General features: G+C 46.1%; 4 protein-coding genes across 10 annotated transcripts; 2 read left to right on the top strand and 2 right to left on the bottom strand.

Moving 5' to 3' along the window:
* Nucleotides 1–5,619: 5,619 nt before the first annotated feature.
* Nucleotides 5,620–117,964, bottom strand: LOC119180428 (uncharacterized). 6 transcript variants are annotated; one of them, XM_075869777.1, is made up of 5 exons: nt 117,618–117,964; nt 117,209–117,347; nt 114,813–114,882; nt 113,963–114,064; nt 5,620–23,016 (listed from the first exon to the last, which is right to left on the bottom strand). In XM_075869777.1, the coding sequence occupies exons 2-5, from the start codon at nt 117,262–117,264 to the stop codon at nt 22,699–22,701; spliced, it is 546 nt and encodes a 181-aa protein (XP_075725892.1). In that variant the 5' UTR covers nt 117,265–117,347; nt 117,618–117,964; the 3' UTR covers nt 5,620–22,698. The 6 variants fall into 6 exon arrangements, with proteins under 6 accessions (XP_075725892.1, XP_075725895.1, XP_075725897.1 ...); XM_075869780.1 differs by having other exon boundaries at nt 5,620–48,644; XM_075869782.1 differs by having other exon boundaries at nt 5,620–6,514; nt 117,618–117,959.
* On the top strand, nt 58,737–60,963 carry LOC119174403 (uncharacterized). The gene is made up of 4 exons (XM_037425289.2): nt 58,737–59,102; nt 59,517–59,579; nt 59,753–59,815; nt 60,283–60,963. Exons 1-4 carry the CDS (start codon nt 59,021–59,023, stop codon nt 60,948–60,950), a joined length of 876 nt encoding a protein of 291 aa, XP_037281186.2. The 5' UTR covers nt 58,737–59,020; the 3' UTR covers nt 60,951–60,963.
* On the bottom strand, nt 60,948–67,072 carry LOC119182228 (putative nuclease HARBI1). 2 transcript variants are annotated; one of them, XM_075869776.1, is made up of 4 exons: nt 66,623–67,071; nt 66,408–66,547; nt 65,787–65,955; nt 60,948–63,323 (listed from the first exon to the last, which is right to left on the bottom strand). In XM_075869776.1, exons 1-4 carry the CDS (start codon nt 66,830–66,832, stop codon nt 62,646–62,648), a joined length of 1,197 nt encoding a protein of 398 aa, XP_075725891.1. In that variant the 5' UTR covers nt 66,833–67,071; the 3' UTR covers nt 60,948–62,645. The 2 variants fall into 2 exon arrangements, with proteins under 2 accessions (XP_075725891.1, XP_075725890.1); XM_075869775.1 differs by having other exon boundaries at nt 66,408–67,072.
* On the top strand, nt 99,052–101,214 carry LOC142767644 (uncharacterized). Its single transcript, XM_075869774.1, has one exon. It carries the CDS (start codon nt 99,384–99,386, stop codon nt 101,097–101,099), a length of 1,716 nt encoding a protein of 571 aa, XP_075725889.1. The 5' UTR covers nt 99,052–99,383; the 3' UTR covers nt 101,100–101,214.
* Nucleotides 117,965–128,471: the final 10,507 nt, after the last annotated feature.

Raw genomic sequence — 128,471 nt, forward strand, 5'->3', positions numbered from 1 at the left:
TACATTAAACATATTATTTACATGCAGCGGTGACTGCATTTTCATCCTTTGTGTTTTTGTTTATTGTTTTCCCTAATTGTTATCTACGAACTTTGAAGATAAGGTCTTAATTGTCAGGAGTGTTAATAAGATATTGGCGAAGTTGAGAAAGGGTGATATCCGCTATGTTAACACCTGATGAATATAACCTGTTTAATTGTAACGGTAGCTGATAAGTAATTTTTTGTTGTCCATAGTTAGTTCTTATACGAGGAAGCATCCAAGGTGGTTGATGACGGTGAGGGTACTTTGATTGATAACGTATCATGGAAGCGATATCTGTAATAGTAAATGAACGTTTTTTTTGTTCGATCTTATAGCGGCGTAAAAGCCTGTAAATGTATAGGTGGTAAACATTGATGATTTCATGTTCACTAAACAAGTGATCTGTTGTATGTCTGTGAGGAAGGTTGTAAATTAGACGGAGGATTTTATTATGGAGTGATGAAATTTTTCTTAAATTAGTTTTAGTCGTTGTCGCCCACACTAACGTGCAGTAGTTCAAGTGTGAAAGGAATAAAGCGTGGTATATAGCAAGCTTTGCCTTTAAAGGTAAAACAGATTTATGTCGCCAAAGTATACCAACCGCTCTCGATGCTTTTAATAAAATGTTGTGGACATGATCATTCCATTGCAAATGTAGTGTGAAATAAACTCCTAGTGATTTTATTGACCTGACAATTTCAACTGGCTGGGATTTATACAGCAAATGTACTAAAGTATCAGATTTTTTATTAATAGAATTAAAAATTATAGCTTTAGTTTTATTTACATTAACTGACAGTGCATTTTCCTTTGTCCAAACTTCTAGCTTACCTAATACATTGTTACCACGGGAAGATAGCTCATTGTGTGTATCAGCTGACAAAAGGATTGTAGTGTCATCCGCATAAATAATAAACCTGGATTGATCATCAATGTTCGCAATATCATTAATATAAATGTTAAAGAGAAGAGGCCCAAGTATACTGCCCTGTGGCACACCGGCTGTAATATCACGCGTTTTGGACTGAAAATTGCTGATTTGAACGTACTGCTTCCGATGAGATAAATAAGATTTTATTAAATCTAAAGCGTGCCCTCTAATACCATATAAATCCAATTTTCTAAATAAGATACTGTGTACTATGCAGTCAAATGCTTTGGTAAAATCTACAAAAATGCCTAACACGAACTTATTTTTTTCTAATTTATCAAGAATATATTCTTTTTGATGAATCAAAGCAATTTCCGTAGAACGGTTTTTTCTAAATCCATACTGAGAATCATTGATAATATTGTTAGATTGTAAAAACTTGTCCATGCGTTTCAGTATGATTTTTTCCAGACATTTAGAAAAAACAGGAAGGATACTACATGATTGGCAACAAAGAAGTGGGCGGGTGTCTCACGCAAAGGCAGTGATGGAAGTGCTGCGCCAATTGCGCCAAGACAGAAATGCTGCTACATGCTGCGCCAAATGGCTGTTTTTCGTGTATATTGCGCCATGCCTGCGCCGAGGCCAACGTTTTGTGACGCTCGCCTCCACGGCCAATGGTTCCGAAACCGAAACAGTGCCGAAAAAGCAGCCAAGCCAAGCCTATCTTCAGCCACTGCTAGCCGTGTGCGAAGCGTTGGTATAGTGCCTAGAATATACTAGTATATTTCTAGACACTGTGGCGTTGGCTAGTGGCCAGAGAACGTCGCACCAGTCACACGTGCTGGGCGCATTGGCCGTTCCGGCAGGCAACGAAATGGCTTTTACGAGGAAAGGTAAGCCTGTGACATGTGTCGTTGACGCCTGTTTTCTGTTGGCTGATGTGGATATAATGCTTAAAAAGTTAAAGTTGAAGTGTTCGAGCTTCCGATTGTTTTTCTTTGTAAAACCCTTGATGTTATTGTGCTCTTAAACCTACTGTTTATTGTCGCGTTTTTGACGCACATTTCGTGCTGTTTTTGGGCGCATTTGCTTTGGATGTCCCCTGCTGTGACACCAGTAGCCCCTAAAAGTACCGCAATTATCGAGGGGCTCGTCTTTTCTTTGTTCGACATAAGTCCTATTTTTATATCGCACATTATTAGCTCTGAACTGACGTGTACAAAAATATAAAAGGCACGAGTGCCAATGGGTGCATTTATTAGCAAGTTATTCGTGGAGACTTGTATTGCGGGATCACAGCTCATTATTTTACATTGTTTGTTTGCGATTTGTAACTGTCTCCACGCAGCACGGTTCAGCGCAGTAGCGGCAGTAGTTCGTACGAAGTGACCGTGCGGCATCAGCAGCCACGTGTTATGTATTGATGTGCGCATGAAGTTAATATCGTGTAACGTTGATTTGGGCCATATCGCACTTATCTGTACTGACTGAACTCATAATATATCGAATTTTGGATTTTTTAAAATTGGTCGGTAGCATATGAAACGTGGTTGTGAAAATTAACAGCGCGCCTGTCGCCGTGGATTTTTATATAATCATAGCATTGTTTAATGATATTACCGCGTCTTGCGATACCTATTTCAATTATTCTTTGTGCTATAGTGTGGCAGCGCATCACCAAGCAGGGAACACCAGAGCTTGAATTCAGTCGAATATCCAAGTGGGCAATTGACCTTTAAAGTACATCGGTTGCGGCGGAGCCGTGTGCACGGAGAAGCCAAACGAGAACGCAGTGGGGTTTGATGTCGGTCGGAATTGCGCCTCCTAATATGTAAGCAATTGCGCGCATTTGTACCAGGCAGGACTGAGCGCGAGCGTCTGAGGGTAGTGGGACGTAATCAGGCGCAACATGCCTGACTTTCCGTTCGCGGAGAGGCGCCTTTGACGCGGCGATTTTGTCGTTGTTTGGAGTCCGTTTTAATTCTGTAGAACGGCATCGCGAAGGCGATTCTTACAATGCTGGTAATAGTTTTGCCTCGAAATTTCAGACACTATTTTCTCTTGCTCAATTTACCGCGCATTTGCGAAAAAATAGATATCCAAATTTGTGTTTAAGTTGTATTATCAGAAGTTTGTGTGATCAGGACAACATTTTCTTTCAGGTCGTCAAAGCAAGCTAATAACCAAGTGCTCAATGACATTGATTCCAACGATGACATCATCTCTGTTTGGTGCAGACAAGAGATAAAACAAGAGGAAGCGTTTTGCACCATCTGCAACACTATCATAAACTGTGCGCAGCATGGTGTAGCGGCTGTTAAGCGTCATGCTGCCAATAAGAGTCACGTTGAGTTGTGCACTCAACATAGAGATGCTTCTGGTGTTCTAAATAAGCCTGCTACTAAGCAAGTTCAGCTGGAATCATGCTTTGCAACTGGGCCAGGACTTTCGGAGGCAGACCGTGCTGCTCGAGCAGATACTTATTTTGCACTTGGAGTGGCGCTGTCTGGGATCCCTTATATATATGGTGATGCAGCAACGAAGATGATGCCGTTGATGTTTCCAGACTCTAAAATAGCCAAGGAGTTCCAGTGTGGTAGGAAGATGAACTGAACAGGCCACACACATATTACACAATTCAGATCGACGAAACACCGCTCCCAGAGCAACGCTGCCAACAGCCGGACGTGATGGCCAGATATTTTTCTGATACACAGAAGCGTGTTGTTGAGCATTTGCGCTCTTATCACTTGGGCTCTGCAACAACAAAAATCTTGCTGGCACATGTCAAAGAAGCCCTGCAAGATTTGCCTGCAAGGAACATGCTCTGCTTTTACAGTGACGGGCCCAACGTCATGCGAAGTTTGAAAAAAACGTTTGAAAGAAGATGTGAATCCAGCTTTGCTGGACATTGGTGAATATAGTTTGCACAAGGTGCATAATGTATTTGCAAAAGGTCTCGAAGCATTAGGTGATACTGTAGAAACAACAGTGCTTGACATATATCACTTTTTCAAAAATTCAGCCGTACAAAGTGCTACGCTGAAGGAAACACAGAGATTCCTAGGCTTGCCTGAAAATGTCCTTCTGCAGCACGTGAGCTCGCGATGGCTGACGCTGAGTTCAGCTTTGGATCGATTTATCCAGCAACATGAAGCTGTCAAGGAAACAGTTCTGGGTGCCCAACAAAAAAGTCGAGCGGGTGGCAATATTTATAGGCGTCTGAAGGAAAATATAATGAAAAAGGATCTACTTCCCAAAACACTCTTTCTTCGAAATGTCGCAGATGTGTTTGTTGAGTTCTTGACGTTATTTCAACGACGGGAGCCACTCCTCCATATATTGTATGAAGAAATGGTGAAGCTTGTGAAAAGAATTCCGGGACGTTTCCTACTGATCGGTGCATACAGGGACTTCACAGGAGTGGAACTTCAATCCCTTAATGTAGAGTGCTCTGCGAATTGAAAACAGGTAGTTGAAATTGGTGGAGACACTGAAAATTCCATTAATTCTTTCACGCCTGAAGAGAAGAAGATGTTTAGAATAGGTGCACGTAGCTTTTACATTCATGTTGCGAAGTATCTGCTTTCAAGGCTGCCCTTTGGAAATCAGGTGCTTAAATATCTCAAGAGCATTCATCCAAGTGCTGTCAAGAGGAGAGCGCCATTGTGGCACTCAGGAATTTGGCACAACAAGTGCCAGAAGTGGTACCACCGCAGGAAGTGTCTGCTCTGATGGACGAACTAACGCTCCTCTCCACAGAAGAGTTTTCCTCTAATCCACACGAGCGTCTCAACGATGCGTGGGAACACATATTCAGCCTCTTGTCAAAAGACGGTGGTCCCAAGTACCCCTGAACAGTGAAATTTGTTAAAGCTATGCTGTCGCTTGCGCATGGCAATGCTGACGTTGAAAGGGGATTTAGTGAAAATCGCCGTCTTCTCCATGAGCGAAGTAACCTTTCAACTGCAAGTGTAAATGGATTGCGTGCTACTAAATCATTTTGTAGCCGGTATGGCCAAGATGCCTCAGCCGTTCCTCTAAAGCCTGATATGATCAAAGCGGTAAAGGGCTCATTTAACAAGTACCAGGAACGTGTGTCTGCAGAATGTGAACCCTCAGCCAAGAAAGCCAAGCTTCACCAAGACTCCGTAGGAAGCAAAGTGGATGAGCAGCGAAGTATACAGATGGATATCGATTCTGCTAAGAAGATGCTAGCCAATGCAGAACTGCTTATTGCAAAAGGGATGAAGGCTAAGAAGTTTGATGATATTGAAAGTGGACAAGCATTGCTCAAGGAGGGTCAGGCAAAACTTGCTAGCAGTCTTAGCAAGCTTGAAGATTTAAAGAAAAAGAAAAGCTGTGCACGCCTATAGGACTAGTCTCAGTTATGAGGTTTGCATGTGAATGTCACTGTGATGTTTACTTCTTTTTTAGAGCTGAAGTACTCTGTTTAAAGACTTATGTGAGAGCTTTTCTGTGATAGTATTGCATTGTAATAACTGTAAAATGATACCTGATAGTGCAAAAATGGCAGGCATTCTGCAAATGTTGTGTGTTCAGTAAATGTGTTCATATTTTAGTTGGAAAATTTGTTAAGTGCAATATATGATCAAGAATAAATGCAGTTATTTTTAAAATAAAATTTATTTGTCATGTTCCATGCACATATCCGTACCTACCTGCTGCGGTGAGACTGCTCTAAACAGTAGTTAGCTTGCTACAAACAGGACATTTTTGTGCTCCAAGCGCACTAATTCTTGCTCTAAACTTCCATTTTTCCTGCTCCCAAAGCTGCCCCGAAATGCCAAAAGCCACTTCCACCACTGCAAAGGCCTATGTAAAGAAGTGACACTATTCGCACTATTTTGCTAAACTTGCCATCGTATCTTACCAAAACAGCAGTGAAAGAAAGGCCACCTCGAAAGAGGAAGTCTGAACGTGATGCTTTGCCAGTGCAGCGCCAGCTGTGCACAAGTGCTAACTCGACGGTATTGCACACAAATACCGTAAATACTCCGGATCCAGACGTTGCAGCATCAAGGCCAGAAGACAAACAGCTCCCCATCGAGGTAGAAGTTTCTTCTTCAGAAAATCTGCAAGAAGACCACAGGTCTATGTCTTTATTTTGCTGTCTTGAGATACCATCACCGCACTGCACTAAGCACAGCTTTCCAGATCACAAAGACATTGTGTACTACACGTTCGTTTTGACACCAAAGAATGAAGTACGATTGTAAAAAGTGGCCGTTTTCTTTTTTTGAGTCACGCATTGCAAGCTACTACAAAGCGTTTGTCAGAGGTACCCTGTTGGAAGAAGGTACCCTGTTGAAAGAAGGCAACAAAGAGCTAATCTAGACCACATTATGACCATATTATGCAAGGGTGTACTGGGAACCGACCACCTAACCCTCCACACATTATTAAGGCTCCCATGTACAGCTGGGTGCCCAATGTCGAGGACCAGGTCCTGGATCGGGCAAAGAAGGCAGTCGAGACCTGTGCTGGGTAGGCTCCTTTGCGGCAGGCTCCTCTGCACCTTTCCCTGTTAGGATAAATAAACTTTTTCTCCTCCTCCTCTCGACTTCTTGTCACAATAATGGCTGGTCAGGATATCTGGAAATCAACAAAACCAAAGAGAGGCTTTTACTGGAGTATTACTGGCCAGGATATTTTAAAAATGTGGAAAATTGTCTAGGGTCTGGTGACGTTTGTCAGCGAGTCGGAAAACGGAGAGATGGGCACAAGGCACCTTTAAGGTTGGTTCCATTATTCACGAAGCCATTCCGTTGACGATGCAGGTACCTTTTGACTACGCTCTGCCCTTCGACAAGGTTTTCGGAAGGCATTCGGTTGAAGGAACTTACAGTTCCGCCAAGATAGTCAATGCCCTGTTGTCAACATTTGCACGTGCCTGTTTTGCTGCAGATATTCAGGCAGACCAGGTACGGGTGCCAGAGAGCAAGAGGATTTACTCGCTCCAAGCTGGTGTATGGAATGTTACGAGAAAATGTGGGAAGAAACAGGTGAAAGCCCCATACTAGTGAATTACACCTTATAATTGCTTGATTATTTGAGGGCCCGGCAAAAACTGGTAGAAAACATCCTAAAAGAGGACCAAAACAATGCAAAGGCTTGCTATAACAGGAATGCTAATAAATGAACATTTATACCTGGTCATATTCTCATGGCCGTCATAAAAAAACAAAGTCGAAGTACAGAGGGACGAACTCGTTAAAGTTACCGAAAAGATTTCGGAGACTAAGCACAGTTTGAAATTTTTAGGAGAAAAGAACAAAGGGATAATTTAATACTCCAATCTAATGTAAACTTGTATTGGATGTGAAGAGTTATATTGGCTTTGAAGAGGTTGTCAACATGATAGCCAATGCATCAGAAGAAGTAATGGCAGAACTTCTACTTTTCGAACTAAAAGCTCACGAATCGCTCAGTAGAAGATGTCTTCAATATGTCAACCCATACAAATTAAAATCTCGATGCTCTCGATGCTAATTCGGTCAATGATCTTTTCTTTGAAGAATTTCACCAATGCTTCAGCAACCCATCAAGGAGAAGAATGTCTATTACTCAAGACGTTGAGACGACATCAGACAATCCTGTCCTAATCAAATTGTACCGTATCCCACCTCGCCATTGAGAAATAATTGAGGTAGAGGTAAAACCAATGATCAAGCTGGGAATCAATAAGCCAGCAGACAGTGATTACACTGTACTTCTTCAGTGATACTTGTAGAAGCGAATGGGAAGGAGTGTTCTTGTGTGGACTCTTGGAAGTTAAATGCGATCACAAGGGTCCAGTTCTAACCTAGACCCATCATAGAAGAACGAATGGAATGGGTGAGTGAATGGGTGAGCTGTATTTTTCCCTCCCCACCATGTACCATGTGTTATTCAATGTAATCCACTCCCCTCTGTAATGCCATTTGGCCCTGAGGGTATTATATATAAATAAATAAAAATAAAAAATAATTAACATATGTCAACACTCGACTTGCAGCTTTGGACATGGGAACCTTCCAGTAACCGGCAAGGCGCTACGCAGTTATCAACTCTTCGCTTGACACGTTTCTGTTGTCTTGCAACCCCTGCTGTGATAAAAGCGCGTTGGGGCATTTATGTTTGCTTCACATGACGCTACGTGTATCATCATTTCTTAGCCTACCTAGCGTGGCATACATAGGTCCCGTGACCCATGCTGGTCAATCACCCTCGTTCCATCTCCTTTTAAACAGCCTGAAAAACTGCGAGGAGCAGTCTCCTGTCAGCTTCGCCACAGCTTGGTCCAGTTTTGTCGCTTGGATTTCCGGTTTTGTCGGGCTTCGCATGCTCCAGCCCGACAAAACACATGGCAACGAGGTACCGAACGTGGTTTTACAGGCAACGCCAAGAAGAGCACGACGTGAGTGACAAATTACGCTACGAGTCGCACTTTTTGCTACACAATCGCTGACTTTCCTGCACACTACAATGGCCTGACCTTTCATTCTGATACGGCTCCCTGCAACGTAATCTACAGCTTAAGCCTACTGCCTGTTTCCTGAGCACATGGCAGCTCTCTTTATAAATCTGTCTTGATTCCTTGACGAGCACAGCATGCCTTCCATTTCTTGGCATATATGAAAAAGAATATTCAATGTACAACTGAAATGGGCCGGCAGAAGCGGCTGGGAAGACAAATGAAGGCCATCAGTGCTTTTCTGTGAAGTCGACGAGATACTTCGCAGTAAAGCAACTCCAAGCGCAAGGTAGCCAGAATGCTACGCACACTGAAAGTATATCGGCACAGGCACGGTTTTGAAGATTAAAACAGCGGCAATGACGAAATACGACACGTTGCTAAAATTTATGGGCAGGCTCTTCGTCAAGTGGCAGGCCAGCCCTTCTTTTCTAGCCAAAAACACCTGGCCGGCAAAACGTTTTTCCAGTTTATCACCGCACTCAAGAAAAAAATCCTGTTATGCAAGTTGGGCACCCTTTACGACCACAGAATACGTGACCAGATTATTCTCGGAGCCGCAAACGCACATGTCCGGGCCAAACTACTGTACTATAGAAAAGGCCTAATCCCAGTGCTGCTGCACAGAGCCAGCAACTTTAGTCTATTGAGTCATGTCAGACTCGTCTTGACAGGCCAAGAGAAATCCTCTCGCTAGGCCTACCCAGCGTATTAAATGATGGCACCCTGAAAGTCTCTTCAGCAACTTTGAAAAAATTTTTCAGGAGCAAGTCAAGCTTGGCCTCAGGCTCGCTGGGCCCGGGCTAATGACACTAACTTTGTGTATGTTTCACCTATACGCTGCTGCCGTCAACGAGGAATGCCGGTTCTAAGAAATGCGGAGCGTAAAGATCTGCAGACACTCATCCCAACAGATCAACTACCATCTCTTCAAGGTACCCACTTCAAGTCATTTTCGCGAATCAAGATCTTCTTCAGCAAAACGAAAACGATCAAGCCGGAACAACATCCTTGGCTGCTGCAAAACAAATACAGCCCGATTGAAGTGCGCCTTGAATTTTGTCAGCTGACGAATACATGTCGTGAAGTCTCTTCTCAAACTTTCCCAAAGCTCTGTGAACTTGAGCTGAACGAAGTGAAATAAACTAACGGAAGTATTCCCCGAACGCCTGTGACCATTTGTGCAAACACTGTTGTTCTTTGATTACTTCCTTAGAATTGTATCATGACCAAATTGTTAAAGTACTCTTCCCCCCCCTCCCCCCATCTTACAACCAAAAACATTTTGTAAAAAACACTTTACAACCCTATTTTCTGTTATTGTTATGAATTCTGCTCACCCTTCTTGGACTTTTTGTCTGCAGTATTTTATAAATGAATAAATAAATAAATATCAGGCATGGGACTTAGATTGCTTATGGTAGTTCCACGCCTGACCTAAAGATCCTCGGGTGAATAACGCATCGGTAGGCTGTTCCATCCTCTATGATACTGATTGTTGTTTTGACTTGAGAGAGAACTTCCTTCGATATTGAAAATAATGATGATATGTTGTTTTCATTGGCACGAGGGCTATACTTGCCAAAGAGCACCCGGAAAATTTACATTAAAATAGCAATGATCCCTGGTTGATGGTCGCATATGCAGGATGTAAACCATGGTGCTGCTACGTGGCTGTATTCAGTCAAATTACGAAATTTTGTAGCGTCAGACTACTACAATGCCAGGTGAAAGGCGCGACTTATGTCCGACTTCCTACACAAGTGGTACCCTTAGGGGCAGCATGGGCTCGTTTCAGCTATTTTTTCTAATAATTCACTTTACCTACAGGTATTCAGCCATGGAATGGCTACTGCCATCTGAATATACAAAAAAGCTGGTGCTGTAGGGCTGAGGGGCTCTGAGGCGACCAAAGTTTTCACCATACTCCTCAATGATCTGTTCAAAACTTTAAACTTTACCCAAAAGACGAACAATGCACCTCTGAAAGGAAATACAGGCAAGTCCTAGTTACTCTTCATACGTGCTGATGCTCATAGTCCACGAATATTTTACAAAGTTCACCCTGGTCATTAAAGACTTCATGTTAATACGATAGACTCCCTTAAACAAATCTCATTTAAACAAAGAAATTGCATGAACAGAACTATGTAGGCACTTTTGGTTGGTCTCCTACAGAATGAACAATAAAAAATTTTCGTGCAATCGGAAGATTCTTTTTGCCTACATCGGTTAAACAAAACTGAAACAAGTGAAATCCAAGAATGTCCGAAATGCCCACGATAGTTGGCGAACTATGTAATAAATACCGAAGCTACTATAGCCTCGCCGAGCCAATCAAGCGATCGCAAGTATTCCTGCGTGCCACACAACGATCAACGTCTAGTTGTAAACTTCTGTAAGATCGAAACAAATAAAAACAGCAGCAGAATGCACTTTCGCTTGCAAGGAAAGTAAGGATCATCCAAGAAGTTCACCGCAATAACCTATCGAAGACAGAAATCACGAAGAAGCTCGATTTTTGTCTGTTCATGTTGACGTTGTCAAAGATACTCACGAACACAGGAAATATTGAAGGAACTTTCAAGCTTCAGAACTTCACCACGGACAATATGTAGATGAGAACAATGGCCTACAAATAACTTGAAGATGTGCTTCCCCTCTCGTCCAAGCATGCGCACAGTGCGAACATCCTGATCAGTGGCCTAATTTTGGAATAAAAGGTGAAATAGATAGCTTCCTAGATGGGAATCGATGACTTCTGGGTGAGCGATGGCTGGCTGGGTTTTTTTAAAAAGTGGCATGGTCTAGTCTTCAAGACAGTTTCTGGACAAAATGTGAATGTAAATAGAGATGTCTGTGGCCACTCAAAACAGGAGAGATTGAAACAAATTTCGGAAACCAACAAACAAAATTGTAACGTTGAAAAGATAGGGTTGTTTAGCAAAGCACTTTTCACTTTTCGAAAGGAGTCATCAGGCAGCCCGTCAGCAGCCCGAGGACTCTATTCGGACAGGATACATCACCCCTGGGTCACCATGACGAGCGGAAATATTCTCAGGCAAATGTCAAGCAATTGTCGGGCAGCTTGAGGATGCCTCCTCAGCAGCATCATCGTCATGCTAGTGCAGCCGTGTTTACTACGTCGTCTGTAAGTGCAGCCGTGTTTTCTGCGTCATCTGTAAGTCCAGCCATGTCTACATCATCGGCCTGTAAACACGGAAGCTTTGGCAGATGAGACCATTGCGATGCTGCATGCTTATGACGCGATTCAAGAGGATAGTGGGGAGCATCACACCATCACCAGGGTAATAAAGTACGAACGGCACTGCGTTCTGTTATACGTCGAGCAGGTTGTGCCAGCGTATGTAGACCTGTACTTCATAAAAATGTTTCGACTGTCCAAAAGCACATCTGTGGATCTTGCAGAAGAAATTGAGAGGTATGCCTTTCGTCCGAAATGCTTGCATTGGACGAATGAAAGTGTCAGCTGAGAAGGTCGTGCCAAACGAACTGAGCTATCTTGCCACTCAAACTACAATGCATGGAATGGGCCTTTTTCACGTAGCACGAGCGCCACCAGCCACCCTAGCGGCGAGAGGCGAAAGCTCAACTGGTGGCTTCGGGCAGCAGGTTTCCTCTCACTCTCTCGTGAACAGCGCGGCGGCGGCTTGTATTGCCTTCGCTTTGCTCACTGTGCCTCACGTGTCTGTCTTTCGGAATATTTTTGCCACCATATGATAGGGCTTCTTGACTTTCGTGAACATTCAACAAGCTCCCGCACATGGTTCGAATCATGTTTACAACGGCACACATGAAGAAGCTCCGCCACTCCGCTGGTCAGTGGAGCAGCGATTTCTCGTCCGTGCCGCAAGTGACAAGTGACGTGATAGACAATCCTTTTGGTGAGTCGCATCGCCAGCTACTAAAGGGCTGGATGTTCAAAGAAGAACGGTATGTCCGCCGCATCGAGTGTACGACACAGTGCCAACCTACCGGCCTCAGCCTCGTCGTACTGCGTAGCACATGTTTATGCTCTATGAAAGCGGGGCACTACAAACAAGTTGCAGTGTTCATCACGATGGCATCACATCTGTGCTGCAGGCACATTGCGACTGCGTTGCTGGGTGTATTTGCCTTTAATGATCTATTACGCTTATTTATTGCACTTTCCTTAGCACACATACAATGGCGATGGCGACGCTATGAACGATCTCGCTTAGACATGTTGCTGTTAAATGACCCTTTTGAGCTGAGCTTCAGGGTGCAATCTACTTGTTACGGTCGCTATCGAGATATGATTTGTGCGTGATCACAAGAGGGAGAAACGACCGAAAGTGCCAGTGAGCCGCGGATGTAAAAGATTCGTGCGATTTAACAGCATAAAGTGCGTGAAAGACTTTAGTGCTGCAGAATATTTTGGTTAAAGAAATAGGTTGCAGTCATGGACAAGTCGTGTAATGTAACGAACGGATAATGCTGGTTTTGCACGTTGACTGAGTATAATCTGTATCAAACTTATCGGTGATGAACGGCTCGTTTACACTAAGTAACGATGGGTAGGGGGTCGTGCCACAATGGTACAAGACTATTTACCGTGTAAAAAGCGCTTCTAGTTACATCAAATATTAAACCATTCACTGAGATGAAGCTGCTGCTTTAGACAACTTGAAGTTGTGAATGGTCTGATCTGTGAATAAAAAATTCAGATAGGTTTCCCCAAGCACCATTGTTTTGTTTGTTCTTTGCATATCCTGTAGCCTGAGCCAGAAATGCCAGCACATTGCTGCTCAACTGTTTGCTTTTCGTGGCATCCAGACACCGTCCTGCACAAGCACTCCATGTAAATGTATGGCACCAACACAAGGTGAGCCTATGACTTTATTTACAACTCAGTACAGCTTTGTTTATGAAGTAGGCCACAAAACACTACAAATGCTGTGGGTAAATGTGATGAATGAACAAAGATTAAACATTACTGTGCCATCTGCAATTGTTTTAAAGCTCTGCTCAACCGCTTGTGAACTTAAGTAAACTGCTTTTTAATGAAGTTAGCTTGTATTAGTGTGGCACATATAAAAAGCAAAAAAAAAAGATGAGAGAGTCGTCTTTCCCCCTTTTTATTTCATAGGTACTGCACTAATACAAGCTAACTCCATGGATAACCAATGACACAGACGTCTTTCCCCCCTTTTTATTCAATATGTACCGCACTAATACAAGCTAACTTCATGGATAACCAGCTGGCCTGAGCCTCAAGATGCTTTTTAATGTGTATTTTTCATGTAAAAACATAATAATACAGCAATGTGTCAGAGCCGCTAAAAACCATGCAATATGAGCAGTTGTGAAGCTTCTTACAAGTACAGCAACTTATTTATTTTCAGGTCAGGTTCAGCAGATTCCTAACCCACTGGCAGAGATAACCTTCAAGAAGCACGTTATTAACAAAACTGTGCACGAGAAACCAAAACACAAACTTCAACCAAACGACACGAGGATTGAGCCCCAGTGTTTCAATAGATTTCAAAAACAGATGGCTGCACACACACCTGAGGTCATCTGGAATCGTTACATGACTAAAAAACCAGCACCACTGAGAAACACGAGCCCCATAAGCGACACAGAAGGCCTGCACTCGCTGAAATCCCTCCAGTTTATCGACGAGTATTTCGGGAAGCTGGTGCCCCTAACAGCCGCTGAGAGGGAGGAAGTGCACCTGAAGACACTGGGACAAAGCCAGAATCCCACATGGCGAGCTGAAAGAACAGGCAGGCTGACTGCACTAAACTTTCGTCGAGCTCTTCACTGCCGGAAGCCTCAAGGGCTGGTGAAAGAGATTCTGTATCCCCTGTTGTATGGGTACAGAACGAGGCGAAGGCAGTAGATGCTTACGTGCATTTGATGAAGCTGTATGAAAAAGAAATTCAAGTTGTTGAGACATGTGTCCATGTGCACAAACAGCATTGCTTCGTAGCGGCATCATCTGACCTTCTGGTTATAAGGAAGTGAGACTGGACTACCCGAAGTTAAATGGCCTGCTTTGAAAGCCAGTGTGAGAATCATCGATGCTTGTAATGACAAGGCATTCTGCAGTGAAATAATAGACGGTGAAGTGACCTTGAAACGTGATCATGCCTACTACTACCAGATCCAGGGACAACTAGGCGTGACGCCAACACCCTGGTGTGACTTTGTCATTTGGACTAATCATTCTGAGCACGAGCACAGCAAATCAGTTGAGCGCCTATGCTTCGATCTCGCAGTGTGGGAAGACATTATCAAAAGACTGCTTTATGTGTACAAGGCAGCAGTAATTCCAGAGCTGCTATCACGGCGTATTAGATGCCTTGGATTTTTGTATACGACAGGCACAGGGTATGTGTCATACCGCAAGCACGCCCAAGGCTTTTACGTTATTGATAACTTTGACGAGAATAAGCTTAAGTTGAAAATATGAAAGCTATAAATGCATGCATGTCCGAATAAAAGGCACTTTGAGCGAATTTATACATCTTCATCATAAGCAAAGTGCAGCATGCACAAGAATTACTAACAAAAGAGAAGAAAACCCCACACTATCACTGTTTTGCACTAGTGTTATTTGCCACAACGAAAAAAAAAAACAATTTGCTCTTTAAAGTAACTTTAACAGTCTGTAGCAACTGCCAAGATTCCTTTTCAGTGCATTGAATAAATGTACTGTCCACTTTCTCATTCTCTTACGTGGTGTCTGCCATTATTTAGTAGCGGTAAAGTTTGAAAGATAAGTGCATGTAGTGAAATTGCATTTGCGATATCTAGCATGTTTACAGGTATGGGTGTGTCCAATATATGAAACTCCTTTATCCTTCTTATGACCCTTTCGATGTGAACTCATGAACTTGCAACATGTTTTCTTACTTCAACATCTTTAGCACTCATCTGTGCTTCCCCAGGAATGCGAAGCGGAGGCATATGAAGGGAGACACAGGGTGGCAGAAGGTCGTTTATTATGAACCCCTTGTCAACCATTATGCCATGTCCAGATTTAAACTAGTCCAGCACTGCAGACTGTTGGACAATAGCTCTGTCACTTGTTCCTCCCCCGTATAATGGTGACACAAAGCTTACATAACAGTCCGGTGTAGCGCCCACAAGACATTTCATTGTATTTGCAAACTTGTAATGAGAAAAAATTCTTGGGAAGTTAAGCTTGATAGCTTTTGTATGCGGATTTTTGTCGTTTCAAGTATTATGCGTGTGTTCGGGTACCGTGTAAAATGAGGTGGCATTTCCTGTTGCACTTCAGCAAGTGTAGGGAAGCTAGTTAATTTAGTCAGCACCTTTTGCAATTTCAGTACCCCTTTTGAAAATATAAGACTGACTGATGCCATTGAAATGGAAAAGCTACGAGCAACCTCTCGCGTTGCCATATCTGTTGTGAAGTGCACCAGTACGGCAAACATCTGCTCGGAAGCACTGATTGTCCTACTGTTTACGTCTTCTGCGAACTGAGGGTCGCTTTCCATAACTATATTAGGTATGGAATTAAACACTTTTACAAAAGGCAGTCCTGTGAAGTATAACATGTCCTCGGTACCTTTCATGTTATTGAGGCACAGTGTTGTAGCCTTCAATTTGTAGTAATGTGCCTACAACTGATTTTTTTTATCCTGAGTAGCTTTTAGCTGCCCTTCCTACTTTTGCACTTTTTTTTCTCTGCATTTAACTGTCTGTCAAGCAGCATGATGCGCTCTAAAGAGTAATCATCTGTCTGGCAGCTCTTGTCATGGTCACTTGGCATGCTAAATGCTGTTTTGGTGTCCTTGCAGATCATAGAACCAGACTGCATGAGTTATCTGCACCACGCGATGGTGGTCCTTGAGCCGCAGGTGGTGTAGATGGCCTAACAAGTGGTTCGCAATCTTGTATATCACTTTGGCTTTCCCCTCTGTTTTGCAGTGTCCACTGACCAACAGGCTGTCCAGATATGCCCTGTCCATATTGGTGTTGTGGGGTTGTTGCACTCGAACTTGCTGCTATGCTGTGCAACAGCTGATGTAGCTTGGCTGCTTGCACCGTTCTGGCTTGAGGCTGATAAATGAAATTTAGATCTACATTACTTCATTCAGTATTACAGTTTTCTAATGAAAATATAATTGAGTTTAACTTACAATATGGAAAGACTTTCTACTTTTAACACATATGTGCGCAGTGTCCTAAATGTAGGACGCTTTTTTAATGTGCGCTAACATCTCTACTTTTTTAAATGAACAGTAGCGCCACCCTACAATGCTTGAAACAAGCATCCGCCTTGATGTGTGCAAGTCTGCACTGTGCTTGTCCTTCGTTTTGCCGCGTGGTGGACTCCACTCTGCGTCCGAGCACACACGCTGTACGGAAGACGCCATGAAGCCGAGGAAAAAGAAGTACTGACAATTTATTCACTGTCGAAAAACTTCAATAATGTGTCGACCGCCTCATAAGAGTATGTATATTAACTAGGCTCAGTAGTGTTGTTCAATATGCAGGAAGTGATAAGTTACAATGCGCTAAACATAGCCGTCCTATATTTAGGACACTGGGCAAATTAGGCGTCATGGGGCGGTGTAGGTGCCCAGAAGCAACCGCTACGTAGTTTCACGATGTGGGTAAGCACAATAGTGACGATAGTGCTTCTTTCATGCAAGGCTTGTGGACATGTTATGCCATCTGGTGTATTATGGACGAATTGTTGTTCTCGGCGGGTATTTTGAAAATAATGTGATAATATCCTTGTGTTCGCGGTTTTTTTTTCGCCACACTGTATGGATCCTACCTCTTTCTCTACAAAAATACAAAAAATGCACTGGCTAACATTTACGCTGAGTAGATAATATGAATTCGACCTGATCACGTTTTATGATTTTTTTCAGGGAGGCAATACCGTGTCCGGTGTTTTATGGAGAAACAGCGCCACCAAGAATTCTGAACGATGTGTTAGACCTTGTTGATGCTGGTGGCAGCGGGCCATCCACACTGGCAATATTACCGCCGGACAATTTCGCAACCACAGTGACTGACGAAGAAAGCGGGGATGAAAATGACACTGACATGGCTCGCTTGCCTGGAAGCGTCCTTCGAGCGGAAAATGTTGGCCTGGACAATGCATCAAGTGACGACGACGAGGGTGAGCCAGCCAAAAAGGTCGCAAAATCCAGCGCAAACTGGGACAAGAGAGACTTGAAGACAAAGCTACCTCGAAGTGAGTGGTTGGCAGAAGAACAGGATGGAAGTTTCCTCACTCCCGCAGATGCATTTGAGAAATTCTTTGATGACGACGTCATCGTGCTTCTCGTGAAGGAAACTAACCGATATGTTGACCAAAAAAATCGGAGCCTAGGAGTGACAGAAGAAGAAATGAAGTGTGTCATAGGCGTGCTTCTTCTTAGCGGGTACGTGCCTGTACCTCGCCGAAGAATGTTGTGGGAAATTTCTGAAGACTACCACAACGAACTTGTTGCGAACTCCATGAGGCGTAACCGTTCCGAAGCAATATTTTCGAATCTGCATGTTTCTGACAACAACAACCTGCCTCAGGATGACAGATTTGCCAAGATGCGGCCATTATTCAAGCTTCTGAATCAGAAGTTTCTTTGTACGCATCACTTTCAGAATGCTACAGCATCGACGAAAGCATGGAGAATATTTCGGAAAGCACGGGTGTAAACAGTTCTTGAAAGGAAAATCGATCCGATTTGGATACAAGCTGTGGTGCCTGTACACACCTCTCGGCTACTTGTTGTCAACTGAGCCCTACCAAGGAAAATATGGCGTGGCCCCTGAAAGCAAAAACGACCTTGGTCTCAGAGGTTCTGTTGTGGTGGACATGGTTGGCAAGCTCAAGCCTAAAAATGACCTTTGTTTTCACGTGTTTTTTGACAGTTTTTTTCATGAGCTTGAAGCTTGTTCGAAAACTCACCACTTTGGGCGTGAAGTGTACTGGAACTGTATGTGAAAACAGGATTGAAAAATGTCCACTTCCAGCAGAAAAGAGTATGAAAGGTAAAGAACAAGGCACATTCGATTACAGAGTGGACAGTGAGAGTGAAGTAATTTTGTGCCGTTGGGTGGACAATAGTGTTGTTACTGTTGTTTCAAATGCACATGGAGCAGAGCCAACGCAGCAGGTGAAACGATATTCTAGAGAAAAAAAGGCAAAAGTTGCGGTAAACCAGCCGTTATTGATTGCTAAATACAATGCCAACATGGGAGGTGTAGACAGAATGGACCAAAACATCTCCAAATACCGGACAGCCATCAGAGGAAAAAAGTGGTACTCATCTCTGTTTACCTACTTTCTCGATGCATCCGTGAACAATGCTTTGCAGCTGTATAAGCTGAAAAATGGGAACATCGAGCATCTTTGTTTTCGGAGGTGTATTGCTATGGCCTACCTGAAGAAATATGGATGCAAGCCCTCCCGTGGAAAAGCCCGCCAGTCCGCCATTCAAACAGTCAGTCGTTTTGACTGCACTGACCATATTGTTATTCCTCAAGCCAAGCAGACAAGGTGCGCTCATTGCTACGAGAAGACAAAAACTCGTTGCGAAAAGTGCGACGTGGGTGTGCACGTGAAGTGCTTCAAGGTCTACCACACCCGCACATAGCACCCGTAAAGCCCAGTGTCCTACATGTAGGACGGCTTTGAAAATAGTGTTGCCTTGAAGTGAGTGTACATAAAATAACCTGTACCTTTTGCTAAGAGTGCCAGTGTCTTCTTTGTAACAAAAATATTTGTTTTTTCATGTTTTCTTAGTTTGGGCATATATGGGTTAATAAACAAATGATCTACGGAGGCAGCAAAATGATGTAGGTTACAGTGCTGCTTAATCGTTTTATTTGAAATTGTTGGAAGTATCAACAATCGTTAGAGGTATAAAACTACGTTAGAGGTATAAAACTTCGGCACTGCAAACGCAAGCCTGTGGCTGTTTGCAGTGCCGAACATCAAAAGAGCTTCACGAACAGAATATACACTTCGCCGTCGCATCAATCTCTCAAAGCGAGCGGTGGATCTCGCCGTGCCAGTGGATCCCGTGCTCTACCTCGCTACCATGTGCTTGAAAATTGACAGTACGTAATCCGGATGCGTGATGGTACTCCTGTGAAAAAATGTGATGTTGAAACAGTTCTGTTAGTGTCACGGTTCGGTGACATAAAGTGATCCAAGACTGCGCGTAAACAAATGCAAGATCGCCGCTCTGTTGTTGCACTGTTCGGAAATACGTGAATTTATCATTTAAAATTAAACATTCTGCTCATCTAGAAATAAAGAACATGAAATCACCTCTGCTTTAGCCGATACGAAGTGATTGCTGCAGACGCGAGAGTTATCTGTCGGTTCCCTAGGTGATCCGTCGGCGTTGACACGGCGGATTGCTTGCAACCATTTCTTACATCTCGCCGCCTGACGCGTCGCGGCAGAAAATCTGAAAAAACGCACGTTTGCAAGCTTTCCGCTTCGATTGCTGCAACCTATGGCAGCACATCGCTGCAGCATCGCGAAAAAAAGAAAACAAAACAAACGCACTTTACACGAACAGCAACTGATAACGTGGAGAGCCTGCACGTACGACGCACTTGCCCACACGTCCGTTCTCGATGGCCAAGTCACCAAAAGTATTTCGAGCGCTATCCGCTAGTAGCACAGTCGTTGCACTTCCGGCGCGCGTGCGCAGAAGGCTTCCGTGAAAAAGGTACATAATTGAATTGTGGACAAATTCGACATGAGTGGAGCCGAGTGTGCATGTTGCAATGCGTCCTGCTCTTGGCTATCAGTGAAAGAGAGATCAAGAGGCTAGACAGCTACAATATCGCACAAAACAAGCGTGCATTTCCTGCGCTGTATCGATGCCATGGGGTGGAACCTGGCACTCCAGACATCAGGGAGGTTGAAGGCCATCACAATTACATACACGCACTATCCGATTTGGAATAGAGCTACAACAAGGGCAAGCTTCATTGCAGCAAGAGGGTGAAGAATTAAACGTAGACCATACAAAAATTACTCGCACGACAGTAAAGAGTCTAACCTTTGTTCAAATGGGGCTTGTTACGACTGGCCCCTGCGTTGGGATTCTCCGAAGGTTTGCGAACCTCTCTGGGAGATCGTCGACGCATTCCCGGGATAGCCTGCACCTGAGACGGCCTTGCAGCCAAGCAAAAACAAAGGTCAACGCACTGGTTTTGCGCAAGGGAACCAAGCAAGAGGAGTTGCGGGGAGAACCGGTTCTTGACCGACTGTGTCGTCGACCCACACCTCCCCATTCAGGCTCCTCCCTCTCGCCGGGAGAATTCCGGAATCTGCTTTGCGTTCCTGACCATGTTTGGGCATTTTTTAGGGTGCCGTGACCATATTTGGGCATCGTGTTAGGTTGTGCCTCTCCATGTGTTGTGAGGTGTGTTTCCCCCTCCCTCGTGGCCGAGGTGCCGGGGCCACCGTATTGGCTGACGATGCGGACAATGCGCCCAGTGTCGACAACGCGGCGCAATAAAGTGCCGAAGACGTTTTGTATCTCTCTCTCTTCTCTCTTTGGATCAGTTGATCACTTCTCAACATGTAAATAAATCTCTGTCGTTCGTTCGGGCGCTTCTTCTCACTGAATTGTCAGACGATGGATCCTGCTACGGGGCCAGCTACCGAAAACGAGACCGGCAGGACCCGGAGTCACAACAGGCTACTATTGGATGGCACAAAGCATCCTTTCTTACAGACAGGGCAAACTTCGATCTGCATCTCATTGAAAAAATATTTTGCGACGTTAAGAGACACCATCCAAACATGGTAAGGCTACAACTGAAATACATCTAACAAATGTGAAAGCAGTGAATGAAAAAAGGTCGTCAAACCATGCGCCGAACTTCTGTTCTCCAAAGAGGCAACATTCACAAGCAGACGACACGAAAAAAAAAACACACACACAAAAGCGCGTTGTCAGCTCACTGCCCACATGCTGCCAGCGGAAAATTGCTCCGGCACGAGAGCGAGTCCGTGGACAGCCCAAGAGGGAATAAGGAATGCATATGTGACAGCGTCCGGCAGGTGAGCGGAGTTTCAGGGCTGCTCAAGACCTGCCTGAGAAAAACAAACGCCTTGAGCTGTTCGCTGGCTGCCATCTGGCAGCCCCAGCAAATAATAAAAGAGGCTCCCTGACTCTCGCTCACAAGGGGAGGACCTGTGCAGGAAGAAAGCGGAGCAAAGATTATATTATGTTGATAGTAGTGACGGTGGTGATTATACTACGGTGGAAAAATAAAAGCACTCTCGCAGATTCAAATGCGTGCGTATGCTGCATGAAAGTGCCACGCGAACAGGAACGTTGAGGACCTTTGAAATAAAGTCATGCTTCACTACTTTTGTGGGCTTTGCTGAAATAGAACTTTTCATAAATGGAACAAATTTTCTTGTCTCTTCGTGTTCCCCTTTGTAGGTTCACCTATATTTTTGACAAGATGATATAAAAATTGGCTGTGGTATAGCCATATATACAACAAAAATATACTTTGAAACAAACTTTATCAAAATCAAGCCAATAGAGTGAAAAAGCTCTTGAGAGTGTTCTCAAAAAGTGCGAAAACACTGTCCCACTCTCTCATGAAAGCACCATCTCATGATTCCATCAATGGTTATTCGGTATGAAAGGGCCTAAGCAAGTAGCGCATGGTATCACTTGTCAATTAAGTCGTGAAGACAAAAGCATTGCAGACTTCATTTAAACAGGGGAAATACTTCTTGTACCTCTTGCAAGCCTTTGTAGCACTATGGCCCATTACTGAAAGGTTACTTCACGGCATGTACAAATCATTTCCATGTTTTTTTTTTCATTTGGCTGTCCTAGCTTTTGCTGTCAAAATTATCGGCCAAAGCTGCTGTCCTTGAATATGTGGAAAATTTTCCAATAGGTGTACAATATCAAAAAAATTATTTCAATACACCAATATTTAAATTGCGCTGAAGGATGAGCGGGGCGGGTTCGCAGACCATTACAATTTATTCATCCGTTGAGTTCTCGTACAAACTTATAAAACACATGAAGACTGGAAGCTAAAGTACCTCTCTGAAGAACAATAAAAAGAGAAAATTATCCAGCATTTTGATTCGTAAGCTATATCAATCTGTAGAAGTGAAAAATTCAGAAGCTAAAATAAAAAAAAATGACCAAAATTCGACGCCACTGTAGCACTAGAACCACTTTTTGAAAGAATGATAAGCGAATTTCCTTTGTGATTATGTATAATGAAGTAAGATATGTGAAACGGGGTGTTGAACCAGCAGGAGTTGACTCGGCGAACGAAAGCTTTATTGAGCGCAAGGGCTAACTGAACGCAAGCCTGCGATCACAGCAAGGCTTCTTCCTTTTCTATATTCAAGCTCCATGCCCATTGCCCTCGTTACAATCACCCCTGGGCGATGAGGGAGCCATCCTGGCGACCTAAGGACAGGTGAACACAGAAGGGTCATGGTATGGCTTGAGCCGAGAGATGTGTACGATTTCTTGTCCCTGACAGCGCTTGTCCGGAGATGCATACAGCGGCTCGACCAGGTAGTTGACAGGGGATGTTTGGCGTACAACTCGATAAGGGCCATGGTACCTGGACGAAAGCTTGTGGGAGAGCCCTGGAGGAGTAGAAGGAATCCATAACCACACCAGTGAGTTCGGAGCAAAGCTCATAGGCGTGGTTGACGCGTCGTGGCGATGTTTTCGGCACGTCTGGTCATGTGACGTGAACGCACGAGCAAGCTACCGACATTCTTCAGCGTGTGCTGCTGCTCGAGAAACGGTACACTGCAAATCATTTCACACCCTTAAGGGTGGATGTTTCAATAAATCACCCATCTTACACCTATTATTTCTGCCAAACTTATCCGCGCGGGTGTAAGTTCTGCAATTCAACCTTTTGTACCCCCATTTGTCATTCTTAGGTGTACTATAGCTATATGTTAGCAAATTGCACCCAAGGGTGTTTCCTTGAACGTTACACATATCATATATGCATATAGTTTAGAGCATCAATACATATCACATCTCAACGGATCCAATCAAACCGCATGCCGAAAGTCTGGTAAAAAGATCGATGTTGCGGCATTCGTTTTCATTTCCCATAATTCATTCGCCAAAATATATCATGCTATGTATTATATTTATTAAACCACCCCCTATTTACTATATTCAGAAGATTCCTCACATGTTCAATGACTTAATTCATGGGCTAACCTTTTGGGATTCCTACTAAAAATATTTTGCTGCCGCTTATGTCCAATCTTCCCTAATCCTCACAGAGACATCAGTAAAAGAGATTATGTTGCACTTAAACATAACATGAAACGATTAAACACGGTTTTCGACAGGCTATCGTGCGCGCTTTCTCATTTGAAATCACACTAAGTTTTTTGTCCCAGAGGTCCTGATTTATTAAAGACAGTGATGTGATAGCTGCGCCAATTGCGCCGAACTGCGCCGAAAGGCGAATCCTGCGCCAGCCTGCGTCATTCTGGTCAAATATGAGCAATCTGCGCAGAGTCTGCGCCAGAAGTTGCCATTTGCACTGCCAGTTCTGAAACCGAAACTGGAGCCATTCGTGAACTGCCATGGTTGCTGGCAGGCTCGCCGCGAGAGCAGCCTTGCTCGCTAGGAGGCGCTTGTGATGGTAGTGAGTCACTACTAGTGACGCAGAGACGCTCAACCGCTGAAGCCTCCATGGCCGCATGGCCGCATGCAACATCGGAAATGGCGGGTTGCCGTTCGAAAGCTTCGAAAGGTAAGCAAAGCGACTTGCGTTGTCCTATTTGTTTGTGAAGTTTCGGCTGGTGCCTCGCAGCAGTCTTGAACCCCCCCTTCCGAGACTCAGTTTATTCCGTGCAGTGCGCCTCGCAGCGTTAGCAACCGTCCGTCTCGCGGCCCGAAGAGACGGGCATCGTGATGCATGTACTGCTCGTGAAGCACGTCAACGAAATTAGGCGGCGTAAATTCATGGCTGTTAAACTGAAATTTCTAAAATAGCGCATGCGCAGCAAGGTTCTGCGAAGCCCCCGCAACAGCTTATCGCTATCAACTTTGCCTGCGTCGAAAGCGCGCGCAAATATCAGTGCCCGGCTGCGACTGCGATTTTGCCCCGCAGAGATAGTGCTTGCGGCCGTACTGAATTGTGGGCTCATAATACAGTACCATCTTGCGATAACGCTACCCTCATGCTAGTAATGTACCTTGTTTATCATGCAGGTCGCAACACCAAAATCAACAAGGATATCCTTGAGGCCACAGATTTAAATGGCGACGTCATCTCTGTTTGGTGTCGTCAGATGTCCGAAGACAGTGGCTTTTGCACAATGTGTAACCAAACTATCGCGTGCAAACAGCATGGGGTGTCGGCCATTATGAAACATGCAACCAACAAGAGGCACATTGAAGCTACTAGACAACATCGTGATGCTTCTGGCCTACTAAAAAGACAGTCAACCATCTAGTCGTGCTTGGACCTCAGACCAAAAATGGTGATCTCGCCATCGGACCTAGTAACACAAGCAGAGACCATTTTTGTTGTCGGAATGACACTCAAAAGGGCGCCATACTCATGGGCGGACACTGCCACAATGCTCTACCCTAAAATGTTTCCAGACTCGGAGGTTGCTAAAAAGTTCTCATGTAAAAGAAGTAAGGCTTCCTACATTGTGTCGGATGGCCTTGGCCCTCACTTTAAACAACTTGTAGTTGACGAGTTAAACAGACCAGATACTTTCTACAGCATCGCCATAGATGAGACGCCAATCCCGGAGCAGCGATGCCAACAGATGGATGTTGTAGTGCGGTACTACTCATCAGTTGCAAAAGGAGTTCTTGTAGTACATCTGGACTCGTGTCGACTGGGTTCATGCACTGCGGACATTCTTTTAGGGGAAGTTAAAAGGGCAATCCAGGACCTGCCACAAAATAATCTTATTTGTGTGTTTAGTGACGGACCCAACGTCATAAAGAGTTTTAAGGCAAAGATGAAGGAAGTGAACCCGCACATTTTGGATGTGGGTGACTGCTGCCTTCATAAGGTTCATAACTCCTTTGGGCGAGGCCTGGATGCCTTCGGATCAGATGTGGAAGCAGCCGTCGTCGACGCATACTACTTCCTGAAATCATCTGCGGTTCGCAGTTCTTCCCTGAAGGCAGATCAAGAAGCTCTGGGGTTACCAGAGAATGTTTTCCTTCGGCATTTGAATTCGAGGTGGCTCACTCTTGGTCCAGCTGTGGGCCATTTCATTGAGCAGTTTGACGCCATCAAAAACGTTGTGCTGTCTAGTTCATCATGCCGCTCAGGTGGAATAATGCGTGCACGTTTGGCTGAAGCCTTTTCCGACAAGGCATTTTATGCTAAACTCTTGTATGTAAATAATGCTTTTGACCCTTTTTAAGGATTTTTCGACGTTGTTTCAAGGTACAGAGACGTTAGTGCATTGTCTTTTTGGCGAAATGGTGGCGCTTGTCCACAAACTTTGTGGCCGTTTCATGAAAGTGGAATCGTACAACCCGAAAACTGGGAAGGATTTGCTACTCCTGCAGCCTAGTTCATACGTGAACTGGAAGTCAAAGGTGGAAGTAGGAGAAGACACTGAAGCTGCCATGGCCAGCTGGGATGCAGCCGAAAAAAGGGCATTTAGGTTGGGTGCGAGGAGTTTTTACATTAAATGCACCGAGTATCTGCTGTCAGGGCTGCCACTAGACAACACTAATCTGGAAAGCCTTCGTTGCCTTCATCCCGACGCTCAAGGCAGAGACACTTCCGCCTGTGATTTGAGGTTGCTCGCTGCTAGACTCCCACAAGTAATCGAGGCTAGCAAAATTTCAGCCCTCATGGACGAGTTTACCCTTTTTCAGCTCGAGCCAATAGAAACCTTTTCCCTGAGTGTGGATCAACACTGGCAGAAAGTTTTTGAGCTGAAAAAAGCTGACGGATCAGCAAAATACCCTCTGCTATGCAAGGTAATCAAGACATTGCTGTGTATTCCGCATGGTAATGCAGACCTGGAACGGGGCTTCAGTGAGAATCGCCGCATGCTCCTCGAAAGGGCCCGCTTGACGATTCATAATGTTAAAGGCATTCGGCAGATTCTTTCACATGCAAAACGGTTTGGTGGAGACCCAAGCAAGTTTGTGGTCACTCCTACTATTATCAAGGCTGTCCAGGGGTCTTCCAAAAGGTACAGAGAGTGAATTGCTGCAGAAGAGTCGGTAGCTAAGCGAAGGAGTACTGACTCAAGTAAATCACCTGAAAAGGATGATGCTGAACAGGCTGTACAAGCTGAAGTGGAAACAGCAAAAAAAAATGATCTGCAATGCTGAGCTTCTGATTGGGCGGGGCGTGAAGTCCAAGGACTTTGGTGACATTGAAAGTGGGCATTCACTTCTAGCAGAAGGCAAAAGCAGGCTTGCATCAGCATTGGCAAAACTCACCTGTGCCAAGAAAAGGTCTGCAACTTAGTTACCTGAGGCAGCAAATTTTGTTTTGTAGGTGACTTTGCAGCATTTCTCTCGGGGATTTCTAAACTGGTGTTTAAGCTTCTCAAATGAGAGGGCGTGTGTAGGTTTTTCTTGGAATTTTTTATTGCCATGCATAATTTGTAGTTTGTGCTTCATATCTTTGTCATTTGTCCAGTGTGCTGTGGTTTGCGTATGCATAATTTGTAGTTTGGGCTTCATATCTTTGTCATTTGTCCAATGTGCTCTGGTTTGCGTATGTAACATTGAATCAAGGTTTTATTCTTTGTGCAAATGGTCATCACTTGCCGTCACACTATGCGATACCGTACGCGTACGCCTGCTCCAAAACCATGCTGACCTGCTCCAAAACATGATTTTAGCTGCTCCAGAAGCTGCTCCAAAGTGGCTTGGGCCAATCACATCACTGTAAAGACGATAATCTTTTTTGGGGACCTTCAAAGCAAAAATTTTGGTCTGCCTGCCTGCCTGCCTGCCTGTCTTGTCTGTCTGTACTTTTGTCTGTTTGTCCACTCTATACGGCATCTGGTACTTGAAATGGCCGACCTCATCCGCAGCGCCCACCAGTGTTGCTCAAGATTGAGCATTCATGCTTGTGCAATCGTAAATTAAAAAGCCATCATTGTGCATGCCTGTGGCACCATAACAACACGTATATATTCTGCATGTACGTCTTTTACTAGAAAAAGCATACTATAGTAATATTAGGGGCCGTAGCGCTTATCACGCTGCGCTGACCGTGCAATGCTTGCACGGAACAGGGAGTGTTTCCAACGCTTTGCTAAGGTGGTGGAATCTACCCGTCGCCTTGCGTTCTACACCTTATCACCTCTGAGATGGGCGCGCACACCCCTCTCAAAGCCACACGCTTTGTTTTGTAGGAAGACTGCCAGATGGCGCTGATGTGTCACGTGCGACATGTTTTGATGTTCCTTTTCGCCTTCGCTGTACGCTCGAGGCACTCAAACGCAGTGCCTACAGAATACCACTCACTGACTTTCTTGCGCAGAACACCAAATAAATGTCCTGTTCACTCTCTCTCCACACGCAAGACTATCGTCTTTTGACGACATTTGCAGAAACATGAAGATACGGGGCCAATTTTTTACAATGGGGTCCATATATTTCCTCACACTGAAGTATTTCGCATCAATACACAGGTCCCTGATTTATTCAGTGAGTTATATTTAGATCTATGAACATGGACCAGTTCAAATTGAATATTTGTAGCATTCGCATTGCCACGGAACTAGGCATGTTTACAATTAACAGGCTAAGCTTACTCTGATGCAGCTGCTGTGCACGCATGCTACGCCGCAGGACAAGCTTGGCGCACATACGCTAAGCAAGGGTGAACTCTTCCAATGGGTCGCACCACTCTGTAGGCACTTAGTGCTCTTTTTATATTTACTTGATATGCACGCATGCGCGTCATATAATATACACGTGAACGATCGTAGACAACACTAGCGCAATGTACCCATGCCACAAAGATGGAGAGTAGTTAACTAACTACAGCATTGTAATTGACAGTTGTTACTGTCGCGTTACAATGCACTGATAATCGCACATTGGTATGCTCACACAAAATTTAAGACTTGAAATAAAAGCAAGCGTCCTTCATACTTTGTCGGTAAAGAAAGCATAGCCCCCGGTTTTTGCTGAGTGGCAGAGTGTTATTCAAAAGAAGCTAATAGCACAGCAGGGGTGTTGCTAGGATTCATGCGTGCAAGGGAACAGAAAGAGCAAAAAAGGGGGCCTGACGCAATTTGTATGTACATTTTTGCCTGTAGTTGCATACGTGCAGATCCGAATCGCAAGCTTTCTTTTTTTTTTGCGAAATGGGCCAAATCCTGACCCGAAAGTAGCTCAAATGACACTCAATTGGCTCATACATACGTTCACGTTTCCTCTAAAGGAGTAATATTAAAACATTATTAATAAATATTACTGTTCTAGAAGAACGTTGATAGTAGGTATATGTCAAGGCAGCGTTAGTTGAGCTTGTTTTGGTTCTAGATTTGCCCCATTTTGAATTTAAAAAATCTCCTCAAATGAACATAAAAGGGGTGGGAGATGTGTCAAAGATGGAACAACCTCCTTGCCACCCTTCCCTAACTATTTATTTATATCTATGTTCCGCAAGTAACAAATTTTGACTCCGAAATGTCGAAACAACGCCGCAATAATGCCTCATCCGGGAAAAAAAAATGTACATTACGAAGGCTACGCATTTGCCGCCTGCACATGTCAGTGGCAAAAAAAAAAAGACTTTGAAGCTCTGCTAGCAAATAAATATGTTGTCAAGCATGAAATATTACACTATATCCTGGAGGCTCGACATAGCTTGGAAATTATATCATAAAACGTTACTGCTATGTGTTTCGGTTTCGGTTTTGAGGTCTCGGGGCAATTGCGCATCGCCATCGTCAACAGGCAGACTTTGAATTGGGTGGCAACATGTCGTGTGCGTGTTTGCTGCAGGCTGACGATGGTTTATTATTTTACTATTCACTTGCTTTGTCAGGGACGCGTACTTATACGGCTTGCACAGTTTAACTTGCGCTTACAGTAGATACAGTACGTGTCACTGCAATCTGTGGCGTGTCGGCAAGTACAGAACAACTTCGGTGCAGCAAAGTGTGTGTCCTCTGTCAACGGCTTTTGTTGAAGCTTGTGCACGCCGCAAGCAGAGTGTTTCCGATCAAGCAATCAACAGACTGTACGCTGGGAGATACATGGAGAACGCTTTTGGATTTCGTGCTATTGCTGAAAAGGTAAGCTTTCGTGCATGCGAACGACGAAGTGCAGAAGTGCGTGCCCGCCTGCCGACTCCCGATTCGCCCGCGATACTCGTAATTGCAGGAAGCGACCGTCTCTTGGCGCCGGTAGCTTCGTGACCTCCGCTTGCTGTGTGCTTATAAGCTGCGATGTCTCAACAGTCGCAGTGTTCGTGAACCTCGCTTTGGGGCATGGTTAAAGAAAACGGGGGGATGTGCCCCGCGCAGATAAACCTGATGACATTCGGCAGCGGGTAAGAAAACAAAGGGGGGGGGGGGGGGCTGAGCGAGCGGAGGTGGGCGAAAGAAATGGCATAATAATAATAATAATAATAAAAACGAAGCAAATCAACGGTAAACAAGGCGCCAGTTGTCAGTTAGCAGGACTGCAGTGGACAAATGGGGCGCGTTTATTACGTGGGAGAAAAAAAAATCCAGATTTCAATGACTGAAGATAGGGGTGCGTTTTTAATGCGAATATATACGCTATTTAAAGCAACAATTGAAAAATACTTAAACTTTGTATCAGTACCCCTTTGATGCCTGCGCTTTGCAGCGGCGTGACGTGTTTTATTAAAAATCGTGCAGCTAACCAAAGAATTTATATGTACCTTGTTTAATCAGTGATTCGCGCTTTCGGTTTGTTTATATTTATACTAGTATATCGTAAATAATCAGGATATAGAAATATTGATCTGCTTTAATAAGGGATTGAACAGCCACACTCAAATGCACACATCTTTTTGCATTTTTGCACCATTGTACTGCAGCACATAGAATATTGTAGAATAGAATATTTCTGTATATTTTGGTGGAGGGTTTTGCGCTGTGGTTACATATGAAAGCTTAGCCAAAGTGTACCAACAAACACGCACACAAAACTTTCAGTTAGACTGATACAGCACAGATGATAATAGTGTAGGCATAGTTAGCCACTAAAGAACACGCTCGCGAAAAACAAAATGAGGATGGCGATACAGGTGGCTGTAAATGAAAGTAGGCAGACCTAACAGCTCTTGTCTGTTTCATGCATTTTGTCTGTGCAGGTTTCATCTTTACGAATGTAAACACACTCAACCAACTAATAAGCCCTCCATGAATATATTCCTGTTAGCTACTTCTCCAATGTGTCATGCATTTTTTAAATTACACATATTTATGGTGCAACAGTTCAGAGCCTATTGAGCATATATTTAACTTACTTGTGATACATTATCTGTTGCATGGCTGTTTTTATGAATTAAAAAAATTCAACTGCGAATGAGCTGCTTATGCATGCACTCGAAGAATAGGATTAGCACGTCTTATTTATCTCTGAGAGTAGTCAGTTTTACTCGTCGTCTAAAGTAATCATTTTGTTGACCAATAAGCAACCTGTGAAAGACATAAAATTATCGAGTACATCAAATTTATGTAACTGGAGAAGAAATTTAGAGGTGAGCTTCTACAAATACACAGTGCTGTGTTTCCAGCAGCAGTTGTCATATTGTAAGTGCTGTTGATCCTTCCATATTGGGGCTTGCTCGATGTTTTACACTATTTTCACACAATAGATTGTACATCTGTGATGTGTACATGTCTACACAACGATCCTTCAAAGTAAATGATAATTATTGCTACTTTTCTGTCTGAATGGGTTTATATAATTTTTTGTATCACCCATTGTAGTGGCCTATTGGTTAGGGTATTCTAGCTTAGCAAAAAAACTTGGTATATATGCTGAAATTTGAGCTTCCCAGTATATTTGAAGCTTCTTGATAGGTGCATGATTCAAGAGAGAAGCAATTTTTCACCACCACCATGGTCTATACTCAAACATGGCACTTGCATTCGTACACTGATATGCACAGATGCTTGTAAACGTAAAAGTAAATAGTGGTAAAGCTGAAAGTGGGGAAGCTGAAGCTTTTTATTATATGACACATCATAATGAGGTTCTCATTGTTCCCAGTATTTTTTAAATGCTTAGTTGAATGTTGTGGATCCCTTACATGCAGAATAGTGAAAGGAAAGTACACTACGTCTTCTACGATGGACTGGGTGCTGACAATGCAGTGCACTCTTCATCACAACCTGAAAGCAGCTGTTCCGGGCTCACGACCTCACTCAAAGAGTCGCAGCAGAATTAGACGCTACTCATAGGGTGCACCAAATATCTTGTACATTTTAGGAACATTCCTCTGATGGGAAAGGCTTCATCTCAAGCTATGTGTCCTATATACCTATTTATATTTTCAATATAAGTATCAGTTTGCCATCAGATCAACAGCAGTGCATGAATTTGCTCGAGGCGGCTGAGGTGGGTCACAAAGTCGCTTGAAAATACCACAATGTCGTCCAAATAACAGAGGCACGTTTTTCATTTCAGACCTCACAAGACGGTATCCATCATCCTTTCGAAAGTGGCAGGCGCATTGCAGAGGCCAAAGGGCATAACGGTGAATTCATATAGTTCATTAGGTGTTACAAAGGCTGTCTTCGGGCGGCCACCCTCTGCCATGGGCACCTGCCAGTAGCCGGAGCGCAAATCTAACGAAGAGAAGAACTCTGCACCTTGTAGGTAGTCGAGAGCATCATCGATGCGCGGCAGAGGGTATACGTTTTTGTGCGTTATCTTGTTGAGTCGGCGGTAGTCAACGCAGAACCGGATGGATCCGTCTTTTTTCTTGACGAGAACAACTGGTGAAGCCCAGGGACTGCTAGAGGGCTCGATGATGCCACGTTTCAACATGTCGTCCACTTGTTCGTTGATGACACGGCGTTCAGCAGATGACACACGGTACGGACGCTGTCTTAGCGGGGCCTGTTGACTGGTGTCAATACGGTGAACGACCACAGAGGTTCGGCCTAAGCCTGACTGGTCCCGATCGAATGAAGAGCGAAGGCGGAGTAGAAGATTTTTAATCTCTTCGCACTGAGTTGGTGCGAGCTCAGAGTCGATGGCTTCCGAGAATACGTCGAGAACATCATTAGGCGTGTTGGTAGGAGTGACAGCACAAATTGGGAGCGAAACCGTAGAATCGGGTATAGTAGCCAAAAGAATGCACTCGTATAGTTCATAGCTTCCCAGGCATTCTCCATGTGGTAGGGATGACGGGCTGTCCGAGGGATTGCACACATAAATGGCAACGTGACCGTTGCGAAAAACGACGACGGCAAATGGAAGCATGATATTTCAACGGCACGCAGATAGGACCGATGGCATAAACAACACAGGCAATTTCGGGGAGGAGGCACCCGACACTGAGACAACAACAGCTGAGAAAGGCGCAATGTCAATGTCAGAAGCAGCAAACACTCTACACGAAGCGCCATCGTCGGGGTCATAGCACGGCACAGATAATGCGAGTTCGGAATGAGCACAGTCGACCAAAGCAGAATTTGACGAAAGAAAGTCCCATCCAAGGATAACGTCATGCGAAGAACGGAATAAAACTACAAATGAGACGACGTACATCGCACCTTGAATGACGACTCGTGCAGCTCACAATGCTGAAGGCTGAATATGATGGAACGTAGCTGTCTGCAAAGATAGGTCGGTAAGTTGCGTGGTCACTTTCTCGCTAATTACAGATACGGCAGCTCCAGTGTCAACAAGTCCGTGCACCTTAATGCCATCAATATAGAGTTCGATTTCGTTCGGGGGACAGCAGTTAGGTCTTGAAATTTTCGCTGCCAACGCAGTTCTTGCCTCCGAAACTGCACCCGTCAGTTTTCCCCTCACGGTGTGCTGTTGCGACGTAACATTGGAGAAATAGATCTGCGACGAGAAGAAGGCGAACGGCTTGAGCTGGATGGGCGGCGACCGGCACGTACGTCTAGAGGTGGATCGGCCGAAACGGGATATCGCGGCTGAGTGGGCATGTAGTGCGAGGCCCCTGCAATGTCGTGAGAAGGGAAACTGCGACGGCGGCAGTGACGAGCTATGTGGCCTGGGATGCCACATGAAAAACATATTGGCCGAATATTTGGAGTGCGCCATTGGCTGACGGTAGGGGCACTTGTCACTGAATAAGGTGCCGGAAACGGTCGTGCAGGCGGCGGCTTCATATAAACATTCCGAGTTGTTTCGTATACAGCCGGAGACGGGAAAGTCAACGGGCGGGCAGGTGGCATTGACGAATAAACGTGGCAAATTGCTTCGTAGATAGCCGGAGACGATGGAGCACGTGGCCGAGCAACAGTGGCTGCATATGTTAGTGGTGCGGTAACAGATGGTGGAGCCTGAGCTGGCGGCAATGCTTCGGCAACTTGCGATTCAATGACCTGGCGAAGCGAAGGCGATAAGGGTGCCATCGGCTCGGTAGTTCTGGTGATTATAGATCGCTGCCGTGCGACCTCCTCACGTATGAATTGCTTTATGAGTGGCATTAAAGCAGAGTGGTCGGCAGTGTCATGGCGATAGTCGAGGGATGAGAGGTCCGCGTTGTCTTGAGCAGCGCAACATGTTGAAGCACGTTGCCTACGCAGCTCATCATAACTTTGGCAGAGCTGAATCACCTCCGCGACCATCTGGGGACACTTCGCAGCAAGCATGTGAAATGCACTGTCGTCGATTCCTTTCATTATGTTTTTTATCTTGCCTGCCTCATCCAGAGTCGGGTTGACGAGCTGGCAGAGGAAGAGCACATCTTCTATGTAGCTCGTGAAAGTCTCATCTGTTCTCTGTACTCTGCCACGCAAGTGCTGTTTAGCACAAAGGCGGCGGACAGCAGGACGTCCAAAGACTTCCGAGAGGGTTTTTGCCAATTTCGACCAGGTACTGAAATCACTTTGATGATTCCTGTACCATAGTTTCGCCACGTCGGTCAGGTAAAAATTCACATTTGTGAGCCTATCTGCTGCGTTCCACTTATTGTACGCACTCACCAGTTCATACTCGGCAATCGAGTTGTCCACATCTTGGTCCTCTGTGCCACCAAATATGGGGGGGTCGCACTGCCGGAGAGCGCCAGCGCAGAAGACAGGTATGGGTGCGAGACCTGGAGTGGCAGCCTGAGACGGTCCCGGATCAGTCATCGCAGAACGTGGTTGGAGTGTGCGGCTATGAAGTTCCAGGGTGAGAACCAAATGTACCCAGCACCTTCCACCACTTGAAACGGGGTGTTGAGCAGCAGGATTTGACTCGGCGAACGAAAGCTTTATGGTCTTCTTCCTTTTCTATATTCGAGCTCCTTGCCCACTGCCCTCGTTACATATGAATGAGAGCGTTAAAGCAATTGTAACAATTCATGACTGAGAAAATTCTTTTTGGAGATGGACAAGTGGGACGAATGTGTATCGCTGTCGCATGAAGGGTCAGGAGGAGTCCACATTATCGAATTCTACAGAAATTAACTCCATGGAACAAGGTCACAAGCTCTTTGCATCGCAGCTTACGAGTGAATCTCTGTGCGTTACCTTGATGCAGAACTTGGAGGTGAGCATGTTATTTCTGCTACTACGAGTGTTCAGCTACGAGTTATGAAGATGGTTGTAGCCTAATAAACTTCTTTCACAGTGCCACTTGAGGCTTGTTTAGACAACCAGAGGGGAGAACTCTCGCTACACGGTGGTCAACTTTACTCAGATCTTTCGCCTTCTCAGTCTGTACACACCTCTAAAGACTACATTGCATGATAGTGTGCAGGGTGTCACCAGTGAATGTGCTTGCCAACGTACAGGACACACTGCAGACGACAAGAGAAGTTCAGCGCACCAAACAGGCTTCCTTGAATGAACTCGTAAAAAAAAGGCTGCTAGGGATTGCATGTGAAACATCCAGAGAGCCTGGACAGCAGGACGATTATCACTCTTACTTCAGGAGAGAAGAGGAAGACGCTATTGTGTGCTACTCGAGTGGATATGTAAAGTAACACCTTATTATTTTTAACTTGCATACCTCGAAAAATCGGCTAAATTGAAATTCTTCGCTGCACTGAGCTTTCTCCTATACATCTTAAGTAGTTGTTGCACTTTATCTCGAACCATTTTCGGGTTGGATTTTTAATGTCTAGAAATATTAACTGGGAGTGCAATGCAATTTCACAAGATACATGCAATGCTGTCGCGTCTGAAGTACGCAATTTTTTTTGTTTAGCTGCACTTGCCATTATGTTGACGCTGTGCTCCAACGTGATGTTAGAACTTAGCAACTTGGTCAAGCAACTGTGTAACCCGTCATGTGGTATTGAACATCGTCAGCTGCAGCACATGTGCAAAGTAGACCCTCTGCCCATGCTTGGCGCAGTTTGTTTTGTTTGCTTTGAGCAGTGCTCGTGATTTTTCGCTCAGACATGTGATTTCCATTGATTCTGTGCTATGCACACAGTACGGATTCCTCGCCGACAGTGGGGGGCAGCAACTTGGCATGAGTGTGGCAAGCATGACATCACTAAAGGACGGCAAGTCCCTAACTCTTTACTCGGAAACAACTTTTTTTGGCACCACTGTGGAAGCTACAGAGGCGAAGCGGCGGCACACTGTATCGCCAAGAAAAATCGCCTATTTTATTTACCGATTCCAAAATTTACCTGGCCAGTATATATAAGGGTTTCTTCATTATAAAAATAAAACAAGTACTGCAAGCCGTTTGTAAGAGAAAAGATGGTGTATGCTTCATATATTTTTCCTTTTTTTTATTTGATGGGCAGATCCACTTCTTTTTCACGCCTGCTCTCTCAGTAAACATGGCATCCGCTATGCCGCCAGAACCGTGTTGGCAACAACCTTGCCATTTCATACTCCGAAGATGCTGAACTATAAATGTGCCAGAAAGTGGCTATCAAAACAGACCGAGCAAGTTATCTGCAATGCATACGCTGGAGTCAGGCGTCGTCAGCCTGACTTGTCTACAAATGCAATGTGCCAGACAGTAGCCGAGCTCACCGGGTAAGCGAGCGAGCAGTTAAGCGAATCAGGACTGAAGCTGTGCACACCCCACTTACCTCCCAAAAGAGAAAAAAAAATGAATTTTTTTAGATAGGTGCATAACTAAATATTATCCTCCCTATGTGACTATGATTTAGGCAGACGCCAGTTCTTTCAAACTAGGAGCTGTCTTACTGTCGTAATGCTGTTTAACTAGGCTGTCTTAAGGGGGGACGCGGCACTTCGGGACCGAAAATCAGCCAAAAAATCGAGTTTTCACGGACCTTCTTTTCGCGTTCCCGACATCATTGCGCACCTATTTACAAAATTTCATAGCCGAATACCATCAACTTTTATCGTTATTCAACTTTAAAAAACCGAAAACGGGCGCCCTGCCCTTTAAATTGAGGGCGAATAGCGAAGGTTTCGGCTCTACGATACACGGGAACTACGCGCTCGATCGGCGCCATTTTGGTCTTGTTTGAAAGAACGCGTTTTCAGCTGTTTTTTTTTATTCAGTAAGCAACATTGAGCGTTTCCCCGGCTTGAAAAACGGGGCCTCAAAGACGAAGAGCCGCGCTCACTGCCATTGGCTAAACGGCGCACGTGACTGAAATGGCGCTTTCCGGTTGGCTGGAAGCTCGCGGCTTGCGCCTGCATACGCGACCCGACGCCATTTTGAAAGGGTTACCGCTGTGACGCCTCGAAATCGGCAGAGCACTCTGAAGCTTCTGATCGTATCGCCATGCCTGGAAACGCAAAAAAGTATCGGACCGTGCACGCATTTGGTCGCAGGAAACGCAAAGGTCGTGGGAGAAAGTCTACGAAGTCATCAGAGCCCTTGGTTGACTCCGACGAACGATGTGTCGATGCTCCGCGGCCGTTCAGCGATGGTGCGACCGAGCGCGTTGCCTCCGACGACGATGACGGTGAAGCGAACTCCGGACGACTACGAATCGACGCCAAGGTGGTGACAAACGCCGAAGTTGAAGAAAATCATGCCCGGGAGAAAGCGACGCTCGACCGGCTTTCATCGGCGCCAGCAACTGCACGGAAAATTGACTTTTTCACCGCGAGTTGTAGCGAGGCAACCGCACAGGACTCGGACCACGCTGCTCCTTATCTGCTTATGCATCTAGATATCCTAAACGCGATAATGGGTGCTTTGTGTTGCAAAGCCTGCCACAGACCGGCTACGATTGTCAGAGGGGATCGGGACTACGGACTTGCCGTGAAAGTGCTAGTGCAGTGTGAAAGGTGCGGCGAGATCGCGAATGAATGGACTTCGCCCCGCGCGAACGGCACGAAAACGTGCAATCCGTTTGAAGCAAATCTTCTCGCTTCGAGGGCGATAGTGGCTACCGGCAACGGCCAAACGAAAATGAACGATATTTTCACAACAATGGGCATCTCACACCGCGGTATGCACCACAAGACGTTTCAGCGGCATTTGAAGAACACGCTGGCACCCGCTGCAACGCGAGCGGCTGAGTTCGCTATGAGCGAATGTGCGGAAAAGGTTAGAACAATTTATGATGACTTGCGCTTCGGCCACCGGGGCAATATTGCCGTTAGCTACGACGGCACGTGGAAGACGCGAGGCCATTCTTCCCACATCGGCGTGGGCACAGTTATCGAATTATTTAGTGGCTACGTGTTGGACTACGTCGTTCTTTCCAACTTTTGCCTAGGCTGCGAGGTGGGCCCAAAGCCTAGTAGTGAGGGCTATTAAGAATGGAAGGCTAACCACAAATGCCAAAAAAATACGAACAGCAAAGCGGGGCAAATGGAAGTGGAGGAGGCTCTAATTATATTTCAGAGGTCGCTTGAACGCCATGGCCTGCGCTACACAACTATACTGTCTGATGGAGACTCTAGGACATTTTGCGCCATACAAGACGCCAAGGTGTATGGTTACATTGACGTGCAGAAGGCAGACTGTATTAATCATGTACAGAAACGGATGGGCACCGCATTGAGAAACCTGGTGCAGAAACAAAAGTGCGATGAGAAAAGAGGCCTTGGTGGGAAAGGCAGGCTCACAGGTGAGCTGATCACCCGGCTGAGCACATATCATGGCCGGGCTCTGAAATCGCATGAAGGTGACGTGGGCGATATGCAAAAGGCTGTGATGGCCACATACCGCCACGTCACCTCCACTGATGAATGCTCGGACCACAGTCTGTGCCCAGCTGGTGAAACTTCATGGTGTCGGCACAATACCACAAAAGCAAAGGGTGAGCCCGACCCCAGGCATGCCTACAATCTACCGAAAGACGTGGCAGAGGCATTACTACCGGTTTATACCCGGCTTTCGGAAAGAGCCCTGCTTCAGAGGTGTGAACGCGGCAAAACGCAGAACTCCAACGAGAGCCTACATTCGGTAATCTGGAGCTTGGCCCCCAAGGAGCACCATGCGTCCCTGTTCGCTGTTGCAGAAGCAGTGCTGCGCTTCAACACGGGCAATTTGAACTCTGCAACGGCAATCTTAGGTGAAATGGACATGAATGCGACAAGTACTGGTGCCAGGAGAGCGAGAGAAAAAGACCACCGTCGCAGCATTGTCTCCAACAAGAAAAGAACAGTCTCATTGGAACTCCGGAAGCTAGTGAAGAGGAGGCATGAGCACAGAATGCATTCAGACTATGCTTCTGGTGCGTTTCGAGGTTGTCTTGTTGCATCTTCTGCAATAAAAATGTGTGCCCATGTTTTTTCTCGATTTCTCAAAACGACAATTTTCATGTGCTTCCCATTATGCCGGAGCAATATCTATTGTTCTATCTGGGTTATCATTACGATTTCTTTTTTGTTTCGAAGATAAATGCAGGGGATGTGTCGTAAAGTAAGTTTCATTGTAATAATTTTTGGAGAAAATTCTCTAAATGGATCTTTTGTTTCAAGTGTAGATGGGGAAATTTTTCATGTCATATTCAACATCCCACAACTTTGCTTCGAAATAGCCCAGAACAATGATTTATACTTTATTGCACACTGTGAACATACCGAATTGGTTCTATAGGTTGCACATCAATATCCAAGTTACAGTTAATTAGCTAATTAGGCCTTAATTGAAAAAGTCGCAGTTCATTATATCTTTAAAACTAATTGTCACAGCAAAAAAAGAATTAGATTTTTGAAATCAGCAGTAAAATCTACATAGGCTCTCCAAATTTGACTGAGGTACTCGCAAAAATAAAAGAGTTTTTGGAAGGTGTAGCATCCCCCCTTAATGCAGCCGTCCAGATAACATCGACCAGTGGCATTTGCTTCTCGCTTCATGACAACCACAAAACAGACGTACGATAAGACAGCAAAAAAAGCTCAGGCCGCTACATGGGCGATGCGTAGTTTTAATGTGTTCGTACGTGGCATGCATTTTACTGTGAAAACTGGTCGTCGACAACTAGTCACTCTGTTCAGCAAAATGAAACTGGACGTGCTCCCTCCTCCTGTCCATAGAGCTGATGCACTACGAGTTTACCATGCAGTACGTCTCGGAAATCTACCAGCAACAGCCAATGCTCTCTCAAGACCAGCAAAGGTTTCTTCTCCCAACGAAACGGTGGAATTGTTTACAACACAAGCTGTTAACAAGGCAATCTCAACTTTGCTATTGAATCCGGATGACATCAAGAGAACGCAAAGCATGGAATGGTGAGTGCACATCTCTTATCGATCTAGCCCGAGATTGGCCTCACAAGAAGCTGCCCTAATATTTGATGAAGTATACTGCAGTAGTGAATCAGATCAGTCTGTGACGGTTTACTGCTTAAATCCCTGCATCATGGTTCCTACTTCCTTGAGACCAGCAGTCCTGAACCTGTTGCACGGTGGTCATCAAGGTGTAAAGAAGTACAAAGCAAAATACCGAAATTCGGTTTGATGGCCAAGGATTGCAGAAGACACCGAGTCCATGGTAGCCCGATGCAAGCAGTGCAAGCACTCATGAATCCAGCAGAGTTGCTCATTCCCACACCATTGTTGAGTCACCGATGGGATGTTCTGGGTATGAATCGCTTCCACAGCAAAAAACAAATGCTCGTCGTGGATTATTACTCCCACTTCCCTTAGGTTATTACCCTTCCACCATCTAGAATTTTTGCTGTCGTAGAGATGCTCAAGAGCATATTTGTTCGTAATGGTATCCCAGAAGTTGTGAGATCTGATAAGCCACTGTTTTCCTCCCAAGATCTCCTGAGGTTTTTCAACTTCTGTGGTTTCACCCTAGAGACCAGCAGCCCACATTTTCTTCAATCCAACGGAGAGGTTGAATGAATGGTCCGCACAGCGAAGGAACCTCTTGGTAAATAGAACAACCCACATAGAGCCTTACTCAGTTACAGGAATACCACCGGCGTGCATGGTTCAGCCAAGCTCAGCTCCTAATGCAACTCAAGACTTGCTTACCAAACACGAAACAATTGCTGCAACAGTCTTGGCCTGCTAGAGACACAGTGGCCGCTAGTGATCCGTCTTATCGCAACTTCAATCATCATCATCTGACAAGGCCACTGCCTCTACTGGAGAAGGGAGAACGAGTTTGGGTACAACCTGAAGGAATACCAGCTACAGTATTAAGTGAGGGCTTATGCCTTCGCTGTCATGTTGTAGAGACTGACCAAGGCGCAGTCCTACAGAAAAACCCCCGTCAGGGTTATCACAGCTGAAACAAGCGGATTCTGAAACTCCTACAGGCACAACGCAAGAGGCTTTTTCTGCGAATTCGACGGCGGACATACCGGACACATCAGCGTACTCAGTACGCGATGCCGAAAGTGATTCTCGAGACAATGGTCTTGTGAAAATGTGTAGTGGGCGCCGTTTAATTCCCCTAGCCTGTCTCATGAGGAAAACAGGTGCGGTGTGACCTGCATTCAGTCAGATGTTTAGTGGTGCCGCCCGCATCGGGAACTGGGGTGGGTCTGTCTAAACAAAACACTCATGTCTGACGCTCACGAGTGTGGACTTGTTTCCTGCTCCAACAAGTTTAGCAGCTGCTCGGCTGGTTCCCGTGGCTGGGGGCGCTATAGTATTTCACTTTTTTTTCCTTCCCCTTTCCTCTCCCCTTTTATTCCTTTATTCTCCAAACCAACCTTTAGGAGCAAGCCCTATTCATTTTATTTTAATTAAATTAGGCCTGTTATACTTCTTTGCTGCAGGCTGAGACATTTTTTTTGTTTTATTTGAGGCCTCAACATAATTTCTGTCCCTTTGATATTATATGCATAGAGGCAGTTGATTGATTGATTGATATGTGGGGTCTAACGTCCCAAAACCACCATATGATTATGAGAGATGCCGTAGTGGAGGGCTCCGAAAATTTTGACCACCTGGGGTCTCAACGTGCGCCCAAATCTAAGCACACGGGCCTACATTTCTGCCTCCATCGGAAATGCAGCCACCGCAGCCGGGATTTGATCCCGCGACTTGCGGGTCAGCAGCCGAGTACCTTAGCCACTAGACCACCGCGGCGGGGCGCATAAAGGCAGTCAGTCCGCTTTGAAGGGCTTCTGTCCGTTCTTAAGTGCTTCTTATGTGACAGTAGCGTTCGGACAAAGTTATTTTACTAAACCACAGTGCAATATCACTGGCCCAATGGATTTTCGAGCTGTTAATTCCAAAATAAAGCACCGCAGAGCCGCACCCACGTACTCTGAGAGTGGCCGGTCGTGTGGGCGCGAGCAGCTGAGTTGTGTCGCGACTCTCTGCCCGGTGCTTTTTTTTCGGCATGCCACCTACTCAGCGCCGTTCGCCCATAGAAAAGCATTCTGCAGAAACCACCCACCAAGGTTCCTACCCCAATCCAAACTTCTCAAGAAAAGCTCAAGAAAAGATAGTTAAATTAAAGGTGTGGGAAAGACGTGTTCTTGCAAAAGCATAGCAGGTTTAAAGCCATTAAAATAATTGAAAAGGGGCTTTCAATTATTACCCAACAGCAAAATTTTTTTAGAAAAAGCCGATTGGTAAAAAAAAAATTGTGGCCGGACGGCAACGCATTTTGTGTCCCGAGGGCTCGTCGAGCAGAAAAAATCGCGATTTCTTTAATGCGATAATAATGGGCCAGAGACATTCGGGCTGTGCCCAGGAATAAAAAGAAAGAGAAAATAAGAATGAAATAAAAAAGGAATAGTTAAAAGGAAAATTGCAAGATGAAAACAAAAAAATTAAAAAACATAAAAAATTATAAAAGTAAAAATAAAGTTAAAATGATCTAATATAAACAATATATTATTATTAATAAAAAATAGTAACATTACAAAACAAAAAAGAAAAAAATGAAAGAAAAAAGAAAAGACAAGCGAAAGAAAGAAGAAAACGGAAGAAAAAAAGGAAAAGACTTGTGTACAAAATTCGCAGTCTACAATGTCCGTATCTTCCCTCCGGGAAGTAGTGGTCAGCCAGACCACACGTGGTTGTTCACAACAGGGTAGACCTTTCGCGACTTTGTCGAGCTTTCTTCGATCTTTTCTCCGGTTGACCCCTTCGTTTCGTCCTTGTGCACTTCGTTTCGAGGAGGCATCACCGTCTTGTTGTATGTTTGTTGTCCTGGTGTATCAAGCGCGCGCCGGCATGGATACAGCGCCCACGCCCCCGAGGTTCGAGACCTCTCCCGTATTGGGTCGACAGGGGGGACGCGGCTTGTGCATCCCGCGGTGCGCGCCACCTAACCTTTGTTCTTATGTATTAGCCTGTGTGTGTATGTAATGTAGCACAGTTTTCAGTGTCCACTGAAACAAGACCAGAGCCCCGATCGATCGTCACCGCGACAGTTTGGGGATGTTTTCGCTTATTTGTCTTACTAAGCGTATTAACAGCGCTCGATTGCGTGCCTGTCCAAGAATGCGTGGTAGATTCGAGTCGTCCGCCATCACTTGAGGACTCAGTTGTGTAGCAATGTGGCTTGCTTCCGGGCATTCTGTCAAGTAGTGCTTGATGTTCTCACAAAACCTTTCACAAAAACACCTGGGTTCTCTTATCAGGTTAAATCTGTGAAAGTTCGGGTGAAAACCGCCCGTGGCCTGTAAGCAGTGTTACGAGTGCTTTGTTGGGGGTAAAAACGACGGTAGTTGCCGCAGGTTCGGCACCCACTTGTGTAGTTCTGTATCACTGTTCTCAAGACACCACTGAAGGGCCCAGCGTTTGTTCATCTCCGCCCAGAACATTGATCGCACGTTACGCCACGACCACTTGTTTGTCCTTGATAGACCGCGCCGTGCTGCGCGAGAGGTAATAAAATCGGCTACCTCGTTACCGAACACCCCACGGTGTCCCAGAACGTGATAAAGATGGACGTTTGCCTTCAATGCGATGTTTACAATAGTGTGCTGCATTTTCAGTATACGGGGATCGGTCCGTGTACACGAAGACATTCTGGGACGAGGGGTGGGCTTTCAGCCATGTCAGGGCATCTGCCAGAGCCACGGCCTCTGCACAAAATGCGCTCGGGGCTCTTGATACTGAAAACCTTCGCACGGCCTCCACACAATTTGCCCGGCCAAAAACGACGTATGCCGCCCCCGCCAGTCACTCTGCGTAACAATCGTCTGTGTACACATGTAGCCCTGGACGCCCCGCAATCCAAGTGGCCTCTCGAGCCGTTATTCAATGATGAGAAAACGAGGCCAGCTCGGCTGGATGTATTGCGAGTCGATCTACCGAATACGTTATCTCATCCGGGCGTACTATCAGGTACCCGCATCGTGTCATTTTTCGGAGGGCGAACAGCCAGAACACAGCATTCAACCGCTCCAGTTCCAGCACGATGGGCGGGGCGTGCATGATTACCTGTAGCGCAGCCGTCCTCATTGTGTGGAAAGCCTCAGACACGTGAAGCAATACTGATCTTTGAATTGAGACGATTCGTGACTTTAGCCTGCAATCTAGGTACGATTCGTCCCACCATATTGGTGACTCGTATGCTATGGCCGGGAGTATGGCATTTCTATATAGCGTGGTCTTTTGGTCCCGGCGCAGGCGACCGCCCTGTAAACGAGCAACGTTGTTTACACGCGTCAGTAGTGTCTCCACCCTTGCCTTGAGGGCATCGGCGTGGAGGAAGAATAAAAAACTCCTGTCGAAAGCGACGTCCAGGATTTGCACTGAATCCTTGAAAGCGATGGCTTTATCTGTTCTTTCAGCCCTAACTGTTAGGCAACTCTTCATGCCTAGACCGCCTTGCCTGTGCCCAAAGAGTTCACAGAATGTTTCCTTTTGAATAGCTTGGGCTTTGGCGACCCGCGCCCACTCCAGTACTCTCCTGAGTACTTCGAATCCAAGCTCTTCGAGCCTTTTCTTTGAGTCGTTGGGAATGATTATTGACGTGTCGTACACGTCCACTTGTGTGGCGACGCCTGTCAGTATCTGCAAGCAAAGTAATTCGTGAACCATCATATTCCACAGAAGCGGTGACAATGGCGATCCCTGTGGACTTCCCATTGTGGGCCGCGCTTCCACCTCCCCAGCCTGCACTCGGAACGAAATGAATCTATCAGTAAGGAAAGTTCTTAATAAGTGATAGAGATAGGATGGAACCCTCTGTTCACTGAGGAGGTGTAGGAACTGCGGGTGCCAGATGCTGTCAAAAGCTCTTTCGAAGTCTAGGCACATGAGTGTGGTGGGGGTCTTCGATGGCCGCAGCTGCAAGAATCTGGTTTTAAGATTGTGTAGGGTCAATATCGCACTTCTTGCGTGCGTGAACCCATACTGGTGGGTATGTATGTGACCGTTCCGCCATAGTAAGCTGAAGAGACTGCCATTTACCAATCGTTCTAGGACCTTTCCGAAGACAAAGATCGTCTGTGTTCGGAAAGACAGAGACACTGATCGGTCTGTACGAGGTCGTATTGCGGAGGTATATTTGTTTTTTGAACGAACACAACTCGACCGCGTCTCCAGCACCTGGGAAAATGGCCGAGTCTTAGCGCTGTGTTCAGAATGAACATTACGAAGTCCGGCCGAACGGCAAAGAGGGCTTTTATTAAGGCGGGCATAATGCCGTCTAGCCTACACCTGCTGAAGTGAGCTGAAGGCTCGATGACTGCGACACACCTATAGTCCACGGCCCTTCAACCCGAAACGCAGATCACAGTAGACGACCAGTGCACTGACTTGCCCAAGCACGCCGAGGCCAGACAAGTGGCCGCAAGGCCATACAGTTTTGCCGACGTGGGTATACAATTTATCGAGGAGGAGGTACACGAGGTCATTGGGGCGATGCCGCCGCGTTCCTCGCCGGCGCCGGACGCAATCATGCCGCTCCTCGTGAAGGGCCTGTTTAAAACACGCGAGATTCATGATGTTTGTATTCAACGCGGTGCTCGCGCTCGGATGTTTCCCTCGTTATTGGTGCCGCGGCAAGATAATCTTCATCCCAAAACCCGGCCGGCCCCCCCCAGCTCATGTCATACAGGCCCACATATGTGAATTCGGTTCTTGGCAAGACCCTGGAATGACTCTGGAACGGCTGCCTCTACTACTTCGTATGAGAGCACGGGCATGTTCACGACTGTCAGTTTGGATTCACGCACGGTAGAAGTGTGGTGATGGCCTTGGTCCATCTAAAAGAGACCCTCTTGCAGCTGAGAGTTTCGAAGACGTCCACTGTTTTGATGTGATTACACTTTTAGGGCACTTTTGAATGTGTATGACAACCTTGAGTGTTCTGGTTTTTCCGGGAGCGCTGCGTGCCGGCTAATCTCTACCACCTGCTTAGAACGTTCCTACAGCAGCGATCGGTGGTTTTTTGATCAAACGCCGCCAAGCTGGTGGCATATTGCAGGGGTCCCCAATATCACCCATGCTATGAAACGTTGTGATCCACGATCTCTTATGCCTCCCATTTCCTATGGGCGTCACAATACAAGCAAACGCCGACGACACCATCATTGTCATCACGGCAGGATCATGAGAGCGCTTGGGAGAGGTTGGGTCCGCAGTGTTGAAGAACATAGTGAGATGAACCATTGGGGCAAGGGTCACATCTCGCATAGATAAAACACATATGGAAACGTACGGAAAAGTGGCGCCCGTCCATATGTTTGAACCCAGAAGAAAACAACCTCACGTACAAAGACTTTTCGTGGATACTGGGAGTCCTCTGACACTCTCCTCTCCTTCTTTAAGCACGCTGAATTCCTCAAAAAAAAAAGAGAAGAAAACAACCTCACGTACAAAGACTTTTCGTGGATACTGGGAGTCGTCTGACACTCTCCTCTCCTTCTTTAAGCATGCTGAATTCCTCAAAAAAAAAAAAAAAGACTGAACAGTTGGTGGCAAAGATCGGGATGCTTGCTCGAATGCAGGGTGGACTCATGCGCCCCGAACAGAAGGTGACGTATTGAAATGTCAGCATGCCCGCCATCACGTACAATTCGCCAGTTTGGTGGTAAGCGATATACCTCTAGTACCATCTCAAATCCCGCCTTGTCTCCTTGCAGCGCGCGGTTGTGCATTTGTTGGGGGCGTTCAAGACGACGCGGAAGACGGCACTTTAAGTGCTCATGATAGCACCGCCGACCACTCTCGAACTGGAAAGGGCCAACGCGAAATACGAGTTACTAATCACACGCAAGCCGATTCGTTACGAACAACAGTCCATGCGTGCAGATCGCGTCCTGACCAGGCTAGACGTTTGGCAGGAACACACCGCAGCCCTATGCGGCTTCCACTTTCTCAGACTCACGCGGGACGAGGCACGACGAATGGTCCACTTGCCGGGAATACACGTTTACACGAATGGTTCTTATACAGATTGCTTGGCAGGAGCGGCACTTTTTGTATTAGAACCGCGAGAACGCATTGGAGCAGTAGGCTGATATTAGCGAGCTTTGGCTTGCATGTATACTTCTTTATCTTTGCGAGTCTTTAAGGAACGTGAGCCTTTACTCGCTGATGCCGAAGCAGAAGCGCTAACAACGAACACATTGTTTGACTAGGTATTCGCTCTGTCATCAACGGCATCGATGTCAGGGCGCAAGCGATTTAGGCTCAGCGATGACATCGCTCTCGTAAAAGAGTTCTTATATGTGAATCCTTTCCTTGACCCTGCGAGGTGGCTGAAGATAGCCGATCGGCTCTCCGAGCTGCTCGGCATGTGCTTTAGCATTCGCAGTGTTAGCAAAAGGCTTAACTTAATCCTCCTGCATTTTTCGCGGGATCAGAAGAAGAAAATTAAGAGGCAAGTGCGTCTCGTTTTGGACTTTGTAACGTACTCCTCTTCCCATTCACAAAAATTGCGAATACTGGCTCCGCAATAGTTCAGCTCCGACTGCACCTGTTCTGTACCGAGAGGACCTCCTGCATTAAGCGGGTGACTTAGCACGCGAACGCGGCTACACTCCACCGCCGTCAACCGAATGACTGCTCGCTGCGTATGACTGCTCGCTCAACACGATGGCATAAGACCCACACGAACTTGGTCGCCCGCCCACCAGCGAAACGTCGCATAGATAATAGGGAAGAAGCAGCCCTGGCAGCCTACGTGGAGTTCACAGCGGGGACGGTGTTGAGCCTGGAAAGAAATGTGCTTATTTTGCAATTCTTGCTCGTTCTTAACTGATAGTGAGCCATACGCTTGGCCTGCGTTACACTTATAGGTGGTGTCATTTGACCAATTGCATGACACCACAGTGCTTCACCGGTTGAATAAGTTAAGAAGAGAGTATGACAAATTGGACAAATATTTGTAAACGTTTGCTTTTTGCACAACCCCAGCAGGCGCGACCTCTGAAAGTTTTCTGTGTGAAATCTGAAGGCAGCAGCCACGTTTAGCACCACCCTTTGCGGCCTGTTGTTCGATTTAATTAGGTGCTACATGTGCGTCACTGAGGTATATTTAATAGATAGGTGGAGACAGAGATATAGCGATGTATAATAAAATTCCCGAATATGTTTGCTTGGTTGCCTAGCTTGCTACTTCATGTGTAAGGTGATTACTGTGATGTATAAAATGATCACATGTACAAAAAGATATGTCTACTCACAAACAGACACATTCTTAGAAAAGAGTCAGTCACACAGAGAACATTGAACATGAGTTATATCAAGTGACAAAGTTGATATTGCTGCAGCGATGACGTGCAGTCAGCTTGCCGGAATAGGCAAATTGGAATATCTTCCTGCAAGCCTTCATCCTGTAGTAGACAAGAAATTCTTATGAATATGCAATTGTTTTCAGTGTTACATAATCAGTTCAGCAGTTACATAACATTTTACTATGCCAGAGTTTGAACTATTCGGCCAAAGGTTGAGGAATAGCTGTCTTACCAAAGAAGGCTCTGATATGAGATTCAGTGTCCAGCAAAGATTAGAACTTCACTCTTCTAAACCAAATGGCGGCAATCAATGTCAGACAGATTGTCGAGCTTAGGTGCTGGCTGGATTTAATGATCAGGCAAAAGAACATGTATAAACTTGATAAAGCTTTTTTTTTTTCAAGAGATTAGGTGACACTTTTACCTTCAACAGCTTTGCACAAGGCTGAAATAGATTATTTATAACTATACCTGAAAATATTGTCTAGCTCGAGTTTCTAGATTTTTTTTTTCAACACGTGGTTCACCATTTCTTATATAATTTTTGTTATTCATGTGTAACCTACTAATTATATGTAAGTACTTATATTCACTCTCTTTTGTTTCTTGTTCGTTGGTTTGGAGCCATCATGTTATAACAAATCAAACTTCTTCTGGCTATATTAAATAGAGTTCAATAAAAAATGTTTTCTTTCTGACCAGCTGATGGTGCTAGCAGGTCACAGGCTCAAACACTGCTTAACTCTAAGTATGAGCTGGACAACCTATAGTTTTAAATGGATCTGCCTGACTATGGTGAGTGAAAATACAGCGAGAAACTGAAAAGTTTTCATTACACATGTGCTGAATACACTGTTGCATAAACTAGTGAATGATGTAGCACGCGTAGTTGGGCTAGATGGTATTAAATCCTTTTAAGACTGGAAAATGCACATACACAAACACGAACACAAGGAAAAAATGGTAACCCCATGGGCTTCGTAAAATAGTCAGTGAACTCCTGTAAAGACGAACTCGTTTAAGACGACTTCTTGCTTATGCCGAACAACGTGAGAACTTTTGTTTGGTTTTTCATAGACCCAATGCAAAAAAAATCCGCTTAAGACGAACAGCCTTGCACCTGCTCTTCTGTTAAGACGAACACTTTCACGGAGAAGGGGAGACCGAGGCGATTCTACAGAGGAATTATGGCAATCTTGAAGGGGCGTTCCCGCGGCCGGAGAGAAAGAAAATACAAAAGCAGCAACGGTGCGAAGCGAATTCACGCCACGGCGGAGGGAGGGAGGCAGCGACAAAAGAATGGCCCGCAGCATTACCCGCAATTGAACCCGCAGAGCGAGCGGCAAAGCAAAGAAAAAGAAAATGAGAGAGCGAGAGAGTTTTGAGATCCGCTATCGGCCGCGAAGAAGCAAGCAAGGGAAAAGGTAAAAAAACAAAATGACGACCGAGACTTCCTATTTGCGAAGAGAGCAGCTCTCAGGACCAATGCCATTTCTCAGCGGGAACATGTGAGCTCGCGTCGTACAGCCACAGCTCTCTCCACATGGATGTTCTCTCTCTCCAACCTCGCCGTCGCTGTCGCCGCCATCGCCGAGGAAACGAGTTCTTTCTCTGCGCCGAGCCTGCGCTCGCACGTTTTCTATTCCATGCGCTTTGTTTGTTTCGCTTGTCTCGTTGAAAATGGCCAGCAAGCCAACTGTACGACGAGAGGCAATCGTTTTGTCCAAAGTGAGAGCTGGCAAAAATTTTGTCCGAAGTGAGAGCTGGCAAGCTCACGAAGACCGAGATTACACGCAAGTTCGGGATTGCCAAGAGCATGCTAACGGGCATCGTGAAAAATAGTGCGCGGGTAACCGTTGCATTGAGCGATGGAGACTTCGCGCCGAAGCGAAAGAAGATGCGCACGGCTGCGCACAAGGGCTTGGAGGATGTTCTGCTCGCATGGATCCAACGTGCTCGTAGCGTGAATCTGCCAGTGAACGGCGTAGTTCTGAAGGCAAAAGCGGAGGAAATTGCCCTACGAATGAACATTGAGTTTGCCTACAGCGACGGATGGCTCGATCACTTCAGAAAAAGACACGGATTTGTGTTCCGATCTATTGCCGGTGAGGCCGCCGCCATTGATAAAGTGACCTGCAACGATTGGAGGCTCACCAACCTGAAGGAGATTCTTCAGGATTATGACCCCGGCGACGTCTACAACGTCGACGAGACAGCCCTCTGTTACCAGCTGCTTCCACAGAAGACGCTCGCTTTCACTGGCGACGAATGCACAGGGGGAAAGCACAGCAAGGTGAGGGTTACCGTACTCGTTGGCGCAAACATGTCAGGAAGCGACAAGCTGAAACTGTCGGTCATCAGCAAATCAAGATCGCCGCGCTGCTCCAAGCACGCCAAAACGCTGCCGGTGACCTACACGGCCAACTCAAACTCCTGGATGACTCAGTAGATTTTCAAGGAGTGGCTGCGAGACATGGATCGCCGTTTCCAGAAAGAAAAGAGATGCGTCATAATCCTGTTGGACAACTGCCCTGGGCACGGGCACGTCGCCGACCTTCAGGCCATTCGCTTGGAGTTCTTGCCCGCAAACATTGGAGTTTTTGCCCGCGAACACCACAGCCAAGCTCCAGCCAATGAACCAGGGGGTGATCACCAGCCTGAAAAGGCACTATCGCCAATCTCTTCTGCAGAGAATGTTACTGTGAATGGAGAGCGACAAACAGTACACAGTGGACTTGCTTACAGCACTTCACCTCCTCACAAATGCCTGGAGCCAGGTGACTGACATGACTATAATAAATTCATTCCGTCATGCTGGTTTTGTGGTGCCCGAGTGCTCGGCCCAGGACAGTTGCGAAGACGACGAGGAAGAGGTGAGCCTCGTTGCCTCGCTAAGCAATAAAGGACTCGTCGTGGACATAGGCAGTTATGTCACTGTCGATGAAGATGTGCCAACCTGCAGGGAGGACACAATGGACACATTGATTGATGAGGTTCTAGAGGTTCCTTCTGAGGTGACGTCGGAGGATGACGGAGATGCTAGCATGGGGCCTGCGCCCGTGGCAAATGATGCTGCAGATCTCTACACCAGTTCGTTAAGGAACTATTTTGAGCAGCATGAAGGAACTGAAGTGTTTTTGAGATCGCTAGGACATATGGCGTCATTTGTGGCTGCTCGCCGATTTGCACAACAGCGACAGACGTCCATTATGGACTGGATCAAGCCGAGAAAGAGCACTTGAACGCAGTTGCCTATCAAATTACTCCCTCAAATAAATTATTTTTGTGGCTTTTTCCATCACTGTAAGTGTACTTGATACTTTGTTTTGAACTAAGATATTTGCATGCACCTAGGTATGTAGTCAATTCTTTTTTCGCGGGTGCTTCTGATAAGACGAACAATTCTTCATGGTCCCTTCGAGTTCGTCTTAAAGGGAGTTTACTCATTTCCAGTAAGCTGGGCCTTTCAGCATGAACTCAAATTACTTTCCATTATTTTTCTCTTTTCTCCTACCTGTTATTTTTAGCCTTGCAGTGGGTTCTTGAAGCTACTAAGGCTGCAATAGGGGCTAGTTGATAGTTTGTGCACCACCCTATGTTGTTCGTAATTTTTTTTTGGTCCATATTATACCAGGGAGATCATCAAAAATAAGGTTTTTAATGTAATTGCACCGCTAGGACATATGGCACTATTCAGCCCTAGCCTCCAGCATGTAACTAAGACACCGGAAAGAGCCTGTATTCCTCATCAAAAGAGCTGCTGTTTGAAAACAGTTATTGCTGATGTGCATTGGAAAGAAAAGCTAGGTCCAAGCTCAAAGCACACAGCACAGCTCTTATGTTGGTTCACTTGTGATGTAAAGAACTTGAAGACAACCCGACGGCCTCATGCCCTCCACCTGACCTCATTGCAACTGCTGCACCAAGCCGTGCTCAAACCCCAACATCAAGCCATTCAAAAGTTGCGGCAGCAGGTTTGTAATACCTAGTTTCGTTGCTGCGTGCCTACAGATTCAAATTATTATCGTCATCAGTGCTTTCAACATCGACAAAAGTGGCTTCAGGCGTAGCTATCGAGTGTAGGAAATCTTTCAAGATGGCCTGAAAAATTCCATTTTGTACCATGAAAGAAATACAGGGTCAGATTTTAACTGGTGCTAACATTTAGTTAGCAAATGAGGACTTGCTAACATTTAGTTAGCAAGTCCTCATTTAAAATAATATGAGCTCAGCAAAGAACATTTTGTTTTTCAGTACAATATTTTGGTCCTATGCAATAATAAATTGATAAGACAATAAGTACCTAATAAGTGTAAGTAGTTTCAGTATACAGTATAACCTCGTTACAACGGACTCGGGTACAACGGGCATTCGGATACTACGTACCAATTCGCGGCGTTATGCTGATCTCCCTATCTTTTCCATTGATTGAGCTTCGTTTACAACGGACTCGGGTACAATGGACATTCGGATATAATAGGCTAAATTGTGACGGCAGCAAGGTGGTCAGGCCTCTTTTACAGCGGACTTTTCTATCACGGACATCCGAGATTCAATTGTTTCCGATTTCAGGCATCGCTAGGCATAGATGCGGCACGGGAAAAGCACGCCGGCGGTGTCAACACAAGCGGCGGCCATTTCAGGGAGGCCGCACTTGGCTTGGATTGATCTGGCTGCCGGGGCTGACTTCGACTTCTGTTACATTTAGCGAGCCATAATTTGCAATGATTGCAATGTTGTCAAAATACCATAACGATAAAAGGTAAAAAAATCTTAGACTCGTAACGGACAATAGTGACCACTTGCATAAAACTGTGGTCAAAGTGAAAAATAAATAGAAAGCATGCGCTTGGCAGCGGACCTTCTTGGAATAAAAGGTTTAGTGGCGCTTATGCTCGGCCCGGCGCAGGCGCTGCTGGCGCCCTGGCGCCGTGTACTTCGCCTTGTTCAATTGGGGCAGTTGGGGCTGTTTGGCCTCATGGTTTGTCATTGTGTATCCTGTTGGCCTCTGTGCATTGCGGACGTGATCGTGGTGTGATGGAACCGATAGAGCCGAACGCATTAGCACTATCATCAACGCCAAAGAGGCAGTCTTGGCGAAGGTATTGACCAAGATATTGTGCACTCAGTGAAGTCACGGTACCGCTCACGCCTTGCTGAGCGTTTGCTTTTTGACATGCAGCAGAAGCGGGACTCGGTGATCGACCTGAAATTTGCCGTGCAGGTGCTGTCAACTGTATGGGCGCAGATTCAGCCAGGAATTGTAAAGAATTGCTTTAGGAAAGCAGGTTTCTGAGTTGACAGCGACTGCACAGGCTGCTTGCCACAGGAAGACCAACCAGATCCTGGTGTGTGGTCAGCTGTGGAGGAGGCCTTTGGGAGCCAGCAGTTTTCGGAATACGTCACTGCAGATGATGACCTGGTCAGCTTAGAGCACCTGACAGATGAAGAGATTGTAGCCCAAATTCGCCAAGTGCCTAATGCTGAGCAAGAAGAAGAACAAAATGAAGAACGCAACTCAGGGATTGTCACAAAGGAGGTCACAACTTCTCAGGCGTTGGACTACATTCAAGGGCTCAAAAACTATTATGAACAGGCCACGACTTCAGATGAAATGAACACACTTGTCATGATGGACACACGTATAGTGTCTAAAGCTGTCCGCCACACAGTACAGGCAAAGCTGACTAGCTTCTTTCAAAACATTTAATAAATCTGTTATTTGACTATGTTTGTGACTTTCAATTCTCTCCTGTTATAACAGACTCATTACGTGTTTACGTAAATGTCTGCTGTAACAGTACATGGATTGTACAGACTCCTTTTACAACAGACCAAATCCTCTTCACTGTGAAGGTCTGTTGTAACGAGGTTATAATGTATTCAAAAACTAGTTGTATAGCTTCATCATGGATTCACTTTTTTTAGTTGCCCTTGCTGCCTTTCTTCCTTTTCTTTGTCTCCCTGAAAATAAGTCTGCTTTATATGCATTAGGACTCAAGTAGCAGCCTCCTTCTGAACTTGTTCACTTGTGATCTCTTGGACCACCAGGAAATGCAACTGTGCGTGGAAGCCCCCCTGATGCCCACACTGGTGGGACCAGACGGGTGGCCAACACTCGTGTGCCTCTGCAAGGTCTATATCAAAAAAAAAGGAAAGCTTGGTCATATCAGTCCATCTTGTATTTTGCCTAGTAGAAAACAAGAGTACCATTCAAAATGCAGCAACACGATTGCAAACAAAGGTGCTTGCTATTGAAGGCAAGAGTAAAAAACACTTTAATTGTTTAGTAAATCTTTCTTTGACAGAGCTTATTTCTCTGTACCCCAAAATCTCTAAATATATGACTTTATCGCATCTTTAGTCTCGGCCAGGAAAGGAGACATAGGCAAACTGGTGTCTCGTGTGTCCTTCTACGTTAGGCAAATTGATGACATGGCATGTGCTTAGTTGTGACATCGTCTGGGTGCGGTTGTGGCCTTCAATAGAGACCGGTTTTGGGAGCCGTTGCGAGCGGACGCGCTGCACATGCGCTCCTGCCTCAACTTTCACCAGAGCCCTATATTTCGACTGGATCCTCTCGATTTCCCCCGCTTTGCATTCGGGATGGTCAGCCGCCCACTTTGATCTCACCTGACTGTCGCTAGCCCGCCGGGATCGGTACCACGATCCGTGCTGTTTTCTTGTGTGCCTGTCGGAGCTAGGCCTATGCCAGGCCTCGCCTCCGTGTGGTCACCGCTCGCCTAGCCATGGAATACCGTGTAGATGGCACTGATATCGACGCAACCGAACTCGGAAATGGGGAATGGGAGACCGTCCTACGTCTCCGAAACAAATACCGCCCTGCGACGGCTGACAACTGTCTCCAACGCCCAGCAAGCTTGATCGGCCAATTGGAAATCAGTGGCAGCGACGGCCGCCGAACCGTTGGAGAATCGCAAGATGGGACGCCGACGCCTTCAAGGCCGTCTCCTCCACCAGCTCCTCCTCGCCATTTACGACGCGCGCCTCTCCCGCAACTCCCGAGGGGAGACTTCAAAGTCGTTGTCCGACCCCGCGGCGGTTTGGACGTAACCAAGCAGACCCCTCGCACGCTTCTAACAGCGATCTCCTCTACGACAGCAGTTTCCCTGCAGGAAGCCCTCGCCCAAGACCAGTTGCGGCTACATCCGACCAACAATACTTTCACACTCAGCACCCCTGTGGAGGCTCGGGCGCGGGCTTATGCCGAGCTCACTTCCATCTCTCTCGGCGCTAGCCGCACAGATGTCACCGCCTACCTCGCTCCTCCCGACGATGCCGTGCGGTGCATTATTCACATGGCCTACAATGATGAGCCACACAGAGAAATTTTGGAGGGACTTGTCCCCTACAACCCGGACCTCCCAATAATTGATGCTCGACCATTTGGGAAAAAGCGATCCCTCCTCATCACCCTGGCCACCGGCCCTCTGCCCAAAGCTATCCGCTTTTGGGCGGGCATCCACACATGTTTCCCCCATCGACCGAAAGTGGAAGCGTGCTACAACTGCCGCCGCATCGGGCACCGCCAAGACGTTTGTCCGGCCCCAGCAAGCCGAAGATGTCATAATTGCGGCGATCAGCATGTTCCAACAGAGCCTCCAACCTGCCCACCGAAATGCATCGTCTGCGGGTACGGGCACCACACCGGGAACGTTGAATGCAAGTACCGCTACGCCCGCCGGCCGCCACACACGACCCAACTAGCGGCCGGACACCAGTCCAGATCCCAGGAGAAGAAACAACCAGCCCCTCAGAAGCCATCGCGCAATGCATCGCGCTCCGCCTCCCGTGACCGGAGCCTCAAACCCAAGCAGGACCTCACCTGGGCCGATCGAGCACAAAAATCGCCGCCAGCCCCCGTCCAGCAGACTCCGAACTACAACAACGATGCTGAGCTCCGGGCCCTGCGGGAGGAGCTAAGCCGCCTTAAAGCTATAACACAGCGCTCACTAACCCCTCCCACCCCTTCTCTCATACCTTCACCACCCACTACTCAAACGCATGCTAACATCTCTCCCCATCCTCCACCCTCCAAAAAACAACGCACTGATCCCCCAACCCCCACCTCCGGATCGATCGATATCAACGCGAAGCTGAAAAATCTGTCCGACCAATTCGACATGAAGCTCCAGGAACTTGAAAGTCGCATCGAAAGTAAATTCAACGCCCTTATCAGTGACATAACTACAAAACTAGAGGCACGGATAGAACAATGCATGGAAACTATTCTCCAGAGGATGGTTTGCCTTCTAGAGACACGCCTCACACAGCTCCCTCCGCTTGCCACCCCCTTTCCCCTCACAGAACAACGTGCCGCCACGGATCCCCACACCTCTATTAACGAGAGTCTAACACCGCTCATACATCCCCCTACGCTCCATTATGGCAGTGCGGGCCAATAATAATTCCATTCATATCATAACATGGAACTGCCGTGGCTTTCGGGGCAAGCGTGCGCCCCTGCAGCTTCTACTTCCTACTCTCTCCCCAACGCCCCAAGTCCTTCTTCTCCAAGATACTGCCACACAGGCCACACTTCCTAGTTACAGCTCCACACACTCTCACACCACAAACGCACCCAGAGCGTCTACCCTTGTGCACCGCACTCTCACATACAAGACACATTACATCACATCAGACACACCCTGTGTAATAACAGAAATTATCCACCACACACATACCATCCCCTCCATATTTATTGCCAACATTTACCACCCCCCATCCCAACCGATGGCCTCGCTGGATTCCCTCTTCCGGGAGCTGCATCGACTGGCGGGGAAACATTCCTTGCTAATCGGCGGCGATCTCAACAGTCAACATACTGACTGGGGATACAAAACAACTACACATAGAGGTCGCAGGCTTTGGCTGCTCATGCAGAACCTCCAACTCTCCGTCCACAACAACTTTCAGACACCTACACGCATAGGCAACAGTGTCAGTATGGGCACTAGTCCGGATCTAGTGCTTAGTCGCTCCCTCCGTACTGTCACATGGACGAGAACACAGCACACACTGGGCAGTGATCACTACATTATACAAGTCACTGTCCCGTTCAAACCACCCCGGCACACATACATGACACACAAACTCATTAAGTGGGACGCTCTTCGTGCTGCGCGTACCACCCGCGCAGATAATCCCATAACCGACATCAACGACTGGGTGGAATCTCTTCAGACTGACATTCAACATCACACGCAACTAATTGAAACCACCACAGACACTCCGACACTAGACAACCGACTCGCTCACCTATGGGATGCCTACCACAGCCTTCTAGAGCGGTGGAAACGGGGTAAACATAACAGGACGCTAAAGAAACGCTTAGGCACTCTACAATCCCAAATCCAAATACATTCGGAGGAGCTGTGCCGCTCCAATTGGGGGCAGGTATGCGACGACATTGCTGGCAGACGGACCACCAAAAGGGCGTGGCATCTCCTCCGACACCTCCTCGACCCATCGCACACGAAAACCACTACCCAGCACCACGTCACCCGGCTTATACACGCACACATGGACAGCCCCAATGATCTTTTGGATACACTCCGCGACACCTACACATCGCCCGGCATACTAACTTCTCTTCCCTCATACACAGGACAACCGAATGCCGAACTCGACACAGATATAACCGAGGCGGAGGTCAGAGCCGCGCTGTTGACTCTCCGCACTAAATCCGCACCCGGAGCCGACTTGATTACCAACACAACACTCCGCAACCTGGATGACAAATCGATCACTCGCATCACGGAGTACTTCAACCAGTGTTGGAAGGAAGGAACGCTTCCCCAGTCCTGGCGTCACGCGAAAGTAATGTTCATACCGAAGCCCAACAAACCACTTACACTCCAAAACCTTCGCCCAATCTCATTAACTTCGTGTTTGGGCAAGCTTTTCGAACATGTTGTACTGGCGAGGCTTTCACAGCATATGACAGACCGTGACTTATACCCTCACAGCATGGTTGGCTTTCGCCCCCATTTGTCCACTCAAGATGCCATGCTACAAATCACTCACGACATCTTCGACCCGCTCATTCCGGGCCACACGAAGGCAGTGCTGGCTCTGGACTTATCCAAAGCATTTGATCGCGTTGAGCATCATGCGATCCTGACAGCACTTTCTCCACTGAACGTGGGTACACGTACGTACACTTATGGTGTTTTTCACTGGGAGATTCAGAGCGACCGCCGAAATCCCGGAGCGAGCACTCGGATCGCACGAAGCCACCTCTGCCAGTGAAACACGAGAATGCTCCGTGAGAGGTGCCCCGGAAGTTGATTATGCATACGTCACGCAAACCGGTTCCGGAAACAGTTTATTTTTCCGCTCTCTTCGTTTCCTTGGCAACTTTGGCCGCCACTGCAGGGCGCGCATTTCGACCACGCAGTTAAAGCTTTGTAGAACACTTTAACGCAGTCGCGAACAGCAGTTGTGTAGCAAGTATGGACGAGCACGCGGAATTGACACCGGCTGTGCGTCGGCTGTTGCTGGGCGTTTTCAGAAACAGCGGCAACGATCTGAACGGTAAGTGCGACGTACTTGACGCTGATAATAAACTCTGCACGGAATGCTAACTTTGATAGCTCCGCATGAAGACTGGTCAGATAATTGTAAAGCATGCGGGTACACGTGGTAACGGCCGCAATCGGCGCTCGCAAAAATACGGCATGTTGTGAGCAGGCTTTTTTTTTTAATCAGAGCAGTTGCTTACCCAACACCTTACAGTCCTACTATTTAGAATATCACAAGCGCCGGAATTTTCGCAGCGCTCACCAAGCTGCTGTATTACCTTTAATAAAAATGCATGGCGATCTCTGTATTCGCGCATGAATACATGCATGAAAAATTTACTAGAGAAGTAACGTTTTCTTGGTGATTCTTGACCTCTACTCTTTTGGTGTTAACCCGCAAATGTCTTTTCTTTTTCTCTATTTGAAGGTGCTACACAGTGTGACGCCACCGACGCTTTGTCACATACACAGGGCGCATTTTTAGGAAATGGTAAATTGGTCTACATGTGTCTCTGTAGAACTAGTTTTGTATACAGTCGTCTATATATGTAGAGGACAATGCCTTGACGAGCAACGTGTAAGGACTACTTGAAGAAAATTGTGTACCTGCTTAAAATTAACACATATTAACATACTACAATGCTTTTCAATTATCAAACACAGATTCTGCAGCGTCTACTGGTGCGTCACCAAGTCGGGCTTGTCAGCCAGGGACTCCTGCACGTGGTAAGCATGCATACACAAACATGCTAGTGGCATTAGGATGAAGATAGGTCCAGCAGATTGCAAACCCTCTCAAAAAAACCACGAATTACGCAAAACCATTTAATGGCTTCTTGCTCACGCTTCTCAATATTGGGTGCTTAAATAATAAAATTGAATTCAACGAATAGTCAGCTGCACGAAGAGGCCCCATATTTATTATGCAGTGTTTTCAAATTTACTCTCTAAGAAAATTATGCTGTGAATAAGTTATGTATAGTAATATTATGAATTTGCATGATTGTCTGTTCTGATATGCAAAGCGATCCCCACAGCACCCAATATTTGCTGTGCCAAAACAGTGTGACAGTACTAATGCTTTACAGTAAGTGTTCTATGGCTCAGAGAGCATATAGCTTCGTGCCCTGTATCAAAAAAGTCTATTAATGCCAGTTTATATGTATTTTATGTGTGTATAATGCATATTTCAGCTGCAGGGTGTGAGTGGACGAGTGGCGAGACGAAGCTGCTGCTGGACCTCTACGCCTCATATTTCCCTCAAGTTGGCCCTCTGAAAAAATTTCGCAACAAAAAGGCCATGTTTGAAAAAATTGCAACAGACATTAATAATAAACTGGGTGTAATGAGAACTGGTGAGCAGTGCTGCTCTCGGTACAAAACCGTACTGAAAAGAAAAAATGTGGCAGCTGGGAAAAATAATACGTCTGGCTGTTCCCCACAAGAAGTCCCCTACGAGGCCGAGCTTGAAAAAATCAAGTGGCTGGACGACAGCTTGGAACCAGAAGTGGTACGCGACGCAAGTGGAGTGGTATCAAAAAAGACATGTCCACAGTCATCCACCGAGTCTGTTCCACTTGCTGGTTCAAGCTCGTCAACGTCACACTCTCCATCCAGCTCCGTTGGGCAGGACGACACTCCTGATTCAAAAAGAAAACGCCCGAATTCAGCACGCGAGCTCCACCTGCAAACCTTCTTTGAAAAAATGAAGGAGTTAGATGAACGGCGAGCAGAGCCAAAGGCTGAAAGAGACAGCAAGAGGGAAGAGCGACGACTTGCTAAAACACAGCGACGAGAAGAAATGCACAAAGAAAAGATGAATCTTCTCCGTGAAATTTTCAACTTGAAGAAAAATGAATAAAATGTGAAAAGCATGTTTATTGTAAGCATTGTACACATGTGCACGTTGGCAGGCGCATTGATAACAGATTGACAATGTTTGTTGTTGAGGTGAAATAAGGGTTCCAGGGCCCTTTTACAAGACAAAGTTGCAATGATCATTATAATTTCACGCCGTTTTGATGGTAAGAAAAGCTGAACAAAGACTAAGAAATGCAGAACGTTTGTCCATGCAAATTTTCATCAGGCAAATGAAATGTTAATGCACAAGCAATAACCAAATTGCATGACAAAGAAGCCATTTCTCACAGCAGCAGTCACCATGCCTAAAGGACCCCTGACAAATTTTTGTTTTGACTTGAATGCTTTAATTAAGAGCATTGTGTCCGGTAGTCCCCAAACTTTGATCATAAATATTGCAATGTACTGTGTAATTAATGCAAGAATGGCTCCTTGTGACTAATTTTGGCATCACTGTAAAACTACTACTGGAATCACAAAAAATTACACAGCGAACAATCTCAGGAGTCATAAGACTATGTAGACTCGGGCTTTTGTGACGTTCAGAGCGCACTTTTTGAATTTGGGCACCATGCGTGGGAAACAATGAGTCGGGATGGGTGTTCATTACGAATATTCCTCGAAGCGACAGGTTTAACTGACAAGCATAGTGCCCCAACTGCAAGACAAACAACACAAACATTTCAAGCTCGTAATTTTGGTGACATTGTTCCATTAACACAAATGCTCCTCAGTGTAGCCTGCACTAGCTTGGACTTATGCCAATGTCACTACATGTTTCTCAGAATGTTTGTGGTGGCTGACGAGAGCTGGAGCCCAGCTATGTTTGGCCGGTTGACTTTGTCACTTTCTCGTGTCTCACCAGAACGAAGAGTGCAGTTACTATCAATATCACCAGCTATCTTCAGCTGCAGTAGCCATACCGACCAACACGCTGCGGCGTTAGCACTAGTCAGCAATAAGCATGCTGATGGCTTCGCATAGGAAACAATTACACTGATCCAGTCAGATTCCTGCAAACATCTTGGGTTGACTCACGCTATGTGGAAGCTGCTACGTGTCACAAAGCTAAGAAACAAAAAAATCAGGCTGCGCCCTAGCAAGATGAGTCACTACAACACAGTGCGGCATGCATTTTAGCTGGTTAGTACAGTGTTTCCTGTAGAAAACAGTGCTAAAGGATGGGACAAAGCAGGGACACAACCATGGCAGAGACACAACCATGGCACTGACTAACAGCCAAATGTGTCTTATTCTTCCAGTCTAGGTATATACACTCCACCACTAATCTGAAGGGTGAGAAAAAGCAAAAAAAAGACACACACAAATGTTGGCTGACTCAGGAGGAAAGAAATGCTCAATAAGACAGGAGAGGTAACTCCTTCAGAGAGAGGGAAATATAAGGGAAACTGATGCATGTTTCGCCGCCGTTGTAAATGATACGCTTCAGAAATGAGGGGCATGCATTTATCATGATTCTATTTTTTTTTGTTTCCTTGAGATTGTGGTAAAGTATATATACGCGGATTAGAAGAATAAAACGAATTTGCTTGTTAGTCAGCGCCGTAGTTTGTGTCCTTGCTTCGTCCCGTCTTTTAGTGTTATTTTCTGCTAGAAATCTCTACAACACGAAACAAAATTTACAACACCTTAACGTTTCTTGTTTTGTGTACACGTAGGCAGTCCTAACTTTAAATCAAATGCGCATCGCTTGCATTAAGCGCTCACGCTTCTCCTCGCCTTGGCGACGCAGTGCATCTTCAGTTGATGCAAGCGGGCCATTGTTGGGGGGAACATCATCCGGTTGTGCCTCCCATTCCCACGGTGCATGTTCATCATCGATGTACGGCGGCACATCCACATCACCACAATTAATGCACATATTGTGCAAAACACAACAAGCTATAATGAACTTGTTCATTTTGTCTACAAACAGAAAGTCCAGGTGCAGCAGCTGGCGGAACCTGGCCTTGAGGTCTCCAAAGGCATTCTCAATCTTCACTCTCGTTGCCGAAAAGTGATAATTGAAGGCGCGCTGCCTCGCGTCAAGGTGACCATAATTCCTGAATGGGGTTATGAGGTAATCTCGAAGCGGGTAGGCAGCGTCCCCGAGAACGTGGTACTTCCCGGAACAGCACACATGCGGCAACTTTGAAGAAAGCCTCGATGTCCTGAAGATTCTCGAATCGTGAATCTTGCTGGGGTGTCCAGTAGTCACATCGAGAAACTTCTTTTTGTGATCACACAGAGCTTGCAGTGTCAGTGACGGATAACTGTGCCTGTTCACATAGGTTGAACGCACTTTTTTTGCAGGGCAGCGGATGCTTATGTAGGATCCGTCAATGCAACCGATCGTGTTGGGCACTCCTGACACCTGTGACAGTGAGAGAAAAAGAACACACCTGTAGTGAACTTCTTGAAGTAAATAATCTTAACACTTGATGCAGTAGTTTTGTTGGTCTTAGCGGAGTTAACTTTAGGTGACACAAGTCTTTTACATGCCAGAACTATGGAATCATTGTACGGAACACCACAGCAAAAGGCATTAGAAATTTTAAGTGCCAGGGGTCCCTTTCAGGGTGTCTACCAATTTCATATTTCTAAATTCCTTGAATTTCCCAGGTTTTCCATCATGATTCAAAGCAAATTCCATGACTGCCACGTTTGCATGGAAAACACTGTACACTGCAAACAAACCCGAGTAGAAAAAAAAAAACCGGGCGCTCTATAAAGGTAAACATAATTACCAGACGCACTCAAAATGTTCTCAGGGCATGCGACAATTGTGAAAAAACATGTAAATCTGGCCAAAATAAAACCCCTGAGCTAGGCAGTGAGCAAGTCAGCTGTTTGATGTTCCGAAGAACCAGGAAGAAAACACACAAGTTAAGAGTAACCGCAGATGAAGTTTGAAGGTGTCTGCGATCGTTTGACATCGCAGTCAAAGCTGCTGAGAAACTTAGAAGTGGTGCCATTTGGTGGCATTCGTGTAAAATGAAAACACAGGAGCCTGGCCGGTTCTGCCACTGGAGTAAAATCTATTTTACTATAATGGCTGTAGCCCACGCCGGTTAGGATGTGGATTGGATTTAATTAGATCGACCTGAACTACTGTATTTACTGACTCACCTATTTATATGTAGATTAGATTAGAACTGATTCGACCTAGATTGATGTATTTACTATTGATTTGCGCCGCCGCCTAATTTGCACACCTCTAAAGTATACTTTTCAACAAAAAAAGTAAATAACTACTACTCGCATATTCTATGTATCTTGCCTTGACAACGAGTAACGACAACGTTGCAAGAACATAGCCATACTGCAAAATGTTTTTTTTTTTTACGACAAGCACATGCATTTATCTGGGCTGTCATACTTGAAGTGAAATGAAAGCTGGGGTCAACGTTTAAAGTGCTGACATTTGAATATGTGGTGGTGAGAATGAATTTGTCAAGGTGGAACAGTTTCCTTGATTCTATAGATGAATCATGAATGTCCGCATGTTACCTTGATTTACGTACTCTGCTGTAGACGTGACACTGAAAAATAATTGCAGATTTATTTACACAATCTCACAAAACTGAAATGAAAAATTTAGCTGAAGTTACCCAAGTTCTACCCTTGAAACACGAGCTACCAGCATAAGTGTGTAGCTGAAGACGTTTGGTGTTGCACCACCAATAATAATAATAATAATAATAATAATAATAATAATAATAATAATAATAATAATAATAATATTATTATTATTATTATTATTATTATTATTATTATTATTAAAAGACATGAGTAGCCCAGCAAGCTTCAGCTGATAGCAGTTCTAGCCTAGAAAAACCAGACGGCCTTCAAGCCGGGCCGAAATCGTGGCATAGACAAAACATGCATAAATCTACAGACGTGAGTCAGATATGCCGTGTGATATGTAGAAGCAACAGGCACCAAAAGAGTGGATATACCAACATGGATGTTAAAGAATGCTTTAGCCAATGTGAAGGACAAGTTGCCGAGCAGAAATTTCCTTAGTCTAGTTTATGCCATAGGCTGACATAATTGTGACCAGTACATCGGTGAAACTGGTAAAAGTTAAACAACACAAATATGATACCACAAAACGAGGCGTGGCCTCGACTGCCCTCCCTGAACACACGGAATCACAGACCACCAAATAGACTTGTAAAACTCTCGAATCCAGATACAGACAACTGTACATACGCTGCACAGGAGTGATGGGAGGCTTCTGACAATGTACTCTCTCTGCTTACGTCACGTATTTAGGCGTACTGAAGTACACTGTGCCTTTTTCATGACTTTTAAACAAGGCTCTCTCCCATATGAGGTACTGAAATGTCAGTAAACTTTGTGTTCTATGGGTCCCTTTCGCGTTTACACTCAGAAGCAAGAGTTATGCACTGTCCTTTTTTTTTTTTCACACACCTTCCAGCAGCCCACTGTAGTTGCAGCTGAGAGACTTTTTAAGCTTTGATGAATGGCGATGCTTATTTTTGTGACGGTCCCACAGAACTGCTGTCAGTTTTCATGACCTGGCCTGGTTTTTTTGAAATTCCCTGACTTTTCCACGTTGGCAGACACCCTGCTTTTATGTGCACTGTAAATGAACAATACATGTTTCACTAGCATTTCTCATTTGATAGTGAGACTGCTTGACAATAACCCCATCTTTCAAGCGCAACTTAGTACCACATCCCCTGTGCCCCAACGGCAGCTTAACCTGCTACAATCAATGTATTATGTGACTATTCTCTAAAGTAAGCTTCAATTAGACAACTCATTTGTTGTGTTTGCCATGGAACAGTGAAATACCTAAAATTCTTACTTGTTCGAAGTCCGCTGACAGCTGATCAAGATCTCCTGGAAATGATATTACCTCTTCGGCTATATCAAGGAAATATTCGAGCGTGCGCTCCACGACTCTAAATGCTGTCGCAGTTGCCATGCCAAAGCGTCCAGCAACGTCCCTCAGGCACGCCTTGTTTGCAGCAAACCTGACACAGCAAACACACATTATGGAAGAAAGTGATCAAGTAAAGCCTGCTTTGTGAAATAAAGGCATGAAATATTTGCATCAAAATTAGCAGCCGTAAGAAAAGTAGAAGCTCTTAACACTGTTCTCTCTGGCTGTGCAGTTGCAAGCGGTCATATTTCATTGGTTTCCATTGCATCACACTTAGCAACTTTCAAGGACAAAAAGCACAAGCGGCGTAGCCACGGGAAGGCTACTAGGGAGATTTAACGCCGCCGAAATTGTTAAATTTCACATGTGTATATTCTCTACACACGCGCACATAAACACACGAACAAAAATTTATAATGGTTGGACTCCCCGTCAAAATTCTGCGCACGCAACGAAAAAACGTACTTCTACGCCGAAGCACTTGAAAGCATTAAGATTATACACACTGGTAGGCATGACTTTTAAAACAGCGTGCAGACTTACCACAGAAAGACCAGAATGTGCTCTTCCGCGGTTTTCGAGGGGGACCCACCACGATCACTGCATGGGTAGTGACGCGAGCCTTCAAAACCACGGATCAACGTTTCCGCGACACGCCTCGACACCCTGAAGTCTTGACGGAACTGCAGAGAAGGAAATGATAAAAAGATGAAATTAGGTTCATGTAGTATTATGAAAAGAGGGAGCTCCGCGCTTACCTGCTCGTCTGTGTACAGCCGCGCAACGTTCTCGATGAACCCCAAAATTTTGGGACGTTCGCGGTGGGACTCCGAAAAAGTTTCCCGAAAGAAGGCTTCGCATAGCGCTTGTCTTTCCTCGAAGTCTTCGTCGTCTGAGCTGGACGAGCTGCTGCTTGAAGTGCTTTCGTCGCTAGACAGAAGTTCCGCCAAGGCAGCGAACGCAGCCATTTTGCAAAACTCAGCAACGTACAACGACGGAAGTGACGTATGCTGCTCGTCGTGTTTCCGCCCGAATCTGCGACTTGTCGGCGGAGCAGTGCGAGCAATCCGCCTCGGAGCGAGCTGCTCTGAAACTACCAGTGAAAAGCGCGGATCCACTCTGAATCTACCAGTGAAATGCGGTTTCGTCGCCACGGAGCAAAAAAACCTGCTCCGAATCTACCAGTGAAAAACAGCATTACATTCAGGCCTTTCTCACAGCACGCACGGCCGAACTTCAGTTCGGCCCGCTCACCCACCCAACATACACACTAAAGAGTGTCGGCACCTGTCACAGAACGAGCGCTAAACAAGAGCGCGCCGCCAAATCCTTGCGACAACGGGCGGCAGAAACGCCGCGAGGTAAAAAGAAAAAAAAAGAAAGCAAACATCCAGGGCTCCCGGGCGCGCGCTCTCCCCGCAGAAGCACGGCTTCGCAGACGATCCTCCTCACCCCACATCGGCGGCCCAGCAAGACCGCGATTTTTCTAGAACGAAGGAGGCGGGGTCAGACCGAGTGAATCATCCTCGGGAGAGGGCAGTCGAACCGTCTCGTGCCTCTCCCCAGCCTTCGCTGCGTATCGCGCCGACGAAATGACGAGAAACATCTGGAAAGTCGCGCGCAAGGTATTTAACCGAGCAGCCGAGACGAGAAATCAGGAGGAGACGGAAGTGAGCGCCAGAGTGCGTAGAGAGTCCGCCGTGTAGTCGGCGAAGTTTGTGGTCCGTAGGGACGGCTCGAGCTACAGGCAAGAGTGTGTGTGTTTACCGCTATCGAGCGAAGACCCGTGGCAACCGCTGCGAGTGTGAAGCCGACGTGTTCCGGCGAAGAAGTTGAAGCTTGAAGAGTGGCCAATTGAAGACGGGAGGTTTCCTGGAAGAGAACTTCGAGAGCTGCGGAACGACAACAACGCTGGTCTTTGAGTGAGTGATTCTCGGAAGAGTATCATTCAGACTTTTGTTCCAAGGACTTTGGACTGAATAGGTTTTATATCTCTTTAATCTTTAAGTGTCTTGGTTGTTCAGTGCATGCGACTGCATTGTAGTGCGTATTGTTGTCTGTGTCCGTTGTTTCAAGTGTGGTTGATTGTACTGTGTAGTACATTGTCTGTTTGGTGACGTATTGTATGTAACTATTGTGGAGTGTGCATACGTGTGTATTGTTTTTGATCTGCCGTTAATGAGAATATAATTTTGTTTGTTTATCAACTCTCGGCTCTGTCTTGTTCTTTGGACCACAGCCGGCGTCCGCTGGCGCACCAATAAGGACCACTTCTAAATTGTCCACGCTTTCGTGGTGCGGTTCGGGGGGCCGATACTTCGGCTCTTGGAATTAGCCCGGCGATCGCCTCCCTAATAAACGGGACAGGTGTGACAATTAATCTGGCGTCCGCGACATAGAACCTTTTGGTGCACAGTGTGTCCAAAGTAGTGAGAAAGAGCCTCGAGTGTTGATAGTGCTATCGGAACGATTCTGTGTGTTGTTCAGTGTTCTCGTTGACGAGTGCAGTGGAGTGTTCCGATAGACTGAGTGAGGCAGACACTTTTTGCACGCGGCAAGGTTTTATTTGCGAGACACGATGGATCTCGAAAAGTTAGTTGCTCTTGGTGAGAAGATGGGTCTTTCTGGGGCCGAACTACGGAAGTGGGTAAGCCAGAAGGAGAAAGAGGCAGCGGAAAGGGCCAGGGAAGAAAAAGCAGCTGAGTTGGAACGAGAGAGGTTGGCGGCTGAGAGGGCCAAGGAAGAAAAAGCAGCTGAGTTGGAGAGAGAGAAGCTGGCAGCCGAAAGGGCGAGAGAAGAAAGAGAAGCGAGGGAGCGCCAGCTGAAAGAAGAAAGAGAAGCGGAGATGGCTGAAAGGGAACGGCAGCGGCAGCACGAAATTGAACTCGAGCGGCTCCGTTTGCAACAGCGAAACGAAACTCCCGTCCAAGCTAGAGTTGAAAGCAGCGAACGGGAAGATCATGGCTTCCGCTTGAACCCAAGCAAGCTGCTCGTGGCGTTTGATGAAAGGAAGGACGACCTTGACGCGTACCTTCACCGATTTGAGACGATTGCGAAGAGCCAGAATTGGCCGGAACATCAATGGGCAACTGCTCTGAGTACTTGCTTGAGTGGTGAAGCGCTCAGTGTGTACGGTAGGCTGACGCCGACCGATGCAGCCAACTATGCAAAGGTGAAAGCTGCTTTGTTGAAGCGATTTAGATTCACCGTGGAAGGATTCCGGGACAGATTTAGGACAGGAAAGCCAGCTGATGGGGAGACGGCTACACAGTATGCCGCCCGACTTTGTCATTATTTCGACAGATGGATTGAACTTTCAGGGACAGCGCAGGAGTACAATGAACTTAGAGAGCTCCTAATTAGAGAACAATTTCTTACTAGTTGCCACCCAAGCCTGTCGCTGTACTTGAAAGAGAGGAAGGCTGAATCACTCGAAGGAATGCTTGAATTGGCTGATCAATTCTTGGAAGCGCAAGGTGGAACTAATTTGGCCAAGGTCAAGAAGGAGTGTCCCGATGATTCGAAGAAATTGGCTCCCGAAGAAAAGAAGCGTGCACCAGAGAGCATTCAGCGATGTTTTCTGTGTAACCGAGTGGGTCATCGCGCGAAAAACTGTCGAACGATCTTTACGAGCCCTACGGTAGTAAAATGTTTTAAGTGTGGTCAGACTGGGCACAAAGCTGACGCTTGTCGGAACGGAGTGAGTCAAACTCACCAGGTATCCTGTGTGCAAGCGGCACCGAAATCTGATAATAATGCCGTCACCGATGGATTCGTAGAATTGAAAAATGGGGAGAAAATTCTTATTGTGGGTGCTGTAATGTCAAAACAGCCATCCGGTGTTACGACAGGAATGCCAGCGCTGCCTGGAAAAGTTGCGGACAAAAAGATTACGGTGTTAAGAGATACCGGCAGTTCCACTGTTATCGTGCGGAGAAATTTGGTACGGGAAAGTGAGTTGACAGGCAGAACGAAACCGGTTTGCCTAATTGACCGTACAGTTCGGCTGCTTCCCGAAGCAGAAATTGAGGTTGAAACCCCGTACTTCAGCGGGAAGGTTACTGCTTTATGCATGACGACCCCCCTGTATGACCTTGTCATCGGAAACATCGACGGGGCGCGAGGGCCAAGTGATCCAGAATGTTTGGGAGAAGACCCGAAGATAGAGCCCTCGCCAACACTGCGGCCGCGAGATACAGTGGAGAAACATCCCGTGACGGATCTCACTAGAGCCCAAGGTGAAGCTGCGGCGCAAGAGACAGCGAAGGAGAAGACGATCGTGTCGAATCAGTTCACGGGCCGAGCAATCGGACTTACGTCGGCACAACCTCAACAGACCGACAGTGTAAAGGAGACGGAGTTGGCCAGCCGGGAAAAATGTAGAGGCATGATCAAGCGGGTAAATAAACAGACAAGACCCGTCGAATGTAATGACGCGTTAACGGTGTCGGAAGTGACAACGATGGCTGAGACGCCGCCTCCGATACCGTTGTTGGAAAGGGCTCGCCGAAAAAGAACGTGGAAACACAAGAAGAGATCGAGCGAGCACCGCAAAAAGGGGCGCAAGCGCTGTTCGAAGTACTAAAGATATGTGCTGAGGTGGAATCAGAATGTGTTTGGCAGGGCTGAGTGACATATGTTGTGTTAATGTTCTTGTTATCCTGTGTCACAAGTGTCGAAGTGTTGTGCTGTGATGTGATGTATAGTGTTGTATAATTGTTGTATAGACAGAACCTTGTACGTTTGTATTGTTTGGAATGTGTGATGAAGTGTTGTAATCATGTGCCTGTGTTTATATTTCATGTGCTGTGGAATTGAACTACAATGTAAGATTGTATTGAGTGATATATTGTGAATGTGAAGTGTCATGAGCGACGGATTGTGTTACAGTCTGTGAGAATGTGTGGTGACTGTTCGCGCTCGTTTGTGTGGTTTTGAATATTATGAGATAATATTCTTAAAGTGGGGGGCAGTGTCACAGAACGAGCGCTAAACAAGAGCGCGCCGCCAAATCCTTGCGACAACGGGCGGCAGAAACGCCGCGAGCTAAAAAGAAAAAAAAAAGAAGCAAACATCCAGGGCTCCCGGGCGCGCGCTCTCCCCGCAGAAGCACGGCTTCGCAGACGATCCTCCTCACCCCACATCGGCGGCCCAGCAAGACCGCGATTTTTCTAGAACAAAGGAGGCGGGGTCAGACCGAGTGAATCATCCTCGGGAGAGGGCAGTCGAACCGTCTCGTGCCTCTCCCCAGCCTTCGCTGCGTATCGCGCCGACGAAATGACGAGAAACATCTGGAAAGTCGCGCGCAAGGTATTTAACCGAGCAGCCGAGACGAGAAATCAGGAGGAGACGGAAGTGAGCGCCAGAGTGCGTAGAGAGTCCGCCGTGTAGTCGGCGAAGTTTGTGGTCCGTAGGGACGGCTCGAGCTACAGGCAAGAGTGTGTGTGTTTACCGCTATCGAGCGAAGACCCGTGGCAACCGCTGCGAGTGTGAAGCCGACGTGTTCCGGCGAAGAAGTTGAAGTTTGAAGAGTGGCCAATTGAAGACGGGAGGTTTCCTGGAAGAGAACTTCGAGAGCTGCGGAACGACAACAACGCTGGTCTTTGAGTGAGTGATTCTCGGAAGAGTATCATTCAGACTTTTGTTCCAAGGACTTTGGACTGAATAGGTTTTATATCTCTTTAGTCTTTAAGTGTCTTGGTTGTTCAGTGCATGCGACTGCATTGTAGTGCGTATTGTTGTCTGTGTCAGTTGTTTCAAGTGTGGTTGATTGTACTGTGTCGTACATTGTCTGTTTGGTGACGTATTGTATGTAACTATTGTGGAGTGTGCATACGTGTGTATTGTTTTTGATCTGCCGTTTTTGATTTGCTTGACAACTATATGTTACCTAAAAATCGTTGGATGATGTGTTGATGTTTTGCTTTCCTTTTGTCATGCCAATGTTGATTTTTTTTGTTATTGTTGACAGTTAACATTACTTGAGTGTTTTTATATACCAATTATTACTTTTATGTACTCCCTCCCTGTAATGACCCACAAATGTGGGCTAACAGTATGCTCAAATAAATAAATAAATAAACTCGAGGCGTACCTGGAGAATATAAGGAAGGCGTCTTTGAAACCGCAGCAACGCCTAGTTGTCCTCCGCTTTTACCTCCTCCTGTGATTATATCATCGTCTCATTCTGGGACGGGTGTCGCGCCAACACCTGATGAGGTTGGACAAGACGATCTGGACGTCGATCAGGAATTGGTTAAAGCTTCCGCATGACATTCCTCTTGGAGCTTTTCATGCGAGGGTTTCACATGGCAGACCGGGTATTCCATGTTTACGGACTGTCATTTCATACCAACGCTTACGCTGACTAAATGCCCTAGCAGTTTCTGAGTATAGAGCTTGCAAAAAGGCCCACAAGATGACCTATGTCCAAGATCTTGTGCGGCAGTCAGAGGCCTTGCAGCAATACAAAGGGAGTGTAATAGATTTCAAGAAAGCCAATAAAAAATTTTGGACTACATACTTCCTTAGCAGCACAGATGGCGCAGGTCTAAAAGAAGTGGCGAATGCTCCTGGGACATCGGCGTGAGTGGCTGAAGAAACTTGGTTCCATTCTGGTAGGGAATTTATTAATGCAGTTAGAGTCCACTTCAACACCATGCCTACTTTGATGAGGCTTAAGTGAGGCCAGGGCGTAACAAAGTTATGCAGAGCAGAATGTGCCCAAGAAGAGACTCTTGGGCACATATTGTAGAAATGCCAACGCATGCATCATATGAGAATCCAATGTCATGACGCGCTGGTTAAGTACGTTGCCAAACGATGCAGAGAATCGGGTTTTTCTGTCTTAGAGGAACCCCACTACAAGACGGGCTCGGGGGTGTTGTGCCTCGCCCAAGTTCCACGTGGTCTTCGCGGCCTGCTGGCACCTGGCAGCTGTTGATGAGTCAACCCTGCACCGGGACGGCGACGGACGCGGACAATCTGGAAAAACCACGTCGCCGGCTCCTCTTGACACAAAAGTCGTTGGCCAAGCTTTTGTCAGCCGCCGAGAGCAACACTCCGAAGCAGCGTCGACCCAGCAGCTGTACGGGGTATTCTGCCTTGCTTGAGTCAACCTGGCTGCATCAGGGAGCGACTTTGCGCATGGGATTCCACGTCATCTCACTGTGGTGCCACGCTGGCGCGTGGGGTCTCCCTCACCAAACAGCGAACTGGGCATGTCTTGCCCCTTTCCTAGGTTCAGAGGGAGGCGGTGTTTGGCTTTCCCTCTTCGGGGACGGAGAGGAAGACGACGATCTCATTGGAGTATCCTGCGCATAAATTTTCTTTGCAAGGGATCTTGGGAAGGCGGACGATGTATAAAAACGCTAGCGCAGAGGCGCTCGTGTGTGATTCTCTTTTCATGTTGTACCACGCTACCATGTAAATACTGTATATAAACATTTTTTTCTCCTTCTCCGGCTTCTCTACTCGTCCTCTCCGGGGACTCGGATGGCCCGAGTCCGCACCACGCTACCCAAAGGCGCAACAGTGGCTGGCAGCTTATGGGATTCGCCTGCGTCGGCTGCATCGAAGTGGTGAGTGCCGCGTGTTTGCTCTTCTTTTCGCCAGACTCGTTAGCGCAGATGGTCGGTAACGTGGTAGGGTGATTTTGGTAAATTTTGATTCGCAGACCAAGAATTGGGTGGCTCGTGGGCAAAATTACCTTAGAAGAGAAACGGTGTGCATATCTAAGATGGAGAAGTTTAAGGTCCAAGAACTCCTCGAAATTTGTCAGGAGCTGAATATTTCGGTCGGCTCGGTTAAAAGAAAACAACAAATTTTGGAGCACTTGGGAAAAGAGGAAGTGAGTTTAGAAGAGGCCATTGAGGCCAGAGAAACCATTTTGGCAAAGAAAGAGGAGCGTGAGCGCTTAGCCCGTGAACAAAGAGAGGAGGAAATAAGGAGGGATCGCGAGGATAAAGAACATGAAATCCGTCTGAAAGAACTGGAGCTTCGTATGTCCGTGGGAAAACAAAATTCAGGGGGTGGAGAATCAAAGATAAAGGATCTAATCCACACCTTCAAGGCGGGTGACGACATTGCATTATACCTCGTGCATTTTGAGCGAGCATGCGAAAATGCAGGGTTTAGTAGGGAGACTTGGCCACAAAAACTGATATGCGTACTACCAGGCGAAGTGTCCGATGTTATCGCAAGAATGAATAAAGAGGACTCCGAGGTGTATGACAGGGTAAAGGCTGCATTGCTACGAAAATGTCGCCTATCGACAGAGGCTTTCCGCCTGCGGTTCAGGCACTCTAAGAGGGGCAACGAATCTCATTCAGACTATGCCTACCAAATTAGAGCCAACTTTGAAGAGTGGCTCAAAAGCGCGCAAGTCTATGGCAACCATGACAAGGTCATTGAGTTGATGGTACTTGAGCAGTTTTACCGGGGAATTCCCGAGGAGGTAAGGCTTTGGGTGCAGGATAGGATGAAAGACGTAGACATGAACAGGGCAGCAGAACTCGCCGAAGATTACTGCTCACGCCGTAGTCTCCGCAATACACCACGAACTTCGGAAAAAAATGAAAAGGTAGAAAGCTGGTCGGGAAACCAGGGACGCAAGAGGTTTGCAAGAAATAACTGGAAACCCGAAAATTCCAAGTTATTAGACAATCAGCAGGGAAAGGACAGTGAGGGGACTAAGGCGGCACCTTCATCAGGTTCAAAGGCGCCTGGTGACATAGCGCATGCGTTAGAAGCGCGGAAGCCAGTTGTTTGCTACAGCTGCGGAGAAAAGGGCCACATGGCCAGGAGCTGTAAGAGGCACATGGCATTTGCCACAATTCAGGAGTCAGAGGATAGCTTAAAGCTGTTGAAGCCTTACATGAGGACACTCTCAGTGAACGGCCGAATGTGTAGGGTATTGAGGGACTCGGCGGCCACAATGGATGTAGCGCATCCAAGTTGCGTATCTTCCGAAGACTATATAGGAGAGTGTGCCTGGATTCGGCAAGTGGCAGAAAAGCAAAGCGTCTGCCTACCGATAGCGAGGGTTGTAATCGAGGGCCCTTTCGGCCAATTGTGTACGGAAGCAGCAATTTCAGCCAACCTTCCGGAGCACTTCCCTTACCTATTTTCAAATAAGTCTGAGGAAATGTTAAAAACACGTGGAGAATCATTTGCCACCGAAATAGCTTGCATGGCCCTTACCCGTTCGAAGGCGCGCGAGCTGACGCAACAGCTGAGCAGCTCACCCTCTGGGGAACAGACGTCCGAGGGCAGTGTAGGAAAACCTGAGGTAGTTGCGACGGAAAATGAGTCTGCCATGCGAGTTGTCGAGACGGAAACTGGGGCTATGGTCGACAACAGCGAGGAAATATCTCTAACGCCCGAAAACGAGGACTTGGTGACAGGCTCGGTGTTAACACCCGCGTCCACCAGTTGGTGTCAGCTAGCCAGAACCGACCGTGCAACGCTAGTGGTCGATCAAAAGGCGGATCTCGCACTCTCTATGCTGCTAGATGCCATACATAAGGAAGGTAACTCTAGGAAGAACGTTTCGTTCTACACCCAAAACGAGGTGTTGCATCGCAGGTATGAGAACGCTAAAGGGCGGGTCTACAACCAAGTGGTAGTTCCACTAAAATACCGGCGGAACATTCTCGACCTGGCCCACAGCAACGCCTGGGCGGGCCACTTAGGTATAAAGAAAACGAAAGCTAAGCTGGCTCAGGAGTTCTACTGGCCCGGGTGCTGGAAGGATGTAGAGATGTTTGTCCGTGGATGCGACACTTGTCAGCGGATAGGAAAATCAACAGACAAATGGAAGGCACCAATGAAACTAGTGCCAATAGTCACAGAACCCTTCCGTCGGCTCGTGATTGACATCGTGGGGCCTCTGCCTCCATCTAAATCAGGATATCGGTACGTCCTGACCGCGCTGTGCGTTGCCACCAAGTTCCCGGAGGCAATCGCACTGAAAGAGTTGAGTTCAGTATGCGTGGTGGACGCATTGTTGTCTATTTTTTCTCGGGTGGGTTTTCCCTCGGAGATACAGTGTGACAACGGAAGTGTGTTCACAAGCTGCCTTACGACTACATTCCTAGAACGCTGCGGGATAAAAATCGCGCATAGCTCTATTCACCATCCACAGTCGAACCCTGTGGAACGCATGCACTCGGTCATGAAACGCGTTTTGCGAGCTTTGTGCTTTGAGCATAAAAGTGACTGGGAGGGGTGTATACCAGCTGCGATGTTTTCTCTGAGGTCGGCCCCACACGAGAGTACGGGTTTTAGTCCGGCTGAACTTGTCTACGGCAGGAACTTGAGAGGTCCGCTGCACTTAATACGAGAGTCATGGACTGGATATGGGGAGGACCCTAATGTAGTTTCCTATGTACTGGATTTATTGGGGCGACTGGGGACTACACGCGAAGTGGTGGAGAGCAACATGCGCGCAGCACAGGCGCTTTCCAAGGCCCGTTACAATAAGTCAGCTCGAAAGCGAGTCTTTAGAGTGGGCGATGAGGTGATGCTGTTGTGCCCTTCAAGAAAAAACAAGCTGGACGTACAATGGGAGGGACCAGCGACAGTGTTGTCAGTGCTTTCAGACACCAACTACGAGGTAAAGTGGGGCCGGAAATGCCCCAAAGTGTATCACAGTAACCTAATGAAACCCTACATGCGACGAAAAGCAGTAGTAAACCTTGCACTCAATGTTCCTGAGGATGAGGGCGCGGAAATCCTTTGTCTTTCCGATGGCACGGTCAGCAGCACATTGTCCGATAGGGTAGACACAGGGAACACCCTAAGTAAGGCTCAAGAGGAAGATTTAGAGCTTTTAGTACAGGAATTCGCTACCGTTTTCTCCGAGAAGCCAGGCAAAACGGATGTGATTAAGCACGACATTGAGCTGACGGTTAACAAGCCGATCAGCTGTAAGCCGTATCGGGTGTCACCTAGACAGAGAGAGATACTAGAGGCCGAAATTCGCCGCATGATCGACCTAGGTGTTATCATCGAAGCAGACAGTGATTTCACCTCGCCTTTGATTTTGGTTGAGATTCCGGGCCGTGATCCAAGGCCATGCGTGGACTATCGCCGCCTGAACTCTGTAACAGTCGACCAGACTTACCCTATTCCTAACATTGAAGAGAGGGTAGAGACAGTGTCTAAGGCGAAATACATTTCTACGTTAGACCTTGTTAGGGGGTATTGGCAGGTCCCTTTGACAGAGCGCGCGAGTCGATACGCTGCTTTTATCTCACCCCTGGGCACTTTTCGTCCTTTGATGATGAGCTTTGGGCTCAAGAACGCGCCGTATTGTTTCAGCCGCCTGATGGATAAGGTTCTCCACGGGCTCGAGAAATTTGCGCTGCCTTACCTAGACGATGTGGCGATATTTTCGGACAAATGGGAAGACCATGTTGAACACCTTCGGATGGTTTTGGAACGGGTCAAAAATGCAGGTCTTACGGTAAAGAGAGAGAAATGTCATTTGGGCTGTGCTGAAGTAAGCTATTTAGGGCACATTGTAGGAAATGGGCGTCGTCGACCGTCCGAACTCAAGGTAGCCGCGGTGGTCGGTTATCGTCGTCCCAGCACTAAGACCGAGATGAGAGCATTCCTCGGCCTCACAGGTTACTATCAGCATTACGTCCCGAATTACTCCGAGATTGCCAGCCCTTTGACAGATAGTTTACGCAAGACCGAACCTGTGAACATTCAATGGGACTCTAAAAAGGAAGACGCTTTTCAGAAGCTGAAGCACGCATTGAGTGAGAAACCCGTCTTGAGGGCACCGGATTTTGCAAAACCTTTCACTATTCAGTGTGATGCAAGCGAACGCGGTTTAGGAGCAGTGCTATGTCAGACGGACCAGAGTGGAGAGGAGCGGCCGGTTTTGTATTTGAGTCGCAAATTGAGCAGCAGGGAAGAGGCTTATAGCACTTCGGAAAAAGAATGTGCTTGCATTGTTTGGGCCGTACGAAAACTAGGCTGCTATGTTGCTGGCTCTAAGTTTATTATAGAAACTGATCACTCTCCACTAACCTGGTTACACCAAATGTCACCTAAGAATGGTCGTTTGCTCAGATGGAGCATAGCACTGCAGCAGCACAATTTCGAGGTGCGCTACAAGAGAGGTGGCCTTCATACAAATGCAGACGCCCTAAGTCGAGCGTTTTGACTCGTCAAAAGACGCGGAAGGTTTGTTTGATTTTTTTGTTTACCTTTACCTAGTTTATGTGTACTTTTTTTTCAATGTGTTACAGTGAGGGCGTAGAGAAATTTTTCACTGACTCCCTCGTTGTCCCGAGCTCTACAGTTTGCTTGTTTAGCTTGATTATAATGTTATCTCGATTCCAAATGGAGTTACGTATGAAAAAGTTACTGGACACTTGTCCCGATTGGTATGCACATTGTTTCCTTGAGCTTAAGTTATTAAGATAAGATGTTTGCTTTGTAAAATCGGAGGCCTGGCGATGAGAGTGGCGTGCACGCGGTGCTTGTCGCATTGTGTGTGGCTGACAAAGGTCGTTTCTTGGAGCTTGTCACCCACTTTTCACCGAAGCGGGGCGCAGAGGCCAGCTCTTGGAGCATTCCAGTTTGACCAGGCCCTTCGAGAAAGCAAGAGCCTTGCCGGAACGTCGCCGACATCGATCCGGCCGAGCTGCATGGAACAACTCGACCTCCCGATGTATCATCTGGCGGCGGGGGTGCTGTTGTGCCTCGCCCAAGTTCCACGTGGTCTTCGCGGCCTGCTGGCACCTGGCAGCTGTTGATGAGTCAACCCTGCACCGGGACGGCGACGGACGCGGACAATCTGGAAAAACCACGTCGCCGGCTCCTCTTGACACAAAAGTCGTTGGCCAAGCTTTTGTCAGCCGCCGAGAGCAACACTCCGAAGCAGCGTCGACCCAGCAGCTGTACGGGGTATTCTGCCTTGCTTGAGTCAACCTGGCTGCATCAGGGAGCGACTTTGCGCATGGGATTCCACGTCATCTCACTGTGGTGCCACGCTGGCGCGTGGGGTCTCCCTCACCAAACAGCGAACTGGGCATGTCTTGCCCCTTTCCTAGGTTCAGAGGGAGGCGGTGTTTGGCTTTCCCTCTTCGGGGACGGAGAGGAAGACGACGATCTCATTGGAGTATCCTGCGCATAAATTTTCTTTGCAAGGGATCTTGGGAAGGCGGACGATGTATAAAAACGCTAGCGCAGAGGCGCTCGTGTGTGATTCTCTTTTCATGTTGTACCACGCTACCATGTAAATACTGTATATAAACATTTTTTTCTCCTTCTCCGGCTTCTCTACTCGTCCTCTCCGGGGACTCGGATGGCCCGAGTCCGCACCACGCTACCCAAAGGCGCAACAGGGGTTAAAATCCCCGACTTCGTGTTGAAGAGAGATTTCAAGCCCTTGTCTTGGACGCTCAGGTAGTTAAAGTAAGGGTTAAGCTGTCAGATGCCCATGCCGTCAAAACAAGCAAGTACATGCACCACGAGTTGTGTGCTCTCGTATCAAGGGATGTACCTCCAATCGTTTCAACGATAACATTATCGTATAGGGGGGTTTGGGCCAAGGAGAGTGTTAACACTCTAAGAGATCTTGGCTTTTCAGCCGACGATTTTAAACTACTAACAATACGTTGGCTCCAGGGAGGCTGGCGTTGCTTCGCCGTACACCAGCGTATGACCACTGCTTTAAGCGGGTGAAGAAGGGGGAGGGAGCACCAACACACCACACAGGCGACTAACATGGTCCTACTGCCATCTCAGTGGTAAGCTCTCGGCATGGGGGCTCTTTTCTCGCTCCAGAGTGGAGGACGCTTCCGAATACGAAGCATGCCCTTGTACGCACTGCGGCTAAAGAACCCCTGTTGCCGAGGTAAAAAAAAAAAGCCAAACCGATAGCCTCGTTTATGTTCTGCGTAAGGAATTACTGTGTACTGTATACTTTTTAACGGCTTGATGGCTCATGTGAGAGTCATCACGAGTGGCGTAGCCAGAAAGGCAGGAGGAGCCGCTTAATTTTCTTCTCCCCCTTCCTTCCCCCCAGCACACTCCATGTGTTTTTTGTCTTAAAGCCATGGGTGTGTCCTTCCACTGTGACCGGTTCGTGACCACCTAGTTAATGGACGACTTTGCAGAAGGCACTAGTGTGAGTGACAGACAGACGAATTTACGGTTCACCGATAAACCCTCTGAAGCTTCGCTCTACGCATCATCATTCACTTCGTGGGTATGCTGCGATTTTCTTAGTTTTGCATATGCATACCTACGTGCACACATACAAACAACCACGAATGAACATAAAGTATGACCGAAGTTGCCTTCCCCTCACACACCACCCCCACACGAGAAATATATATTTATATATATATATATTTTGTTTTGCTACACTACTGGTCTCCACACTCTGGCCACATTCATTGTAGCGCACCTCTGCTGGCAATCGAATGCTGATGATAGCCTCATTCCAATTGCAAGTGCTCTGCATCAAGCTTGCTGTCTGTACCGCAGGTCTGTGGAATTCTGCTGAAAATTTCCCTTGCGAGTGCTTCATGCCGCTTGAGTGAATTAGGCATAAAGCTGGTGGAGATATGCAATTTAAGTAAAATAGTTCTCAAAGTAAAAAAATAATACTGTTTAGTAACTTCACCTATATTTAGCTAGCACACAGAGCTTTAAAATGAAATGTTGTGCATACTTTATGTCCGACTACCAAGGCAAGCTTTTTGATGCTGAATACAGAGCTTTTCTCAAAAAAAGTGAAATTCAAAATTTTTGCAGACTATCTGCTAGCCTTCAGTGCATAAATTTTTTTAATTTGTAGCACCTCAAACTGGTCACCAGTACATATTTATTTGTGTCCTTGGAATTTGCCATGTTCCCAGAAAGAAATCCCAAACTTTGCAACATTATTCAATATTGCTTTTAGAAAAAGCTTTCGAAGAATTTATATGCATAAATCATTATCTTTAGTTAGATCACTTCATTACCTTGCCAGAAATGCAATTTCTTGAGTGCATTCCCAAAAGACTTTTGAAGAAGTTGTTGTTTGACGACTTTTACCTCACTCGGTGCCTTCCTACAGACTCTTATAAATAGGGAGGACAATTTTTGGCAATGGATTTAAATGACCAGGAGGAGTTTTGCACTTCGAGAAACATGTGAAATCTTTTTCCGCTATATTCGAGATGGTTGAAAGAATACTGGGTGATTTGGCATGGCATCACCCTAATCGGTGTGTTGTGTAATACGTTGAATTACTCCTTTGCTTTTTTTGCCTCTACTAATACTGGGAGCAAACATTTTGGTGTGTTTATGAAGCTGTGTGTGCTTTCAGCCCTTTCATTCTGTATGATATGTATTATTATTTATTATGTGCAATCATTTATTTTTGTGCTGCAACCCAGTGCCTCTAACAAGGCTTATTAGGAGTCTTAAAATAAATAAATTATTTAATAGTGCTCGCACTGTTTTTTGCTCTCAGATAGTCACCGGTCAGGGTAGTGCTTACAAAATGTTTTTCCTCTTTTTCAGAAAAGAAGTCTGCACAATAATGTTACAATAGGAGAACAACACAGGTGGTTTGGGTATCTGGAAGTTATGATATTTCTTATTTTAAATACCAGATACAAAGCCGCCAAAATAAAATAAATTTTTTGAAAATTTTTGTTTACACAATTTGTAGAACGTCTGTGCTGTATTTTGTTTTATGATGATAGGAAAACAAAATTCTATTTTAGTGAAGAGAAAACTTGTCCTTGTTGGTTTTTAAACATTTAAATTCGCTCCATAAATTCTTTAGCATGTGTAGTCAAAAGTTCCCAGGTCACGCTGCCACAGGATTAGTTGGAATAGTGCAATGGGAAATTTTCAATGACCTTGTACTTGCAGAAGATAAATCTACGTATTACATAAGCCTCACGTTGAATCTAACGCAAACACATTTGTTATTTACGGACATGTAGCATTAGTATTATGAATAATGTGTGAGAAATAGCCCTGCTATGCAGCTATCGTTTTGTAGAGCTAGGGTTAGCCCTTGGGTTCAGTCAGCACGATTTGGCATATCTAAGTGCATCTGTCTTAAGTGGGAGTTTAATTTGTCTCAATGGGTTTCATAACCGAGTAGAAGCCTTGAGCTCATTTTAGTTTCCTTTTCTTTTCATGTTCCATTATGATGTTCTTGCGACGATTGTTGAGTTCAATAATAAAACTTTTTTCCTAATTGTGTTTTTTTGTTAGTTTCTCGTGTCCCTCGTGTAGTTCTATTTTTTTTCCAGTGGACAACATGGCAATAAAGACAGGTATTTCAATACAATTACACAATAGCTTCTATAGCTCATTTACACTTCGTCCTTGGGAAGGCCAGTGGGGACCCCAAGGGCTAACGTTAGCTGAGAGTAATCCCATTCCCTTTTGGTCCTTGCTAAACGTCCTCACACTAAGTCTTGCCGTGGCCACCTCATACCACACAAGGTTGTGGAAATGTACACTTTTAGCCGAAGAAATAAGGACGAAAAAAATGTAAACAGGACTGTACCCAGAGTACTTTGGTTAGACTGTCATTGAATAGACAGCCTCACTATAAACCCGACGTTCTTTCCGGTTCGAAAGCATTTCGAAAAGAAGAATATCTGGGAAGACCAGACGGATATGAATCTCCTCTCTTGGAGAGAAAAAGGAGTCTAAATGCCAACTCCCGTTTCTTGGAAATCCTCGAACAGATACAGATACACAAGAGACGGTTACCAATGGCTCTCCCGTTTGAAAACACGTAGCATCACGTGTGTTTCTCTGCGACAAATTCGGTTTCAGACCTATACATCTCTCCCGGGACACAGAACCTCATAACCTCCAATAGATTTGTTGGTCTTCGGTGATCACTTGGAGAAAACGAAAAATGGTAGAAATAGAAATACTCATTTAAATACAAAAACACAATTGAATTGATATGCTCAAATTTATTCAATGGCCTGAGTGCTACAAAGCTTTGGTCAGAGTGTCCCAAAATTTTTAAAAGGATGACAAAAAAAGCAAGAAAAAGGAGGAAAAAGGGAAGTTAGGAAGAAAAAAAACGACTGCCGTTGAAACTGCAGTAGAAAGTAAAAGTGAAAATATAAAGAAAAATTGACTGCAGCTAACAGCAAAATTGCAAATATCCTCCCCCCAATACAAACGACTTCACAGTTGCATTTCCATGTTGACGAAGTTATTCCCTGAACGACCACGAGCAAAAATGATTCATGTTACAGCTTTCTATAATTTTCGCAAAGGATTTTAGTGCTTTGACAAACTATCGACGTTAATATTACAAGAAAAAAGCTCATGAGAAGCTGCTCGGAACAAGCATACCAGGTGCGACGGAGCCTTGTCACGCAACGTAAACAAAACAAAGCCGCCACGCCACGATACTGATGGCCATGCAATGCACCTTCCTACTCGTTTAGGTTAAGAGAAAACGTTTTAAATAGCATCTGCATACAAGCAACACACAATTTGCTTTTTATAGTATTTCTAATTGTTTTTTACAAAACTTGTGAAAATTTTATTGCCAAGAATTGCTGATTAATGTACGTACAAAATTAGAATTGCGAGGCAAATCCCAGCAGGGTGTGGCCAGGCGTTTGGGGCGACGGTTTGCTGCTTGACTAGGGCTAGAGTCACATGTTCACAACTCGCATGCATTTTTTCCCGAAGCTGCGGTAACGCGAACAGTCATGTCGCAGCCGGCAAAAAAGTGGAAGTGTTTGGCGCTTGAAGGCCCACATTATCGCATAGGCTGAAGCCAGTAAAAAGAAGGCATTCACTGCTGAAGAGCTCAGAATTGCGGCGAGCTCTCTCTTAACTACACAGCAGACCACTTATAACGTAAACTCTTTTAGCACGAGACCAGTCATTACGTGGGTTTTTCTAACCGCCGTTATGTCACCCGTGCATTGTTTCCTGAAGCTGCGGTAACGCGAACAGTCATGTCGTGTTTGTCCCTTGAAGACAAAGGCCTACATTATTGCAAGTGCTGAAGCCCGCAAGAAGAAGGCGCTTATCGCTAAAGAGCTTGAGACTGCAGCGAGCTCTCTGTCAACTATATTCAATAGCAAGGACGCTATAAACAAAGTTCTAGCTCCCGGGATGTCGGCAAAGCATAAGAAGTTGACCCAGTCAGTGCCTGAAGCGTTGGACAAGGCAGTCTACACCTGGTTCGTGGAGACGCGGGCCAAGAAAATAGCCCTTAGTGATTATACTGTGCGGCACTAACCGGTGGATTTCGCTTCTGTGCTCGGCATAGGCAATTTCAAGCCAGCATGGGCTGGCTCAACGGATTCAAGTCCCGCCACAGTATCATCAGCAAAGTGTTGTGCGGTGAAGCCGCTTCGGTTTATAAAGACGGCGCCACCACATAGATGTCGGCCAGCCTAGGAAGCCTCCTGAAGGACTATGCACCATCGGATATGTACAATGTCGATGAGACTGGTTTGTTTACAAGATGGTTACGCAAAACACTCTAATAAACGACTGCTGTTGATCATCGGCAAGAGTGCAAAACCGCGCTGCTTCAAGGAAAATCGGCGCCTTATAGTGAGGTACGTGGCAAACAGCCTCGCGTGGAAGACACGTGAAATTTTCGGAGATTAGGTCCAGGAATTTGACTGGCGTATAGGGAGGCCAGAACGAAAGGTTTGTCTGCTTTTGGACAATTATTCCACGCACGTCGTTGAGAATGCGGAGCTCGAGAACGTAGAGCTCAAGTTTATGCCACCCAATTGCACTTCTATTATTCAACCATTCAACAAAGGCGTCATCCAAGGCATGCACTGTGTGTATCGTAAGCACCTTATTCAAAGGCTGCTTTTAAACACCCCGTTGGGTCCCAAAACGAAAATCGACATGTTTATGGGGCTCTAGATGATTGCTGCTTCGTCGAGCGCGATATAAAGTGCCGCTGTCGCGAACTGCTTTCGCCATGCTGGATTTTATTCCGAGTGTGCCGAGACTTCAGATTCTACCATAGACGCTCGAGATGACGACACAGATCACGATGAGAATGAATTGATGGACGAAGAAGTCGCACTCGCATGGGCAGACCTGCAGGGAAGTGATGTGCCGGCCAATGTCCATATCAGCAGGTTCATGCAAGCAGACTACTGCTTGGCGGTGTGTGAGGAATTGAAAAACAAAGAAATCACAAAGAGCGTACAGAACGATGGTGTTTCGTCAGACGAAGATGATGCATCTGTGCAAAGTAATTCCGCGCTGCCTCCAACTTCATAAATGCTGGTCGTATTTGACGTCATTCGACGTTGCATCGGGGCACAAGATGACGACGAAGCGATGGCTCTGTTGGTGGCATGTGAACATCGTGCTGTACAATCGCTTGGCAAGAAGCAAGAACAGCCTAAACTGACCAATTTTTGGCATTAAATCTTGTTTTGTTTTTTTGCATCAGTGAAGTCGCATGACCCGTATGTTTTTTCCCCCCCCTCAAATCCCTACAACGAATTACCACGAAAACTAATTGTTTCGCCCGCCCCGTCAATTTCGTTGCCGCAGGATTCAACAGTACCTTTTCTGGCCTCGAATAACTTTCCAAGCCCAAACAGCTCGGCCACTGATTGCTGGTAGGACATCTGCTGGTAGGACATCTGCCAGCCGAAATTTCGGCTGGTAGGACATCTGCTAGCCGAAATTGCAGGTGGTGACGCGCACCTCTCATGACGCTGAAGATACCGGTCGGCCATGATTGAAGAATTCTGGAGACTGCGGTGAAAAGAGTACTTATCGGAGCTTAGATCGACTCACATGTTCACTCAACGACATTGAGCGACATAAAAATAGACAATTTGGTGCTTTTAAAAGAAGATAATGTGAAATGACACATGTGGAAGATCCCCAAAAAGAAACTTCAAAGAAACTTCCAAGGACAAAGACGACAGGATGGGGGCGTGCAGATTGAAAGTAACAGAACGAATTGAAGCGACCAATACAGCTGCTTTATCCCCTAGAAGTCAACGCACAATGAGCTCAGGAGTTCTCTCATGGAGAGAGATTGTACTTATCATGAAATGGGAAGCAACCACCACTAAAAAGGAACTTTCAATGAAACACCCGCGGCGAAAAGGCTGAAAAAAGGCAACTTGGGGAGGACGCGTTTCCAGGGCAACGTTTATAGATACTTTTTTCAGTTTCCGAACCCCTCCTTTCGAGGCGGGCGCGATTTGCTCTGTTGACATCGCGGGCACGCATTGACTACGTGTGGACGCACCGAGCACGTGTGTACACCTGGACATCTCCCAAGGTGAATTCTACGGCTGCTGCTATCCTGTGCATCATGCCTAAGCACTTTCGGGACATCATGCTGACGTGTTTTGTGCCTGGGTGCACCAGCGGATACAGAAAAACCCCCGAGAAACGCTGCTTCTTTTCTCCACCGTCTGACCCGCTGTTGCTGCAGAAGTGGGAAAGATCTATTCTACGCACTGACAAAACTTTTGGAAGGACGTGCAAGGTGTTCGATCTTCACTTTCAAGAAAGCGACATTCTGAAGACATATAAGCATGTCATAAATGCAGAAGTCTTCGAAATCGACCGTGGTGCATGGGCATTGAATAGCGATGCAGTTCCTTGTTTATTTTCGAACCTCCCAGTGTACCTGTCATGCAGCCGCAAAAGACAAAGGTCGCCAAAGAAAAGGGCACCTGTACCTCAACAAGCTGTGCAGCTGCCTTGCGATCTTCCAGAAGAATCTCCGCAACAGGTACACGCTAGTTCGGAGGACTTCAGTTTTTCTGAGCTAGTGGAAAAAACTGCTTCACTACAGCTTCCTCGCAATTGGAGTTCGGCGGTCACTGAAGAGCTGGGAAAGCCTCGGGTAATCGTATTCTATAATGTAGAATTCAGAGGAGACATCTACTGCATTCTCAAGAGCACTGTCATCCGCGAGGATTTGACCTACGTGGTTTCAGCAAACGGAAAATTGCTGAATAAGTTACCATTTGATATACCACTGCGGTCACTCAAGGACGTAAAAGCGGTCGTGCATGCTCTACACTTTTTGCAATCTTGCCTCGGTTGTCCGCCTGTTGGCACAGCGAAAGAAAAAAATGTGTCGCTAAGAAATATTCATCACAAGGACTGCACTGGCTTGACTGATGCTGACAGAGGTACATGTGCTGCCTGTGCCGTTTTAGCGAGAACACTGAAAAAAAAAAAAGGGCAACAAAACCCAAGAGGAAGGTGCAGATTGCAACCGGCGTATTAAGGAAACGCTTGATCCGTGCCACCGTCGCACGAGCACAGAATAAACTTGAATTGCGTCGGCTAAGTGAAAAGTTGAAGACTGCGTCTTCAGCGACTCTGGATGATCTCGTTCAAGATTTACCTGAAGTGCAGAAAGTGTCCATTCGTGTATCCATGATGCAACAAGCAGCAAAATCACCCAATGGGTATAGGTACACAACAGATTGGCTCAAGGTTTGTTTGCTGCTGAGGCTCACAAGCCCGAAATGTTACAGGAGGCTGTTGGAAATGAAGGTCCTCCTCCTTCCTAGTCCAAGTCGCCTTGTCCAGCCCTTGAGGGGCCTTCCATGTGACTATGGCCTGAATAAGTTTGCTCGTGAGAGCATTAAGAATCACATGGCTGGGAAGCTGGACCACCATACCTATGGTTGTTTGATTATTAATGAAATTAAGTTGCGTGAGGGAACTGAATATAATCGGTCTGCTTACAAGTTTGATGGATTTGTTGATTATGATGATGTTAGTCAAGTAGACAGTGACAAGCTTGCGGACCATGCTTTGGTGGTCATGTTCAACCCAATGTTTGCATCATGGGTGAAGCCTATTGCTACTTTTGCTGCGAAAGGAGCAGCACCCGGGTGGATTTTAGCTAAAGTTGTAACAAACTCTGTGCTACGATTGCATGAACATGGGGCCAGAGTTCTGGCAGTGATCAGTGACGGTGCTGGAAACAACAAGTCAATGTGGACTCATCTGGGAATAAGCGCAAACTTCAGCAACCAAAGTGCAAAATGGCACACCCATGCCTTCCAGAAGGCACATTCCTTCACTTCATATGTGATGTGCCACACATAATGAAGTGTATTAGGAACCATATGATGAAACACAAACTTGGACAGGTGAGTAAACCACACTGTTATCGACGCAGCAGTCATACCTCTAGGTTATGGAAAAGCAGTGCAGATATTTTGTATGCCATTCTTCTATTACAGATAGGAGACCATGAAGCTAATCACCAGCACTATGAACGGCTTTTCGAGGCTTAGAAGAAAGCAGCCATCAAAGTTGTGCCAAAGTTAACTGAATATCATTTCAAGCCGCAGAAGCTTCAGACAATAAGTGTCCGCCTAGCCACCCAGGTACCGTATCAGCACATTGGCTGCCTCTTTACTTTGGTACCCTCCTGCAGACGCTTTGACACCTTGCTAAGTCAAGCAAACATTTTAATGTTGAATACACATCACATGTGCAAAAACTCGATTTCCTCTTATGAATGGGTTGCTCATGCATTTTAAGCTGTTTTAAGTTTTATAATTATTATTCTGGCAATGTTTTTTTTTTTTTTTTTTGCAGCTTTTCAGCCGCAGTGTCTCGATCGGCTTGAAAGTGTACGCCAGTTGAAGGAGCCAGGATTCGCCGACAGTGCTGGAACACAGGAGTTCACATCACTTTTGAATGACTTTTTGACATCGTCAATCCAAAATTCCTGCAGCTGGAATAAGAAACGGCTCTCCAAAGATAAAGGTATGCTATGCATGTAAATTCTTCATTTACTGAAAAATATTGCTTCACTCATTTTATGGCAAAGCGGGCTTGTAATAACTGGGTTTGTGCTACACCACTGGTTCTAAAACTGTTATTGTTCAACATGCTAGCCTGCAATACGCATACGTGTGGCGGCATATGTTTCTGCTTTTGCTTGGTTCCTTGCTGCTAGTGCATTTGCCACTTTCATCGTTATGTTCTTTGCAGTTTCTCGAGCGTTTCCTGGAAATGATGAATCAAACAGAGGCAATGAATGTGAAGCTATTTGCATCAAGACAATCCATGGAGTCTTTGCACGTGACACTTATGCCTGTTTTGTCACTTACTGACTTCTTGCTGGGCCAGGGTGTGAACTACATCCTTACTGCAGCCCTCAACCAGGGCCCACTTGAGGTAAAGCAAGAGCTTCTCATGTTATTTGTCGCAATATTCATAAGGAATGTCTTTTATTTCTTTCAGCGTTTTTTTGGCCTCGTGGAACCTTTGGTGGCGACGAAGATCGCCCCACAGTGGCCAAATTTAGTCAGCTGTTCTGCCTTCTCGCACTGTACACTCCAATCAAACTAGCCACCAAAGGAAAATGCGAAGCTGGCCAGGCGGGCACTGAACGAGTCCTGATGAGCATGTATGAGAGTCTCGGGGCAAAATGCTGTGAAGCCCTGCAGAAAAGGAAAGCCTCAAGGAAGAGGTTTCGAGGTGTCTGACATTCATACTCCTAAGGGAGTGCAGCAACAGACCTGAAGACCATGTGTACAGCGTTCCTCTACCAGCAAAGACAGCGCTGTACTATTTCGCTGGATATGTAGTTCGCAAGGTCCTCAAAGCCACACGTTGCACTGAATGCAAGAAAGAAGCAGTAGGTGCGCAGGATTCCCTCCCTTCTGAAGCATCGTTGGTGTTGGAAAGGGAATACGTGAGCGGCAGCCTTGTGTACCCCTCCAAGAAACTATTCGAATGCGTGAGAAGTGCGGAGTACGTCATCAGCCAGGAATTGAAAAATTATTCCTTTGGTGACTTCTTTTGGAGAGTAATGGAGGCACTTACTCAGAAAGGCACCAGCTTTGTTGGTTGCAAACAACACTACAGTGAATTTACTGCAGAGTTGATTCACGTCTACATTGTAATTAGAATGCATTTCTTTGCAAGAAAGAAGTGCCAAGAGAATGACAGTGCCATCAAAGAACAGAGAGAAAGAAAGAAGGCCAAACTTGTCTGAAATTCGAACGCTCATGACAAGTGTGCTTTAATAAAGATGCATTTTCCTTTTCATGAGTTAAAGGCAATATACTTGTGAACTAGTGCTTGATAGTGGCAAGTATTTGTGCCAATATATTGATGTTTTCCTACTTCTTTCCACAAAATTTGCATTTTCTGTTTGAATGATCCTAAATATTATTCACTAGTTGACAGACATCCAGAAACCTGAATACTCAGACAGAAGAAAGCGCAGAGGTTCATGTCAGCTGAACAGAGAAATAACGCCGTTTCAGTGGAATTTTCAACTAAAGTTGTACCTTACAGCAAAGGCTCAGTTTCAACTTCCTTTAGGGCACGGCACGCTGAGATGCTTATTGCTGAAAGGTTAATTTACCGAGCGTCAAAGATCCCTATGCTAACACTCGCGAAAACGGCTTTTAAATAACAATCAGTAGGAAACAGATGAGTCGCAGCTTTTACCGAGGCTTCGTTGAGACGTAGCTCATACAACTGAGCTCCAAGTTTTCCTTCTAGTATCTGAAACAAGAAATTACAGGGCAGCGAAACGGCCCGTTAATCGACAAGTGCACGCCTGGCACTATGCTTGCGCGAGCTACTGTTTTTACCGAGGTCCCGGAAAGACGTAACTCACGTATCTAGGCCCGAAATTATACTCCTCGTGCCTTAAACAAGGAGTTGCGCTGCAGCGCTCTTTCTTAACCTAAAATCGTCGTGTAAACGCTGCACAACACGCTGAGCAGTAGCAGACGGCCCTCGTTTGCGTGGCGCAAAGTTCGACTGCAGCGCCACTGTGGCGAGAACTGCAGCCGGCCGCCCGCTCCCTGTAGGCGAAGCGGGGAGTTCAGAAACTGGAAAAGTATCTATAAACGTTGTTTCCGGGGTGCAACCGCAATGGCTTGCTATTCAAAGGCAACGAGTGATCCACGTGGCGGACCATACAGGAAAAGTGGAGAGCGTCCTTGACGTCGTCGCTTTTACGAACTACAGGACTGATTGATGAAGCAAATTGAAAGCAGCAGGGGCCGACACTCAACACAGGCACAGCATTTTCTCTCTCTGTTTCTCAAAGGTTCGCACGTGTTCTTTTGAATGTAGTAGTACCGTAATTACTCGAATCTAACGTGCACCTTTTTTCTGGTTAAGCGAGTTCATAAATCGCATGCGCGTTGAAATCCAGTGCGAAAAAAAAAAAACGAATACGGTCATTCTATTGCCATCGGCATTTCCAAAATGGCCGCCCCCTACGTGTTTCGGCATGGCGCGTCGGCTATTTCTGCCTATGTCTTGCCCATGTGCGGCACTTCGTACGTGTGCTGAGGAGTTCCTCATCTTGTAGTTCATTAGCATCGACGGCATGGAAGGGCTGACTCCAAAAACAGACGAGTGCACCACGATGCCGCTTTCAAAAGAAAAGTCATCGCGTGTGCCGAAACAGATGGAAATCGGGCCGCATCGCGGTCATTCGGAGTTCTTGAAACGTGCGTGTGGGACTGGCGGAAACAAAAGCAGAAGATTGTCAAAGATTCACGCAAAGGCTTCAGTGGACCACCGCAGGGCCGGTTTCCGCAAATTGAAGAGCTGTTCGCCGAGTATGTGCTTGAGCAGCGAGTGGCACAGCGGCCTGTGACGAACTGCTCTAAGCGCGGGCTATGCAGTTAGCTTTAGAAAAAGCGCTAAAGCGGAGCCAGTTCAAAGCAAGCAGGTGCTGGCTAACTATCTTTATGAAGAGGAAAGGCTTCTCCCTCCGAAAGCGAACGGGCATGCGCCAAAACTTGCCAGAGGAGTACGAAGAAAAGCTTCACAGTTTTCAGAGGTTCGTCCTAAACTTACGGCACAACAACGGCTACCTGCTTGGGCAAATAGGGAATGCCGATCAGACGCCTCTTTACTTCGACATGCCTGGCACCACAACCCTCCAGAAGAAGGGGGCCAAGCAAGTACGCATGCTGACATTGGGCCACGGTAAAATTAGAGTGACAGCAATGCTCCGTTGTACGTCAGATAGACACAAGCTCCCCCGTACCTCATATTTAAACGGAAGACGCTCCCGAAAGGAGTCGTTTTCCTAAGTAGTGTGATCGTGTGGGCCAACCAGAAAAATGGGAGAGCATTGCAATCGATGTCTTACTTTTTTTTTTCGTCGTGAAAACCGAGTGCACGTTACAATCGAGGGTGCGGTAGAATCGAGTAAATACGGTACTTCTCTGTTTTTTATTTTCTTTTCCCTTCCTTCTCTACGACAGTGTTGCACATAGTGTAGAAACAAACCAGTCTTCGTGATGCATTCAAACTGAAAAGACGTGTTGACTCTGTCATAGTCTCGCTAAAGGAAGGTTTTGCCTCCCTGCTTTTCTGCCACAACAATCAGGACAATACTGATTGTTGGCCTAGTTGGTACTTGCTTACTGACATGATTTGGCCGCAAATAATACACACAGAGTAAAGAAACACTCAGCCGCTTGTGCTTGTCGTTGCGTTTCTTTACTCTGTGTGTGTATTATTTGAGGCCAAATCATGTCAGTAAACAATCAGGACACTGAGCGTTCTGTTACTACCCGTTCACTAATTCTGATAATTTTATGGCACACTCCAAGTAACGACCCTCTAGTGCTGCTACCATGCAGGTCTTTCACTACCCGCAGTCACCCGATATGCAGAAGCAACATGCGATGCTTCGGTGTTAAAAAAAATGCAAATTTTCTTCTCCAAAATAACTAATTAGTTGCTAGTGGGGCTAAATTGCTATAAGGCTAATACGGGAGCGGGTTAGACTCGTTTTATCCACTCATGGGACCCCGAGATGTCCTTCACAGAATCCCTGGGTTTCGCGGAACCCAGTTGGAGAACCTATATGCCTGAAGACGAACCTATAATAGGTTCCTGAGCTTTCAACGCTTCTTAAACAACCTAAAACATTTACCCAATATTACATCGTTAAATAATGTAAGAAAGAAGTGTAAAATGAAAGGTTCATTTTCTTAGACACAATAATAATGAGAAAACAACATCTTTGTTAGTTGTCATTAACCCTCTATTGCATGGAGTCCCATATTTGGCACATACCGTTTACCTTTTTTTTTTTGTGGGTGTGGGCTGCCCACTTGAGAATATAATACATTCGGAGTAATTCTCATAGTTTTGTGCATTTATGATGGGCAAGTAATTCCATATCTGTTAAACGATAAGCGAAACAGAGGCAAGTGCATTTTGGGATGCAACGTGCAACTCGGAGGGGGCGAACACGAGAAATCAACATTTTTTTTCTATGAGCGTTTTCCCCTGATAAGCATAGAAAATACATTTTGGCAGACATTATGATCTCACAAATTAAAGCCTATTATTAGTTTTCAGTAGTTCTATCGCAACTACACCAAAGAACCTGAAATTAGTGTGTGCCAAATTTGGCACAGTATGAACTTGAAAGATAAAATTGATATCGTGGTGCCAACTGTCCAGTAAATTGCAAAACAAATATATGTAATGCGATGCCTTCAAGCTTCGGTTATCCAATTTCCTTGTGGCTGCAGCTCAGCACTACAAAGCAGCATTTACCATATTTCAGATAGTAGGAAATTGCGCGGGAGGGGATATAGGTATTATGTGGTGAAGGTATAGAGCGGCAGTGCAATGAATACATGCACTTTATCACAGGTCACTATCACAAGATGAAATTTCGTCGCTCAGAATGGTGATGGGGAATCGTCTGCCAAACTGCAGCCTGAAAAGCGAAAAGGAACTGAAATGTAAAAGAGGTGGTGCTTCAGAGGAAGTCACAACCGTCATAGATGACATGGAATTATCGTGTGTGCGTTGGTACGATAACCGCGCCGTGACATTTGTGTCGAGCTTTGTTGGGAGGGATCCAGTGAAAATGACTAAACGCTGGTTTACCTAAGCCAAGGAGTTTGATTAGAATGATTGCCCTAGCATATTAAAGGTTTAGAACAGACATATGGGTGTAGTGGACCTGCTGGACTCACTGCTTGGACTTTACCGCATGCATATCAGGTCCAAGAAGTGGCCCTTTCGAGTTTTCAGGTCGCCTGCCGTCCCGCCGTTTTGTTTACGCAGCCCACATGGTGTTTGGCTAGCCTAGTGCATGGTTGTGCGATCGTGTGAAGTGTGCTCTGCAACGCGAAGCCTAGGTGCTGCTGATGATGATGTTTGATGTTTTGTGGCGCAAGGGCCATTTCACGGCCAAAGAGCGCCAGTTCATCTTACTAAAAATATGGACAATGATAGTGATAAGCGGCTGTATAAGGGCCATAAAATTCCTCGCGGTAAGACGGGTATGAACATACAAATAATAAAATCATGTCCCTGCCGTGAAAGGTGTGTGTGGTGTGAATAGATGACAAAAGTTGGTGATAATAAAAGACGATGGTGGATATGTATGGCATTAGCACAAGTGCCTCACTCGTTCATACCCTTGCGTCCAAGGGCCGTGAGGCAAGTGCTTTCTTGTGTAGCCACCGCAGCAAAAACCTCTCTGGAGAGGTCATGCTACGGAATGCCCGGGTATATGATATGAAAACTATGAATTTCTTTTAAAAACTCTAACAATGATTTATGACTAAAAAGCGGTTCCCCACCGACGAACATTGCAGGGTGTAAAGGTATATGTTGTCGGTAAGGTAATAGAAAATGTTGTTTTCTTAGAGTTTCTAAGTGTTTGCACTGGATTAGTATGTGAAGTACTGTTAATGCTTCACCACATCTGTCACACAATGGTGGATCGTCACCAGACAAAAGATAAGTGTGTGTCGCATATGTGTGTCCTATCCTGAGTATCGTTAGTATTATATATGTATGACCAACACCACCTAAATGAGTTCAGGCCTCTTCACTTCGGCGCGCCTTCGTGTGACGTCATTCAACTTTGCCCGAGCCTACCACGCCAACACCACCTAGCTCACGCCGTACCAGCAGCGTTTCGACGTGTCCGGGCATGTTGACAGGCAAGGAGGAGGGCGACCTCTCTCTAGAGAGCGAGCACCGTGGTAGCCCGTAGCTTTGCGGCAGAGCCGTAAGTTGTCCGAGTCTCCGACAGGTGGCGGCAGCCGTGACAATTATTTCACTCTGTCGTTGAACGAGACCACGCGGCCACGCCGTGCGCACTGTTCCGTGTTGCAGTTACCGCTTTCACCGAATTTATTTTGTTGACGAATGTATCCTGAAACATGGGGCGGTGTTGTGTACCCAACTGTCGAGGGAACTATGACAATGGTCCGAAAGTCCGCTTGTTTTCTTTTCCGAGAGACGCTAAGCGAAGAGCGGAATGGCAGCGGGCTGTGCGACGGAGCGACGTCGACGTGAGGTTGTTGAAGGACCCCAAGGTAAGCTGCATCGTGCATTGTCCCCCTTCAGAATTAACAGATGGGATTCAGAATTAACGAGATTTCTCGTAATTATCCCAAGAGATTCTAATTGGTGTTTTTTTTTTTTTTTTGTTCCGGTCACGCGCAGGTTTGCGAGCGTCACTTCAAGTCGGAACACCTGCGCACAACGTCAACGTATACGGACTGCGATGGACGAACCATTGAAGCTCCTATGAAGTTGACACGGCTGACTCCAGACGCCTTCCCAGCCATTTTTCCAGACTGCCCTTCGTATATCTCGGATTCGCGCACGTCGCGAGAAAAGCCTGAACTGAAAAGGAAGCGGACTGAAAATGAGCTACTCCAGAAAGCCATACACGAGTCCCAAGCAGCGTTTGAAAAAGAAGAAAAACAGTACAAAGTTTGTAATCTGGGTGAACTGATTTCTCGGGTTAACGAGCGTCCAAATAAGAAGTTTTGGTGTACAACAGCCTGCGAGACGTGCCTCATCGTCGCCCACATCGAACCGGCGTTGCAAGCTCCGGAGATGCTTGTATCTGTGGTGGTTACAGAGGATCTGTCCGTTTCCGTGTATTTTAAGTGCGCTCCGTTGGTGTCGGATGATGTGTGCATTCCTGACGAAGTCCGTGATGTCCGTGTGCTGAACAACCTTCTAGACAGCCTGGAGCGATATTGTGAAAAGAAGGCCCGTCAACAGGAGGACAAGGTGGGAGGAGTGCTTAGGCTTGTTTTATCCTTGCTGGATGACATTTCTGATGATGAGCTGCATGATGATGAGAGGGCTGACGCACTAATCTTCCTGAAGGAGCAGTGCAAGCTGCTGACAAAGAAGAGTAATGGCGTGCGGTATTCTGCAGAGCTTTTAGTTTTTAGCAGTATATTGCACACAATTTCTCCACATGCTTACAAGTTTTTTCGCCACAGCAACAAGCTTGTCTTGCCGCATGACACTACCATCAAGCGAGTTTGCGCTGCACATGATGTGAGCCCATCGAAAGAGCAGTGCGAAGAAGGTTTTCTGAGGTACATTAGGCGCAGAGCAACCATTCTGAAGCCTCATGAAAAAAATGTGACTGTCATGCTTGATGAAATACACCTGCAACAGTTTTTTGAATATAAAGGTGGCTGCCTAACAGGGTTTGCTGCGCATTGTGCGGAATCAGCAAGACAGCGCACGTGTTCATGGTACAGTCTTTGCTTTCATCTTATAAAGATGCTGCTCATATCCTTCCGGTAACTCGTATCACAGCAACGGAGCTGCATGATGTTCTAAAGACACTAATCATGAGGCTTGAAAGTGCTGGTCTGCATGTTGTTGCGGTCGTAACAGACAACAATGCCATAAACAGAAAAATGATGTCTCTGTTTAGCGAGCAAAATGAGCCAGGGATTGTTTTCCCTCATCCTGCCAACCCGCAGCAGCCAATGTTTCATGTTGTGGACACTGTTCACTTGCTCAAGTGTATACGCAACAATTGGCTCAATCAGAAGGATGATGACAAGTCGCTTTTGTATCCTCCTTTTGAAAGCTGTGGAAGTGGTGAGGACCAAAAAGCTTCGTTTACTTTTTTGAGGAAGCTGTACCAGAGTGAACAAAGCAAGCTTGCAAAGGTTGCCTATGGTCTGAGCTATAAAGCACTTTATCCAAGCCACCTAGAGCGTCAAAATGTGGAATTGGTGTTGAAAGTTTTTAACTGCTTTGTGTCATCTGCTTTGTCACTTGAAGCGCAGAAATTGCATTTGGCTGCACTGCAGGAAACGGCCACCTTTATTGATTTGATTGTCAGGTGGTGGAGCATTGTAAATGTTAAGACTCCAGAAAAGGGGCACAGACTACGTGATGTTTATCAGCAGCCTGTGAAGGATATGTCTTGTTTGCAAGTTCAGTACCTTGATCAGTTCATTACCTGGCTTGACAGGTGGAGCCGAAGGGGAACCACGGCTGGAGGTTTGACAAAGGAGACCCACTTTGCTCTCCGGCTAAGCACGTATTCATTGATTGAGCTGTCACGGTATTGCCTTGATGAGCTGGGCTTTAGGTACGTCCTTTTGGGGAAGTTTCAAACAGATTGCCTTGAGGCCAGGTTCGGGAAGTACCGCCAAATGTGTGGATCTCACTACAATGTGTCAATCACAGAAGTATTCGAAGCGGAGACAAAGATTCGCTTGCAGGACACTTTAAAGCTGGAAGACATGCCGCTGTCATTGGCACCTAAGGAACAGGAGCTTGATGACGAGATGCTAATAGCAAAGTATGCCATCAAACTCACCCAAAGTGACCTGAAGGCATCACAAACTGACGTGCCTGCGTTGGCATACATTGCAGGCTATTGTGCGCATGCTGCAATTAAACGTCAGCCATGTGAGGATTGTCAGTCACAGCTCATGATCACTGACCGAGAACTGCAGCAAAGTGAGCACGTACTCATTGACAGCATGAGCAGAGGCGGCTTGAAGTTTCCGCAGCCTTTCGTTGTTAATGTTGTTCTTGGCACTAAGATAGTATTAGAGCACCTTGTCAGTAAGGAACAGGAGCAGCGGTTTCATGCAGAAGCCAACCAAAGGATGGTCCTCTTGAGCATCATGCAGTTCCTACTAAGCGACGGCGAGGAGTTGGACATGTGTGCAAGTGGCCACCATCCAGATACCGTACTCAAGAACATTCTAAAACCAGCTGTCAACACGCTTCTAAAAAACTATGTCGCTTGCAGGAATGACAGTGTCATGAAAGAAAAAGCCTGTACAAAGCAAAGAAAGTTGCTAACGCTACAGTAAACTTTGCTAGTGGCCCCTTCGCTAAAATATAAAGCAAGCTTTACTAATGGCTAGTTTTTTTTAAGCTGGCCGGTTCGTATTTTCTTTTTGTCCCACAATGTGAATATGGCTTTGAATATGACTGTTCCAAATGCTAAATGTTTGTTCCTTGTGACACACTTTATACATTGTAATAAATACTCCAGTAGCTAGTTTCTTTCGTTCTAAGAGCAGTTGTGTTTTTCTGTTTGCCCCATAATGTGATTATGGCTGTGAATATGACTGTACCAGATGCTAAAAGTTTTTCACTGTGATAAATTTTGAAACATTATAACGAATAATCTAGCGCCTTGTTTTTTTTTTTTTGCTTAATCTTGTCAGTTTCGGTTTTTGTGTTGCACAATGTAGTCATAGATGTCAATATGACTGCTAAAAGCTGGAAGTTCGTATGTTCCTTGTGATACATGGTACTTACATTGTAATAAATATTTTGCCAGGTGCCCGGGACTTGTGTACGTTTCTTTTAAGTGCAATCTGAAGCAGTTACGTTCGCCAAGATGGAGCGGAACAGCACTATTTCATCTTGATGTGAAATAACGTTCGTTCAGAAATTTTATATTCTATGCCTATATCGCGGCAATGCAGAAATTAATGTTTTACTCATCTGTAGTGGCCGCCGCGCAGGAAACGTCCGCGCCGCAGCGGCTCGCGCGCGCGCGACGACGGGCCAGGTGCGTGACGTCACGGAGGCAGTGAAGAGGCCTGCCTGAACTTATCTAGGTGGTGTTGGTATGACGCGATTTCGATACGGGCAGCCAATGACCAAGGTGTGGCTTAAAAACGTGTAGTTTTTTTTGTGTGTGTGTATTCCACTTGCTCTGCCAGTATACCCGAGGTTTCGTTTGAGAGACGGCTTAAGATCAAGGGCCGGGATCGATATGGGTGTAGGGGCAGTGCTTTTATGGACGGATGCAGCGAGCTGATCCGCCCTCACGTTGCCTTGAATCTCACAGTGCCCTGGCACCCAGCACACTACAACATGTTGTTTGAGTGTGTAGTACAGTCAAATCTCGTTACTACGAACACCGAATCAACTATTTTTTCCGATTTACGAATATTTTGAAAATCCCCGCCAGATTGCCTATATATTTTCAATGTAAAAATATTTCAGAACAACAAATTTCAGTACAATGTATATTTCAGAATAACGTGCACAATTTATTTGCTTGCCTATACGCAAGGAACATCAATATTACGAATTTAGTTAAAAGTAGCAGCACCGCAACTCTCACGTAGCGCAGTAGCCGCTGTTTTTTTCCATGCACGGAAGCTATCATCATCACCGTGTTGAGAGCCGACTGCTAGCGCCACCACACAGGTATGGTTTGATGTGTGGCAGCTTAGCAGGCCTAGCCTCGTTGCCTCGTCTATGGTGGCTAGAGGGGGGAAGTGTGACAGGCGCTGTATCCCCGCCATGGGAGAGGGATGCGCGGAACGCAATGAAAGTTCTGGCCGCCGCAAGGGGCGCTGGTGTAGTAGTAGGTGCTCGCCACGCTTGCTTTGGCACGCTCGTTCTCTCTGTGCTGTGCCGTCACCTTGTTCGGATGCTACGCGCTCGCTGTCGTTTGTTTACCCATGTGTTCTGCGAACCATGTCGTCAAGTCGTGCAAGTACATGCTTCGTCCCTGGCTGTAAAGGCGGGTATAGATCGTGCTTGGAGAAGCTTTCCGTCTTTAAAGCCCCGAAGGATCTCTCGAGGCGAGAGCAATGGGCTCGAAATATTAAGCGGGCTGACAAAGAGCTGACGAGAGACAGTGTCGTTTGCGAGCGGCATTTCGACGCCAGTTTCATCGAAAGGACATACCGCCACATTATAAACGGTGAGGTTGTCGAGATACCCCGCGATTGTCCGCGTTTATCAGAAGATGCGGTGCCTACGCTGTTCCCAGACGCACCGAAGTACTTTACCAAAAAAGCGCCCGTGAAAAGAAAGGACAGAAATATATGTGAGCAGCGCGGACCTGCTAAAAAACGGCAAAAGCCAAACTCTGTCAGCAGGCAAGAGCCCGAAGCACACGTGCAGCAGCAGGAGCACGAGGATCCCAATGTTCTTCCCGAGGTGGAGACATCTGATGCAGTTCACGCCGACGCCGAAGTTCAAAGGGTGTGCGGCAACCTCCGTCTACCCGACGAAACATGGAACAAGTTAACGTTTTGCAGTGAACGTGATTCTGCGTTATACGGCGTTTGTGAGCTCGAGGGCGAGCAGGTGGACCACATCTTGCTGCCCAAGTTGGTGAAATTCAAAGCTAATAGCAGCCAACAGAACTCATTGTGTTGCTTTGTATACTTGAGGGGCAAGCTGCATTCACAGTGTACCGCCTCCTCGCCGGAAGAAGCGCAGTCGGTGCTCGACAGCACACATGCACTTGCATTATGTCAAGGCTGCGGCATGAGACCGGAAAAGCAAGGACAGTATGTATTGTTTGCTGGGAATTACTTTTCTGCCAAGTGTACTTATGTGTGTGAGAGTGGCTCCTGCATACACTGCAAATACCTCAGAAAACTGGTGCAAAACCAAATGTCGCGAAAGCGGCGTAGCGGGGGCATGTACCAACGTCAGAAGAAGCTCGCTAACACACGCCGCAGCTTGCGTACTGCTCAGAAGAAGCTGCTGAATGCAGAACGCGAATTAGCAGCGATGCGGCAGGCAAATCAACAAATTGCCGACGAGGTGCTGGGCGCTCGCATTAAAAGTTTGCCTGAAAAGCAACAAATGGCTGTCAGGGCCTGCTTCGAGGCAGCTACAAGAAAATCAACATCTGGGATGTTGTATGAGAAGGAATGGATTTTGGAGTGTGTACTTCTGCGGATGCGTAGTCCTAAACTATACGAGCAGCTTCGTAAGCAAAAAGTTCTTATATTACCAAGCAGGACGTGTCTCCAGCGCTATACTCGCAGCTTCAAAAGTGGCTTTGGATTTAACAAAGCAGTTTTCAACGCCCTTGCTATCAAGACTACAGATATGGACATCTCCAGTAGACATGGAGGCATCATCTTCGATGAGATGAAGTTGGCTGAGCATTTCAACGTCAGTGCAGCAGGTAAGCGCTACCATTTCTTCAATCGAGCATCAGATCACTGAAGATGCACCACGTTTGCCCAGTATAGGGCCTGTTTTTATACTGCGGAGGCAATCAGTTTTTCGTTTTTAACTTATTTCCAGGGACAGTGGAAGGCTTCGTTGACCTCGGAAAGTTCACCCAGTAGGAAGATCGGACGACTCCAGCCGACCATGGGATGGTGATGATGTTTCAACCTTTTCAAGGTGAGGAAGCGTTATTATCAATTTTGTGTGCCAACACATGTTTACTGATAAAAGCACTTTCACTTTGCCAAATTAATGAAGAACTTCAAGTCGGCTCCTTATTAGATGTCACGTTTATTGAGAGTGCCTAGTCAGAATAGCGAATTGCACTTGTGTAAGGTGCAAGAAAGCCTGTCAATTTTGTGCGAAACAACTTAGCAGGTCAGGCAGCTGTCTTGCTATAAACATGAGTCTAACTATATGACTGATTTTGTGCAGGTGACTGGACACAGATATTGGGAGTGTTTTCATCCAAAGGGAACATCAAAGCAGAAATGCTGGCGAAGGTTCTTCTAGAGGCCATTCTACTGTCAGAACAAGCCGGACTTTTCGTCGACTTTGTATCCTGTGATGGAGCGACCTGGAATCGGAGCATGTGGAGGTCATTTGGAATTGGCGGTATGAAACAGAACTATTTGTTCTATTGTGGCCAATTTCAACATGCCTGCTATGTGCATGGGGCACGTGAAACAATATATATGCATCTCAATATCAGCGATATATTCCCAGAACAGTGAGGTTTGAAAAGCAGAGATGCTGACTGCTTCTTTTTTCTTTATTTCAGCATCCTCAGTCAAGACCACCTGCAATGTTACCCACCCTGTGGACCCCTCCAGAAAGCTTCACTTCTGCTCCGACTTCCCACATTTAGTGAAATGTGTTCGCAACTCATTTGTAAGCACCGGGTTCACCACTCAAGATGGTCGTGCGTGTGTTGAGGACATTGAGGCAGCATGGGAGAAAGACAAAAGTTCTTTAACTCTGAAGGCCATGCCACATATTACGAGAGTGCACATTCGGCCCAATTCTTTTGAGAAAATGAAAGTTAACTTGGCGTTCACACTGTTCAGTGATGAAGTTTTGAAAGGCATGTTTTTGTTCGCATCAGACATTGACGAGATTTCTCGTTCAAAACTAATGCCCACAGTGGAGCTTGTAAAGCGAATGAGTCGACTAATAGCTGTGATGACGTCCAGGTGCCCGCGAGAGGGGCTCAGACCATCATCAGAGAAAGTTGCTGAGCTCGAGGCATTCCTTTTATTTATGGATCACTGGGAAGCAGCAGCAAAGACAGCCGGTGGGGGATTCGTGAGTAAGAGCACTGCAGAAGGTTTGCGTGTTACTTTATGTAGCACGCTTTCACTTCTTACCTACTTGACAAAGTCTCTCGGCTTTAGGTACATGCTAACAGCCCGACTCAGCCAGGACAAACTAGAGAATGTTTTCGGAATAATTAGGCAATATTCTGGTACTAATGACCATCCAAATCCCGGGCAGTTCCTAGTGACTGTAAATTGCTTGTCTTTTTACAATCTTGCTAGACCACCAAAGAGTGGGAACTCCCCAGCAGAGCTAGTAACAGCTCTCATTGACACTTCATCACCAGCCACAGGTGATGCCATTTTCGGCATACGAGACATGATCGAAGATATGCTTGAAGTTGGAGATGTTGATGGGGCTAGGTCTACACTGCAGTCTCTAAGTGGTGACCACAGCAGCTACGCCGTTCAGAAAAGTGACAGCCGTCTCATTTATTACGTTGCTGGCTATGTTGCGAAAAAATTCAACAAAAAAAGCTCTTGCAACGAGTGCATTTCCACTCTTGCCACCAAGAAATCAGGAGCCATTGTCAAACCGAACAGTGAATTAGTCTGTGAATTCGACAAAGGAGGATTGCTGTATCCTTGTGACAATCTGGCCAAACTTGTGAAAACCTTGGAGGATACATTTACGTTCTACTTTTCTGCTGAAAAGTTGCACTCCTTCAGCATACACGGTTTCATGCAGTTCTTGGCAGGTATCAAACTGGATAGAGTTGGCTGCGAAATTCACAGCAAAGAACTGACCGCAAAAGTAGTCCAGTTTTTTCTGCTCACGCGTATGCACTTCTGGACAAAATCTTTGAACAAAGACAGGAGTGTCCAAAGGGAGCGCCAGAAACACTTGAAGTTGAGGAGGGTAAAGTAATTTGACCTCTTAACGTGATATGGAAGTATGTTATGACAAATGTGTGATAAATAAACATGTTTTACCATTTCCCTTGCGTGTATTTAGTATGCATCTAAAGCCGTAAGTTAACAGAAATCATTGGATCTTGCATAGATAGAACTATCGCTAAAATATTCAAACAAAATGTTCAATATCAAAGAGCCTCCAGCTGCAGCATTCCAATCTCCACTTCAAGTTTCTCAAGGAAAAGGAGCCGGAAAACGTAAATGCTTCGAAGATTTCACGCCGAAGGGAAGCCCCTACAATTAAGAGGACATGAAGGGGGGGGGGTACGGACTGAGAGAAAATTAAAAAAAACGCACTGCACTGCAGCCAATATACTCGCTATGAAGCTATGAATGATGGAAACAGTTTAGTGTTTTTCCCTCTTCGTGAAATGTAAAGTCCGCAAGTCGTTTATTTCAACTGAACTAGACTATAAACATGGTAAAATCAGCTCAACAAGAACACGATAATAAGAACGACATAGGACGGGAACTGAAAATTTAGCGCCTGTCCTCTGTCGTTCTCCTTCTCGCCATACTTTTGCGCTGCTTTTACCATGAAGATCAACCAACTAGCCTAGTTTTGCACGCTGTTGCAGATTAAACATGTCAAAGGAAACCGATATTAGGAAACATTTAAATATAATAACCTCCGTCTGATTTAAAAGCATTCTTGTTTTGTTTTTTTTTCTATTGCTTAGCACCGCTCAGAACTTACAACACATGCTTCTTAGCGAAACAAACACGTAGTGCCTTTAACAGCACGGGCGCGGTGTATAAGCGATTATTAGAAAGAAGTGAAACTAACGTCTAGCAGCCATACGCAAAGCAGGCAAATACCGCCGCAAGCACCTACGGCGCAGGTAGCGCCACCTGGTGTGGCCGCCATCTTTCATCGGGAATTCGTACAGCCCTCCGCTCTTGCCCGTCACACTTCCCCCCTCTAGCCACCATACCTCGTCCTTTGTCGTGCGTCCTTCGTGCCACGCACGTGTGAAGTCTGCTGCGTTTTGTTGTCGTTCTTTTTTTCTTAGCTTTCTGCAAAGTGTTTGGAGACCCGACGATGAATGCACCAGGTGACAGCGCTAAGAAGAGGCGAAAGCAGTTTTCCCTGCAAGAAAAGGTGGATTTGTTGAGGGAACTTGACTCGGGCAAAAAGCAAATCGACCTCTGCAGGGAGCGTGGCATTGCCCCGTCGACTGTCGCGACCATTTGGAAAGACAGAGAAAAGATTCTGAAGCTTCACCGAGAGTCACAACTTGCACCTACGAGGAAGCGGTTGCGCCTGGGAAATTTTCAAGATGTCGACCAAGCTGTGCTGACCTGGTTTAAAGATGCCCGGCTGCAAAACATCCCAGTGTCTGGCCCAATGCTTCAAGAAAAAGCCCGCAAGTTCGCCGACGCACTTGAAGTAACTGGGTTTGATGCAAGTGCGGGTTGACTTTTTCGTTTTCGCCAGAGAAACGGCATAACCTGGCAGGTAGTCTCAGGTGAAGAAAAGGCTGCGGACAAAGAGGGTGCAGATTCCTGGCGGAACGATCGTTTCCGAGAGGTGGCAGAGTCGTACTCCGAAGACGACATTTTCAACGCGGACGAGACCGCGTGCTTCTACCACCTCTTGCCAGATCGGACGATGCACTTCAAAGGTCAGCAGTGTAAAGGAGGCAAGAAGTCGCATCTCCACGTGACGGTCTTGCTCTGCTGCAATGCGTCGGGCACGAAGAAAATCAAGCCGCTTGTCATTGGAAAATACGCAAAGCCTCACTGCATGAAGAACGTCGTATCCCTACCGTTCGACTATTGTGCGAACAAGCGTGCCTGGATGACAAGAGAATTGTTTTCGCAGTGGCTCATCAAACTCGACGAACAAATGAGGAAAGAAAATAAAAAAATTCTTTTGAGCGTCGACAACTGTTCAGCCCACATTGTGAATGTTCGCTTGACGCACGTTCGCCTGGAGTTTCTGCCACCGAACAACACGTCGTTGCTGCAACCACTAGATCAAGGCATCATAAAGAGTGTTAAGGCGGAATGTCGCAAGCGCCTTGTGCAGCGTTTTATTATAAATTTCCGCTTAAAGCAGCCGACATCAGTCAACGTTCGTCAAGCGGCGGAAATGCTGCCGGGAGCTTGGTGGAACGTGAAGACGTCAACAATCCGTAACTGTTGGCGAAAAGCAGGCCTAATCAAGGCGCCTGCCCTAGTTGAAGACAACCTGGAAGAGGACCACAGCAACCCAGGAGACCTGTGGACTGAGGTTGAGGAACTGTTGCCCGACGTCTCCTCCTTCGACGACTACGTGGAGAGCGACAGCGCAGCACTAACGTCGGCGGACATGACAACCGAGGAGATTGTCAACAGCGTTCGCGACGTCTCCAGTGACGACGACGACCCGAAGGAAGAGGACTCTGTATCACCAAACACTGAAGAGGATGAGACCACATCACACTCGGATGTTTTAGTGCACATGAACAAAGTCCGCACCTACATTGGTCGGTGCAGTGATGTGCCCGATGAGGTGCTACGTAAAGTGGAAGGTGTTGAGGTGTACTTAATCAGCCGTTTGTGCTACACGCATCAGAAGAAAATCACAGATTTCTTCAAATAAAGAACGTTTGAAGTGTGTGTAAATTTTTTTTGTGTGTGTGTGTTTGCTTGTCGGCGCACACGGCAACTGCCAAGGTACGTCATGTTCGCTCCTAGGTTTGGCCTCTTGCTTACAATCGAAGTTTTTCATTACAACGATATTTCAAAATAACGTACGAGTTGCGGCGGTCCCACTTAATTCGTTATATCGAGATTTGACTGTATTTGTAATTGCTTGATGTGTTTAGCCGCCACAAGTATCGCATAAGCTTTTGCTGTGAAGATACTTGTGTCTGGATGTAGAGGGCCAGCATCCGAAAAGGATGGGCCGACAGCAGCGTAGGATACAGAGGAGTTAGACTTGGAGGCATCTGTAAAGAACTCAGTACGTGTGTATTTGTGTTGAAGTTCCAGGAAGTATGTTCGGATGTGGGCAATAGGCGCATGTTTTGTAACTTCTAGAAAAGACACATCGCAGTCCATAGCCTGCCATTGCCACGGTGGCGGGTATGCTACAGGAGCCATTAAGCTGTGTTCAAGTGAGACTCCAGTTTTCTCAGCTAGACTCTTCAGGCGAACTGAGAAGGGCTGCCTCATCGAAGGCCTGTTTTGAAACAGAATTGAGCTCGACAAATCATTAATGGTAGAGTATGAGGGGTGCTGCTTGTCTGCTTTTACCTTAAGGAAATAAACGAAGGACATGTAAGTTCTCTGCAGATGAAGCGACCACTCATTTGACTCAACATTAAGGCTTTCTACGGGGCTGGTGCGAAAAGCACCCGTAGAAAGGCGGATTGAAGTAAGAAAGGAAAGAAAGAAGAAACGAATGAATGTTTTTCTAGGAAAATGCAAAAAATGAACCTCGAGAACTGGATGCCCAAATGGTGCACGGGGTCCAGCATTTTCAAAGCACTTTGAGTCGCAGACTGATAAACAACGGCCCCATAATCTAAGCGGGTGCGAACGAGGCTTCTATATAGGTTCATGAGACATTGCCTGTCACTCTCCCACCTAGTATGTGACAACACTTTTAAAACATTCATGGCTTTTAAACATTTTGTTTTTAGATACTTGATGTGCCGTACGAAGGTCAACTTGTTGTCCAGGATTATTCTTAAGAATTTATGCTCCGTATTAACAGACAGACGTTGACCGTTCAGTTCAATGTCGGGTTCTGAGTGCATGCCTCTCCTTCGGGAGAACAAGACACACGTGCCTTTTTGTGGGTTCAGTCGGAGTCCGTTTTCCTCTGCCCATTTGGAAACCTTGTTTAAACCTAACTGAACCTGCCGCTCACACATTGCCAGATTGCAAGATCAAAAGCCAAGCTGGACGTCATCGACATATGTACAATAAAACATATTGCGAAGAATGGACAAGCGCAAGGAATTCATTTTGATGAGAAAAAGTGTGCAGCCAAGTACACCAGCTTGTGGCACGCCTGTTTCCTAGACAAATTGGGAAAGAACCGTACCCACTCGGACACGGAATGTCCAGTTTGACAAGTAATTTTCGATTATGTGAAACATTCTTCCGCCCACGCCAAGGTGGGACAGGTCTCTTAGAATTCCAAAATGCCATGTTGTATCATAAGCCTTTTCGATATCGAGGAATACAGAGAGAAAATATTGTTTATGGGCGAAGGCGTCCCTGATCTGTGCCTCGATACAAACAAGGTGGTCTGTGGTGGATCTACTTTCTCGAAACCCGCACTCAAATGGGTCGAGCAAAGTGTTTGTTTCAAGGATATGTACAAGCCGGCAGTTTATCATTTTTTCGAAAACTTTGCACAAGCAGCTTGTAAGTGCAATAGGCCTATAACTCGAAGGTAAAGAAGGGTCCTTGCCCTCTTTTGAAATGGGAATAATAATAGCCTCTTTCCAGGAGGTAGGGATAGTGCCAGAAAACCAGATAGCATTGTACAAACAAAGTAAGGTTTTTCGTGTTTCTGCTGGTAGGTTTTTTAACATTTCATACACCACACGGTCAGAACCTGGTGCAGAAGTACTGCAGGAGTTTAGAGACGTTCGCAGCTCAGCTAGACTGAAAGCTTGGTTATATGTCTCGTATCTAGTGCATTTGTGTTCGAGTTTCTGCTTTTCTATTCTTGTTCTGTATTTTTGGAAAGTGTCAGTATAGTGGGATGAGCTGGACACCTGTTCGAAGTGTGCACCGAGGAAGTTTGCCTGATCTTCCAAGGTATCACCCGGAGTGTTTACGAGTGGAAGTGTGTGTACTTGTTTTCCTGCTATCCTACCGACCATGTTCCAGACTTTAGCCTCCTGTGTGTATGAATTGATCTCTGACAAAAACTTCTGCCAGCTTTCTCGTCTGGCCTGCCGACGCGTTCTCCTGCCTTGAGACTTTATTTTCTTGAAGGTGTCAAGATTTTCGGCTGTCGGCGAGTTCTACGCGCTCGATCGGCGCCATTTTGGTCTTGTTTGAAAGAACGCGTTTTCAGCTGTTTTTTTTTTTTATTCAGTAAGCAACATTGAGCGTTTCCCCGGCTCGAAAAACGGGGCCTCAAAGACGAAGAGCCGCGCTCACTGCCATTGGCTAAACGGCGCACGTGACTGAAATGGCGCTTTCCGGTTGGCTGGAAGCTCGCGGCTTGCGCCTGCATACGCGACCCGACGCCATTTTGAAAGGGTTACCGCTGTGACGCCTCGAAATCGGCAGAGCACTCTGAAGCTTCTGATCGTATCGCCATGCCTGGAAACGCAAAAAAGTATCGGACCGTGCACGCATTTGGTCGCAGGAAACGCAAAGGTCGTGGGAGAAAGTCTACGAAGTCATCAGAGCCCTTGGTTGACTCCGACGAAAGATGTGTCGACGCTCCGCGGCCGTTCAGCGATGGTGCGACCGAGCGCGTTGCCTCCGACGACGATGACGGTGAAGCGAACTCCGGACGACTACGAATCGACGCCAAGGTGGTGACAAACGCCGAAGTTGAAGAAAATCATGCCCGGGAGAAAGCGACGCTCGACCGGCTTTCATCGGCGCCAGCAACTGCACGGAAAATTGACTTTTTCACCGCGAGTTGTAGCGAGGCAACCGCACAGGACTCGGACCACGCTGCTCCTTATCTGCTTATGCATCTAGATATCCTAAACGCGATAATGGGTGCCTTGTGTTGCAAAGCCTGCCACGGACCGGATACGATCGTCAGAGGGGATCGGGACTACGGACTTGCCGTGAAAGTGCTAGTGCAGTGTGAAAGGTGCGGCGAGATCGCGAATGAATGGACTTCGCCCCGCGCGAACGGCACGAAAACGTGCAATCCGTTTGAAGTAAATCTTCTCGCTTCGAGGGCGATGGTGGCTACCGGCAACGGCCAAACGAAAATGAACGATATTTTCGCAACAATGGGCATCTCACACCGCGGTATGCACCACAAGACGTTTCAGCGGCATTTGAAGAACACGCTGGCACCCGCTGCAACGCGAGCGGCTGAGTCCGCTATGAGCGAATGTGCGGAAAAGGTTAGAACAATTTATGATGACTTGTGCTTCGGCCACCGGGGCAATATTGCCGTTAGCTACGACGGCACGTGGAAGACGCAAGGCCATTCTTCCCACATCGGCGTGGGCACAGTTATCGAATTATTTAGTGGCTACGTGTTGGACTACGTCGTTCTTTCCAACTTTTGCCTAGGCTGCGAGGTGGGCCCACAGCCTAGTAGTGAGGGCTATCAAGAATGGAAGGCTAACCACAAATGCCAAAAAAATACGAACAGCAAAGCGGGGCAAATGGAAGTGGAGGCGGCTCTAATTCTATTTCAGAGGTCGCTTGAACGCCATGGCCTGCGCTACACAACTATGCTGTCTAATGGAGACTCTAGGACATTTTGCGCCATACAAGACGCCAAGGTGTATGGTTACATTGACGTGCAGAAGGAAGACTGTATTAATCATGTACAGAAACGGATGGGCACCGCATTGAGAAACCTGGTGCAGAAACAAAAGCGCGATGGGAAAAGAGGCCTTGGTGGGAAAGGCAGGCTCACAGGTGAGCTGATCACCAGGCTGAGCACATATTATGGCCGGGCTCTGAAATCGCATGAAGGTGACGTGGGCGAGATGCAAAAGGCTGTGATGGCCACATACCGCCACGTCACCTCCACTGATGAATGCTCAGACCACAGTCTGTGCCCAGCTGGTGAAACTTCATGGTGTCGGCACAATGCCGCAAAAGCAAAGGGTGAGCCCGGCCCAGGCATGCCTACAATCTACCGAAAGACGTGGCAGAGGCATTACTACCGGTTTATACCCGGCTTTCGGAAAGAGCCCTGCTTCAGAGGTGCGAACGCGGCAAAACGCAGAACTCCAACGAGAGCCTACATTCGGTAATCTGGAGTTGGGCCCCCAAGGAGCACCATGCGTCCCTGTTCGCTGTTGAAGCAGCTGTTGCAGAAGCAGTGCTGCGCTTCAACACGGGCAATTTGAATTCTGCAACGGCAATCTTAGGTGAAATGGACATGAATGCGACAAGTACTGGTGCCAGGAGAGCGAGAGAAAAAGACCACCGTCGCAGCATTGTCTCCAACAAGAAAAGAACAGCCTCATTGGAACTCCGGAAGCTAGTGAAGAGGAGGCATGAGCACAGAATGCATTCAGACTATGCTTCTGGTGCGTTTTGAGGTTGTCTTGTTGCATCTTCTGCAATAAAAATGTGTGCCCACGTTTTTTCTCGATTTCTCAAAACGACAATTTTCATGTGCTTCCCATTATGCCGGAGCAATATCTCTTGTTCTATCTGGGTTATCATTACGATTTCTTTTTTGTTTCGAAGATAAATGCAGGGGATGTGTCGCAAAGTAAGTTTTATTGTAATAATTTTTGGAGAAAATTCTCTAAATGGATCTTTTGTTTCAAGTGTAGATGGGGAAATTTTTCATGTCATATTCAACATCCGACAACTTTGCTTCGAAATAGCCCAGAACAATGATTTATACTTTATTGCACACTGTGAACATACCGAATTGGTTCTATAGGTTGCACATCAATATCTAAGTTACAGTTAATTAGCTAATTAGGCCTTAATTGAAAAAGTCGCAGTTCATTATATCTTTAAAACTAATTGTCACAGCAAAAAAAGAATTAGATTTTTGAAATCAGCAGTAAAATCTACATAGGCTCTCCAAATTTGACTGAGGTACCGTAATTATCGAATCTAACGCGCACCTTTTTTCCGGTTAAGCGAGTTCATAAATCGCATGCGCGTTAGAATCGAGTACGAACAAAAAAATTACGGTCAATCTATTGCCATCGCAAATCCAAAATGGCCGCCCCCTACGTGCGTTGGCATGGTGCGTCGGCTATTTCTGCCTATGTGTTTACCATGTGCGGCACTTCGTACGTGTGCTGAGGAGTTCGTCATCTAGTAGTGCATTAGCATCGACGACTTGGAAGGGCCGACTCCAAAAACTCGAGTGCACCACGATGCCGCTTTTAAAAGAAAAGTCATCGCGTGTGCAGAAACGGACGGAAATCGGGCCGCATCGTGGTCCTTCTCGAAACGAGCGTGCGGGACCGGCGGAAACAAAAGCAGAAGATTGTTGACAGCAAAGGTTCACGCAAAGGCTTCAGTGAACCACAGCAGGGTCGGTTTCCGCAAATTGAAGAGCTGCTCCGCGAGTATGTGCTTGAGGAGCGAGTGGCACAGCGGCCCATGACGACAGAACTGCTCCAAGTGCGGGCTATGCAATTAGTCTTAGAAAAAAGTCTAATGCGGAGCCTGTTTAGAGCGAGCAGGTGCTGGCTAATTAACTATATGAAGAGGAAAGGCTCTTCCCTCCGAAGGGGAACATGCATATGCGAAAACTTTTGCGGAGAAGTACGATGAAAAGCTTTACAGTTTTCAGAGGTTCGTCCTAAACTTGCGGCGCAACAACGGCTACCTGCTTGGGCAAATCTGGAATGCCGATCAGACGCCTCTTTACTTCGACATGCCTGGCACCACAACTGTCGAGAAGAAGGGGGCGAAGCAAGTTTGCGTGCTGACATCGGTCCACGGTAAAACTACAGTGACGGCAATGCTCTGTTACACGTCAGATGGGCACAAGCTTCGCCCATACCTCATATTTAAATGGAAGACAATCCCGAAAGGAATCATTTTTTCGAGTGGTGTGATCGTGCGGGCCAGCAAAAAAAAATGGGTGCGCATTGCAATCGATGTCTTACGTTTTTTTTTTTTTTTTTTCGCGGTGGAAATCGGGTGCGCGTTACAATCGAGGGCGCGGTAGAATCGAGTAAATATGGTACTCGCAAAAATAAAAGAGTTTTTGGAAGGTGTAGCATCCCCCCTTAAGCCGGTACGATCAGACAGTAGGGGGAATGCTCTATGCATGCCTTTCTTATTTTTGTTCAACAGCGTTGGCGGCCACCCACCGCGGAGCCCAACGAGGGGACGCTACAAGTTTACAGATGCTGAAAACTGCAGACGCCAGCCGTACAACGCCACTATAACCCAATGCACCTAGACCAAGGTAGGCTATTTGCTCAGGGTTAACCCTAGCCGCCAGGAAGTTTGGAAGTAAACAGAAGAGAGTAGAAGACAGGACAGATAAATAGTAAGAGATAAAGACGGAGATGTAGGGAGATAGAGATAGGAAAAGACGACTGCCGATTTCACCTGGGTGGGTCAGCCCAGGGGTGCCGTCTACGTGAAGCCGGGGCCAAATGGGTGTGTTGCCTCTGCCGGGGGGCCTTAAAGATCCAATCACCCAGCATTGGCTCAACCCCCAGGGTCCCCTTTTCCCTGGACACAGCAAAGCCACGCACGGCTAGGCGTCGGAGGGAGCCGAAACTCCCCCGTTAGCTCGGGTCCGTGGTGTCACTACACACCGAACGCCTACTTGCGCAAGCGCCCCTGCGGGGTTAAGCCTAGGTGCTTCGACGCTCGTCAGCAAGCTCCTTTGTTCACATCGTGAGGATTTCGCTTGCCTGCGATGGCCCTCACTCCACCTTCGTTGTCCTCGCCAATGACATCGAAGCGCGGAAAACAGTACCGCCGGTTAATGATGAAGAAAAAAGCCACCATTATTAGGTTAGTGAAGAGTGCCCGATCGCAGGCTCACGTTCGTTGACGCTGACAACGAGCTCGACTTTTGCGCAGAGCTATCCGACGTCGAAATACTCAGTCAGGTTAAAAAAGGAACCAACACCTGCGCCACCTACGACTGCTGAATTGATGCGAGCATTGATGACCCTGTCATCGGTGTACAGTGATGACATGACCCTTGCTCAGAACGAGGCGAATGTGATCGCATGCAAGCGGAAGGCTGTTCAAACAAGGATCAACAAGTTTTTCAAGCCACTGCAGCTCTAGCACCGGCTGCACTGACGGCACCCGCTGTCGGCTGTATGCCTTTTTTTAACGGCTCTTTTCAGAGCCACCTCCCTGATGCTTTGGCAGAGTTCCGGAAGTCTGGTGTACTTCGACCTCGACCATCTTAATCCGAGAAATATCAATGGAATGGTGCGTTTTTTTTTGCTAGCATTCATTTTTTTCGGACTCCCCGAAATTTCGGACGATTTTAGCTCCCTAGAGGGTCCGAAAAATCAGCAGTTGACTGTATTATTTTGACATCACATAAGATGGCATCACGTGATGATATCGTCACACAAAACTACGAAATAGAGAAAAGTGTGCCCATGGTAAAACAAGTGCAACCCCGAGCTTTTGATAAGGTGGTAGCACAGACTGAGAATTGACTGAGAATAAAAAGAACACAAGTTTTCCAACACAGTCAGAATGAGTTCTACTCTCGGACATGTCCCAAGTCGTAGCGTCGCGTAGGACTTTCTGTGGTTGAGAAACTGCCACAGATACAAAAATGACTAGTATGAGGACCCTGTTTACCACGTGCACTGCGCTGGCACAAAGAAGTAGAGGCAAGCTGATCTGCAGCTATTTAGAAAACTTTACAAGACTATCAGGCAAACAACTCCCTCGATGTGTGAACAGAACAATAAACTTTGTCTCAACGCAACCTTTACGACGCTCGGCGCAGCTTGGTGCTCATTGTAGCAAAATGACACAGTTTCAGCAACACTGTACCTGGGCCGATGCCAAGCCACCAGATGTCACTGACAGGAACAGAGTGCAGCCCCGTGCAGAGCCGTCTGTGTAGCACTCGGTGGTGTCCTCCGTCCGAGTTACCTGGAAAGACAGTCACAGGAAGTATGTTTTCGATTAAACGTGGCTTGCCTTTGATTAAAGAGAGCAACAATCGACCAGAGCATAAAATGAGATGACTCTACTGATAGAAAGATAGTCCCTCCCGATGACTCAAACAGACCCTGCTTTTTTCGGGAGCGTGGATTTATAGTATTTTAAATATGAAGCATTTTTTTGCGAACTGTAGGGACTTTCAACATCTATCTCAACATCTATCCGTCTACCCATTCATCCGTCCGTCTCTCCGTCCGTTGAAGCCTGTTTACTGGCCCTTAAAAAGCTCAAAATAGAGGTGGCTGGAACTTTTACACAAGCAGAATAAAAACAGCTTCCAAGAATCGTGAGAAGAACGACATGCTTTGTGGGATTAACCACTGTAGCTACAAACCCTAGGAAGGGTGAGCTTTCTGTCATGCAGAAAAAAAAAAAATGAGTCGAGATCAATCAGCTATCTGTACCTTTAAAAACGACCCTCAGTTAATTCGCAAAGCATTTTCAAACAGCTCAAAGCCGCACTGAACTTGCATAAGTAATTTGCAATACCTTAACTGTTAATCACACTCAATTTTCATTATAAATACAATTACTGCGACTGCAATATATTTTTCAACATTACATGTCCTTTTATATAACCAGAAAATTCACGAACTTTAATGCAGCTGTGCAGTGCAGTTACTCAACTTATAACTGCATGACACTGAAGAAGAAACTGACCATGAAAAAAACTGACCTTATATTTAAATCGCCGTGACTGGGCCTTTTCTGCTGTGACCATGCCTGCCGAGGCTCGCCGTAGAGCTCTGCAACACATTTTTACATCATGCGCCACATTTTTACACCAGCACACAAGCAATTTATAAGGGGATCAAGGCCTCCCATTATACAAGAGAAGGTAGCATCACAGGGCGACGACTACACGTATTTAAAAACACATACGCAAATTAAGATAGATAAACACCCAACAAGTAAAGTGTTATTCTGAGTAAAAGTTAGTGTCGTCAGTACATTCACAAGCCACAAAACTTTGAGGCAATATCGATGTAGTGACGCTACCTCTGCAATTGAACAAATGTTTGTGAAGGTTATAAAGATGAATGTACAACTCCAAGTGTATTCAGGGTGTTTATTTGAGGCGTTTCTAACAACACAAACGAGGGAATGCAGTACTTGACTTTTCGAAGGCTTTTGATAAATCAAGTCATAAATCATTACTTATAAAGCTCAGACAACCAAACTTTGATTGCAAGATCACTAGATGGATAAAGCTTTCTATTTAAGCACATGTAGTTTGCAATTCTCAGTGAGAATAATTCACTCGTACTACTCACTCTGGCAGGCTGCAGTGTAACCTCTACATAACCTCTGAAGCGTTTCATCTTAGCCCACTTTTGTTCCTAATATATGTTTATGATTTACTTATTTGTGTTTTATCTAACATAAAACTGTTTCTAGATTACTTATTTTTCACAAAATTAATAGCCAAAACGATGTCACCACTTCCCACTACCTTGCACTGACTCAATGTTTGATGCATGCATGACTCGACAAACAGAATGGAATGCTACTGAATGTAAGGTTTTGCATACGTCCCAAATGTCATCCTCTTCTGCTAACTGCTTACTTAACATTTTACTCAAATAAGTTACCCCTTACCGTCCTCAAGGCATACACATAACCTCTTGTATAAGCTGGTCTCTGCATGTTCACTACATTACCACTAATGCAAGTTGCATGCTTGGGTATATTCGCCAAAACTTTTCTGTGTTTGTCTCACTTCAACGACTAAAGTGCACATTACTAAGTTCTAGTGAGCTAGAATATGCCACTCCGAGTTAAGGGATCCGATTTAAGCTAATCTAATAACTACTCTCTAATTCATACAAAACAACTAAGTTTAGTTTCATTCTTTACAATCACATACATTAAGCTAGCATATTTGCAATGAAAAACTCACTTGAACTGCCGTCTCTTGCTTCTTGTCGTATGCCTTTCTGCCAGTGTCTTGTTTCTTTAATTATATTTCTTTATTCTAGCTCTTTTTGCCGCACTCAATCCCCCCCTTCTTACATATGAACTAGAATCGATCATTCAAATAAAGTTAGTGTAATGTAATGTACAACCAGAACATGCAGTGATTTGTTTATCCCGACGTCTGTAGACTGGAACCACGTTCACGGACCTGTAGCCACGATCATTGCTTCTTCTATTCTGCACCATGTAGTATTCTACATCGAAGCCAACAAACTTACCTGTTTTTTTCTACATAACCTCTGAACTTTCACTAACATTGTATATGTTTTGCCCCTCTCCCCAATAATGCCTTTTGGCCAAATGGTATTATTATGAAATAAGTGAATAAATCAATAAAGTTAAAATTCCACATGGACACCGTGAAGTGCTTCCTCTGCAGGCACCGAATGTGGCTGGTAAACTCGAGCTAGCTACCATCAGCACGCATGTTACCTCTGCCCACGCAGCGCTAGAAGCTTAGTCACACAGTGGCAACCTGTTGTGCACAGTGTACAGAAGAAATGTGTGCAGCAGTACGATGATACCCGTTTTTTTTTTTTTCAACCACGTCAACCTCACGAACCATATTAAATTATTATGCAACAAATTACACAGCTAGAATTGCCCCCGCACAAGATAGTACTGCCAGAAAATTCAATTCTACCGTTTGTCGAAATGTGTTGTTTTGCGGCGTGTATGACACTGTTTCGCACATAAAAAGGAGACTAAGCGAAATCACTAGCGCCTCTTAAGGGTCATTAATTGGTATATTGAGTGCTTGAAATCGGGGGAGAGGCGCTTCCCCTCCCCCCTTTATACCTTGAGGATCCCCCCTTGGCAGGTTAGCTGTAGGACTGCCGCAACAGTTCGAGTTGATGCCGTGCTACAGCTGACCTGCCGAGGTGGGAAGCCTCAAATAATACGGGGGGGGGGGGGGGGGGGGGGTTGGAGCGCCAGCTTCCTTGATTTTCAGCCCTCCATATACCATGTAGGAACCGCCAAGAGGTGCAAATTATTTTGCTGGGTCTCCGTTTTATGTATCTAGCCCACAGCAGCGAGCGAAACAATGCCAAACAAAACGCAACACAACACACGGCCTGTCCCAGCGATACTTGCCTGATGTATGCCGCTCGACGGAAATATCGTTGGCAGATAGGCCGGGTGCGTTGCATCGGGGCTCCTTTTGTTCCCCACGAAGTGCGCGATGCATATCCGAGTATCGCCCCACACGGGCTGCCACAGATGCCTCTCTGACCTGAAGGAAAGGAAATTACGTTTAACACGTACCGAAATTGATCATGCACATGCGCCGATTGGCGGCGTCCTGTTGTCCGGAACACCTTGGCAGATAGCTGCACTGGACTGTTCATGCACGTATTCTCGTTTGTTTCGCCACCACCCTTCGTTATAATAGTTATGCTACTGTGTACGGCGTTTATCGATTAGCCGGTAGACATTCGTGCGTTCAGGTTAAACATGAGGTGGGCTGTACCAAACATGAACAAAAACAGCGGTCTGTTATTACCTTGATCGCTGTACTGCTTAGATCCACGTGCTTTCCGGTTGTCATCGTACTTTCTCCAAAAGAATCGGTAGAATTCCACCTTCGGTAGCTTTTCTGCGGAGCTTCTGCAACTACTCTTGTGGCATCATCCCGCAAAATACACAGAAGATGCCCCTTTCGGCCGTTTTTTGCTTGGCCCCGCCACAATACACCTGGGCCCGCCATGAATTCTCGTAAACCATGCCGCGCGCTACTAAATCCTTTACTGGTTTTCCTGGAGATGGCGCCACTTCTCATTTTTTTGTCATAAAGTTTTTCACGAACTTTTGTGAAAAACCAACGCCTCCTCTGGAAAATGCCTGCTGCATGAGAAGAAAAACGACTGCCACACCTTTTTCCTTTTTTAATTTAGAATGTTCTCGGTCGCTAGCGTCACCTGTGGTAGACGGTGCAACAACGCATCACTTTGCATGGCCTCCGAATTAGCGATGTACAGTTGTAGGTCTCGAACATCTCTCGACTGACGCGTCCCTATGGGCCGCAGATGAAAAACGCTTAGCTGGTACCAACGTTTCTAGACTAGGTAAGTCGCAAAACTCCCGGCGTCCGACTACTCGTCACTCGGCGCCGGGACAGCTTCCAGTTTGGTGGCACTGGCGGCGCAACAAGCTTCCGCTAGCAGACGAAAACGCGTAGTCGTCGTGTCAAGACGCCGTGGCGGCCGTTCTGAAAGAGCTTTGCCAACAGTATATTATCGAGACTTGTTGTGCTGCCGCAGAAACTTAGTACAGCGTAATATTTAGCAGCGTAAGGCAAATACAGTATAATTATGGTTTTCTGAACTGCCCACCATAAACAATGCTTGATATATATATAACATACGAGTCTGTCGGTTAGTTGCTAGTTGGTGTACGTTCGCAATATATATTTAGACGCGAAAACCCCAATTACAATGTCTGGCATCCTCTTTTTGTGGCTGTGTTTTTCGGGCTTGAAAATAAATTACAACTATGTGACGCAATCTCGTGGCTTTTGTCTGGTTATGTAGTCAGCTTTTTTTTTTTTTTTTCATGTCAAGTCACATTCTTTAGGAACTTAGACCGTCGAGAAGCTGCGCGTGCGGCCATTTTCTTGAGCATGTCTTCTCTCTGCTTATTCTGGATTTCCTCTAATGAAACCTGTTAACACAGCTGCAGCCAAAGCTTCGAGCAGAGACCGCACTTTGGGGTATCGGTGAGCACTTCGTAGTCATTACTCACGAGTCTGCCTGCCGACGCACTGGGACAACATGAACACACTTCCAGATTTTCTATGTCCTCCAGAAGTTCGGCCGATTTGGTGATGGTATCTGCATTGCCAGGCGACTTGGCTAAGCGATGGTGACGGCTGCTAATGGTGACTGTCATGTCTTCTGCGACGATAAAGCATTTCTCCACAAATAGTGCTCTTTTTTATTCTTTGAGCCCTAGAAATACCACAAGAATTCTCGCCATTCTCAACAACTTTCCACCACCATGCAAACAAACGTTTTCTATGTCTTGAAGCGATATGATGCCACTTGTTGACGGCATGTCAGGACTTATTTCACTGTCTTCGAGCTCAGTGCTCGGAGATAGTCTATTCTTTTTCGCCGATGATATTCTGGAAAATACCCCAATCCTCTCGGCCAGCTTTCGCTTCTTTGTCGCGGACTGGCTCTTGATTAAGTAGGCCATTCGGCTCATGTATGTCATATTTTGCTGATGTTGCGTGGTTATGTGCAGATTCTGTTTTCCTATATATTGCACTTGGATTGCAATAAACTTTGGTTGTTAGTTCAGCGCTCTGTTCTCGTCTCTTCTATCCCCTCCTGTCGTTTGCGCTGTTAAGCACTTTCTTCGTCCCCCAGGTGGCGGTGGTGAATGCGCCGATGGCAGACGATAACGATGGAGGATGGCACTACAGAGGCTAGAAAAAACTTCCAGCCTCTCTAATGGCACGCTCGAGCTGACCGCTCATAGTCAGTCACGGCAGAGTCTTGAAATGAAAGATGTGTCGCTCAGTGTTTCGTCCTCGTCTCTGAGGATTGTGTGCGGCGGCCGTCCCAGATATCTATCTACAATGGAAACACAGGCGTTCTCGAACAACTTGGAACCCGCCGCTTCCACGGGACCCGTGCAGGTCGAGGCACAAACACCGAAAATAGCTCCACAGCATACGCCCATGCAATGCACATATGTTCGGCCATCTGAAGATACCTTTTTTCACGCTGGTATCTACGAATTTCAGGCGAGTGGAGCACTGTCGATGTACGGAGAAGTGCTCAAGTGGGCACACGTTTACTGTTTGTCCAGCGGCATGAAACGACGAGCCGAATAGTTCGAAGCCGAATGTGTTCACCGTGGCCTTCATGACACCCTTCAGTTTATGCAGTGGCCTTGTACAAGCGCTGACACATGCCGCTGCAAGGAGAACAAAAGTGTGAAGTGTCGCCGACGTGTTAGGAGCTGCTTTGCACATATCAATGCCCGTGATAAACCAGGCAAGCTAGTGGAGGCGTTGTGGTGTACTGGTTATTGTGCTTGCTTTTAATGCGTATGGTCCCAAGTTCGAATACTGTGTCGTGCGCACTTGTATGCAAATGTCATGTTTGTGCATCAATGCGTGGATGTACATTTTCTAATATGTCCCTGCGATGAACAATCGCAATAAATGTCTCCGAAACAATAATTTCATGCCTGAAGTATTTTTTTTTTCTTGGCCACATCTAAAATGGCATTTTTAAGGCTCCCAAGAGAAGCAGAAAAACTTCCGCTGCGCTCCATTCAAGCCCCCGAATTGAGTTAATAAAAACAGCAACGTTACCTCCAAAATTCCTTCTTTTGACCCCATTTACTTCGTAAACAAACCTTCTTAAGCCTTCTGTTAAGACAAATCGGTAGTGTATTTTAAAAATGAAGCTATTTTATCGGCAACAAACAATTAGTGAAGCTTCATTACTCAATTCAAAGTCAAATACGAGCAATATTTGTCAATGAATGAGTTTAATAAAGCAGGCTGACCGCTAGAAAGATTCGAAGTGGACAGCTGTTGTCACCAGACTGGTCTTTCTTTATTCTGTCCCCTTTGCAAACCCATCGACATTGCTTCACCTGCCATTTTAAGGTAAATAACAGGACTGTAAAAAAAAAAAATACATGGAGTGCCCCGAATAATGTGGAAAGGTATAGTGTTGGATTCGATTTAAACATGAATTTTTTATACTTTTGAGTTCACTTTATTTGAGCGAATCCCGGTCAGTTATAGGGCCAAGGGTGGTTGGTGTTTGACAAGGACTGTCGACATATTTTAGCGGACGATGAAATGAGGTATGTGACGCGGGCTTTCGACAATGATGAAAAGTGTGGAAAGTCGGCACTGGAATATTGATAATTATGACTGTGAAAAGGAGTCGAAGAACAAAAGCAGTTCAAATGCGAAGGGTGCGGGCCAGGACTGGGGACGAACTGGGTAGAAGCGCATCTCCTCGATGTGTATGGAAGATGTTGTTATAACTGAGGAAGGGGACTATAGCTGTTTAGTGCATATTTACAAAAGAAACAGTGAAACTGAACCACATGCATGGCCTCTAATTAAGATAGAAACGTAAAATGACAATTAATAAACGAAATGCTCTATCAAACAGAAATGATCCCCATTGTAGTCGGCAGGTTGAGCAAGATTAACAATATTGGACGAGATAGGGATCACCATCAATTAGGTATGTGTGAACTGTGAATTAAGTAATGCACAGAAGATGAATGCGCCAAAACACTGAAGCGTGGGCTTGTATTTTCAATTTGCTTTGTCCTGCACTTCATGCGAAGCTCCACGCCCCGCTATAAACCAAGTAATCTGCCTTTTCTTTGTCCGTTTTGATTTCGGACCTATTTAAACTAACTATAAATGCCCATTTGTCACAACCGTGTTTTAAAAAAGGACACCACATGCATAACTTGCGTAACGACTTGGTTAATAATATTTTTGGAAGAACAAACTAAGGAGCTCAACCTGACAAGGCGTCAAGCGAAATGTTTATTACGGAACGTCCACATCCCTACGTACCAGCAGCGCATTCATGAAAAAAAAAAAATAGCTGATGCATTCCACAGCTGCACACCAAACACTACAAAGGCAAGAAGCGTGTCAAAATGGTGCGCCCTGCTGAGGTGGTCTAATGGCTAAGGTACTCGGCTCCTGACGCGCTGGTCGCGGGACCGAATCCCGGCTGAGGCGGCTGCATTTTCGATGGAGGCGAATATGCTGTAGGCCCTTTGGCTCAGATTTGAAAGCACGTTAAAGAACCCCAGGCAGTCGAAATTTCCGGAGTCCTCCACTACGACGTCTCTCATAATCATATGGTGGTTTTGGCCCGCATATCAATAAATAAAAACGGTAGAAACAGCCCACTTCCATGAGCCACGCCCCACGCACCCGCCATCTAGCAACACGAATTCCTTATCTAGCTGTAAGGACACCTGAAGGATCACGTATACATGCATTGCCCTTTGCCCAGATTTCTTTAAGGCTTCAAAACCTTCACGTTCAATCTATAATCTTCCTTTGCTAATGACATGATATATATTTGGGACCCAGAAACTAGCGAACAGGTCAGTTTTGAATCTGAAGAATGTTCACATGCCTATACAGTCACAATAGGCTCACCCATCACAATAGATCACACGTCTGATCTCTGTAGACACGGCTTCATGACAAAGAAATTTCTTTCAAATCATTGAATGCCATTGGCAAAGGAAAAAAAAAAGATTGAACGTGAAGCTCGTGAAGCCTTAGAAATAAAAAAAAAATCAGATCGAAGCGTCATGTGTGAAAGATCCCCGAGTTTTCCTCACAATTGTGAACTCGTGGTTCTAGACAGCGGGCACACTTGGCGTTCATATTTTGTTGTTCCGTGGAAATCGGCTGCTCATCACGCCTTGAAAGTTTTGTTGAAAAAAAATGGGCGGTTAATTATGCAACTGTGGCTTAGATAACGTTCTCAAGCGTGTGCTTCTGGTTAAATTGTGTGGAGGCTTCCTTTAATAAATATTTAGTTGTAAGTCCAGCACTTGTTTTAACTAGTTTCTACGGTGCATTCATGTTTTTCGTTGGTTTCTTCGTACGTAGATCGGTAAAAATCACTCTTGTTATCGTCATGTGGACATAGCGACCACCTATCCACTCTTACTCATTCTCCCATATTTTATCATTGTGAAAGCACAAAAAATGTATTCATCACCGCGTGACGTGAACGAGAGTTGTGCTCGGATGATAGGTCGGCAAACCCACTGATGAGTCTTAAGAAATTGAAAGACTCAGATTCAAGCGTGAGTAAAGAGTCTGATTGAGTCTGGCTGAGTTATACTTAGGTTAGTCTGAGTCCGAGTGAGCCCGGCTAAGTTTTACCATGGTGATGAGTCTGAGTTCGAGTGAGTTCTCTTCAGTTAAATTTTGGTTAGTCAGTGTCTTAGTGCGTCCTATGCAAAAAAAAAACGAATTTAGTAAGGAAGTTTTTTTTTATTTTGCTGACCAATGGTTACGAATATTCACAGTCTCATTTTACGGCGTATCTTCTAATCGTGTATGTGCCGGATTGTAAAGCCACAGAACTGATTTTCCAAAATATAAATCTGTCTAATTACCTACACCCTTAGAACTCGTTTAAGTGAAGGTTCTTGATAAAAAGCACCAACTCAGACCTTTGAATAAAAATGATAACCTTAAAATAAAGGCAAGGAATACAATACTGGCATAAAATGCACTACTGAGTTGAGATATCAACATTAAAATGCTAATATGACTAAGAAGCTAATGTATACTGCCTACTTAGAAGGTACGCAACTATTCGTAAAATTGTTTGCAGCGTGTATTTTGTCATGGAGCTAATGCCCTTCACGGAGGCGTGACTTCATAAATTATAGTACGAATTTCCAAGAAGACGTAAGGAGTTCCTCCTAAGAAACGCGTAATTTTTGGTGATGTAATAGTGATTTTATACATCGCACTGGCTCCAACCTTAGTGTTAATAGGTATTGCGTTTATAGAGTACACTGTTCGCAGACTACGACAAAGTAGAATGAGCGATTTATGCTCATGCAAGCTACGAAACCCGTAGGATATTTTCCAAGAGGAGAGCAGAACGCACATCGGATCGTGATGCTAACGAGAGAAAAAACTGAATAATACTCCGTAACTCCATTATAATGTCTATAGTCTGATCCACAACTGTTAGAAATAAATTAATATGGCTTTAAGAGCTAGGGCGTGGAAGTGGGTTGTGCAGCATGTTCTGCCACATGTGCAACTCCAGGCAATTTTATTACGTGACATGGTGGTCTACATTGAGTTTGATCTTCAGTTTTGTATCACATTAACGGAAAATCGGCACTGTATTCCACCTTCATAAATCACGCTGCTTCCAAGGCGAGTCGCGAGCATCGAGCGCCTCTTCGCTCTCTCCTGCATTAAACTGCTTTTCCTCAGATGCCGCTTACGTATTTGCATGATAAATATGTCGCGATTGAGAAAAAATGAAGCGCGAAACAAAATAATAACAACAAAAAGACGAGATGGGCGCTTGTGAATAGAGAATGCCCTGTCGGTGCATTGTTTTGATTTTTAAAAAAGTTTCCACTAGCAATGCACCATCTCGATGAATTTCAAACTTTGGTAAAAATGTTGTGACAACAGATGCGATTAGCTTTTACCATATAATTTCCTGCCATGTGATACGTTGAAAGCTTTCCGAGTGGATTCAAAGGAGGAAGGGGACTGGAACATCGCACTCCTACCATTGCTTGAAAACAAATTCCTTAAAGCTGTAATGCTGTCAAAGATTTCCGTTACTTGAGAATTTTCTAAACATATTGCCAACACAGCTGGAGTTGCCAACACAACTACGTGTTGCATACAGACGAGGCAAAAATTTGCGAGATTCATTAACTTCCTCTAAAACCAGACAGAGCAATAACGTCCAGACGCTTGGTTGCCATCCTTGTAAAAAGCCCCGCTGTAAAGTGTGAGCACACATGACCACAACAACACTGGCAGCCAGTACTGCGACGAACTTCAAGTTCAAAATTAAGGTTAATTTCACGTGTGACACTGCAAACGTCGTATATTTGCTAGAATGCTCAATCTGTTATGTAAAATACATAGGTCATACTAAAACTGCTTTTCGATACCGTTTCAATAATCATAAAGCTCATGTGCATGCCCTTACTAATTTACCAATTTCAAGGCATGTCACCAAGACAGGTCATTCATTCAGTAACATGATAGCTACAATACTGGAATCGGGTTTTAAATCACACCATGAACGCGAAGTAAGAGAGTCATTTCTAATTCATAAATTCAAAACACTATTTGCCGGCATGAACGGGAGCCCGGGTACGCTTACTTGCATTTTGCCTTAGTAAATCGCCTTTTTGTTTTACTGACTAGTGTGTATTTTTTGCACGATGTTGGCCTATTGTCAAATATTACCTACATATGTAGGTGGCCTTTGTCGCTTCACCATTTTACTCGGATTCATTTTGCTCTGCCTGCTTTTTGATTTTGTTTATCTCTCTAAACTTCTTTTTTTTAAAGGCTTACTGGATGTCCTTAGGCTGTGATTATCCCGCAGAACGTATGACCAAGTGAGCTACTGCGGGCGCAGTTTGTTATTTTGCAGTTTCGTTTCATTCCACACAAGTTGTAGAGTATCTAATACGTGCCAATTCACTATTGTACAATGATACGCGTTTTCAGTTGTATATGCACTATATCCACGTACCTTTGGTGATATATAATCTTGTTTCTTAAACTACTGATAATGACTTAGCCGTGTGATACGCAAAGAAGCGGCTTATATATGTGCCCTGTGTGCCATCTGTAACCATTCACTCCGACGCAGGCAGGTCCACCTGCCGAAACGTTAGTCAAACTACACACACACACACACACACACACACACACACACACACACACACACACACACACACACACACACACACACACACACACACACACACATATGTGTGTGTGTGTGTGTGTGTGTGTGTGTGTGTGTGTGTGTGTGCACGCGTTTTAACGAGAAGGGCGCATATTGAGCCCCGATGGGCAAGAAGCGAGCCGCCACGAGTTTTTATTCACACCAGGCCCAGCAGCCCACGGCCTTCAGGGGAGTAGTGCGTACACAATTAAATTAAGTTTCCTGGACTAGGAGCTGTAGGGATCAAGTGTTGGATCCTCAGCGCAGGGCACCGACAGTATACTCGCAAAAATCAAGAGCAGATTAGACGGTCTACGCAGATAGCAATACTTCTCGCAGAAGTTATCTGAAAGGGGCCCTGCCACGGTTTCAGGACGGCCTTATTTAGCACCGGAACGCGTGTAGCGATGATTACTGAGCCGAATGCAAAGATAATTATGGAAGTTGGTGCAGATATAATCAAGCTATTAGTCCTCAAAGTTCAAAACTCGAGAAGACGACGACGAGAAACGTTCTCTTTCGCATTTCCCTCACCTGCCAACGTCAAAGACCGCTTCCAATCAAAGCGCGCGTCTCGCAAAAACATACCAGAAATGTCACCTCATGGTGGCCTTCACACAATACCTCGCTACCGCTCTTTTTGAAGGCGTCGTTAGCATGGCTACTATGAACCACGTGAGCCGGGTAGCAGACGCTCCCACGGTCACACTGTGTAAGATATACACATACACTTAGATGGGGTAACTCCTCGACTCGTTTGCAAGACGCGTTCTACGGCAACGCCGGCGCCCACTGCCTGTCGCACTTTTTGCTTGCTACAAACCGGGCATGTGTTTCCACCTTTAGTTACCGGCGTACCATAGCCTCGTTCGCAGGCTAAGTGTTGTGTTCATTGTTCTTAAAATACATTATTGAGAAATAGGAGCGATTTGTCTCTGAGAAAGTGTTAAAAGGGTTTTTGCTGCTTTTATTATTCACACGTATGGCCTAGCTACGGCCACATAAATATATGTATGCTATTTGTCGCGTCAAGCCAATCAAAAGCTTACGATCTTTGTCGTCACGCCGCATGACACGACATCACTTACCATAGCGAAAATAGCCTATGTGTGTCGCCGTAGTCTGAAATCAACTTAGTTTGTCCCGTGAATCGAAAATATAACAGCGTTGATTTCGGCGTTGCTATTTGCGCGACGATATCGGCGCTTTCCACAGCACCAGAAAGACAGATGAAAAAGACATGCTCAAATTGTGTGGCAGGGCCCCTTTAGGTGAAGCACGTTAGGTGCGGTCGGCTGATATAGAGCAAATATCAACCACATCAAGCGAATGCATTATTGAGCGACATTATGGAAATAGTATTATCAACGTGTTTGTGACAGTTAGGGCACTTTGTATTGATGAACCTGCACTTTACACTGTCTCTACGAGCTGGTATGCTTACAGCATGAATTAGCAATGGGCGATGGTCTTCGAAACGTCGCCGTTACTGGATAGGGTTGTGCCAATGGCGCCGTAATAGTAATTGCGCATAAGAGCGTAGCGCGCAAAGCGGGCACCGCACTGGTCCACGTAGTTGTCAGCGTCGAGGTCGTGTAGGAGGACGCAAGCGTGTGACGAGTCACTAGGTGCCGCTGCCAAAAGCGTCGCGTGGATCAGGTCGAAGTCGAGTCACTTGTGCACTTCTCTGGCGGCGTCAATCATGAACATCCGATCGGGATGTTCATCAGTGGTTACTCCCTCCGCGAAGTGCAAAATGCACAGCCGTTCATAGACAGGGAACTCGCACATGCTGGAGCTATTGCATTCCAAGTATAAAGGAGCTGGCCTTACTTTGGAGGAGAAATGTTCAAAAGTTTGATACTTGCTTCGACGAACTAAGTGGCCTGGCACTGCGGAGAGACTGAGACTGTCGGATAGGCAGAGCTGGGAGCGCCGAAGTTTTCGATGTGGTAGGGTGTTCACGAACATGCGGTCGGCATTGTGTATGGCGCTAGTTCGAATCACGCAGGTTCCGTAAAGATTTCGCTTGATCTTTCGCCCTTCGTTCTGCGTCGCCAGAAAAAAATGGTTGACCACATCGGCAGTTTTCTCTACAACTTGCTGATTAGTAGTGCTCAGCTCCAGTATTATGGTGATCATGATGTCGGCCACGTCCTGGCGTTGAACCATGTGCGAAAACTGTACAGAAGTGTTTTGAGCACTGTGATTTCATCTGTACCAGTGCATCCATCGTGAGCCTCGGCCCAATGCACAGTGATGCCATTGAGACTAAATCTGTCCACTGAATCCACAACATCGCGCATGAGACGGTTCATTGCATCGATGTCTTAACCCAACTTCGAGAAGTGCGGGGCGTCTTCCGGGTAGCCGCCTAGCGCCAGCAGGATTTTGAGGGCTTTGAAGTTGAATGAGTCTGCCACCTGCCTGAGGCGATGCAAGCCGTACTGCTCGTCAAAGCTTGACTGCCGGCTCCTCAGGTTGCCGTCTTCAATACCCACCGACCAGCAGACTCTGTAGGGACACAATGCGAATGGCAGGGTAGCGAATAAGTAGTTCCACCGGCTATTTGTGATATTGCGCCCCGCGTGTACACGCGTGTTGTTGTAGAGGCAAAAGATCGGCCTCGAGCTTTCGTTCAATGCTCCGAACGAGTACGGCACACTCACATTGAGACTTGGCGGCAGCGTTGACCACGCCACTGGCACAATACACGTCGAAGGCATGGTGTGCATAGTGTGCTGCGGCGTCAAAGAGAAAAGTGGCGTTGTTGACGTTGTTGTCCAGTTCGCGCGAACCAGGAAGGGAACTAAGACGAGCCACGCAGACAGTATCAAGGGGAAGGTGAAAGCAGCGCCCACGACCCAAAGAACGATGCAGGA

The sequence above is a fragment of the Rhipicephalus microplus genome, chromosome 7, assembly GCF_043290135.1.
Source record: "Rhipicephalus microplus isolate Deutch F79 chromosome 7, USDA_Rmic, whole genome shotgun sequence".
NCBI lineage: Eukaryota > Metazoa > Arthropoda > Arachnida > Ixodida > Ixodidae > Rhipicephalus > Rhipicephalus microplus.

What these genes read in the sequence shown, in the direction of transcription:
- LOC119180428 (XM_075869777.1), bottom strand. Translation starts at nt 117,264, where the DNA reads ATGCAACGCACCCGGCCTATCTGCCAACGATATTTCCGTCGAGCGGCA. An exon ending in CGTCGAGCGGCATACATCAG is followed by an intron (nt 114,883 to 117,208) that starts GCAAGTATCGCT and finishes AATGTGTTGCAG; the next exon opens with AGCTCTACGGCGAGCCTCGG. An exon ending in GTGGCTTGGCATCGGCCCAG is followed by an intron (nt 23,017 to 113,962) that starts GTACAGTGTTGC and finishes CTACTCCTCCAG; the next exon opens with GGCTCTCCCACAAGCTTTCG.
- LOC119182228 (XM_075869775.1), bottom strand. Translation starts at nt 66,832, where the DNA reads ATGGCTGCGTTCGCTGCCTTGGCGGAACTTCTGTCTAGCGACGAAAGC. An exon ending in CACATTCTGGTCTTTCTGTG is followed by an intron (nt 65,956 to 66,407) that starts GTAAGTCTGCAC and finishes TTGCTGTGTCAG; the next exon opens with GTTTGCTGCAAACAAGGCGT. An exon ending in TGTCAGCGGACTTCGAACAA is followed by an intron (nt 63,324 to 65,786) that starts GTAAGAATTTTA and finishes TCACTGTCACAG; the next exon opens with GTGTCAGGAGTGCCCAACAC.
- LOC119174403 (XM_037425289.2), top strand. Translation starts at nt 59,021, where the DNA reads ATGGACGAGCACGCGGAATTGACACCGGCTGTGCGTCGGCTGTTGCTG. An exon ending in GGGCGCATTTTTAGGAAATG is followed by an intron (nt 59,580 to 59,752) that starts GTAAATTGGTCT and finishes TATCAAACACAG; the next exon opens with ATTCTGCAGCGTCTACTGGT. An exon ending in GCCAGGGACTCCTGCACGTG is followed by an intron (nt 59,816 to 60,282) that starts GTAAGCATGCAT and finishes TGCATATTTCAG; the next exon opens with CTGCAGGGTGTGAGTGGACG.
- LOC142767644 (XM_075869774.1), top strand. Translation starts at nt 99,384, where the DNA reads ATGGTGGCTAGAGGGGGGAAGTGTGACAGGCGCTGTATCCCCGCCATG.